Here is a 129,757-nt window from a genome sequence, read left to right as displayed (position 1 = left end):
GGAAACCAACTGATGCCTGATGCCTTCAAATTGTCGGCAACTTTTTCTAATGTACTTTCCAGCCGTTATTACCCAGAGGAGAAATAAGGCTGTGTTTGGCAACTGAGAAAACTGTTTTCCTGGAGAATCTCAGAGAAGCAGGAAGCCCGAGTAAAAAGTAGAAGTAAAAAACTCGTGGCTGGGGATTGTGAACCTTTGTTTAGGAACCTATCTATGAAAACCGGAGAAAGCTTGGGCTAGAGCTTAGGAGAATAGAAATTGAGAGGGGAGAGAGATTGTGAGATTACATAAATAAAAGGGGGATGAGGAGGGGTCTGCGTTCGCCCACCTTTCCTGAGTAATCAGTGCACTGCAGTTTTCCTCAAAATTGGAGAGAAGCATGGACTGTGGAGAAATATGGGATGCCAAGTTTTCTCGCTTTACCCCATTCCCAAACAGGAGAAAATGTGGTCATTGAGAAAAACAGTTTGTTTTTTCTGTTTTCTCATTTATCAAGTAGGCCCTAAATCTCTGTGTTTTTAATGGTGCTTGCAGTGATTGAAAGCATAGCTTAATCTGTTTTTGAATCCCAAAAAGTCCATCACAATTGTAGTGGTGAGTTTATTGGCCAAGTTTCAGTGTTTTGAACGGAGCATTAACTGGTAAGTTGCTTTGTTCTGCCACTAGCAGAAATAGAGGTCGTTTTCCAAATTTTATGGGAGGCTGCATGCGGATGTGATGGATCAAAACTCGTTATGTGATACACGTGCGTGCGCAGGATGCAATTTCTATAAGGCCTAGGCTTTATGAAATAAAGTAAATCCCACACACACACATGGTGCAATTTCTATGAGGCCTAGCCTTTATGAAATAAAGTAAAGCCTCACTCTCAATACTCTTTCGGAAAGCACTTCGAGCATCAAAAATCTTCATGATGCCTTTAAATCAATTTCCAATACCGACTATGAAATTTGAAGCTCAAGAGATCTCACAGATCCATGAGTTATCTTTATTTAAATAATGTGTTACAATATACACTATTTTTAGGATTTGAAATCTTAATTTGTTTCTTATGACCGTAATGTTGAAGGCCAAGATGAGCAATTTGAAGGTTTTCACATGTCAAAGCTGCAATTTTTGGTGAGTTTTAAGGTGACGTTTAATTTATTTATTTTTGTGTGTGTGTGTGTATATATATATAAGAAAAAGTTTATATAAGGTTGCAACCTTAAAATGTAGAATTACAGATGCGCTTCAAAAATCTATAGGAAAAAGTTGTTTTAATGGTGAAAAACCCTGCAATTGATTATCTCAACATCTAGATGTATGAATATAGAAGAAAAAACGAATTTCGAGTCCCGAAAATAGTACATCTTGCAACACATTATCTTGACTATCCATTTTCAAGATTTTCATATGTTTATAGATCTACTTGATTGTAGCCACTTTTTGAATTTAAAACTTTATAATTAGATATAAAAATATTTTTTCAGATATTTCTAATAATTCTTTACACTAAAATTACATGTTATGATAAAATTTGGAGATGCACTTTAATTGGATTGTTCAAGGTTGTAGCCTTATAGAAACACACCTATATATATATATATATATATATATATATATATATATATATATATATATATAGAAAACTCCAAAAAATGCCTACAAGCGAAAATGAGTAGTGTTTCGCCCCACCACAGACTTGTTATGTCTATTGTGGTTTCTTGTCCCGTCACAGACTTGTTATGCCTGTTGCGGTTTATTGAACGGACCGCACAACGTCCGTGATGCTTTCATGTGATTTTTTTACCATCACGGACTTAGCATTTCCATGACGGTGCCACCACATACTTGTTAAGTCAGTGGCAGTTGTTTTATCCACGTTGCCCGATTTTTTCAATTAGTGATAAGTTTATAGACGAAAACATTGTTCATTTTCGCTCATAAGCGTCGTGTAGATGCTTCTTATATATATAAGATTGCAACCTTATACTATACAAGTAAGGCCCGCTTCAAAAAAATCCAATAGAAAAGAGCATCTAAAGTTAAAAAACCTTTCAATTGAACATCTTGACATCATGACATTTTGGTATAAGAAAAAAAAGAATTTGAAGTATTAAAAGGTTGTGCATTTTGTAACAAGTTATTTAAACTGTCTATTTTCAAGTGTTTATAGATTTTTATAATCTACATCGTTTTTTAAATTTAAAATTTTATAATTAGGGTTGAACATAGAATTTCAAGCCATTGAAGGGTTTCTTGTATAGTATAAGGTAGGCACTGTATACAAACTTCACCCATGTAAGTATAATATATTAAAAATTATATACATAAGTGCTCGGATGGAGGGGACTCGAAACTGCAACCAAAGATCAGCGATTTTTTATTCCAATCGATAAAATTTAAGGGAAAGGTTTCTATGCTTCCCCTACAGCATAAAAGTTCTATCTTCTCTTTACCATCCAACCGTCTAATTTTGATCAAGAGAGTCGCTCACCATTTGATTTTAGATCCGACGTCTCAAAGTATTTTATTTTTAGTTTTTTTTATATACAAATTGTATGAATATAAAATTTGGTATGTGTCATGTTCTCATTGGGGCGCACCTATAAAAAAATATTAAAAATAATTTTTCGATAAAATATAATGATCAAAGTACCTCTTGAAAATATTTTTTTTATATTTTTTTGCTAGTGCGAGTTTAATAGAGGAATAGACGTTCAAAATTTGGTGTCAAACTAGTTTATAGAAAAAAAATTTAAAAATAAAATAGTGTAGAGATGTGATATTGTGATTGAGGCAATTTTAGCCCTCCATTCAAAATGGACAGTTAGATAAAGGGAAAGATGTCATTTCCATGCTGTCGGAGAAGCATAGAACGCTTGCCCAAATTTTAAAGCATTGGATCAAAGTCAATAAAGTGAACCCATCACATTTTAACTAATAGTAATATTATTTTTCATTTTTTATTTTTTATTTCTAAAGAAACTGTCGCCATTCATATCATCAAGGTCTCATTACAATATCCAATACTGCCTATAAGCACACCTAATTAACAGTTTACATGAAGTAAAAAAAAAAAGAAAGAACAAAAACTACAAAATTACATCAATGAGTTTGTCCATCGTCAAACCTTTTGCAAGACCGTCCGCCTCCATATTAAATTATCGATAGACGTGAGTAAAGACAACAGACCAATCACAGCGTACCTCTCCCACTTCCCTAACCAAAGCATGCCGAGCCCTTGGAAATTTAACCTCTTTTTTCATCCATCTTATCACAATTAGCGAATCTCTTTCAATTACCAGTGGCTTATTAAATTGTTTAGCCATCTAGTAACCTATAGAACTTCCATCAAAATTTAGTTTAATCCATCTCTGGTATTATCCACAGTCCAATTGTAGTACCTTTAACATTCCTCTTACGTAACGACAATTTAATATTATACATCAAATCTAATTGAAGTATACCCCACTATTCCTCTATAATAGCTAGCCATTCAGCTACAGTTATCTTGATTTTTTTCATTTAGCTTACAATTCAATCTACTCACATTCTCAAAACGTCTATTTCTTTCCTTCCATAGTTTCCAAACGACAATGGCATTAACTACTTTCAAATAATGAAACCTTTTTTCCGAACTTCTTCAATTTTCCATCCATCAATAAAAGTTTCTACCTGCACAAGAGCAACAGTATCCCCAACCATTCAAACACCCATAACCAGATTGACCTAGCATAATCACAGTCGAGGAAAAGATGATCAACCGATTCCTCATCTTTTTTGCATAACAAACATACATTCAATAAAATCTTAGCTCTCTTTCTCAACATATCTACAGCTAACTGTTGCTTTTGTGCGAATAACCAAATGAAGGCATGAACTTTTAAAGGGAAAGGCCAATGCCAAAATTTTGCCAACCCTCCATCTGATTCTGTCATAATACAACAACTTGTAAGCAAACTTTACATAAAACTTACCATTATTATTTGGTACCCAAACAACTTTGTCCTCCTCATCAGGGAAATAGAATACTGTTGTAGCAGTATTGAACACTGAATTAGCTCCTCTGCCACATTATTGTTTGCCCTTCTATAGGGACACTGAATATCCCAAACTGCATTAAACCCTTTCCATGTCACCATATCACTAAACCCTTTCCCTGTCGCCATATCACTGACGATTTTACTCCAGGAGTTCACCTTTGCATAGGGATTGGGGAATCCATATTTAAGAGGATGGTTTCTAATTCAGTTTTGCTGCCAGAATCTTACATTGTCACCTTTGCCCACCATCATACACATACTGCTTACCATCCCCCTGCTGGAGCAACATTTCCATCTACTCCCTCGAGTAGAAGCCTACTTGGAGATATTTTGAATCTAAAATTTTTTGAACTAGATGATTATAATCTTAAGAAAAAATTTGAATTTTAACTTTTCAGATACTTAGCTCTTACGCACAAAATACAAAATTCAATAGTCTTTGTTCAATCTTGAGACTATATTTTCCCGGTGTGGTTCGTATAGAGCCTAAGCTCTAAACAATCAAATCCTACCTTCAAATAGCGTGGAAAAATGTGGTTTTAATATTGGAAATTTTGTGATAGCCTTATAATATGTTTTTATATTTATTTATCATGTTTAAAGCTTCAAAAATTGTGTAGATCCGAAAACTTGAAAATCTTGAAAATTGACGGTCCAAAAATACGTTACAAAATACACTATTTTCAAAACCTGAAATTTTTTTTTTTTTTTTTCTCATGTCTATCCATGCTTCTTGATGTCGAGATAATCAATTTGAAGATATTTGGGCATCAAAACAACCGTGAAATTTTTGAGGTAAGCTCAAATTTGATTGTTTAGAGCCTCGCCTCTATATAAACTTTTCCCATATTTTCCAAGTGCGTAGAAAGTGTGATTTGGCATTTTTCCTTTTTCAGGTTTAGTTGTGTGTTGAAGATGTTGCCTTCCTAGAGGGAACCTAAAATTCCTCCTAGGCTTTTACCGAAGGAGTAAGTAGACAATATGCTCCTGTAGGAGAATGAAATCTTTTGGCGTATGGGAAATACTAAACCGAAATTGACGAAATTCAGTGTAACAAACATGTGAGCCAATCTCAGATTCCATTCTAATGCTATCCAAATTTCCAAACAGGATTTAGCTAGACTATAGCTTTAATATTTTCCAAAAACATGAAAGGCGAGACAGACCCGGGTTTCTTATCTATCTAGAACCAAACAGGCCCTAAAAGAAAAAAAATTTCCATGAGGTTTCAGTGAAACTTTTCTCGAGGTCTAACATACAATGAAGACGATAGCCGCAATATGTATGCAGCTACGTTATTTCCACATCATTTGCAAACACTGAGGGGGCGTTTGGATACCAGGACATATATTTTCTTGGCAAAGATGGCACATTTATTTCGATTGGATGCAAATTTTGAAACATAAATATATTTTCAACAAAAATTATATTCGTCATTTCAAACCAAAAATAAAGAAATTTGTCTCCGTGCCTATACCCTAAAATTTTGATTTTAAGTGAGATTTCCTTATTATGGAGACGCCTACCTTATAAAATGCAATTAATTCCGCCAAAGCACCTCACAAATTGGAGAGAAAAGCAATCTCAAATTTTAAGTTTTAGCGAGAGGAGGTATCTTAAAATTTTAATTATATCTAATGTTAGAGAGAGAAACTACTTGAAAATATTTAGATTAAAATTATATCAAAACTTTTACAAATAAACTATCTCAAATTTTAAATTTTAGAGAGACAAACTATCTCAAAAATTTTCAAAAATGGAGTTATCTCAAATTTTAAGTTTTATAAAGAGTACCTGAAAATTTTAGAGAAAGAAACTATCTCAAAAATATTAGAGATGCTATCTCAAATTTTCAGTTTTAGAAAGAGAAAATAGCTCAAATAATTTAGAGAAAAAAACCATATCAAATTTTAAGTTTTAGAGAGAGAAAGTACCTAAAAATTTTCAGAGAGACAAACTACTAAAACTTTTAGAAAGAGAAACCATCTCAACATTTAAACAGAGAAACTCTCTCAAATTTTAAGTTTTAGAGAGAGAAAATATCTCATAATATTTTAGAGAGAGACTATCTCAATTTTAAGTTTTGGAAAGAGAAAGTACCTGAAATTTTCAGAGAAATAAACTACCTCAAAAAATTTTAAAATATAAACTATCTCAAATTTTAAGTCTTAGAGAGATAAATTATCTCAAAAATTTTGCCGAGAAACTATATCAAATTCTAAGTTTTAGAGAGAGAAAGTACCTCAAAAAATTTATAAAAAGAAACTATCTCAAAAGTTTTAGAGAGAGAACCTATCTCAAATTTTAAGTTCTAGATGGAGCCTCATAAAATTTTAGAGAGAAATTATATCGAATTTTAGGGAGAAACCATCTCAAATTTTAAGTTTTGGAGTGAGAAATTATTTTTAAAAAATAAATAAACAAATAGAGAGAGAAACTATATCATATTTTAAGTTAGAGAGAGCACACCTGAAAAGTTTTAGAGAGAAACTCTCTCAAAAATTTTAAAGAGAAACTATCTCAAATTTTAACTTTTAGAGGGAATCTCTTAAAATTTTAGAGTGAGAAACTATATCAAATTTTAAAAATAAACGATCTCAAATTTTAAGTTTGAGAGAAACTATCTCAAAATTTTTAGAGAGATAAATTATATCAAAAATTTTAGAGAGAAAAACTATCTCAAATTTTAAGTTTTAGAGAGCGAGAGTTCTTGAAAATTTTTACAGAGAAATTATCTCAAACTTAAAATTTTAGAGAGAGAGAGAGAGAATGTGTCTTAAATTTTTATAAAGAAAAACTATATCAAATTTTAGAAAAAAACTATCTCAAATTTTTAGTTTTAGAGAGAGCACCTAAAATTTTTTAAAGAAAAACTATCTCAATAGTTTTAGATAAATAAACTATCTCAAAAATTTTAGGAAAAGACTCTCAAATTTTAAGTTTGGAAAAGTTTATATAAAGTTGCAACTTTAAAAATCTAGAATTACGTATGCATATCCAAAATCCATCATAAAAAGTTTTTTGGATGTTGGAAAATCCTCTCATTGATCATCTCAACATCGTGATGTATGAATATGAAAAGAAAAAAAGATTTTTGAGTCAACAAAATAGTGTATCTTACAACATATTATCTGTCCATTTTCAAGATTTACATGTATCTATAGATCTACTTGGTTTGAACCATTTTTAGAGTTCAAAATTTTATAATCGGAAATGAAAATAGATTCTCAAGCCATACTAAAAAACTTTTATCTCAAAATTACATTTATGATAAATATTAAAGGTGCGCCTTAATTGGATTGTTTAAGGTAGCAACCTTATACAAAATGCACCCTTTAAGTTTTATAAAGAAAGTATTTAGAAAAGTTCTAGAGAGAAACTATCTCTAAATTTTTAGATAGATTGTCTCCAATTTTAAATTTTAGAAGGAAAAAATATCTTAAAATTTTAGATAGAGAAACCATATCAAATTTAAAGAGAGAAATTACCTGAAAAATTTTTGAGAAACTATCTCAAAATTTTTCGAGAGAAAAATTAGCTCACTTTGTAAGTTTTAGAGAGAGGTCTTGAACTTTTAGAGAGAAAAACTATGTCAAATTTTAGAGAGAGAGTTCCTAAAAATGTACGAGAGAGAAACTTATTTAAAAAATTAGAGAGAAACTATCTCAAATTTTAAATTTTAAAGAGTATCTTAAAATTTTAGAGAGACTATTTTAAAATTTTAAAGAAAGAGCAACTATGCCAAATTTAGAGAGAACCTACTTTGAAATTATTTAAAAAGAGACTATCTCAACTTTAATAAAAAAAAATATTACAATAAAAAAATATAATCAAAAGCAAAGTAAAAAAAGCCATAAAAATATTATGCATCCATATACTATCCAAACAACATAAATCTATTTTGCAAAAAATATTTTTCTCATGAAATATATTTCAAAGAAAATCTTTTTTCCATAGTCCCAACGGCACCCGACTCCATTCAGTCATTCTCAAGGCGATGTCTAGCCCTTATACTTATCTCCATTAAGGGACATATATAAATAGGTGCTCCTCGTACCACATAAAGATATCTATGTATTATCACTGCACGCAAAGGAAATGTGTGTAATGGATTTATTATTTTTTATATAAGGCAGTAACAACCATCATTAACCATTAGATTTGAAATCGAGTGATTAAAGAAGTGATATTATTTAAGACAAAATCCAAAATAAAATATATAGTATTGTGACACACTTTCATCTATAAGATTTCACATCCAATAGCTATAAATGATTGTGATCTCTTTGTACTAAAACTAAATGACATAATTTCTGTACAGCCAACCCGCATATTGTAGAAATACAAGCTTGGCAATAAATATATATTTTTAATATAATTTGAAAATATATGGTCTTTAACATGGGGTACATAAAAATGAAATAAAAATAAAAACTAAAAATAATAATTATATTAAGAAAATATTTGAACAGTTAGTTACAATTGTTTTTAGATGGATCATCTTTAAGACGGATGCTTTATACCTCTCGACCACATATTGTTAAACTGCAGTCCAACCCTCATGAAACAATTTTCCAAAACTAAATGGTCTCACATTATACAGCCCCATAAGCAAAACCCTGCAATTGGCAATGATTGTCCAATAAACATGATTTGATTCAGGGAAATCTGTGGCATGTCACTAGCACCAAGCCAACTTTTAGAAAGCTGTACACTAAACCTACTAAACGGAGCCTTAAACTCCCTTAACATCATGACTTTATTTTGTACAAGTTAAAACGACAGTTCACTGAAAAATGTCCATGTCCATTAAGCGGAGAAAAACCAAGTCTTGGAAAATGAGGTAAAAAGTGACCTCTTCAGTCCCAAAAGGATACCCTTCCACTCTAAAAACTAAAAGGTGCCTTAACCTCATCCACAACCAAAAAGATACCCTTCTAATGGGTCCACTCTAAAACTTAAAGGTCCCTTAACATCATCCACATTAAAGCTAGGCAAAATTTCACACATTCATTGTATGAAATACAAAAAAGTAAATAGAATGAGCAAGAGATGTAAGTCTAAAATAAAAGACATACAAGAAAACAAAATTTACGAATAAACAAAAAAACTGGAAGAAATAAAATGATCAATTAACAAAACCATGCTTGTTTCTGCTAAATTTCAGATTATATTAGTGAAAATAAATAAAAACAAAAGAGAAAGCTTTATGTGCTTCCCCCTACGTCATAGAAGTTCTATCCTCTCCTTACTATCCAGCCATCCAATTTTGATCAAGAGAGCTACTCACCGTTTGATCTTAGATCCGACATCTCAAAATATTTTATTTTTATTTTTTTAATACAAATTTTCTGAATATAAAATTTGGTACGTGCCATCTTCTCATTGGAACGCACCTATAAAAAATATTTAAAATAATTTTTTGATAAATAATAATGACCAAAATACCCCGAAAAACTTTCAAAGGTATTTTGATTATTTTATTCTATCAAAAATATTTTTTCTATATTTTTCGTTAATGCAAGTTTAATAAAAGAATGGACGTCCAAAATTTGGTGTCAAAATAATTTATAGAAAAAAATTAAAAATAAAATAGTGCAGAGACGTGACATTGTGATTGGGGCAATCTTAACCCTCCATTCAGAATGGAGGGTTGGATAAAAAGAAAGATACAACTTCGAATAGAAGGTTGGATAAAAGGGAGTATAGAACTTCTATGCTGTAGATGAAGCATAAAAAGATTTCCCAAAACAAAAATGGCAGAACGTATAAAAGGTGGTAAGAATAGAAGACAGGTAGCCATCTAATCGCTGGCAGAAAAAATAAATCGAAAATTTTGACATACAAGAAATTTGTGTGCATAACTACCATTAAGGACATGCTGACGTCTAGAGTAGCTATGTATCAAGAAATGAAACACCAACGACACATAAAACAGAACGCTTGATATTATGTAGCACCTTGAGTCATTTAATGATTGGTTGGGTCCTTGTTACGCCATATGCAATTTCCTTGAAGATTTTTAAACCACTCTACCTGTAAACTGAATGAAGTAAGATCATGGCTGCGAGAACATATGTGCATTCTTTTCTGTTTCTAAGAACACGTGAAGTGAAATATTCTTTAAACCCAAATCAAATATTAAGATACAGAAAGTAAAATCATAAACAAAAACTTTCTTTCCCAGTATAAACAAGAGTAAATATCTATCGAGGCTTGGAACGCGGCAAGAGCGCAAGAAGGATCTTCTTCCTAGGGCCCTAAAAGCAACGTAAGCATAGTGTAAGTCCCAAATAAGTCATTTTAAGAGTAAAGATAGCAACATTGTATTAGTTTAAGAATTCTTACAAGATCAGAAAACCAATGCTTCAGTACATGTAAGAACAATGCTAACATCTCAGTGATTTAGTAAATCGTTATCACATCGATTTCCAACAAGCAGAAAGCAGAGGACAAACACGAAGCCTATGAAGAACAATTCAGATATTTTGTAAGAAAGCAACCCCAAATGCATCTAGATTTTCTTTTCCCAATAAGTTGGATTGATTTAGACCTTCAGATAGATTGTATGTAGCAGTTGTCTTTTAAATTCCTAAAGTATACTAGGTAGTAAGGAAATTTTATTGATTTAGCTGTGAACTGGGTTGGCATTACTTTAACCCAACCAAATGGTAGTCCAGCCCATGTAAGAACACATTATCGACACCCATGGAGAGCTCATGGATTTTTTTATTTTTGGAGAATGTCGACTATATTGACATCCATGGAAAGCTATTGGATTCCTAAAAGTAATGGTTCAAAGCTTTTGGATTCCTAGAAGTAATGGTTCAAAACTTGGGAGTCAATACAAACTTGCCTGATTTTGAGGCAACATATTGTGTGGCTCCGGTCAGCCAAGATGCCAACATGCTGAACTGAAGATCAAATGACTCAAATCATTGGAACAAATCATTCCTTAAGAATACATCAATAATGCCTCTAAATTCTTAAGTACTACTAAAACATTTTATTTTTTCATCCCAACTATTCAAAGGTAGCACTTTCTTTCAAGTTGCCAACGAAGCAGGAAGTGCTAGAGTGAATTGAAGGAACATACTAACAAAGCTCACAATCAGCGTTCAAGAAAGGTTCGTTTGCTTCCCAACTTCCAGCAGTCTATTAGTTTTTGTATAAGAACATATTTCATTTTGCAAACACCGATTAATTTACCGCATTCCAGTAGTAACTTAGAGTGCTCCTCTTAATCGTTCTCCAGTTCGCAAATTCCAAATTTACAGTGTGGTACTAATTGTGGGTAGAAATCATGGTAATTTACAATTTGCTGTCGGACACTGAATAAATTAAATCAATGGGGATTCAGCAATATTCATAAACAATACTATTGCAGTTAGGATTTTTATAGAGAGGCAAACCATGTTAAACATCAACTATGAAAAGGACATCTGAAATATCCCTTGCCACATAATTCCAAACCCTATTTCAAAATTTCAACCGCAGGAGGCTTACCATAAGTTCTCTTGAGTTAGGGATACAAATAGATTTTCAGTTCATGTAGTTTGACAAGACTAAACACGAAATGACCTCAAATATACCAATAGGTCAGCCATAAATGATTGGCAGGTGTAATCATTGCAAAAGAAATGCACCCCAAGATCTTTAGAGAGTCTCCTTTAGGTTAGATTAGATGCCCATCACATAAAGAAATATCATGATAAGGCTAGTTTTCAAGCAAATCCAAGCTCAGGAATTGGAGAATCCCAATAAAATAAGGACAGTTGCCACTTTCTAACCTTGTATTATCCTCCAATAGATATCCAAGTCCGACTAGAAAATCAGAATCATACTTCCCCTAAGAAAATTTAGAGAAGAAGCTTATAACTTGGAAAATCCCAACAAAGTTAGAGAAGAAGGTTATAAAGTTTTCAAGCTTCTATCAATGGAAATCAAAAGGTTACAAACTTTTCAAGCATGACTTGGATAATCCTGGCAAACTCAGGACACAGGCAATGACATTGCCACTTTCTAACATGGTGTTTATCCTTAGATATCCATGTAAGACCAGTAGATCAGAATCATACATCCCTTAAGAAAAGTTAGAGAAGAAGCTTCCAGGAAAATGCGTGTTCACACGAGCAACTATATCACCAGGCAATCACATAGACTGTTAAGTTTAGGTATGATTTGAAATGAGCAAGGACACCTCAAATGCAATAGAATGCATTAAATCAATTTATCAGAGATTGATTGACACGAGTTCCGAGCAAGCTTTGCTTTCAAGGAGGCATGAATACGCAAGCTAAAAAAGAGATTCAACCAGGAAATCTACCTACTTTTTGAAACCAATGCTATGTGCTGTTTTAACTTTTAAGATTAGAACCTTACACAAATAAGAGCTTCGACGCTCAACATACAATGAACAACAAAGTCATGAATGAGTTCGGTTATAAAAGCAAGGAGAACATGTAGGATTTTCACTTGAAACTTATGAAAGTAATATCCATTCCCTGCACTTCCAATCAATAGCTTTCACTTTCAAGACCTGCGATTGTATCACCTAGGCTGCATGTAGCTCTGACTCAAATGAAGATATAAATGATGGAGTATGCTATATGCTATGAGACATCATATGAGAGCAAATACAAAGCAATCCTATCCAGTGTTCAAAAAGGTAGAGGCAGGAGAGAGTACTATAAAAATTTCTTTTGGTAACTTTTAAATTTATTTTTTAAAATTTAGTAACTGCTTTGGAAGTGATGAGCCTGCATTGTGTTTGCATCGAGGCACATAGCACATTAGACTCCCTGGCACATCAAGTCATATCTCGCATTTGATAACCCTGACAATGAGTTTAAGGATTGTTAACATCGTTTACGGTGTCTTGAATTTGTGACCCTGCGTTCATTTCCCCAGGAATGTAAATAAATTGTCCTGGGTGACAAGAGAGTCAGTAGGTTCTTTATCAAGTTATGCTCATTCTCCTGTTGTTTAAAGCGGGCTTGTCTAGGGTTACAATAGTTCGGTAGGTTCTTTATCAAATCCTTTTCCAAAACTCTTCAGGGCAGTAGCAAGAAAGTAGCAAGACTGAATGCCCAGATTTTCTCTATCATGGGTTTCCTCAGGTCCAACAAGAGTGTAAGTCTTCAAATGGCTAATTTCACTTAACAAGATGCCAATCAGAGACCAGTAAACACCTAGGGCTCCAACTCCCAACATTTACTTGTTCATTGCTGAGGCAGATCACTTTTTTCTGCATCTTTCATTCTCTTGGGGCACGTTTGGTACGGGTGAAAATACTTCTGTGAAAGTATTTTCACACGAAAGAACTCTCCCATGTGATTAGATATGGGAGTTTTTTCACACCAATTTGTTCCAGTGCATTTTTTTCAGCCCAATTAGCAGCCAATTGGTGTGAAAAAACTCCCACACCTATTCATGTGGGGGAGTTCTTTCATTTGAAAATACTTTCACGGAAGTATTTTCACACGTACCAAACATGCCCTTTGCTTCATCTACATCATCAACTTGTTCAAGAATCATTGGACCTGACAAAAGCAACAACCTCCTTTACGTGCTGCTGATACCATGTCTGTTCAACACCAGATGAAGCCATGTTCTAATGGGGATGTGCCCTCTAAATGTATTTAAGTGGCTCTTGGTCCCCTCCCCACACGGGTACCTGACATTGTAGCTTTGAAGGCAGCTCTTTTGGGAGTCCACGACCTGTGACTCTTGGGGTCTCAGGAATACCTTGAGGAGCAGCACAGAAACCATTTGGGACTCCATTTCATGTGCCCCACAAGGGTGTGTAAGACACCTTAGGCAGGATCTCAAAAAATCATGTTCAGTTCTTATCGACAGTCCACCAATGGCAGAAGATGACAATCTGACATATCAAGTAGGCCGTAGGCCAGAGGCTAACCATAGAAGCCAGCAGATATACTGAAGGAGATTAAGCATCTTAGGGACAGGGAGATGTCTTTGACACATGCTCCATGTCATGCGAAGAGATTCCCCAGCCATAGAGTATTTGCCTCTCGTTGGCCCCACATTTTTCAGCACTAGCTCTCTAATCTCTTCATTCCAAAATCGTTATCTCACTCCTCCCTTCTCCCTCTTCTTTAATGTATCACCTCACCATATTTACCCTCTTTTGGCAATTAGCATATTTACTTACAAAGAAAATTACCTTTTTGCACACATGCCTATATTTATTTGCATATTTGCATCAAGAGCAATTCGATCTATACTTTCTCTCCAATGATTGACATATTTTGTAAACAACATATTTAAAATAAGAAATGGCCATGACATCAAATTATTAAGTCTATACAAATCAGTGCTTGACTGGCGTAAAACTTGATTTCATCCATATCAAAAATTTATATTTTTCACTTCATATATAGCATAAATGTGTTCCAAGGTTCCCAAGTATTTTAGCAAAAGCAGAACTCATGTTTACTTAGAATTTGAAATCTGGATGTTGTAATCTCTAAGCATGCATCGAAGTAGGAAACAATAAAGAATAAATATTTGAGTTGTTCTTTACAAAGAAAGACTACTTGCAAATTTAAGAGTGCAGTTCATGTGAAATCGACAATGATAGTTCTGGTCATGTGAAATAACTGTAAACCTGTGTAGTTTTTGTTTATCAACTATATATGAGACATTTATTGTCTGGTAATGAACGATAAACTGTGTAGTCTTATAAGCAAGCAGATGTGGGGTAGATAATCATTTGAAGTAACAGAAATCCTAGGAGCCAATAATACCATTGGTATCCCCAACTCTTTGAGGTCAGTGTCTCCCATCTGCTTCAAAGCAGTCATGTCCACCTGAAGAAGTCAACAAATGGAAATAATCATGTATCACATGTAGATCCCAAGAAGTAGGTCCCATCCAGATGAGCCAATAAGTTGCCTGCACAAATTCGGCTTATAGGGAGTGCAAGCAAAACATCTTTTCCAAGAAAATGACATCATTGCCGATATGTGCCTTTTGAAATTGATTGGTTATATTAAAAAGAACATCATGAAAGCACTGAAAACAAAGCCAAGTGACCCTGCCTATAGGAAATGCCAGACATGCAGATTGAGGACAGTTATCAACACATTAAAAAAGTATAATTATTTTGCATGCATAAATTGACTCCCTAATCATCTATCACAAGTGCAGCACATCAAAAAAGAGAGAAATGACGTACAAGAATCCAGACTTCAGTCCCTACAGAAATGTGCATCCTCCCAGAAAGCAAAGTATTGGAAGAAGCTAAAATGCACTAGCATCTCTGATTTAAAACTATGAACAGCTTTATTCATAGAACCATGATCAGAAAATTTTAGACGTAACAAACTGATTCAAATGCTATAAACCACTTTATTCATGTAACCATGCTCAGAAAATTTCGGAAACAACAAACTCATTAATTTAAAGTTCCTAGCTTCTCGAGGTAAATCTAAAGAGACACGCTCTCACAAACCCAGGCACGTGTATGTAAATTACCTCTTCTGCCTGAAAAAGGATGGCATATTTGCCCAGACCTAGCGCATGCAACAAGCTTGCAACAGTGTATTCCTCAGCCTGCATTAAGGAGACAACGGTTAAGATGGAGGACTGGCTATAATGAGCATTCATGAAGAAAAATTATATACTTAGAAAAGGGAATGACATATATACCAAGAATATTTCATGAAGAATATCGGACACTGAAAGGAAATCTCCCTTTCTATTTGTTATTTTAAGTTTTTCAAAACCATCACTATTATCTAGCTAAGGGGTCATGTAATGCACATTAATGCCTCAGAGATCACAGATACATATTAAAGAGATACATTTCATAAGAAGACAGCTATCCGTGGCTGATTCTGATATACAGATGGCATGAAGTCAATGATCACAACCTCTGGACTTTAAATTCATAAAAGAGAGAGAAAGAAAGAAAGACTCAATTATAATTGTGACATATTCACCCATTTTACTGGTAATCAAGCTTCTTATGAAAGGATCCTTCCCAGGTTGGCATGTTAGACACTTCACTTCTTGCGTCAGATTAAATCCCAGTTCTGGGGTATCTTTCTGGAATCTGGAATTGATTATAGGAAATAGATTTCCCAATTGAGCACATTGTTCAAATCCTGATGACAAATTTTGGGGATCCAATAGCTGTTAAAATGGGGCCAATATTGATTTCTCCAATGACCATGGTAACCTTGGGCCATTTCATACAATATGGAAAAGGTTGTAGTGGTTGTCTATTTCTTTAAAGCATCAAATACCACTGATTCTTGAATCATACAACTGATCACAACTCAAGTTTTACCCAAAACCTTTTCATGTGATGCTACTTTCATCGCAATGACACTTAAATTTCTCTTCAAATCCATAGTAGTTAATCATACAGGCCATATTCATAGATGTTGGGTGTCTGAGCGGAACTCATCTGGTTCCTATATTTTGTAAAACATGAAATTACATAGGAACCAGGTATCATGTCCAAAAGGTGTTTGTCAAAGAGAAACATTATCTGCGACATTTCTACAGTAAGGATAAGAATCCCATACATCACTAAATGCAAGGAAAATATAATGAATAATTGGCAAATTGTTGAACTAACTTCAACTTTTCATAGTTGCCACCATGGCCTTAGTTTTATCACCCATCAGTTGAAAATAGATGCTTGCCAGATTAACAAATTAAAGAGGACTCTAGTCTCCGAATCTTTTAGTGATTATGGGTTTTCCATATTTTTGTCATCACTAATATGCAGGCAGGAATCAGCCAACCCCAGTTTGATAGACACCACCACCAAAACAAAAAACAAAAGCAAAACAAAGAAAATCCAGGCCGACACCCATATGTGATGGATAAGTTCTGTTCTTGAATAAGTATATAGCATTCTATTCCAGTCAACATGTGCAAGAGAAACAGTTAACAGCATCAAAAAAAAAACATGTGAAAGAGGAACCACTCTCGATCTAGCCACATCTGACTAGCACAGATCAGCCACAGAGATTTTATTGGGACAAATAACTATTTGATTTCGATGTCTTCGTAGTTGATTCCAATAACCGCAAAACATCATTGTGGAAAAATCTGTCAGGATATAACAACACTTTCTTTTATAAGCAAACAATGAATATACAGTTTATTACCAAAAATACCAAATGCAGCTTGATGTGGCCAATTTTTCCTTTAAATATCTCTAGCTTAATCACACTCGAAGCACAAGGATTACACAATAGACGTTAGTCAGCTCAAGAGTTCCAATGCATGAAGGTGGGAGCTTATAGACCCCAGAACAACAACAAACTAGCCTACTGAAGTACCTCAAAAATCCAGCCTGTGAAAACAGCCATGAGCATATCCTTGCTTCACGATTCTTAAGTGGCCTGTACGCACTCATTAATTACAAGTTAAGTGGCAGGACCCAGAGGAATTGAAGTCTTATATCATTCCCAAACAATCGTTCCCAACTTGGCAAAAAAAAACTAATCATCCTAGCATCTAGATTTTTTGTGCAATGTGCATACAGTTTTGTAGACATAGTTACTACGAAGTTCCTCAGTTCCATTCAAAAACAGAGAATAAATAACAAGGTTGCTTCTCCTTCTAAAAAGAACCAACACACTCTCTGCATCTGGTTGCGTGCATGCATGCACACACACCCAGCCCTCTAGCACTCCACATGCACATGTACATGTACACAAATACATATAAAACCCATAGGCAACAAAACACATAAAACACAAATAACATATCACACAATGCAGGAAAGTCATTTTAGGATCAATCACCCAAATCCACCATTTTTGTTTTTTAGGAAACGCACCCAAATCCACTGTTTGCTTAGGTTTTTAGAAGGAAGGTCAACAGATAAGTACATTTGAGGTTTGCAATATGGATTTGGGGCAGGTTATTATCCAATTAATGAGATAAACCATAATCATCGATAGACTACAGCAACAGTTTGATTCATAAGTGAGCATTGGCTCAAGAGTATATCTCATTGTAGTCCCCAATCCACAGTTTCCCACTAATAAACTTGACAGATCTTTATTTTAAAAAGTTTCAAGATTGATTGAATTCTGTTTGCCCTCATTGTTATATAATAGCTTGGAACACTAATTATCTCAACTCAAGCAAGTAAAGTCCAATGAGCACTAAAAGTACACGAACTTCAAAAAAAAAAAATATATATATATATATATATATATTTATATATATATAAAAAAAAAAAATGTGCCATCTTGCCATCCTCCAATAATTAAACTGAAATCCCTATTTCAAGACTGGCGCCTTTGGACATACATCGATGTTGTGAAACAGCCAATAGAAAAAAAGCTATATAAGAAACCTATCAAGCCATGCACATCTAACAGAACCTAAATGCATAAATGCTGAAAACTAATCAGCAATTCACCATGGAGCATGCATAGAATGCTCCCGCAGAAGCAGAAGCAGAAGCATACTTTACACTACTCCCTAGGTTTCTATATTAAATTTTGGGATCCACCTAAGAATCTCCAAATGATTATTTGCAAAAATAAAATAAAATAAGAAAATCAGATTTTTTTTATTTCTTAAACACTTTGATCCGACAGTCCAAAAACCGGACAGTCTATATTCAATTTAATGATGCTAGTTTCCTTTCAGGCACTTAAGGAATGAGCTTTATTTTTAAGGAAAAGTTTATATAAGGTGGACAACTTAAATTGTAGAATTAAGGTACACCTCAAAAATCTATCGGAAAAGGCTATTTTGAGATTGGAAAACCAACTAATTGATCATCTCAACATCGAGATATATATAAAAAAAAAAAAAAAAAATTTTAGGTCCCAAAAATAGTACATCTTGCAACACATTATCTGGACCGTCCATTGTAAACATTTTCATGCATTTTGTGGATCTACTTGATTTGAACCATTTTTTTAGTTTAAGATTTTATAATTAGAGATGAAAATAGATTCTCGGACCAACCTAAAAATTCTGACACCAAAATTGCATCTTATGACAAAGTTTGGACCATGGAGGTGCGCCTTTTATCTTTTTTGAAACTATTTGACTTGTATAAATAAATTATAGTTACATTGCCACTGAAGTGGTAAAAATTGGCAACCCACAAGATGGGTGCTCAGAATACAAGAGAGGTAGAGAGGAAGAAATAAAATACATTTTCACCAAAACTTAAAACCTAAAATTGTCAACAAAATATGGAAGGCTCCAATCTTGAATATCCGCAAAGGATGTCCACCTAGTTGGATTGTAAACAGTTGCCAAAAGATGAGTGTGGGCGGCTCCTTTGACCCATGTTGCCAGAGGCCCATAGGAAGTCCCTGTTATCGGGGCGGACATTACCAAGTTGGATTGTTTAAGGTTGCAACCTTATGCAAACCTCACCCGAGGCCAGTAGGAGATCCCTGCTATCGGGACGAACATTACCAAGTTGGATTGTTTAAGGTTGCAACCTTATGAAAACCTCACCCTTATTTTATTTTATTTTTTTATTTTTTATTCTTTTTGAAGTCAGTCGCCAGGTTGAAGAGGTTACATTCCCAAACTTTAGAGTCCTAAAAATACTCCAAGATTGGGTTGGGATTGAATGTAGGAAAGGCTCCCACAGGAGCATGAATCTTTTGACATCAGCATATAGTGAGTTTGTAGTATTGAAAGAATTATCAAGTAGACCAATGCTAAACTATAATTTAAGACCATCACACAAAAGAAGTACCAGTCAGTGCAAAAGAACTACCAGCCTAGTAGTTAACAAACATTGTTGCTAAAACGAGAACAAGAAAGAGCTGGAAGTACCGGATAAGCTGGCTTCTGCGTAATTCCATTAGCAGTAGGAGCAAGGCGAGCAACTGATTTAGCAGATTCAAGAGGCACAGAATCTTTTGTCAGGAAAGAGCTGGGTCTTGAAGTATCGATAGATCTAGATGATTGAACAGAATGCAATGCATGCATATTTCTTGGAGAGGAGAGGGCTCTGGAAGCTCCACCTAATGGCCTCTCAGGTGATCTGCGCTTTAACCCATCAAGAGTCCATGATGAGTAAGATCTTCTCAAAGAGTCCAACTGGAGCAAGTCATCAGCACTTCTTGTAGGAGGAATTCGCCTTGCAGTTCGTGTATTCCTCGTTCCAGGCATGCGGTGGGGTGTATCTATAACTGATGAAGATGGAGCAAACCGTGAGAGTTTTTCACGGAGATCTCCATTCTGATTTTCAGAGTCACTATAATACTTCCTTCGAGATGAATTTTTGCGCAACAATTTAAACCGCAAGTCATCTTGAGCAATCCGATCATCTTTTTAGTCATAAAGGGCATCAATCTTAGCATAAGATAAATTAGCCGTTAGACTACAAAAAAATATTTCTAATAGTCATTTGTTGTGGATACGGGAAATATATGGTCCATCATCACTCCGCCGATCGTTTGCTTGCCGACGTCTGCATAACAAGATGAAAAATGCAAAAAATTAACATTCAAGAAATAAAAAACTATAAACGGATTATTTTTTTAGGTAATATCTTTTTATTTGTTAAGAACATTTAAACATTCTCAGAGCACAATGGTTTAAGAGCTGCCTTTTATTAGAAATGGCAGCTCAAAGTTAGAAACTCGTAAGTTTTAACATGTTTGACTTCTGTTTAACAAAGGTGAAAAATTTTTTAGATGATTGAAGACCTTTGGACCATGCCAAAGGAAATAAGGAAAGGCCTTAATTCAACTTCAGGATTATTATTTATTACTGAAAGATTTTCAAAGAAACTAGCAAGTGTCCAAAGAGACTTCTACTAGTTAGAGAAGCATAAAAGGTAGCATTGATAGTTCTATTAAAAATAATAAAAATAGTAACAATAACAACAGCAACGATAACAATAACATCAATAATAATAAAATTAATAATAATAATAATAGTAATAATAATAATAATACAACAACAATAATAAAGACAATGATAGTGGTAATGATAAATGATAATGATAACAACAACAACGACGACGACAATAATAATAAGGAAATTTATCAAATTACCCATGGGAGATGAACAATTTAACACCTTACCGTATCTTTTGATTCAATTTCAAAATACCCATAGAAACAAATGTCCTTGAGTTGGAATAGCTGCAAATGCATATAATATTAAATGGTGCATCTCTTATGGGTATTTTGATAAATTTCCCTAATAATAAGAATAAAAATAATAATAATAGTAATAGTCACAACTAACAACAACAACAACAAAAATAACTGGGATAGTACTGACAGTCAATACTTAAAACTATTAATAAATAGAATAAATTTAACCATATACCATCTTATCTTTCTATAGGATGGTTATAAGACCAGCCATGCTCTATGGGACGAAATGTTGGGCGGTCAAAAAACAACATATCCATAAAATGAGTATAGCTAAGTTGAGGATGTTGAGATGGATAAGTGGCAAGACAAGGAAAGATATAATTCTAAATTTCAAAAGAACTTAAGTGAAACTCCAATAAGCAATAAAGTTAGGAAAAGTAGACTTAGGTGGTCTTGTCATGTGCAGCGTCAACCTCGAATAGCACCGGTTCGGAGGAGTTATTTGGTTCAAGTGGAAAGCTCTAAAAGGACAAAAGGAAGGCCCCCAAAAAACATGGATCGTAGTAGTGAAAAAGATATGGTGACTTATGGTCTGATTCAGGGTATGGCACTTGATTGGGTGGAATGGTTAAACAAGATTCTATAGCCAACCCCAGATAGTTGGGATAATGATGGGATGACATAATGATGATGATGATGACAATGATGATGATGATGATGATGACAATGATGATGATGACGATGATGAGGAAAGCATCTTCTACCCCCAACCCTACCGCAGGCCAATTCTTTTGGACGGCCTTTGTCCTAACCACTATTTGGGTCATATAGAATGAAAGAAACCAGAAGGTCTTCGAAGGCAATGAGAGAAGTGTGTCCCACATGGGAGACCACCCACATTATGGAAATCACAATTGATACCCACATTAAGGAAATCACAATTGATACCCACATTAAGGAAATCACAAAAAAATTTGCCAAAAAATTTAAGGGACTGCATTCCTTTACAAGAGCCGACTTCAATTCAACTCGCTCGATACTCTCTTGTACAAACCCAGACGTATCCCAAGAGCCAGCCAGTGGCAACCACCAGACTGGAATAATCAAACTTAATTTGGATGGCTGCTCACTAGGTGACCCTGGCCGTGGCCCTAGTGGTTTTGGGGGAATCTTCAAAGACTTCATTAATAATATGAACCTATCCTTCTGAGGATTCATTGGCAATGTCAACACAACAATGGCCGAATCGATTGCCCCTCTCAAAAGCCACAAGAGATTCAACCCACTGTGGCGATCTAAACTCGTACTGGCACGTGTTTCAAGGAATATTATATCTTGGGCCTCCCAGTTTGATCCCTACTCATGGCACCTTGCTCACATTTATGATCGCCCTCATAGTCTCCTTCCAGAACATTTGGGGCAAAGCCAACTGGAAAGCTGATCTGCTCACAAGAAGGGGAGCCACACAGAGGATCTCAGCCAGCACATAGCAATCAAATGCAACCACAACCTTTTCTTCTCTATATTCTCTGACCGGTTCCCCTCTGCCTTTTTGTTGTAGGGGAACCTACTAACCCACATTTTGTTTATTCTCTTTCCTTCTTCTCTTTCCCCACTTATGTACAGCACCCGAGATGTGGGCAGCCCTTTCATACCACTCCTCGTGGGGAATGTGTATACAATTTTAATGACATTAATATTTATGTTACCTTTTCAAAAGAAATATTCAAGCATATAGCAAAAATGAAAAATCACATTTCCTATCAGTCATAAATTTGTAACATGAGAATGGAAGGCACACTGCTTATTGAGCTCAGATATTCGCATGCCTTTGATTAGATAAGCCAACACATGTGCATATATCAGTATTACTGCAATTGAAAAAGAACGAAGGCACTTTTTCAACATGAAATTGTAGGTGACAAAATCAATAAACAGCGCTGTTCTGTATACTTGAATCGCTTAGAACATACTAGGAAATGACACTTTAAGCAACAAAGCTGTTGAACCTAGCAGACCAACTACGAGAAATAACAACTAAATTCAATGGTGGGATTTCACTTACCAGACAAAGCCCCCAGAGAAGTTCACGGGAATAGACTATTTCCCGTAAACTGTATTCAAACACCAAAGCCTATATAGCTTTGCCGATGCTCCGAATTACGACCGAAAGAATAATGGCCATTTTAAATACTCACATAACATATTACATAAAATTATTGGGTCAATAAAAAGATTGAATTGTACCAAAATGTGTTGCAGTTAACTCAAATATTTTAGGTTTAACGCATAAAAAAAAAAGCAATTAAAGTCTTTCTTTCTAGGCCATTGATTGATGAGAGCAATAACTTCCTAGAGAGAAAAGAGGACCAAAAACCTTCAGAATCCCACTTAAATAAACAATTTAGACCTTCATTAGGAATTGAGCTCAAATCCAGATATGATAGTAAGAGGACTAAAACAAGAAAGGAAATAAAAACCAGCAACCCATGCAACAGACTCCCAAAATTGCACAACAGGAATATGCTGTGCAGATAACTAACATTCGGATATAGATCACAATCCCATCAACCCGCCTGACTGCCTCTCACTACAAGTGAAATTGTAGTATTCTTTTGTCAAGATGATTGATGCTGACCAATAGTTTCACTCTGATATTCCACAGTTTCCACATCGAAAGGGATACCATACTAGAGAAAACATCTGAGGAGCAACAAGCAAGAAAGGCTCTTATCATTAACAGGTTACTTCTCCTCCACATTTATTGCCAAAAAACCCTTGAATTTTAGTAGTACTATAAAGGTCACTGTTTTGTACAATCCACCTACAAACAAACATAAACATTTGTTTCCCACATCATTACATAGGTCCCACATGCACATACAAAATGGGTATTTTTATCATGTTTTCTTCTCAACATCGTCTCAATATTAGGTTCTTCTTTTCCATCAACAAAAGTATCGCAATTCAGGTGCAATAACACTGCTTAAGAAACTCTAAGGTCTGGAACCGCTGTCAGATTGAGGTTCTATCCCAAAAAGCAACATCGAAGACTCAAAACCAATATTTCAAAAAGAAAAATTACGGAATAAGAAAGGCAAGAACTAACTCAAAAGTCCTTGAAAATAACAGGAAATATAAAGACATATATCATGGTTTCCAACTAGTACAACCAAAAGAGGAAAAGGTGCCTAATTTAATAAAAACACTAACAAACATATGGAAAGATTTTATCTTTTATTCCTTTAATAGTTAAAAGAAAAGCTCGTGTCTAAGAATAAAAGCAACCTTTTGATACTGGTCCAGCTGCCATAAAATTGAGGATTCTCTACATTGCTCCCCAACCTCTCTCTCATGGGCCGTTTGCTACCCACTGAAGGAGTGCGATCAAGATGCATCCCATCTGATAAAGGCGCTGCTCTCTTCACAACCTGCAAAGGTCATAATGAAAAAAGAGAATGTGCGACCAAATCCACTAAGAGAATATCCCACTACTGATGCTAAATAAGTATGAACCTGCGAACCCTTTGAAATTGTTTAAACTCTATGTGCAATGCAGCAACCAGTTCCCCAATTGCACCAAATACTTATTTAATACAAGGAAATAAATTTTTTGAGATTGTTAACTTTGTATTAAAAAATAAATCAATGTGATAGATGATGATCAAATCAAATTATAACAGAATTTGAGCCAAATTTTTCCTAACCACATGGCAATAAATTATGGAAAGGATGTGAATTCCCATAAGGATTGACAGACAGTTATGAACGCTAAAAGCTCCAAGGAAATAATTCGGAATACAAATCTCAGGTTCAACAGTACAATCCAATGTTCCATAACAAGGAGCACAACAACGGGTTACCTCGACTCATTTTTCAATTTAATATGTACCAAACAATAAAGAAGAACACGACCAGTGCCATTGTCATACTTAAAACCTTATAGCTCGAATCAGTCAAAGAATCTTCACCATCGGAAAGAAAGGAAACTCAAAGTTAATAGTGTACTTTCCTCTCTTACCAAAACACTGGAAATGCTTTTAGCTCGAAATAGCATTTAACTTCGGCAGAGCAAGTATACAAATCCCAAATGCTTTTACAGTCTTCAGCTTCCCCAAAAACAAGGAATACAAGCAAAGGGCTCCCAATTAGCACTAGGGGAAGCTAAGTACATCCTGTGCCCTCAGGACAACCACAATTTCATATACATGAGACACCACCAGGGGGGGGGGAGGTGGGGTGAGCGATGTTTTTGTCTGGGACCAGCGTAATGCTTTCCTTGAAACAAATTCATTTGCTTAATGGTAATAAAAAATATACAGGAGACTCTTATGGAAAGAAAACTAAATCCTAACATATAAACTATCACCGGATTTGGGCCCATAAAAATGCTGGTTCATTACAACAAAAACACTACTAGGGTATGAAAAGAAACAATCAAAATCAGCAGATTCAGAGGGCATGAAATTCATGAATTTAGTCAAAAGACTGGGCTAAGTGCGAGAGTATATGCTTGCAGAATCATACAAGAAGTAAATCCAAAAAGGGACAAACCAGTCATCAGATACAGGTTATCATACTGTTCCATTTGATTCTTTTTTGAGAGAGCAGCCTACTTTACCATTCCATTTTCCACTAAATCATTTGAGCAACATACACCAGAATTGGAGAAAACTAACAATGAATGAATAGAGAGAGAGAGAGAGAGTACCTGGCCACTGCGCCCCAGAGTGATCGTGACACTAGGGTTTGACATTTCGTTATATCCCACCAATTTCTCTGCAACCCAATTCTTCTTCCACCTCCTAAAACCCTAAAACTACTTTCTGCCACTTAATCAAGAAACCCTAAAGATATGAGAAAAATAATAATGATCATCAACCAGAGACCAATACGTAATATGTTAGCTGTAGAATGCTAAGAAACAATATAGGGAAAGAAAACCCAAGGGAAACCATTTAGAGGATTAAGGGGCTCGATCCTGGAGGTGTACTGAGAGAAAGAGAGAAAATCCTACCCCATGAGAGAATAAAGAAAGCCGGCCCGTAAATGTCCTTCAAAAATGGCAGGCCTCCTTCACATATCTGCTCTGATCAGCTCTTCCGCACCCTTCCTGCTACACAAAAACAACTGCGACAACGATACGAGAGAGAGGAGAGTGGTGCTGCTTTTTTTCCGATTCGTCAAGCAGGGCTTCATAGAGATTTTGCAAAGGTAATATCGACGTCTAACGAATCAGCTAATCGAAGTTTAGTAACTTTCTTTCTTTTTTTAGCTTGCCCTTTTCACTTACCCACAAAAAAAAAAAAAAAAAAAGGGTGCGGTTTGTATAGAGCCGAGGCCCCACACAATCAAATTAGAGTCACCTTCAAATAGTGTTGAGAAATGTGATTGGTAAATATTTGCGAGCGCTTTAAAATATATTTTCATCTTTAATTATAAATTTTAAAGTTTAAAAAATAGTATAGATCGAGCAGATATGAAAACTTGAAAATCTTAAAAAATGACTGTCCAAAAATACATTACAAAATGCACTATTTCTAAAACTTGAAATCCATTTTTTTCTCATGTCCATGCATCTTGATGTCAAGATGAACAATTTGAAAATATTTAAGCATCAAAACAACCTCTTCTAGTGAAATTTATGAGGTAGACTCTTAATTGATTGTTTAGAGCCTAGGCTCTAAATAAACTTTTTCTAAAATGGTTTCCTAACTTCTTACCCTTTACCTTTCCTGCCTGTTTGTTTCGCAAAAGATGTTATTTCTAATTTGATAAAAGTTCCCACGTGCAATAATTTTTAATAAAAATATATCTTCCAATAAAGTTTCTATTTTTTAATAAAAATACATGAAAGTTTCAGTTTTTAAGGGGTTGGAACTTAATCTTTCATAACGTTTTATCACTATTCACAATATAATACATTATATAATATTTTATTCAAATATTAAATAATATATTTGATATATAAATTATATATTCTATATGATATATATTCACCATATTGTATATAATATCTAAATATCTTATACTATATTACATTATATTATATTATTGTTATACTATATTACATTATATTATATCATATTAATAGAACTAAAATGTATTTATATTAGGGAAAATTGCTAAAACCCCCCAAGATATACTTTTTACCCACTTTACACCCCACGCAACTTTTCCTAGCAACTACCCCCCAAAAAATTATGTTTTCTAGCTAATACCCCCTACACAAAAAGTTCACTACCCCTCCCTCACATAACAAATTATTTTCGTTAGAGAGGGTGGTCCGGCATTTTGAATAAGCGGTCCGATGATTTTTTCTGCTGGAATGGGAGGTCTAACGTTTCATGGTGGCGGTTCAGTATTTCATGGTGGTGGTCCGACGATTATTTTTTTGTTGGAATGGGCGGTCCGGCATTTGGAAGTTACGGTTTGTAGGGGCAATCCGACGTTTTGAAGTACGCCACACTGACCAATCCTGCATTTCCTTATATTAGGATCTGAAAATGATTTGTTATGTGAAGGGAGGGTATTTTTGTCAAAAAAATATGTAACTTTTTGAGTTGGGGGTATTAGTTATAAAAGATGGTTTATGAGAAAAATAAGTGAGAAAAGTTTAGGGTAGGGGTAGAGTGTCTACAAAGTATATTTTTGGGGGGTTTTTTTATATTATATATATATTAGCGAATATTATATAATATAAATATTATAGTATTTATATAAATTATTATTTATTTATTGATATTATATATTATTAAAATATAATTTATCTATCAAATATATTATTTAATATATAAATAAATATTATATAATAAGGTGTGGTTTCTATATGGTTGCAACTTTAAACATATAATTTTTCTGTAAAAATTTCTTAGGATTATCTGAATATAATTTTTATATCTAAATATAAAACATTAAACTAAATCAATAGATCTATAAACATATGAAAATCTTGAAATGGACAGTCTAGATAATGTATTCCAATAAGTACTATTTTTGTGACTCAAAATCATTTTTTTTCATATACATACATCTCGATGTCGAGATGATCAATTAGAGATTATCAACGTTAAAACAACCTTTTTCGATAGATTTTTTAGGTGCATCTTTAATTCTATATTTTAAGGTTGCAACCTTATATAAACTTTTTCCTATATAATATATTATGTTGTAAATAGTTAGTAGTGAATAGTGACAAAAATATTATGAAATATTAAGTTTCAACCCTCCTTAACAACTTAAACTTTCATATTTTAACAAAGAAATGGAAACTTTGTTGGAATATATATTTTATAAAGAAATAAAAGTTATTGTGCGTCAAATGCGGAATTTTTACCAAATTGGAAAATTTTATTTTTGAAATAAATATTTTAGCCAAACAAACACGCCCTTAAAATTTTGCATATTATTTCAATATTATGTCTGCATCCTTATAACTAGAATATCGATATCGAAAATGAGAGAAGACTTGTTTGAATTCTTAACCCTTTCAAGTGGGATAAATGTTGATTTTTATCTAATTGAGATATCAAGACAGAGACCTTTCAAGCTACTAACTTTCATTTGTTTGCAAGCCCCAAAAACTTTTGTTTATAATAAATTGAGCCCTTAACATACATAGTGCTCTCCTTGACCCTCGTAAGGCTTTCAACAATCTCTTTCAAGCCATCTTGAATTTAAGATATGATAGCAATGTCATATATAGAAGAGTTGGCCATTCAAATAGAGAATAAGTTTTCCACATAATTGACTCTTACGGGACTCTACTGTCATATCATCTGCTGAAAGTTATAGTGAAAACTTTATTTTTTAACATTCTATTCTATCAAGAATATTGAAATAATATCAGCTCTATGTAATCCACTGTGAGGAATCGGCACATGAGAACATTTCAAATTTATTTTTGTAATTTCCACTTAGAAACCACAAAATTAGCAGTCAAGTTCATATAACAAACTGTTTGAATGGAACTTCATAAATCAAAAGTTAAACAAATTCGATTCTATTTAAAGTGATAATATATCTACTTTATCATGTTCATCGTGAGTAGTATAAATTGTGGGTTTAAAGTAGCTAGAAAGGCTATAAAAAAATAAGAATTGTCAACCATGCTAAAGGGATATTCATGCATCACTATTATTTCTACAAGTGCATATTGATCCTTTCTTAACCAAATTTAAATATTTTGGGATTTGAGATTTATACATGCAATAGATGTTTTTCTACTTTTGGTTTATAATTAGTTAAATACTTTAATAAATGACTAGGTACACTTCTAAGCCCATATGTGTAAAAACCTGCAGTGATTACATTAGCTATGTTTTCCATCAACCCTATTAATCTCAGTAAAATCATTCTAGACACTTAATACTATTTTTTTTTCTAACAAAAGATTGAGTGGGCATGTTTTCTTTTTCTAACAAAAGATTGAGTGGACATGATATTGTTATCAATGCTTCCACTAGCTTGAATATATGACATTTTGACTTAAATACTTGTGTATAAAATATAATTAATAATATTATTAAAAGAATATTGCATTACCAAAATAAAAAGTGTTACATCATAAAAATAGATATTGAAATAAATAAAAACTAAATCTACGAAAAATCACATCTCACAGATACCATCTACTCGAACAAAAGATGCACCTCCTCTAATTCTAGACGCTTAATACTTTTTTTTTCTAACAAAAGCTGTTTGAACACATTTTTCAGCACCTTGGTCCCCGATGCGGAATAAAGAGGAAACAGGTCAAGCCTCAACATACAGTGGAAATTTCGGCAGTCTCAAAATGGATCCATAATTTGTCAAGATCTTCATAAGCTCCTCAAAAGGCCACCCATCAAGTTTCGTCGCAATCCAATATATCTAAGGCAGTGAACACAAATAAACAATTTCGGCAAAATTGGACTCTAGCAACGTGAAATGGACCCCATAATTAAAACTATATTTTCAGTGCATCAAACAGTTGTGAGACTACTGCCATTGGATCCGGTATGGTCAAAAACCTTTAAGGGTCAAGTTGCGGTTTAATCGGGCACTTAAGGACAAAGTTATAGGTAAAATCTCAAAACGGCGTAGGCTGCACGCTATCCCGTGTGGCCACCCCGCACCAAAAAACCATAAAAGATGGTTGTTTTCATAGTCATGGGTAGTGAATTTTGGAGCCTATATCTCATTCATTCCAAGTCGGATCACGCTCAAATTTTGTGAGCATGTTCGTCTCATCAAGACGAGTGTTTTGATATATGGTACGCCCCATGACGATGCCTGAGCAAAGAGAAAAGATAGAAAGAAGTTGCTGATCCGTGAAGAAGTTGTAGAAAATTCAGCAGCGACACGACTTGCTCAAGCGGCCAAATCATGGCGCTTACGCATCGGATCGATGCGAAGGCAATTATATCGTGTGCGTAAGGTCCAGGACTGTCATTGGTCCAAACCCTGTACATGATGAACGGTTGGATTTCACACACAAAGGCGACAAATTTGCTGTAAATTATGGCCGTCGAATTTCAAGATTCCGGTCAAAAACTCAAGACGACAAAATCTTCATCTGGACACGAAATCGAGCTGTATTTATTGCAACGTGATCGTGAAGGCATATTTAGTGTGACTCAGCGAAGATATCGAATAAAAATATCCAGAAACAAGCACACTATCGATCCAAAGTTTTTAAGATTCATCCAAAATTCAAGTCTCATGATCATGGCTTAAAAACATGATTCATGGCTCGAAGTTGGTATCAAATCGATCGTCATGTCGAGCCCCATAAAAAAACAATTGTTTTTCGATCAAACGGGCATCAGAGCAACCCCGGATTAGTCATGGAAGATCACGCAAGTTCTCGGGCAGCAGCAGGGATTGTTCTGGAATTCTATGCATTGTAAGTCAGGGGTAAAACAATCCTTTTGTACCCATTTTTAGAATTTCCTTTAATTCAATTAAATTGTAATTATCTTCAATTGTAGGTAGTTTTTGGGCATCCACCCATGTTTAGGCCCAATTCTATATAAACATACAAAGCCTAATTGTAAAAAAACCTAGGGTTCATTCTTCAATCATTTAATAAAGATTTCAATTCTTGCTTAAACTCGTGGCTGCGTCTTGGAGACAGAGAGAGAGAGAGAGGAGAGAGAAGAAAAGGGCCGGTACCCCTCGATAAGGTAACTTCTCTGTCCTCTTTTTCTCTCCCACTTCTATCTCTCTCTTTCTCTTTTCTCTCTTTTCTCTCTCCTCTTTTCTCCCTCATATCTATCTCACTTTATCTCTCCTCTTTTCTCTCTCGTCTCTCCCTTTCCCGTTTCCTATTTTTATCTTTATCTATTTCTCTCTCTTCCTCCTCTAGTCTATCATATTTCTCTCTTCCTGTTCCTCTTTCTTTCTCCATTCACGCATGGCGGACCTATCATTTGGCGTGATGCCTTCGTACACATGAGACATGAGCAGTAAGCCAGGGCTTAGGCCAAGTGACGCGCTGGGCCTTTGTCAAAATTCTCTCTTCTCTCTTCTTTCACAGACGGTGCGAGCCTATCGCCGCCTATGTTTTCTCGCTCTTTCTCTCTTATTTCACATACGGCGTGAGCCTATCGCCACTTGTATTTTCTCTCTCTTTCTCTTTCCTGTCACATACGGTACAAGCTTATCGTCGTCTATGTTTTCTCTCTTTTTCTTCTCTTCTGTCACATCCGACACAAACCTAGTGCCGCCTGAGTTTTCCATCATTGTTCTTCTATCACAGGTGACGTAAATCTATCGCTGCATGTGTTCTTTCCCTCTCCTATTTCTTCTGACACAGCCAGCGCAAGCCTATTACCGCATGTGTTCCTTCTCTCTCTCTTCTGTCATAGCCGCTAGAGGACCATCGCTACTTGAGTTTCATCTACTTCTTTCTCAAGTCACGGGCAGCAGAAACCTGTTGCCGCCTGTGTTTCTTCCTCATTTTTCTACCTCACGTCATAGTCGGTGAAAGCCATTGCTGTTTGAGCTTTATCTCTCCTAATCTCATTGTCGTTTGTGTCCTCCTTCTCCCTTCCTTCCCTTCTCTCTCTTCTTCTTCTCTCATTGTTTTCTCTCTTACTCTCTTCTTCATATCTTTCCTCTTCTTTTTTTCTTCTTCTTCTCTGCTCTTGATCTTCCTAATCCTCTTCTTTTTTTCTCTTACCCTTTCAGTTTGACCAAGAGAGGTCAAGACTAGCCATCCACGGCAGTCCTGTCGTTTAGCCGTAATGTCGTTGTGCCAGTTAGAGTTATTGTGCCCGCTTATCGCCATGACAAACTAGTCATTGTGTCTAGCTGGTTAGTATTGGTACTGTCGTCTAGTAGTAACTCTGTTGAGCGGATCTGAGTTACCAAACCCGTTTTACTGCCATTCCGGGTCAATTACGTACTAGTTTAGTCATTGTGTTGGTCTCACCATCTGGTTAATTTCTTCTAACCCCAATATTTCTTCTCTCATTCTCCATTTCCTCTTTTTGAATGTGCACGCCCGTGTACGTTTCCCAAAGGGAAGGTGGGGTCCCTTGACCCACTTGTCTTGTAACATTAGTCATATATGTGTGATTGTAGAAACATGAGAATACAGGTCGAGGGAGGCAATTTCGAACCAGTTTTACGAATGGGGGGCTTTCTTCGTGATCTAAGAGGGTGCCCACGTGAGCCAGCCCAAGTAAGTCTCGTACCTACCTTAAATTCTTCTCTCATCGGTTGGTCCACCTGCCTTTGCTCCTGAGTAAGGTTCCCGAGAGAGCAAATCTCAAGTCTCGGGTTCTTCTGGAACCCGAGACATGTGCCACCAGATCATCCAGATCTGGAGGGTGAGATCGAGGCACCTAACTAGCTTGGCGACTCTATTGGGGACTTACTACCCCTTAGTCGGATCGTACTTGTTTGGCTAAGTTTCTCCTTTTATTTTCTGTATCTGCACTTATGGCTTCCGAGTTCTGTAACCCTTTCATCCGAATCAGGGATTTTCTTATCCCCGCATTCGCGAGTATCCCTAGGGAACAAGTTCCTCGAACTTCGTTCCCAACCCTCCTTTTGAGCAAAGACCTCGGGTTTAGCTCCCAGGTCTTAACCTGGATTAGTGTGAGGAGGGACTTAAAGGTCCCTAACTCCCCGTCTCCTAGCTTTGGTTGAAACTTCTGTCAAGGTCCCTTGCATCATCAGCACTTCTGTTGCCGCACACATCACACACCCTGCCACCGGCAAGTCACTTGTCAATCATATTGCCCAGGTATGCCAAAAGGCTGCCCAGTCCCTTTCTGCAAAATGCAAATAAGTTATCATTGCTTCTATGGGTCGCCGCAAGGCTACCCCCACATTCTTGCACCACCACGAGTCTCTATCCCTAGAGGCTCGACCCATCGAGGCAAAGACCCTAGGGCCTCCACGTCTTACACACACTATAAGGCTCGTGGGTCATCCACTCGAGCCACACCTTGGGGCAACCCTTATGTTACTTCGCGTCAGCATTCAAGATCATACCTCCTAAGGCCAGGTCCTGCACACGTTGTTCATGTGCATCCCACTGCTCAGGGCAACACCACCACTACGCCAACCTGAGTACATGGAAGACAACCCCCTCGTCCTCCTACTCAGCACGCACTAGCACACACTGTAAGGGGCAGGCTCCCACCTGTTCTCTTATAGACACCTGCTCGCAGTTCTCGGTCTATTAAGGCAAGACCACTTGTTCGAGCTCGGGCTGACCCCCAGATCACTCGTGACCCTTCTTCAAGGGGCACGCACGCGTCTCCACCACAAACAGCCCCTCGCCCTCGACTCGGGCGTCCTCATGAGTCAACCCTGCTCTTGTTTGCCCCTCCTTCTTCGAGCAAGCACCTCCAGCCTTGGTACTCCAAGACCTTCCCCAAGAGTACCATCCTGAACCAGCCTCGTCATCTCAGTCATGTCTCCAGAGCTCATAAGACAGCTCGGGGGTAAAGACCTGATGGAAGATCAAGTTCTTCATCCTCCCCGGCCCAGGTTAACTCCAGTCCCTAGCCCTCATCCTTTGCTACACCTGATGGAGACAACTCTCTCTTGTGCAAGAAGGGGTGATCAACCGCAATCCCGATCACAGTTTCGAAGCGAGGTCCATCAAAACCTCAAAGTTAAATGTGGTAGAGGTCTATGAATTTTGACCAAGAAGTGACCAAGGCGGTCTGGGCAACCAGCTCTGATGACCCTCTTCGCTTGAACCCCTTCTACCCTCTTACGACGACGAAGCCTAAAGAAGAAGTACATGAGCCATGCACTATGGTTAGTGTTGTAGAAAATAACCCAGTCACTCAGCAGCCACGGTCCCAAGACAGTCAAGAACCGGTCCTCACGCGATTAGCATATAAGACTCAAGTCTAGTCGGGGCGTTGACCCCCTGCTGACCGATCTACTGCGCGCAACCCGCCAAGTTCACAAGCCCTTAACTGCAATTGACCTCCCTAGAAAAACAATCAGCGTAATGGTTATAAATGAACCTGACTTGCAGGACGAACACATGAACAAGTTCGAAGATATGGTGCACGCAATGATAGAGAAGATTGGTCTTATAAATGCTGCACGACAATCAGCTAACCATGAAGTCAATTCCCATCACTCAGACGGTGCACCTCCAAGGCAACCCCTTAATTTTGCCTCACAGGACAATTCTATCCCTCACCCTGCCTCATAGGCCGATATTGATACTATGGTGACCCATAGCTTGAAGAATAAACAAATTCCGAGGATATAGGGTGCAACACCTTATCAAAGGCCGTACCCTTCATACATTGTCCAGGTGTCGTTTCCCTCAGATTACAAGAAACGAAAATTTGTCCTATTGAATGGAATTACGTCCCTGAACCAGCATATCGCTCACTTCTAGGCAGCGTGTCGAGAAACAACGGCTGATGGGAGACACCTTCTCCGTTAGTTTGTTGTAACCCTTGACGGCCTAACTTTTCAGTTGTGTGCTCGACTTTCCCCAAACTTGGTGCATACTTAGGAGGAAATGGAGAAACTGTTCCACCAGTGTTTCTAGGAGGTCGAAAGAGAGGTTCAAACCATCGAGCTTCTCACCCTGACCCAAGATCCCGATGAGCCCGTGGACCAGTTCATATCAAGATGGAGAAATTTAGCTGCTCGCCATCCCAATCCCATGCCTGAGAAGGAAGTAGTTCAAACTTGTGTACCGAACATGCGACCTGAAATTGCTCTACATATCGAGGCCTCCAATCTGACTTCCATGTCAGAGTTGATCTCTAAATCGGTCCGCATAGAAAGCCTATCACGCCACCATAGTGGGTTACAACAATCGTCCGCAAGCTCGGGAAACAACCGGGCCAATGGTAGCTCTCGGACTAACACCCAGGGTAACCAACAAAAAGGAGTGATCAGTGCAGCTTTCACTTTCACTGATCCAAATAAGGCTCCCTCCCAAACTTTGGATCTCTCCAAAGGGGTGAGCACAACAAAGACAACGCCTCAAGCAGGCAAGCAACAATAGTCGTACAACCAAGTACCCCCACCTGCGAATCTTAATCGGGATGACTATTGGGCCAGACATAGGAACAAGGTCTACCCCTTTGAGAAAGAGCCTGCACTATTTCGATTATTATTGGAACATAACATGATCAAGCTTCCACAGGCCAAGTTCCTTGAACAAGTTGGCTCGATACTCAGGCAAATTATTGCGTTTACCATCGAAGGATCAATCACCCCACGGATGACTGCTTCACGCTAAAAGACATTATCGAGGCTCTGATTCAAAAGGGTTAGATCAAGCTTGAAGACTAAGAAGGCATTCGGGGCAGCAGAATAATCCCATGCAGTAACGGTCCAAGAGGAAGACGAAACACTTGGTCTCCTTCACGCCTTTTCCGTTATAATGCTTCAAGAAGGTCTATCATACCGAAACCGGCAAGGCAGCCCCGACTCCTTGCCTGGGGAACTGAGGACCGTTGGTGCCCATACCACTAGATATGGGGGCATTCTCTGTGCGAATGTACCAGTTCCATGATATAATCGTAAAGAAAATACAAAAATGTCAAGAGTCTTACAACGTTCCAATAAGTGATCCCCAAGCCACTGCTCCACCGGTGCAGCAGAACCTACCAACTCAATACTTGGGTAAAGATGACTCAAATGTTGTTGAACCCTTGACTTCCCATCCATGAATAGTCCACCATGGGAGAAGCAGACTCAAGTCTGTAAAGAGAGAAGTAGTTTGCCAAGCTAGGGCTGTTCACAAGCCTAGCGAGACGAATCAAGCACCACCTCAGAAAACCATAAGGAGACAGGCACCAAGGGCTGCTCGCCAGAGAAACAAGATGATTCAATTGTTAGCCGAGCATGAATTTCTTAGGCCTCTTCTCCCACAGCCAACTTTACTGGACTTTATCCCCGGCACGATCCTCCTTCCATCTCCATCCCATCAAGAGGACGTTCCCAAGTTATATTTTCCTCAGAGCACGTCCAATTAGGATGACGACGTTAAAAGCACCCCCCAATGGTCTAAGCAGGGGAAAGACCTGAAAGATTCCCTGCACACTTCCAACCATGGTGATGATGTATAAAGCTACCCAGATCGGTCCGATGAGGGGAATGACCTTAAAAGTTCCCCACCTTCTGACCCTTCTCATTCTTCTTCTTCTTATGCTTCTCATCCTTCTTCCCCAATATCTCTTGCAAGTACAACCTTGAAATGTCCAGACTTCAAGGCTCTCGACAGAGAATTTGAAGGAATCAACCTAAGCAGGACGCAACGGAAACGGTTGGCAGTTGGATTCTTAAAAGTTACAGACGCCCTAGCAGCTCGAGCCAAAGCAGAACTACTTTCTTTAAAGCAACACAAAAGTCAAAGCCAAAGAAACCCCAGTGGCCCGTTGAGCCCGACTTTGAGCAGAGACTAAGAGAATCAAGGGGGCAGAGCTTTTATTCTCAAGAAGCTTGCCACATGGTACAAGTCTATGAAGTACCAGCCAGTGCGGGGCAAACACTGCAGACACTCATGCAAAGACCATGTGATTCTTATGGGGACGCTCCTCACCCCACAATCGCTGAATCTCAATCTCCCTATGGCTTCCAAATCGAACCCTTACAGCCTGATATGCTGTCCACTTTTGAGGTTGACCCTTTTGTCCCTCGGTTTAACAAAGATGCAGAAATCAGGACCTACCCTGGAGCCCGCTTTGAAGCAGAGATGTCAGGATCGTCAGTCTCGGCACTTGAGGTAGAGGTTAATGAAAAGACCTCTGAAAACAACGAGGAAGAGTTACAAGAGGCCCTGGAAGAATGGGAAGAAGGCGGTCAAGCCACAACTGATGAGCTCGAGGAGATAAATCTTGGAGACGAAGCCGACCCCAGACCTACTTTCATTTCAGCGAATATGTCTCCAGAAGAGAAAAAAAATTTCACTACTTTCTTGTGAGCAAACCGAGACATCTTTGCTTGGCATTACCATGAGATGCCTAGTTTAAACCCTCAAGTCGTCGTTCACTGTCTCGACATCGATCCGATTGTTAAACCTGTCAAACAGAAATCAAGGAGGTTTAGGCCTGACCTCGAAATACAGATAGATATTGAATTGACAAAACTCATACAAGCAGGCTTCATTCGTGAAGTCAAGTACCTGAAATGGCTAGCAAATATTGTTTCAGTTAAGAAGAATAATGGCCAAATCAGGGTTTGCATTGACTTTCGCGACTTGAATACCGGCTGTCCCAAGGATGACTTCCCGCAACCGTCCACCTTTAGCGATGGTTTGTTTCCTTACACCCTTTGGGTTCTCTGCCAGAAGCTCCCTGCCATTGTCGGAAACCCCCTGCCATTGTCGAAAACCCTTTGCGACCTTTCCCTAAGTCACGGGGAAAACAACGCGCACCTGCCGGAAAATTGCTGAAAACTAGCGGAAATTTCTGAGCAGCCCTCTGCTGTAATTTCTGCCCCTTCTTCCCTTTGCCAAAACTTTTAAAATTACGACCGAAGTTTCCCTGTTTCGCCGAAAAACTCCCTGCGTTGTCAAGAAACTCCTGCAACTCTGAGGAAATCCTGTCTCCTTTCCCGCAGGTGCCTCCTTGCTTGACTGGAGCCTCCCCTGCTCGCTTAAACTCCCTCTAACCCTTGTCGGAATGCTCTGTGTTTGCCGAAGCTCTTGTCGGAAACCTCACCCTCACCGTTCAACTTTTTTACCTTAAGTTTTCTTTCGGTGAAAACAGTGAAAATGGGGTTCACCCCCCTTTTATAGCTGATGCTTTTCTCAAATGCCCCTCGCAAACTGAAAATCCTAGTCACATCCAAGAAGGTCAAACGTCAATGCGCCAGACAGGGTTGGGTTTTGACTTGAGGCTTGAGGCAAGTTTTACCGCCGCCCATGAAATTTTGTGCAACACAGACAAGGAGACGGTTAGTTTATTAGCCTTTTTGAACCCTGTGTATTGTTGTATGATACATTTTTTCAGAGAGTTTTTTTATGTTGGTCCCTTCCCTTTTAGTGCCTGGTTTTTTCTTGCTGGCTTGATCCCAACTCTTATCCAGTTCTTGTTCTCTTTTTTCTTCTTCTCTGCTATCGCTTTCTTTCTCTTTTAAACCATGCTTTTTGGCCACTGATTGTGCCCAACCCCACCGCTACACTGTCAGGTATCTTCGACACCATTTATCTCGTGCTGGTTGATGCTTGTTCCAACCTTGGCTTGTGAGTTCTATTGATAGAATATTTTGAACGATATTAGTGGTGGTTCAGTTATAGTGGGATGCTAAGGAGTTTGTTGCATGTGGAAGCTGTTGTCCTTGCTTTTGCAGGGTTTCTAAGGTTGCTAGTGTGTTTTGGGCCTATAGGTATTGAGGGTTGCTAATGCTTTGATTGTCTCGTGTGGGTTATTTTAGAGTACAGAGCTTAGTCTCTTTATTTCTTATTCTCTTCTTTCTATTGCATTTTGTAATTTCAAGCTCAGCTCTATCTTAATGAAAGTCATTGTTAAATGTTAAAAAAAAAAGTTGTCATTCTTACGACTCAATTAACAAAAACTATATTTATATAGTTTAAGAAAACTGAAGTAGTGAAATTGATATATTATCTCCAATAAAAAGTCATAACTATACTTTCTACATGTAACAAATTTCTTAGAATTTATTTAATTGTAGCTAAGTGTTGTTGTTATATAATCAATCGCTAACCCTCGATATTCATTATATAAAGGAAACTATCTATGGTGTATATCTATTATAATGAAGTTTGATATCCAGGTTGTCTTATATCAAATTCTTTGAATTTTATGAGTTCATCTAAAAAACAATATGTATGACATATATATGTTTTGAAGTTGCTATCAAGTTTCGTAATAAATAATATTTAGCCGATACGTATGTATGTATTGAACTATATAAAGTCTATACATAATATGGTATGTGATATTTAAAATGGGTGCATATAGAGATAGGATGCATAGTCTATAAATATGGTCCATTAATTGAGTCTATAAATATAGTTAACAATTTATAACTTATAAGTGAGATTGATTGTCAAATTTATAAATATGGTTAATGGTTTATAAGTGAGATTGATTCTATTTTAAGAGAAATTGATCTTAATAGGATAATGACTGGTGAGATTAGGATTACAAATTTACTTTATCTTAATAGGATAATGACCAGTGAGATTAGGATTACAAACTTACTTTATTTATTTATTTACCTTTCTATCAAGATTTCATTGCCTAGTTGTTATAAAACTACTAATATATAAATTACACTTATACATGTGTGTGTATCTCTGTAATATATTAAAAATTATACTCTAACTGACAATTGAGAACTAGCTGGATTATTTGCGTTGCACAATGATATTTTTGGTTGTTGAACAATCAAAAAGACTACTGATGAAATCAAGAAATGCTGAAAAGACTCTTTATTTTTCCTCCAAATTCTGAGTTACCAATCCGTTACTTCCCTTCCCATATATATATACACTACAAAAAAAATCGAAATATTGATACAATTCATCTCATTCCTCTTTCTTTTCTTTTTCTTTCTTTATAAAACCACAAGTTCAGTAGGCTTATAGTTGAGTTCAGTTTTAGTTTAGGTTCATGTTAATTCTATAAAATAAGTAGTCTTTATAGTTGAGTTCAGTTTTATTTTAGGTTCATGTTAATTCTGTAAAATAAGTAGTTTTTATAGTTGAGTTCATCATAATCATCTAAGCCTAATTAAACAAATAAAAAAATTAAAATGCATGTATACAAACTCAAAACACTCAAATATTGCCAAAAAGACCATTACATTGCTCGAGAGTTTATTACAATATGATAACATTACAACAGTTAAAATAATAATAATAACATTACCAAAAAGACTGCAGGTTGCCAAAAAAACCATTACATTACAACGATCACCTTCTCTTGGGCTGTACTGCTTCTTTCGCATATCATGCCTTTTGGACTCCTCAACTGCAGGTTGTGTGGATGGAGCCAGGTCTTCTATAGCCTGATTACTTTCACCCACTACTTCTTGTCTGGGCTCATCATGTGCAGCTTTGTCATTAACTTGACGTCGTAAAATTCCATCCTGGCTTCTATATCATCCATGTCCACAAGCACAAACTTAGACATTATTTCAAACGCGTTGTTAACGCGATTATAAACTTCAGGATACCATTTATGTCTAAGTGCAAGTGCCTCAGCTACCATGATTGTACTCGCCTAAAATGCACTAACCTGCAAAAATGAGATAGGTAATTATAATATTTAAACAATTTCATGGAGCTAATAGTTAAGTATAAAATTAAAACAATTTTTACGTCAATATAAACATACCAACTAGTCATCATAACTTCAAGGTCTCATTATATATTGTGGTTCATGTGCAGGAACAACTTATTATTCTTCCTGGTTAATAGGTTGTAATATGTCTTTTGGTGGATTAGTGACATTGTGAATAAATGGATGGGACACTCAATTGTACCAGGCATTGTACTCGTCTAAGGGCAACCCATTGGCAGTATCCACTTCAATGCCTGGTATCATGTGCTCATGTCGAGTCAACCAATGATGGATCTTTTTAGAAATTATATTTCTCTAATCTCGCTGCCCACCTTGTCTACTAGACCTCTTACCAACATATATGAGATTTTTTAGAATGCCATGTTTTGCTCCAAACTACAGGCACACACGATCTGACGTATACGGCTCGATAATATCATCAAATATCAGGGTCGTTAATCACATTGTGGTTTCAAATGCCTGCCACCTATCATCTGAAATGGCCACATCAAGCTTGAAATAGGGATTATATATTACCTATTATGAAATCAAACATAAGATAATCAGTCAATAAATAACTACAAATACTTAAATACAATTAAAATTAATCAATGATAAATATTGTAATACCAAAGTACACACTAACCTCATTAGGTTGGAGGTTATCGAATTCTTGTCTAATGGGAGGCATCAGGTTATATGGATTGCCATAATAATTCTTTAGTGGCTCTCATCTTTTTGCTTTATGCATATTTGGAGAGATACTATGTTGTATGGGCCTCATATACATAACATGTTCATAAGACCGACACTGCATTATATCGAAATATGACAAGTAATATTTTTTTTGAAAATAGTCTAAACTATTATGCTTATATCAGATACAAAAATATAATTTACATGCATAAGAGTGGTTGAACTACTAAAATGTCTTCGCTTGAAAGCACAAGCTTTTTAAAGGGAACGATAAAGATATGCGAGGGTTGTAGCACCCCAAGTATATTTGCCGGCTTCTTCAATATCCTCAAAGAATTGTAAGTACCTCGTTGGCATTGTTGCAACCGATGAATTTACGAAAATGGTGATGTTGATGAGGTAAAGAATGTAGGCTCGGGTATATCTAACAACTTGCATATGGGTTGCATCATGTGGCAATATATGAAACTTGGCCTTCAATTATGAGTGCTTGATAACTGTCAAGTTACCTTCAGTAGAGACTATAACCAAATTGTTTTTTATGAACTCTCGGAGGTCACTAATAGGACAACATATAATAGGGTCGCCACCCACAACCAGTCCCAATTTCTCGTAAACATCAAACGATACAGGTGTCATCTCATCAATTTGAATGTTGTAATAAAATGAATTGGTCTTATAACGCCAACTCTCTGCATTGGCTGTGACCAAAGGATGATCAATGTGACCTGGCTGGATAATAAATAGAGCACCCAACTCAGAAGCGTTCACTAATTAAACTTGCTCATCGTTTAGATGCCAATCTTTTAATTGAAAAGTCTTTTTATCGATTATAATTTATTGTTTTTCATGGAATACAACAGATAGACAACTTATGAGTCCCAACATATATACATGTACTTCCCATATGATATTTAAATTAGACTACAATTTATTGAAAAATAATAAACTAATGGAAAAGACAGATGAATATATGCATATACCTGTCCTTCCCATATGAAATAGGATGAATGTCCCTAATCTGGATGGACACGATTCATTTTCATTGAAACCCCAAGCATTTGCAAAATGTTCAATACATGCATCATAATTTAGATACAAATCTCCATTTTTAAGCTGCTCAATCTATCAACAAATTAAATCAGCTCTTTATTAAGATAACACTCTATCAAAGTTAACAATAAAATGTAAGATATGAATTTAAGTTTTTTTTCATACACTATACAACCAAATTTATCATCATTCTTTCGAAGTCAGTTGTTTCTCTTTGTTGGATAGTCATTGCACAACCGTGCTTGGTAAGTTTTAGTTTTTGCACTTCAAAGCATCATACAATATTTTGCCTCTCGCAAATATAAATAGTAATTTGATGCTCATACTTGGTAAGGCCAAATTAGCCATAAAAAAATATAGAATAAATCAATACACTTTTGACATTTAAGAATATCAATGTAAACTTCGACAATATTCACCACTTCTAGCACATATTCAATGTAGATCGAATATTCACTGTAGCACATAGTCACTTATGAGCTCCAATTACAGCAAATTAGCATAAATGAGCAAAAATGATTCTTGCATGGCAAAATGACACAAGGTTTGACAATTAATGATTATTGCATGGCAAAAGAATCAATATTATAAATCTCTCTTGAGAACACTACACCATAAGAGCTCTCAATGGATCCAAACAATTCTCAAGGTGTTATCTATCATGTATCCTTCATTGCAAAGAGGAAAAATTGAAATGGGCAGTCACTATTGTGCACCTAATGGTACAAACTACAAACCCCCACTTCCAACTAAAAGTACCCATCACCAAAATTGAAACACAAGCAAAATCAGAGTCTTATTGCTATTTTTTACCAGAAAATACTGAGAACTACATATAAAAAAACCACATAATTTTCAACAAAAAAATGTAATTTTATCAATCCACATAATTTTCTTGTTCCAAATACACTAAAGTTGGCAGCTAAAAAACAAAATTAACTCAAAAACTCATGTATAAATTTAAAGTTCTAAACAAAACCCCAAATTTACAATTCTTAAAAACCCCAAAAATTTACACTTCTTAAAATATGACTCAAACAAATTGTCGTACTCATAGATCTGTGAAATCCCTCACATAAACCTTAAATCGACCTCTTATATTCAAGTGTGAAACCCTAAATCATAATCTTATGCAACGTAAACTTCTAAAATCGAACAACAAATCGTTATATGCATACCTTCGCTACATATTTTATATCCGTCAAATGCTTTCAAAATCCGTCTAATGCAGTAATAATCCATCAAAAACCTTGTAACCAAATCTAAACAATAGGTTTTATTGTGAGAGAGGTAAGAGAGAGAGAGAGAAAAAAATCACAGAGCAGAGAAGGTGGAGTGCCAAAGTGAAGCTGGAGCACCAAAGTGTTGAACCAGAAGTTTAAACGAGTCCCGCGATTTTTTGGTTGTTCAAAGACCGAAATTAGTTTATTTTCGGTTTTTGAACAATCGAAAATCCATCGAAAACAACCGAAAAAGGGTAAAACAATATTTTTTAATTTTTTTTGTTATGAAGTGAAAAAATGGACATTCCAGTAATAATGGAAACTATTTGATATTTTGGTAATAACGGAAACTATAACGGATATATACGTACTTTTTCCAAAGATATTATTATTATTTGTTGAAATTATTATTTTTAATATTAATGTTTACCATGATATAGATCATAAATCTCATAGTGACTTGTAATAAATGAATCAAACTCACAAAATCCTTCTAATAATAGATTATTTGGGCCAGTAGTAATTTTTTACAATCTTATGGTGATTTCTATATTGGAAAGTGAAATATAACTACGCCCTACCGCCAATATGATCAAAGTAGGGATCCATCACCGTCACATAACAAGTTTGAACGGCAAAGGTCAGAATGTCGGTCCCAATAAAATGACATTTAATCTAGGTGTTCAGGGATGTATTATGTCTTACCGTCCAATTCACTGATGGACGGTGATCACCAGATGAGCATATTGTGCCTGCCACAAAATATACCACTTCCCCATTATAAAAGGACAGAAAGAGAAAGGAGAAAAACAAAAGACAGGCCTCTAATAATAAGAGGCGCTGTATATCGCAGTAAATGGAGTAATACTAAAAGAAACGCAGCTTCTTTTCATGGCCTAAATCGTTTGGGTTAGACCAGAAAAGGCCCTAAATTCACAGGTACGATCCTCCTTCATATGAAGCCTTTTCTTTTATCAATAAATGAATTCATATGCTCTGTTAGATTTAGGTTTTACAAGTAAGTTCTGTTGTAAAGCTTTATGTACTCTTAATTTTGGGTAAAGTTTGCGGTTTTTCGATTCATATTATCATCGCTTCGGTGCTTGAATGGATGCCCTGCCGAATTCCAGCGGATTGATGCTTTTTATCTCATCTGAGTTTTTGGTTCGGTTACCCAGGCCTCATAATATGAAGTAATTTTGTGTTTCTTATTCTTATTTTTTCTAGTGAGAATCTCGAATATCACAAATGGTGGTTTTGAATTATGTTAAATTTATTAGGTTATTTAGTTATTTTCTCTCAGCTGTGAAGAATCATGCGAAATACTCTATGAACGTGGTTTATGCATGTTTTCCGTTTCATATGCTACGAAAATGAGAAATCAGGTTTGTTCATTTTCGTGAGTAATGACTTCACTTGACAAAGATATTTATCAAAATTGTGATCTTTAGCTATGGCTGAAACTTGTAGTGTTAAGCATGTTAGAGGCTGGTTTTGTAGCAATGCATTAGTTTAATTTATATCGTGCATGTGTCCATTTTTGACAATTTCTAATGCATTTTTGTTTTGCTTTCAAAGCCTTTTATTTCCCATTTACACTCTGTTACTTTGTAAGGCCATAATATATATATATATATATATATTTTTTTTTTTGGTGGGGTGGGGAAAATTTATGGACCATAACATTCTGTATGCAGTATGCTAAAATCATGTAGGGAAAGTAGAGGAGGGGACCATATGGTTATCTCCTATGCCGCAAAAGGGAAGGTGAAGAGGTTTTCTGAGAGATAAAGCAGCTAGTGGTTGATAGATGAATTCTTAATTGGGTGTCTTGATGAAAGAGAAGACTCCTAACTTATAGTTGCTACCAATTTGGTTGATTGCATGTTCCCTCTTCACACTTGAAAATGTTCAAATGAGATGATGATGACTTATTTAGAAAAAAAGAAGCTGATGATGACTTCTTTAGCCTCCTTTCACACTGTGAACAAGAATGCATGAAAAATCCCATTTCACTAGTTTGTGATAAAACATTGACACATTAACACCAAAAATTTAATGAGCACCAAAAGACCAAAGTTTGCATATATGAACAAATAACCTATGCTTAAAAATATGGTATACTTTGAACCATCTTAAAAAAGGTATGCTACATTATGGCAGGTTTTTATTACCAGCTAATTAGAACTTGTTCCACATTTAATATGGACCTTATTTTGTAGCCACAAATTTTAAGTCCTCGTCAGTTGCAACTGAAATTCATGTTAGCACTCTGAGTTTTCTTAAGAACACCCTATCTTTTAGAAAGAATATGATCTGGAATACAATCAAACTTGTGATTGCGCTCAAGTGCATTAAGCATATACTTATATGAGTGGAAATCTTTCTGCATGAATGCCTTCTCTTGTAGGTTGTCTCTTTAAATAATGCACCATCATTGGTTTCCTTGCTGTATTTCTCAAGAATGATTTGTGACCTGTACTGCTCATTGTTAGATTTTGAACATTATGTCCTTGGTTATGGAATTTAGCATATTGATTTTATAGAAAATGATGTTGACAGTGCTGACCAGGTAAGCTCTTTACTAGAACGACCCATGGTATGTTTGTCAATTATGTCTTTGATTACGAGAAGCTTAACCTTTATAGACATGCTTATGTGATTCATTATGATATAATTGGGTGCCCATTATGATATACACATACCTATATGATTCAATGAAAAGTTTAATCAATTAATTGGAATGTGTTTGCCAGAATGATTTCCAAAGTATTGCTTTGCTGTAGTTTGTAATTTCAGGCTTTGGATGCAGCTATTGATTTTGATGAATCCATTTCTGGAGGTGAAGGTGGGATTCTTCAAGGGTGTATGGAGATGAAATCACTGCTGAAATTTTACGATGCAATACATAAATCCATCATAATTTTCAAATTGTTATAGGTACACTGTTTTACACTTTGGTGAATATCTCCCAGCTAATTGCCTTTTTGTTACTGGATTTCGTTGTGATGAACTTGAATGCCACCTATGTCCTTTTTCTTACCCTCTGTTTCATCACTCTGCAGTTCTCTTTTCCAGGATGGCATCATCTCCTCAAGTTGAGGTAGAGGCTGCTAACTTCCTTCACAAGTTGATACGCGAGTCGACGGATGAGCCAGCCAAATTAGCAACAAAACTTTATGTGGTATGTGTCAAATGGTTTCCATACTCCTTAGCTTATAATTCAGGGAGAACTGCATTTGATAGTTTCTCTTTCTTGGAACATCACAGATATGCCAACATATGAAAATAAGTGGGAAGGAGCATTCCTTGCCTTATCAAGTCATATCCAGGTGATATACAACACTATATCTATTTTTTTAGTATTGTTAATTACAGTGGTCAAGATTAGGGGAACGAAAAATGAACTCCTTAGCTATCTTTTGAAGTGATTTACTTGTATTAGGACGTCACAGATGATATGGGAGATTGAAAGATTTGCTGTGATAAAAAACTTTGAATAAGATGTCCTAAATTTTCATTTAACAGTCATGTAGATTTCTTTTTTTTTTAAAATAAAATTCTTATATGTACTTATTTCGTTCAAAAGATATATTTTACAGGGCTATGGAAACTGTTATTGCTCAGCATGGTCTGGACATTAATGTTTTGAAGTCATCTCGTCTAGGCTTGGCTAGTGGGCTTGAAGTTGGGGATTCAAGTTCACGAGCCAGTCGTAGTGGAAATGAAAGTGGTCATGCAGTCGATCCCGTTGACTCTGGTATGGCAAGAATGAAGGAGAAGGAAACATCAAACACCATGGGACTTGGTATTAGTAATCTGTCTCACAAAGGTGGGCCTCTTAGTCCATGGCATGTACCTTTATCTGAGAATGAAATATCCAAGCAGGGAAATGTAAATTTCAAAAAGCCATTTGAAGGGCCAGTGGATTTACATATGTTCCAAAGGATAAGTAAAGCCTCTGAGCATGATGCTGTAAACACTCCCCCTGTTGAAGATTTTAAATCTGGTCACCAACAGGAGAGGAATGATAATGTGAGGTCCGATGATCAGGATGCTGGAAAGGATGTGATTGATAGAAGACTTAATGCTAAGAGAAGGAGAGGGGATTCTGGGCTGAATCCAAATGAGGGATACTTAGAAAATTCACAACAGAGAAATGCTCCATGCTCTATGGGCCCAAGTTTAAAGAAGGGGAAGATTGTTAACCAGGGCGATATGCAAGGCCAGATTATGATTAAAGGTGATGAACAAGCTCGTCTGATCAGTTTTGGGCAACACAATGATCAGTTGAATCAGATCTCGTCTTTTTCGAGTGGCATCGACTCTTATGCATTAAGGGGCAAGCCCGATGATATGCCAGGTTTCATCCCTGAAAAAGCTGCTGTTAAAGTAAAAGCAGGCTCAAAAATGGGGGCTCAATCTATGATGCACATGGAAGAAGGAGAAGTTTCTTCAGGTGTTGATGCTTTTGGGCAATCTAAAGGTGGTCCATCACATCCCAGATTTGGAATTCCTAGTTCTGGAGGTTGGTTTAATCAAACAAAGTAAAATTTTATTCCGGATCCAATATAAAAGATCTAATCTTGTTCCAAATTCTGTCTCAGGGCTTTCAATAGAAGAACCATCCTTTGTTTCCTCTGCAAGAGAGTTGAAGAAAGATTTGCGATTGCCGGAAGATCAGATTAATGATTTTTCTGGGCAATCCTCCGAAGTATCCCACATTGCTAAAAGTACTAAAGGTTGGCAAGATCATGGTATCTCTCAAGTTGCTCGAGAAGTTACTGTTATGAAAGATGGGGATGTGGGTGGTATTAGTGGACCACCTGGGTTGTTCAATAATAGCTTGTATGGCACTAACTCAACAACAAACCCCTCGTGTGATGCTAGCCGGGGTCTTTTTATGAAGGTAATTATGAGTCTTTTGTTTCTTTTTGCCCATTGAATTCCATGCCTTAAACACATGTTCTTTTCATCAGTATGAGATCTGATACTGTGATTGGCCTCCGTTTTAGTGCAGTTAGATGATCATATGATGAAAATTTAACGGAGAAGATAACAGTTGTCTTGTGTCTTTTCTCTCTGTTCTATGTCAAGACTAATATTCTATCGATTATTGAACAGTAAACGCACTTTTTGGATGATATCTGGTTCTTGTTCATGAAAAAGTTCGGGAGTATAATTTGGATTAATCTACTCTAAGCATAACTGCTTCTGCATCTATTTGTTGTGAAGGTCTTATGGCAAGTAGATGGGCCTAAACATTCTTTTGCCAATGCAAATAAAGAAGATGGCTTCTTGCTTCTTTGTTACCTGTACAGGTGTCTATTCCATAAAATAGGACATACATTAGCACACAATCCAACAGTTCATGGATCTGAATGCAGAGATGATAATAAGCAGTTGTGTTGATTTTTGTTTCAGATACCAAAATGTTGATCAGATTCTAAAATCTTTGATACTTGTCTGAGTTTTATTTTTGGTATTGATAATCAGATGCCTTACTGTACCTGTTCTACTGATGACATCTGCAGTGCATATGTATTTGTTTTTGGGCAGTTTTCTGCTCCCATGATATCTCTCTTCTGTATGTTCCCATCTATTGCATCTTTAAATTCGATGTACATCCTATACTACATTCCTATGGTTATCAACAACTGCTAAAAGAAGCTTTTCATGGTAAAACATGTAATCTTTTTATATTTTTGTTTCCATACTGCAAAATAATATTAACTATTAAGATTGAGAGATCTGGATATTGAAAAAGAATTACCTGAAGACGTAATTTTATTGAATGCATATCTTGGCAGGAAAAAAAAAAGAAGAAGAAAAAACAGAGAATTACCCAGAAACATAGTTGTGTTGCATGTGGTTATTGGTGGTGGTGGTCATCCTTTTTTTTCCTTTTAAAAGGATCCCAGAAATGCTGAAGTAACTAATAAATATAATGTTATACAAAAAAAAGTAACTGAAGCAGAAAATGGAGAAGGGTGCTTCTCAAGTATGGGAGCAACAAATTTAAGACAAGCAAGAACATGCACAAGAATTACAGGGCCAGGGGGGGGGGGGGGGAGAGAGAGAGAGAGAGAGAGAGAGAGAGAGAACCCAGGGGGGGGGGTTTGATAGGGAATTGAGGAGAGTGATAGATGGGGGCCTATTAAAGAAGTGCCTGCAGAACTCCATTGCGCTTATGAAGGCTTTAGGTCCTTGGATATTAAGGAAACCTATTCCACTTTAGTCAAACTTGGAAGTTCTTAAAGAATCATGTAATACCATCTGAGTTTTAAATAAAATGCAGCAAATCACTAAATCATTTCTTTGTTTGTTCGGGAAAAAAAAGGAGGGGTTGGGTTGGGGAGGGGTTGTGTTCTTTTGAAGTGATTCAAAGCTCATTTCGAAGGTCTCTTTAAGATCTAGGACCACCATTGGATTTTTTCCATTTTTGGTGTTTTTGGCTTTAATCATGGTCGGAAGCTTGATTATGAGAGTTATGACGGTTGTGGGTCATTCCTTTCTTAAATATTAGGTTTAGTTTCATTTATTTTTCCTTTAGTTTCATTTTCATGAAGTTACTTTCCTGTAATGGAGCTTGTTTTCTTAAAGCAGAGTATCCCCATAAATCCTTCCTTACTATATTCTAAATACTTCCAGATTCTCCCAGTTGTTGTGCCCTTCCCTTCGTCTTCTTTTATGCCCCATCCTATTTCCTTCTTCACCCTCTTGATGCATGCCAGTCTCCTTCACCTTCTTCTAACCAACAAACTCGTCCTTTTGTCCATCCCCTTCTTCCCTCCACGGCAACCATCTTCTTCTCCTCCTTAGTTGCCTGCCCCTACATCATCATCCCTATGCCACCAACCAGCCACTTCCACAGTCTAAAACCTTTTACCCAACTTTCCCATGCCCAGACCAGCCACACATCATGTAAATTTTAATCTTAATCCACTTTCATGGCTATCTCCTATCATTTACCTGAAGGATTCCAATAATGTCCATCTTACACCCTTTGTGCCACTCTACTCCACCTGACCCTATTCTCGTGTCCATGTCCCTTTCCATCTACAAACCTAGCCGACCACCATCAACCTAATTCTATCCCCTTAACCATCTAGTTATAACCGAAACCTAGCTCATTTACAACCATTGTTCTAAAACCCCTACCAAACCTTAGCCCTGTACCTTGGCCCATAAAGCCAAAGCCACTTACAACAACCCTAACTTTCAAAAACCTTATCCTCATACCCTACAATCCTATCCCACCACACTCCTCACTGTTTCGTGTAGGAGCCAAGAACCCTGGTCCTGCATTGAAGCCAAGTGGACTTGGGTGAGTTCCAACTTATATAAATTTTTACTTAAACATTGACCGAATGTCATTAGGTGGGGGCTGCACTAGCATGTCATTTGTTTCACCTTCAACCTAGCATTTTTATTTAAGAAATACCTTCAACCATTTATTTGAAAAGGCCAGTACAATTGTTGACTCTGCTTAATTAGGAGTGGTTGGGTATTTTGGTTTTTAGTTTCAGAATTTGAGTGGCGGTTTAGGAATAATTAGTAAATTAAAATGATCAATAAATAAAAATAACGGCAAATTTCTCTTCCTTTTTCTTGTTCTCTCCTCAACCCTCCGCTCTCTTTCCTCTTTGCTCACTTCACTATTTCTGAAATCCCTCTTCCATTTATTTCTCTCTTTACCCTACTTGTTATCCCACGGAACTTCATCCCTCTACCACCCCTCGGATCACCACTCCTCTCGCTCTCTGCCCCTATCCACCATCACCCCATCACTCTTTTCCCTTCTGGCCCCTCTCACGTCCTGGCAGCATGGGTCCAAGGGACATTTCGTGCTCAAATTTCGGCGATAGAGAAGCACTTCAACTCAGTAGAGCGGTTTTGTGAAACCTCCAACCTAGCTTGTATCAAGAAAAGGTTGCGATGCCCGCCATTTGTCTCTCGGTGAAATTGTTTTTTAATTTTAGCTTTGGTTCTCTGTTATTGCTTTTTCTATCATTCCTCTTGTATTATGAGCACCCATGTTGTGGGCTGCCATTTTTACCACTTTTTGTGGGCACTGTAATTACTATACACATTTATAAAAGTCAAACAATTTTTAAAAAATAGCGGTACATTAAGTAAATGATAACAGAGTTTTTTATTATACATTGTCACTCGATGAATGCCAATGTGTCTTAAAGATAATAAATCTATCTTCCAATGTGTTTTGGAGATAAGAAGTCTATCTTTAATCAATGTTTGGGGTCTTTTATGTGCTTTCTGGTCTTCTATTATATGGGGACTTGTTGAGGGGCCTTTAGAAGCATCTAGACTTACATTTGGGGTCTATATGAAGTCTTCTATGTTGCCTAAAAATACAATAACAGGTTTTAAATTTAACTGATTAGAGCCATTGGATTAGTTATTCTTCTGTTCTTTTCTTCGTCTCTCTTCCTAGTTGGCATCATTTGGTATTAAAATATTCCGCTGTCCAATAAATCACTGATCGTACGAAGGATACGTTGTGCTTGAGGGCCCCAGAAGAATCCCCCGAATGGATAAAGAGATTTAAGAAATTTGACAAGATTAGAGCATTTGACACAACATTTGATGCATTGATCAGAACTCGATATGAAGATGGAAACGTATCGAACGATTCATTAAGTGCCAATGTGAATCGCTTCAATTGCCGTATTTTGCAAGTAGAGCCAGAAGAAGTGAGACTTGAAGTTGGATGATTTGAGTCCTAAGGCATGCTCAAGACCATGGAGATGAGGTGGGATGGCTCTTCTCATTCTCAACATCCATGGTGAAAACTTGTCAATTGGTACGACCCATTTTAGATGATAAGATGCAGATGAGAAATACTTGTGGGGAAACCTATTTTGATGGACGAATGACTTCATGTTATGAAGAGTTTGAAATTTTTCCCCGTGTATGGAGATCCTTTTCTGAAGGGAGAATATCCTTTTCTGAGAGGATTTTCCATGAATTACAACTTTTGTTTTTAAAGTAGGCAGTCCAATAATATATGGTGAACCGGTTATTAAAATGTGAAGGTCTTTGGAACATCATGGCGAGTGTTGGATTACGCCACCAACCACCAAGACTAAGGTCTAAGTGATGCAAGGCTAAATTATTCAAATTCTTGTTTAATTTCAAGAGATGTATATTTTAATTTTAGTTTTAAGATTTAATTTTAGGTTCTAAGTTTTCTTGGGATTCTAGGTTTTTTTTTGTATTTTTTTATTTGCTATTTATGGGTACTGTTCATGCATTGCTGTTCACATGAGTATTTATGAAATTTTATTATTGTTTAGGGGTATTTAGAGTCTTAAACGTTTTATTGGATCACAAGTTAATTTTAGGGTTTCATAAGTCTATAAAAGGCTGATGTCACATTTTGGGAGGCTTATGTTATTGGAATGAATTGTCTTTTATAAAAGAAGAAAGTTCTGCTCGTGGCTTACTCTACAACCATGATGTTTTCTCCTTTATTGCTGATTTACTTGTTTGGGGATTGGGAAAAATATGAATTTAATTTCTCACCTTTCCTTCCTGCATCAAGTGCCATCAGAGCATGGTTCGAAGATGGTTAGAGATTGTGATGGCTGGTCATGGAGGTCTTAGCCGTAGGGATGCCAATCTGATCCCACTGCGCAATGAAATCAACAACTTGCCCGAGAGGGTTACAGACTTTTGCTGCGCAAGTGACACACCTGCAACAACGTGCCCTAAATGAAGAGGAAATTATGGGGACAGATCCAAATCGTGAGCGTCTTTATGGAGAATGGCACGAATCAATGTTTAAGTTTGAGGGGGAACGGACTGATGGCGTGTCAAACTACATAGATGGGTTTGATGTGCGATGGCATCCACGGGAGCATAATTTTGAAGTACTTGAGTATCACCGTTTTTACCTACGTGCTCCGCCTGAAGAGTTGAGTGAGGAAGGTGATATAAGACCTATACGTGGGGGACATCATTGTAGGGTTTTCTATTTTAAGGAGGATAATACTGATTTTGATCAAAACTGTATCCAAAATGAGCAAGTTGTAGATTGCGATTCACCTTGAATCTTCGATGATGCACAGACGAAGAACAAGATCTTGCACGATATCCGATCTATGATGAAGAAATTTATTTTGTGGGCGAACTGATCTTTGACGAAGAAAAATATGAAGATCTTAAGGATATCAAAGAGGTGGAATATTTAGGAGATTTAGGGCAATGGAATAAGAGTAGTGCAGTGGAAGCAAGGTCGACTCAGGATATGCAAATTGTGGCCTTAGATTCTAAGAGTAATGAAATAAATGTCGAGAAAGCCTCTAAAGATCAGAACATTGAGTTTGGAGTATCTTACATGATTTCAATGGGAGTTTAGCCAAATATGGTAGATTTGCATTTATTCTTCAATATATATATCAGGATCCGTTTCTTGAAGAATTTTTTTTACTTTGAATAATATTTGAGCCAATAAAGAAGAAGAAGGTGGTTTTGATGTTGAATTCATCTTAGCACACTTCAAAACTCGAGGACGAGTTTTTTCCAACCAGGAGAGAATGATTTCAGGACAAACTATTCTAATTTTTAATTTTTGTTTAATTTCAAGAGATGTATATTTTAATTTTAGTTTTAATATTTATTTTAGGGCTTTTAAGCTTTCCAGGTATTCTAGGGTTTTTTATATATATTTTTATTTACTTTTTATTGGTACTATGTTACTGTTCACGGGTATTGTTCATGCGTTACTGTTTACATGGGTATTTATGAAATTATAGTATTGTTCAGGGGTATTTTAGAGTATTAAATGTTTTCTTGGATCCTAAGTTAATTTTAGGATTTCATAAGTTTATAAAAGGTTGGATGTCACATTTTGAAAGGCTTATGTTATTGAAATGCATTTTATTTTATGAAAGAATAAAGTTCTTCTCTTGACTTAATTTACAGCGAATGGGAAAGGTGGATTTAATTTTCACCTTTCCTTCCTGCATCAAGGTCCAAATGAAGTGGAATGGATGTCTGGTGAAGATTTTTCTAACTGGAGGGTGAGTTGACCGATGTAGATTGTGTTAAGAGGCACTTTGGTTTTTATTTCCATAGGGATTTTATGGGCACTTTAAGAAATATTTAGCATTTTAATTAAATAATCAATAAATAAAGTAGGGGTAAAATGGGTAAGGGATAATAGTGTTTTTATTAAGTATTATTACTTGATGAGTTGCAATGTTTTTTAAATAATATAATTCTTTGTTTGGTCCATGCTTTGAGGGTTTTTGCGTGGCTTTGTGTCTGTCAATGTATGAGGACTTGGTGAGGGGTCTAAATCATTTAGAGTTGGGTTTAAAATCTATAAGAAGTCGTCTCTTTTATTGGAAATTGTGTGACGGAATGTAAATCTAATCAAGAAGATAGCCAATTGGGCTAGCTCTTCTTGTTTCTCCCCCCCCTTCTTATCACTTCCTGGTTTTCATCATTAGTCCAAGCTAAGATGAACTTTTTGGATTGTTTCTCATCCCCTGATATGCTTTTTTATCCCATGATTTATTGTTCGATAGAATATTTGTTTGTAATGATGTAAATGCTCACTATACATTATGAACTTTTAAAAAAAAAATGCTCATTGTACATTATGTGATACTCTACATCCTAGCCCCTTTAAGAAAAAATAAAGCACCTGGCTTCAGAAAAGAAAAACTATTTTGGGTTCCATTTGGCATATTGGTAGGGCCCATCCCTTGTGAGTTTCAAAATTCCAAGCAAAAAAAAAAAGGAAAAAAAAGGAAAAAAAAGGAAAAAATGATAAGGAAAATGAAAAGAAAAAGAAAAAAGAAGCACTATATTGATGTATTTTCTAGAGAAGCTAGACCGAAAAGAAGAATGAAAAGAGAAGAACTACATTGATATTACCACTTCCAAGTAGAGGCAAAGTTCATGGGATACGAATTGCTACTATGGGGAGTCAAGAAGAGCATTTGATTAAGCCTACTGACTACTTGTGCTTCTTCATATCATCATTTTCTTTGTAACATCATTTGTGTAAGCGTTGTGGCTTGCCTATATCTTTCTGTTCTGTTTTTCCTTACAGAAATTTTCATCATCGTGCATCTGCTTAGATTCCCCTTTACTGTATTAAATAGCTGAAATCTGTTCAAATGTAAGGAAAATTAATTGGTTGCAATGAGTAATTCCGTTCATAGTATTCTTGAAAATTGCATTTGGAAGCTGAACAAGTTGAAAATGGTCTGTGGATGGAAAGCATTTAGTTCCTATTTTCTTTTATAGAGACTAGCGAAACCATCCACAGTGGCTATCTAGTTCAATGTTGGGCATCAATGAAATGGAGTTACCAATTGAGAATGGAAGGATAAACAAATAGAACTCACTGACTCAATTACAGCTAAATCGTGTTTACCGTAGTCAAACGGCATAACTATATGCTAACTTTAGCTCCTAATTCACTTCTTAGTTTGCCTCATTTGCAAGTTTGGACAATAGAGAAACATATCCTAAGAATTATGTCTGGTAGTTATTGATGTATAGATAATAGAGTGTGTTTTCTTGTGATTGTTTCCATCAATGTGTGTATATCTGTGGATAAATTCTTCGTAATTTCTGTATATCTTCCATTTGTTACACATGGGATAGCAAGAACAATGCAAGTTGTGTTGCATTTCCTGTTATGTTAATATTCCTATGTGGGTATTAGATGCTATTGTCATTAAACTTTATTTTGGGGCTAATTTGTCAGAATTGCCCTATTCTTTGCTGATTTAAGCAGGGCTTAGGGACCCAGGGACCAAGAAAGGAGATCATTGTAGGGAATAGTGAGTTCTCTGATCGAAGAGATCAAGAATCCCTTGCAAAACAAACATCTGATGCATCTCTACACGGTACAAGCAGTGAAACTAATGTTGGCAGGGAAATGGGTATGGCCAGAAATTTAGGTATGAAAGATGTATCAAAGCCCCCTGTCTTACCTCAAGCTTCTGCCTCATCGAATGCTCCTTTCAAGGAGCACCATCTGAGACAACTCAGAGCTCAATGCCTTGTCTTTTTAGCTTTTCGGTATGCGTATTGCTTCCTTCCTCAGGCCTCTAAATTAGGCATGTCAATTATTGGCGTGTGCCATTGTTGTCTTTTTCACTCTTATGGCATAATGTGATGGCATCTTGTTATGTGCAGAAATGGCTTAGTTCCCAGGAAACTGCATCTTGAAATTGCATTGGGCTCCTTTGAACTGACTGAAGGCAAGTTGATTCTACATGCATTCGCGTCTATGTTACCTTGACCGGGCAAAATGACAAACATTTCAGTGTCTGCAACCCCTGACATGCTACAACATTTAAATTGTACATGTCATATTTATCAAGAAATATTTAGGGTGTTATGACCCCCAAAAACTGATCGTCGAGGCTAAACAGGGCTGACTGTAACTTATTTATTACTTGCTTATAAAGGGGCTCAGCTGGCTCGCCATATTGATCATTTATTAATGGGGGATAACTTTTGGCCCTATTAAGGAAAGATCCACTATTTTTAGGCTGCTCCTCCATTTGAATAGGGCTTCACATGGCCCCTATTATTGTCTCATAAAATCTTAAAAGAACGGCTAGATATGCCTACCCTCCATTTTATTAGTTCAAGTTATTGTGAAAAAGACTATTATATTTCAGAATACAAATGTATGTTAACTGGTATTGTACTTTTGGTATTGAAACTTGATACTACAAAATCTCTAAAACATGCATGATATTGTAATAGGAAACTTATTATTATTATTATTATATTTATAAACTGTGTTAAGTAAATGTTATTTTTATTTAGTATTTAGATTGGAGGGCCTAGTTTTTAGCCTCTCTTTTCTTAGTTGAAGGATGTGATCATGTGAGATGTATGGGGTGTGTGCACTAACTGGCCTCGTTTACTATGTTATAGAATATACATAAATTATGCCTTTTATTTATTGATGTCCCTATGCATTGTATTTTTTGATGCATTTTATTCTCTGATTGAATCATCAATGTAATATGAAGTGATGGATGGTGATGAAGAGAGTGGGACCCGCCAGTGGGTTCATGTCATTTCTCTGTCACTGTCTGTCATTTCAGCTAACACAATGGACTACGTCTCTAGAGTCCATTGGACATTTACTATAGATTCTCTTTACCCATTTCTTTTGATTATATTTACCAATAAATCTTCATTGTCTTTGTTCAATCAATATCAGGTATCAATAATGGAGATGGCACTCTCAAAGGATTGAACAATAGAGGAAAGGAGTTAGTGGTTAGTGAGTCTGGTAACAACAGTGAACCTGCTGGTCACTTGGGGGGATCAAATGATACCAGGGAAAATGAAAAAGAGAAGATAATCTCCACTGGTAACTTACCAGGTTCTTCGTCCACTGGAAGCCTTCTAGAGACAGATTCCTCCTCAAAGGACACAGAGAGTGGAAGAAAGGGGAAAAGCAAGAAGGTTCTTCCAACTGAGAGATCTAAAATGACAGAAGAAAGGAAGCGCAATTTATCTGCCAGAAAAACACAAACGGCTGAGTCAAAGATGGTGCTGATGATGCAGCAAGAACCTGATATGAACTCTCCTGCGGATTTTCAGAGGGTTTCAAATGATAAGTACCATGAAAAGGAGGGTGCTGAGTATTTTGTTGGAAAAATGAATCAGGTTTATTCGAATGTTTTAGACACGAGTAAGAGAATGGTTCCTCATGCACCTGGCTTAACTGGACCTGGGGCATCCTCTTTCCGGGATGTACCGGTTGTTGTGCCTCAACAACATCCTTTCTTGGGTAAAGTAGACAATCCCATGAATCACCCTCAAGCTTTAGATGGATCTCCTGCCCTTCTGAGAACTGCAGCTGGGGATCAGAATCCATCTATTTCATTGTCGAAGGATCGTTTCCCAATGACTACTGGCAAACTTGCTGATATTGATAATGGGTTTAAGAAAATTTCTTCATCTGCATTTGATAGCCATTCTCTCTCTGCTACTGCTGGCCAGGGTAAGAGTTCTCGTGCTACTCTTGAGTCGGTTAGCCCTATTACTCTGGGTGATACATATTTTGTGGCTCCTGCATTGAATGGTTCAAATGATCAGACGGTTGTTGACTTGCAAAAGCAAAGTAGTTCTGATGTGTCCAAGGGTAGGAATCTTCAGGAAACTGTGCATTATGCACAGCTGCTTACAGTTTATGAAAAAGCAGCTGAAGAAGAAGAAAACAAAGCAGATGCTAGTGACGCACCATCATCTCCCCCAAAGTACAGTACCATTGACAAGTGGATCACAGACCAACGCAAAAGAAAACTTCTTGAAGAGCAAAGTTGGGCACTAAAGCAGAGGAAGACAGAGGAGAAGATAACTGATTGTTTTCATAAGTTAAAGGTATGTTTTTCTAGATTTTATTTCATTGTTTTGAGTTCTTGACAATTAGTGGTATAGTTGGATGTTTTAGGTCTTTTAAGTTTATGTTGTTAGTGATCTGAAAAAGGGGGCTGTAATTTCACTCACGCACAGACACAGAGGCCCAGATTTATACTTGTGCATTTGTGTGTTTGTGGGCTGGTGGATGCAAGCATGTTTCTTTCCAAAGTTGAGTTGGACCCTACTACTAATACTGATTTGACTCATGAAATGTTGCCTTTCTCAAATGTTTTTGATGCTGATGATAACTTCTAATAAATTTAAAAACTGATGAGAAAGGCAAAAGGAAATTGGAGTTTATAGTAAAAACTGTTGAGAAAGGCAAAAGGAAATTGGAGTTTATAGTAATATATGCTTTAGCTGAAATAATGAGTAACAATAAGACAAGGAAAGTTCATCTTGTATGAGCTCCGACCTGAAAGTGTTTAGGGTGTGATCTCGTAGGAGGGTTAAAAAGGATCGGTGTGTGCATGTGAGCTCATGTTTACGTTCCCGAGAGTGTGCATGTGTGCGCGCATGCATGCCCAAGCATGTGCATGTGCATGTGCATGTGCGTGTGTGGGTGTTTGTGCATGTGTGTGTTTGTGCATGTGTGCGTGTATGCATGCTCGTGCGCCCATGTGTGCGTGCGTGTCTGTGAGAGATGTAAGTACATGCATCACAGAGGAGGAGGAGGAGTAGTGGCGGGTGGGAGGTGCACACCCTGAGGCAGTGCCACAGGATTTGACACAGGAATTCAAATTTAAGACATGGCTGCTGAAGGATGACACCTTGTGTTTTGTGGGTCCAATGAACAGAAGTTCATCATGTGCATGGTGCCATTTCCCTGAGGTGTTGATAGCTGTCTAGATTTTTAGATGTTAGGCATGCCAAATTTCTTTAGTCAAATATTCTCCTGCTCTTAAAGAAATTTGCCTTCCACACAATCTTATCGACGAGTTAATTTCTTGAAAGGTGAATTATTTTGTACATACTTCTCCCTCTCTGTTCCTATTTGGAGGTCGTCAAAATATTTTGTATCTTTGAATCTATGCCTAGATGAGCGCTATAGATAGTAACCAAAGGGCACCTCGAAATCTCTGAGGCATTGAGTTGTCCACTTCACCTGTAGGATGTAAAGCAAAAAGTAAACGGTAATCCATCTCTACCCTGGATATGGGAACAACAGATAAACAGAAAAATATATATCTTTCCATTTTGATGGCTTCAGTATTTCCATTTTGATGGCTTCAGTAGATTTTATGATCATTGACCTTGTTGGCCATTGGACCTTGCTGATGTTAGTTTAATCTATGTTTATTCTCTTAATACTGTTAAATGTTCTCATTCTACTTTACTTGGCTTTTAAGCTCTTCACTTCAAGTTTTCCTTTGACAGCTCATGTTGAATGAAATATCTTGAAGTCTCAACGGAGTTTCTAAAACCTGTAGAGTTTTTTGTGCAACTGATAATCAATTTTTTGAATTTGGTTGTTACTGTGCATACTTTGTATTTTGGAGACATTTTAATTTCTTCATCTCTTTCTCGTGGCATTCTTCCCTGAATCTTAGGTATAAATAAGTCTATTATGGTCTCCCATGCTATTACTCTTCAGCCTGAAGATAATTACATGTTCTTTGGATTGAAAAACTATTTCACTGGATGAGAAACATGGCGGTTCGTGGATGCCACAATCATGTTTGCATCCAATAGTATAGCCACAGTTTTTGGAACGAAACTTAGAATCCGAACTTGGTCTTTTTGAATGCCATAAATTGGATCTTAGACTTTTTGTCGAAAACTTTGAATCCGAACTTGGTCTTTTTAAAGGAAATTTTAGTCCTCAGCGAACTTGTATTTGGAATAGCATGTACACAATGAAGAAGGTTATCCAATGCAGAAGGGTGTGAACACACTAGAATTTGAAGCAAATGAAGTTGCATCATTTTCTCCCCCTAGAAAGACAGGAGGATTGCTTTAACAAATGTTTGGTAAGTTACTAGTTGAATTAAGAGGAACAGAACTTGATATGGCCCATCTTCTGGTGACTTCTGTTTGTCCTGCTTTGCCTAAAATGCTTGTTTTGATCTCCCATCTTTTGGTTTTCTACATGAAATTAAAGTTGTTTTGCTTAATGTGCTATATCTTTTGAAGATCAAATTCTATCGGCCAAAAAGATAATCTTTTCCTGCTAAGTTAAGGATTCTGAGTGTCCAGAATATTTCTTTCGGTTTACAGGAAAATGTGAATGCTTCAGAAGATATATCAGCCAAGACAAGAAGTGTCATTGAACTCAAAAAGCTTCAGCTGCTTCAGCTTCAAAGGAAATTGAGAAGGTTGTAATTTGCTATCTCAAAATGACGTCTTACATTTCATGTTTTTGTCTTTCCATATTGTGTCTTTTGTACTTAGCTTGTTTTAGATGGTTGATGCACTGATTTATTCGGTGGCCTACAGTGAATTCTTGCATGATTTCTTCAAGCCCATCACCTTTGATATTGATCGTATAAAATCAGTTAAGAAGCATAGACATGGAAGGCGGATAAAACAGCTCGAAAGATATGAGCTTAAAATGAAGGAGGAGAGGCAAAAGCGGTTCCGTGAGAGGCAGAAAGAGTTCTTCACTGAAGTGGAAGATCACAAGTTTGTTCTTTTATCATTTATCTGCCAAATATTGTGGAAATCATTTATACTCTGCATTATTTCTAGATATTGGTTTTTATTTTGGAACCATAAAAAAAATAATACTTTTTTTTCTTGAGTGGTAGTATCCTGTGTACTGTTTTTTCTTGAGTGGTAGTATCCTTTGTCTTGTTCTTGTCAGTTCATTGGTTTTGCATTCAAAGACAATGTACTGTTAACTAAGTTTTGTAAAAAACTTGTCAACTCAATTCACTCTGGTTCTGCCAAGCCATGAGTTGCTGAATACCCTGTAAACTTGTTTAGAATTTGAACGAACTCTGCCCAGTCTAAAAGAAATTAAATAAAAATTTTAATTTATGACCAGACAAGTCTTATATATTATTTAGAAACTACTTGGTTGTGTTCTTAATCATTGCTGATATGTTAAACATTGCTGTAGTTGTGTTTTGCATTTTCAATTTCCTTTGTGATATGCAAGGAATTCCTCGAGCAGCTATGATGTATGCGACCGACAATGACTATTTGTCTTGTATGAATTTTCTTTCATTTTATAATCTTGACTGGTGCAACGTATTATTTCTTTGTAATTTGCCTATTTGGTTCTTTGTTTAGGGAAAGGTTGGAGGACTACCATAAGATTAAGAGAGAACGATGGAAGGGAGTTAACAAATATGTGAAGGAGTTTCATAAGAGAAAAGATCGGGCACATCGTGAGAAAATTGAGAGGATCCAGCGTGAGAAGATCAATCTGTTAAAGAACAATGATGTTGAGGGATATCTAAGGATGGTTCAGGTTTTATGACTTCTCTCTTTCATCTCTATAATCTTCTTCACAGAATTTTCTGTAAAGTCTTTTGTAATGGTACTATATCAAGAATTCTCTTTCAATGCAGGATGCAAAATCTGATCGTGTTAAGCAACTTCTTAAAGAAACAGAAAAATATCTTCAGAAGCTTGGGGCAAAACTTCAACAGGCAAATGCCATGGCACGGCGTTTTGGGATGGAAACGGAGGATACAAGAGCAGCAAATGTGATTGATAAAGATGAACCTGATGTGGAAAACGAGGATGAAAGTGCCCAGGTATACGTTTTCTTCCCCGAGGAATATATAAAGTAAAATTTTCCTCATCTGCAGCTGATATATTGGAAATTTTCTGATGCAGCATTATTTGGAGAGCAATGAGAAATACTACCTATTGGCTCATAGGTATTGGCATCATACTATTAAGTTTCCCTTGACTTTCTTGGTTGGCATGATGATGGCAATTGTATTTGATGACTTCATAATTTGATTCATTGACTTATTCAGTCGTTTCATTCTGTCCTTTTTTTTTTGTTTTCTTTCCTTTTGGTTGCGAGATTCTTGCTTGCTTACATTTCTTCCGTCATCAGTCCTGGCTTCAGGATTTCATTCTTATTAATGAAAAAGTTGTGATTTGAACTGGTTTTCTACAGTATAAAGGAGAGCATCAATGAGCAGCCAACCTCTCTTCAGGGTGGAAAATTGAGAGAGTGAGTTGATGCTCTCTTTGTCTCTTGTAATATTTCCTTATGGAAATTCTTGACCTATGCCCTATGAATTGATGGCAAATGCATGCTTCAGGTTATTTATGTCTAGTTAAATGCACTCAATGTAATTGCATTATATTCAAAATCTTGGAACTAACTCCTACTTTTTGTTACAGGTATCAGATGAATGGCCTGAGATGGTTGGTTTCACTATACAATAATAATTTGAATGGGATCCTTGCAGATGAAATGGGTCTAGGAAAAACTGTTCAGGTACTATTTTTGTGGTTACTATATTGTCTGCTGGGACGCCCATTCCTTAACTGCTGAAATGAACTTGGTTACTATATTGTCTGCTGGGACGCCCATTCCTTAACTGCTGAAATGAACTCGGTAGTAGTTAATGGAAACTTACTATTTCTTAGGTTATTTCTCTGATTTGCTACCTGATGGAAGTCAAAAATGATCGAGGACCTTTTCTGGTGGTAGTACCATCGTCTGTTCTTCCTGGATGGGATTCTGAAATCAGCTTATGGGCTCCTGGTATAAACAAAATTGCATATGCTGGTCCTCCTGAAGAGAGACGCAGGCTATTCAAGTAATGACATTTATCTTTATTTGGTCTACAAATTAATGGCATTTTTAAGGCATTCTGCAATCACTTCTGCTTAAAGTCCTTAGTATCTACAAGTCACTTTTTCACCTTTCGGAATTTTTTAAAAAAAGTTCCTTACTCATATAGAGCATTTGTGATTTTCATTTCCTGTTTGTGCTTATGGTTGCAGGGAAATAATAGCTCATCAGAAATTCAATATCCTGTTGACAACATACGAATATCTTATGAACAAACATGACAGACCTAAACTCAGCAAAGTACATTGGCATTATATTATAATTGATGAAGGCCATCGCATAAAGAATGCATCTTGCAAGTTGAATGCAGAATTGAAGCATTACCAGAGCTCTCACCGTCTTCTGTTGACAGGAACGCCTCTCCAGGTCAACATAGATTCTCCTTATTGCTTTCTATATCTTTTGAAGTTCTCTATGACCACAAATTATCCAAAAAAGAAAGGTTTTATCTGTGATTACTCATTCAATAAGTTGTTAAATATTAGCAAGTTTTTTGTTGCTTATAATTGTATGCGTCAGTTTCTGTTGTTACAATCTAGGAGCCTTATATTTTAGTTGAATTCTTACTGGTTCGAAAAGTATTTCATAAGGCCGTGACTGTATTTCTCACTGGAAAAACTGGTCCTGGCGCTGGAAAACCTGCAAATCTGTCATCCCAATTCGAGGAACATGGATCTGAAAAACAATCGATCTCAAGCCCATAAAGATATCCACCTTTGCAACACTTTTTGTGGACAGTGCATTTCAAGTCTTCATAGATCTGCCAGATTTGCACCATTTTTAGAGCTCCTGAGTCCTCAATTAGGGGTGGAAATGGATATTCGAGCTATTGTTCTTTTTGCTGGTGCCAGGTCTGCTCTTTCCATGACGTTTCTGCCAATGCTGTATAGAGTCCGCCTTATAAAAGCCTTGCCCTTTCTGATTAATGATTGAAGTATAATTTGCCTGCCAACAATTTTAATATAATGTTACTTCTTTCCTACATGATCTATGCGTATCTTATTCTGTGGTTTTCTGTTTCTTATTATTTAGAACAATCTTGAGGAGCTCTGGGCTCTCCTTAACTTCTTGCTGCCAAACATTTTCAACTCATCGGAGGATTTCTCCCAGTGGTTCAACAAACCATTCGAGAGTGGCAATGATAGTTCCCCCGATGAAGTAAGCTTCACCATCTTCGTAAATGACTACCATTTAAATGTACATGAAGTTTCTCCAATTTCCTTTATTTGTGATTGATGCTTTTTTATCAGGCTTTATTATCTGAGGAGGAAAACCTTTTAATTATTAATCGTCTTCATCAAGTCCTGCGTCCTTTTGTACTTCGAAGATTGAAGCACAAGGTATGCGGAAAATATTTGTTTTTCTTTATCAAGTTTACTGTTATGTGCAATATTGTTGGCAATATTGTGGAATCTTCGTTTTCATGGTAAACGTTCATGGTTCTTAGTTCAGAAATTATATACTTAATGTTGTTACTTTCTTGCCATGTGTTCAGAATTTTGTACAACTTGTTCAGAAATGATGTTGTGGTCTTAGAAATAGTTTCAGCTGATAACTTGTTTTCCTACTCACAGTAATAGATAACTGCATATGGAGAGAAAAACATTGTTTCCAACTAAATCTCTCTATGGACTGCCGTGTTAATTGTTCTTGAAGTCTGTTTATTTTTACATGTCTATCTTCCAAGTAATGTGTGTGTTCTCTGGAAAAATAATTCTGAAATAGCTCAAATTGAGAGTAGCCAGCCATTTATTTTGTTGTATTTTGAGTCATCCTATATGTTTTCCTTTTTTTTTATGTTAATAAATGATATGCCTAAAATTCATGGATTTTCTTAATGGTTAAAATATCATTCTTGAGTGGGCTTTTTAGTCTGGGGTATGCTCGGACATGGACTCTTGATTCACTGTATTTCATCTGCCATAATTTGACATTTATATGGCTATCAGGATGCGATGGTTAGTGCAATCTATTTCTCATGCTTTGCATGAGCTGTGTTTCTGCAATTGTGTTCCAAAATCTCTTTACATGTGAGTTTGTTTGAATGTGATGCTGCAGTTTTCTTTTTTATATTTGCGTTTTTGGAATGGTAGGTGGAAAATGAATTACCGGAGAAGATTGAAAGGCTTATAAGGTGTGAGGCCTCTGCTTATCAAAAGCTTTTAATAAAGAGAGTCGAGGATAATCTTGGTTCAATCGGAACTTCAAGGGTACCTTTTAACTAAAAAGATGCAGTCAACATTTTATCCTACTGTTACAAATTTCTTTTTATAAATTTCTTACCTTTGTATATAAATGATTAGGGCCGCTCGGTACACAACACTGTGATGGAATTACGTAATATTTGCAACCATCCATATCTCAGCCAGTTGCATGCGGAGGAGGCATGTATTTATTTTCTATCTTTTTGTTTTTTATATATTTTCCTCTTAGTGAATTTTCTGTGTTCCATCATATTTTTGAATACTGTAAATTGTTTTCTTGCTGAGTTCCTGAGACCATGTATTCCCATTGTAAGGTTAACACCTTGATACCACGGCATTACCTGCCATCAATGGTGCGGCTTTGTGGGAAGCTAGAAATGTTAGATCGTTTACTACCCAAGTTGAAGGCGACAGACCATCGAGTAAGTTGAACTTTACAGTGCTTTTGCCTTTTATGATTGTTAACTGTTCTTGGAAGGCAGTTTCTGATCTGATTCCTTAAGAATATGAGATGGTTTATCTGCAATGACAAATGTTTATGTTTTGCTAGGGAAAATTCTCTCTGCAGATTGAATTTCCCTGTTGTAATAATATTTGGTCTCTTGTTCTGGTTTGAATTTGTTGTTTGTTGTTGACTTTTAAGTATTCGTGCCTTAAAATTTGTTAGAAGATCCCTTTCCATTTTGTTTACTAGAAGATCCCTTTCCATTTTGTTTTTAAGTTGATGGAGTGTTGCGTGTTCTATCCGGATACCTGACCATAATTCCTTTAAGCAGCATGCACTCAGTCATGCGTTAACATAATTTGGTATAAACAGAAATGCACACACAAACTCACACGTACTCAAACATTTGTACATACTAGTAAGAAGCACGTGTGTTGCACATGATAAAAAGCATCGATCATCAAATATAAAAACATAACATTTTCTAGATACAAAAATGTAAAAGGGAAAGTAGGGCAAAAAAATCAGCACAATGATTATTTTAATTTAATTCAAATTACTAATAGGAAAATTCACTAAGTTTGTGTAGTAGTAATGGCATGTTCATATGAGTTAAAATGTATCCTAAATGAAATCACGGCATTTTTTTGTAAATATTTAGAAAATATAGCTAAAATATTGTAACCCACAAACACTTTTCATAAATAAATTTATTGAAAGAAAAACTCCTTCCCTTTCTCTCCCCACGTAACCTCCTTTCTCTCTCTCTCTCTTCATGGTTTGGGAGTCTCTCTTTCTTTATCCACAAAATTTTCCTCTCTCTATCTCCGTTGAGATGGAATGTGAATGCTTTCTCCCTATCTCTTTTTAAAGGTATATATTTCAATTTTATCTTTCTTGTTGTTCTATTCACGTAACTCTCTCCCTCTTATAGTTTAGGAGTTTCTCTCTCTCTCTCTCTCTCTTCTATGGAATCTCTCTTTCTAAATATTTTAGAATCCACATTGACTCTCTTTCTAACCATGTAAAGATCTCTCTTGCATAACATCTTTCTAAATTTTAGGATCTCTCTTCAATAGCATCTTTTTAAATTTTAGGAGATATCCCCTTAATATTTTTTTTCGAGTGTTGATATCTCCTTAATATTCTCTCAAGATTTTATGAGATTCTAAGCAAATGAACTCCCTCTCTGTCTTTCTCTCCCCTCCCTTGTACCTCTCTCTCTTTATGTCCCCGCGTACCTCTCTCTCTCTGTCCCCACATACCTCTCTCTCTCTCTCTCTCTCTCTCTCCCCCCTCTATGTTTAAGAGACGTGCTCTCTTCTCTCTCTTCTCTATAGTCTATCAGTGTATCAAAAAGCGTTAGGCGGGTCCTAGGCGGCCACCTAGGCAGGCACCCAGAACCTGTGCCGTTGCTTAGTTGAAAAAAAATAAAAATCCCAATATACCATATTCCAACAATCCAACTTGAAAAAAAAAAAAAAAAAAGTCAAGAAGAGAATTTTGATAATCCATATTGTTAAAACAGTAAACTGTAAAAAACATACAAGTGATATAAAAGTCAACACCCAACGCAATAGAAATATACAGAAATTTTGAAAATATACAGTCTAACAAAAGTCAACACTCATGACTCAACACAAGTTAAACAACAGTCAACAGACTCAGCACTCAGCATCAAAAGGCAAGAGTCTTATATAATCATCATCAGAAGGAATATCAATAGCGCAACGCTCATCATATGCATCAGAGTCGAGGCCATCATCATCAGAGTCATCTCCCTCTTCAATATAATGCTCATCGTCCTCTGTTTCTTTTGAATCTGCTTCTTCTTCCTCTTCTTCTACCTTCTTCTTACTAGTATGTGTAGTCTCTGCAGATGAGGCCTTAGGTGTCTTGGCTGCTGTACTTTTCTTTTTATGCTTCTTTGACTTCAAATATTGTATACCTCCTTGGTAGCCTTAAGAACATTTTTACACTGGGCAACATCTCTCGTAATACCGACAAGGTGTTTTTTAAACTGTTAAATGCCCCCATTAGTATCCTTTCCACAATAATTACATTTAATACGATTTTTATCACTTGGATTCGGGATATAACCATACTTCTAATACGGATCACCACTCTGACGACTAGAAGCTAGAGAAGATACTTCCATAGAACAAGGCTTATTTTCATCTTTTTTTGGTTCTTCAAAATTCAAAAGATGTCTAATCTGATATCGAACTGTTTCAGGAACGTTTGTACAAAAAGCAACATTACCTCTAACACTAGCAAGATGTTTTTTGAATCGGCTAATACCCCCATTGGTGTCTTTTTCACAAAAATTATACCTTATACAATTTTTATCATTTGGTTTTGGGTTATATCCATACTTCCAACGCAGATCACTTTTTCTAGTAGCCGAAATAGATCTATGACGAGGATTTTGTTTTTGTTTTTGTTTTACATAACTTAAAAATTGTTTAATCTCCTTCTTGACAGGTTCAGGAACATTTTTACAAGGGGCAACATCCCCCTTAATATCGGCAAGATGTTTCTTAAATTGGTTTATGCCTCTTTTTGTATCTGTTTTACAAACATTGCATCTAACGTAATGTTTGTCATTTGGATTCGGGTTGTATCTATATTTTCAACCCGGATCTCCACTCTGATTAACTCCTGAAGAAGACATCTCAAAATAAAGCAAGCAATCTAAAAAATGCCCTTACTTTGGTTGCTTGAACTCCAAACTTTGAGAAATACTTCAATGATTCGATGATCGATCCAATGAAATATAGTTTTCTTGACGTTTTTTTTAGTCTAAAGGGGCTTCTTGTGGGTTTAGGGTTTAAATGAACCTAAAAGCCATCATTCTTAACTTTTAAATCTTTTAAAATAACAAAACGAAAAAAAAAAAAGTCTTTTTTTCCGCCTCTGGGAGGGGCGTAGGCCCTGGGAGGGTTCCGTACCGCCTAGGCGGCCACCCAGGGATAGACCGCACAGTTTTACCGCCTAGGCCTGGGCGATGCGCCCAAGCCTTCTGGACCGCCTAGGCGCTGGGCGGTCCCTTTTTTTGAACAATGTAGTCTATACATTAAAATTTAGGGACACATTATTTTTAGGGCTCTATTATGTCATGTTTGAAAAGCATGTACCCCGCACTCTTTCTATATATACGGTCCCTTCTAATTTTTTTGACACGTATCCACCCCTTAACTCTGACTTAATAATGTATTGTAGATATGAACACATCAACTGGTATACACTGTTGGGGTATGTGGCCTTCAAAGGCCTTGAGGGCATGTAAAAACTATGACTAATAATGATATTGTACCCCAGTGGGAGTGCAGTATATACGGGACCAAAGAGGCATGCTTCGTGTGCCTATTGACTCATTTGAGTTGGGTGGTCTAGGCCCAAGAGTCGGAGTCCAAAACCTTTAGCCCCAGGTATAAGGTACAACCGTAAAGGCTTTTCAGGATTAGACCCAATTGAGGATGAAGAGATGCCTCGGGTGGTTAGCCAAGAGGTAGTTGGTCCCTTGTGTGCGGTTGGTGGCTTATGAGGGCAAGGGCCAAAATCCTCAACATAACCACCGTCGGGAATGTACATATGACAACCACATTTATGGAAGCGACCCTACTTCATGTACTTGTGCTAGAGAGAGGCCCCCAACACTATTGCGATCGTGTGAACATGTCTGTGAGACATGACTTGTTCTTAGGTGGGCACTTGTCTTCGGTACACTCCGTGTTCCCTCTATTTATTTGCTAACTTTGATGTACCAAGCATGAGCCGGTATGATCGATTGTCGGTCATGTGTTCCATTAGGTTGGTTTGAGAAGATAGACTGTGGACTATGTGAATTGGCATAGGTGGAGTGCCTTGGTAGTTTCACATATTCTTGACCCAATGGATCCAATTATGTTTATTTATATTTAGAAAATTTATTAATCAATTTTTCAAGTGCTGATTTAGGGAATAGAGGGTTGAGAATAAACACGTCTCTTTACTACGTAGTTACCAGGGATCAATGTCTAAATTGAATCTTAGTAAGATAGGAAATCCTAATTGGAGACACGAATATAAATAGGATCTTGCCCATGGAAATTACACACCATTAGAAGTGCTCCTCTCTCTCTCCCCACATGACCCTGTCTACTCTCTCTTTACTTCTCTCTCTAGTCCACAAAGGGGGTGCTATGCCCCACACTAGAGACCCTAGGGTGGCACGCGTTCGAGCTTTGGTCCTTAGTTTTGACTTGCAGTGTGAGCCATATTTTGTTGTGGTGTGCCTTTGTGGCACATACTTGGTTTTGCTCTCTTTTACCCATTTAGCATTGTTGGTTTTTCCTATAGTTACCGGAATCTCTCCACCGACCTCGCGATTCCGGTTCCGAAACCCAATTTCGCGTTTCTGTTAAGGAATCTCTGCGGAAACCGTTTTTCGGAACCAAAGAAACTCGATTCCTTAATTTCAGAATCTTGATTCAACCCATCTTTAGAAACCATTTTTCAGAAACAAGGAAACTTGATTCCTCAATTTTGGAATCTCGATTCTACATGTAATAAATCTAGTTCCGTTAGGGTTTTGAATCAAGATTCTACACTGTATAGAACATCGGTTCATAATTCACTTCATACCGTTATAATTCATTGACTAAGACTTAAATAGTTTCTTGTTAATAATAATCACAAAAGTAATGTTTTATTTTTTAGTGGATCTCATGCTTTAAGGTCCTAAACGATAGCATTAGGTTGTTGTTACAGCATGTGAAGTTGTGAACTAGAAGGGGGTGTTGTTATTTATAAGGCATGTATTTTGGAAGGAATGTATTGAGATTGTGTTGCTTTTTAGATTGCTTTATTATGTTTCTTATATTCGCGGTGATGTAAATTGCTATGGTTTCTTTATCTTGCTTATATGTGATGTGAAAAGACATCTTAAGTGATCTTGCACCACGTGTAGCCTCGCAACTTTGCTTAGTACTGCACTATTGATTGTAAAGTGGTTATTAATAAATGCTAATTTTACTTTTTATCCTCTGATTTAAATGCCTATAAAATAATGAAACCATTTAACATATAAAGCAACACACGGAATGGTAGAAAGTCTAGAATTTATATATTGGGTAATAAAAAAAATATAATACTTCAGAGAGAGAGAGAGAGAGAGAGAGAAAAGAGGGGGAGGGGGAGGGGGAGGGGGAGGGAGGGAGGGGTACAACTTGTTCCTTTTTCCGCCCTTTCGGGCTGCTTCGGGGAGCTTCTGTGTAACGGTAGAAGATGTTGGAGCAACTCATATTGAAGCAGACGATGGAGGCACTCTTGGGGTGGCTACTGATGGAGGCATTCTTGGGGCAGCGCTAGGTTAAGGTTGGCTGAGTACGCGCTTGATGTTACCTTCAGTTGCCAATTCATCGGTGTGGTTTGGAATACTAGGTGGCTCGTTTTAAATATCCGGTGGAGTGACATATCCTAAAGTTAGTGCGGATACAAATCTGTCATCATCAACATTGAGGCGTGCATGCATCCAAAGATTCGAGAGCCGCTATGTCATTCTTAAGGTGATCATCTTCAGGATGAGAGTCCCAATTCTTATATTTTGCTTTGTTGTCCGCCCGTGATCTACTCATCGGCCTGTCATTGTAATGAACATACACCAATGATTCGAAATGATACGCATTTAGCCGATTTCGTTTAACATTATGTATGTAGCTATACGTGCTCCAACATCTCTTTGCACATGACGAATTGACACTTTGTGATAACACCTTTATCGCAATTGCATGCAATTCTGGAGTACCACGACTATACATGTCCCACCATGACACTGCTTCTATCAGCTTTAGATGGTGAGAGGGCGAAAACCCCTCTATTCCCAATAAAATCACCAATTTGTTGTCGCACCTTTCCTCGTTCCATATCATATGGAATCAATATATCAACTGCTGTGTGGTAACATGCAGAAACTTCTAGGTTCTAGTGGGGCTTCATCTTCCTTTTACCGTCAGGAGCTAGTGTAGCCAACCACTCTTGTGAATAATACTTAGGATTAAGAAGGAATGCCAAACAATGCAACGGAAGATTTGACCCGTTCTAACGAGCCACGACTAAAGTCTTCATCCTGTGGAATAACACAGGATCGTCATATAGGGCCCCCACAATTCCCCCCAAAATAATACCCATACATTCGTATGCATCTCCCACGGCAGCCTTGTTGCTATCAGCATAATTTATTATCTTCCATATTGGCCTTGTAAAAGACAGTATCAATTTATTCATCTTCCAGAAATCGTCATCCATAATAGTATCACGGACTATTCCATGTTGAGTATCTGATGCACCTCGTTTCAAACCTTCCCACTTACTACCCAACATTAAAGACTTCAAGACAACACTTACTTCCATCAATCTCCTCAACATAATATAGTGATACCCAAACCTTGTCTTCTTAGCCTTAAGAAGTTCTAAGTTAGAATGGGTACAAAAAATGTACATGCATCTTGTATGATTACGACTGTACTTAACCACTGCTTTTACCTACTTACAATGCTTGCGAACGAAAACAAAAGATGGATTGTTCTTATTTTTGTTAATAATATCTTTCATTAGCTGACTCAAAGTATGAGCCAAGCAAGCCAACCAAAAGATGTGAGAATGATTGTGTTGAATTATAGCACCTGCACCTGCACCTTTGCAATTGGTCACATTGTCGGTTACGACTTGAACCACATTATATTGTCCAATTGACTCTAACAGATCTCAACAATCTCAACAATTGACTCTATGGCTTTCAAAAGGATCTCAAAAATAACTTGTCTTTTCCACTGATGAACAATAAATATTATTATTAAACATGGCCTTCCCAGCTGATACGGCCATAACATTAATCAAAGATCCAACCATCAGATACAATAGAAACACCATAACTTCCCCACTCACTCCTAACTGCGCCCAATACCTGATTGATCCTACTCCTTTGTTTGTCAAGCAATGTTGTTCTGATCCTTTGGTATTTAGGTGCCACATGGCCTTTTGGGGCGTTATTAATAGCGTAAATCATTTCATGGGACCTCGGCCCCTTCGGAACATTGAAAGGAATGCCGTGGGCATAAAGAAAGGAGCAACCGCAATGTCCACATCATCTCTTGCTTGGACATTAAACATATGTGGGATCTTGGCCTGGGTATTTCTGTTACCCTTTCTTTTCTTTCTCAGGATTTTCGGTTTGCACTAATGATGGGAACAATGATGCATCCACCAAACACCCAACATCATTTCTATTTTGGCCTTTTCTCCCATACAATCTTTGGGCTTCAGCCTCCTCAAATTTTAATGCCTCTTTGACTTCCGTAGATTAATTTGGGCAACTTGATATCCCCTTGGACCCCTTAACAAGTGATGCCCCCAATAGATGCGGTCGCACACGTACAAACGACCCAGAAAAGGACGTTTCTCTATAGTTAAAAATTTCATGTCCACTTATTTGTTCCACCGCAACCCTTGCCATAATTACCTACGACTTTCACATACTTCCACGATGGTGTGGAAGTAGGCCCTTCGACTTCATCTTCCAACACCACAGGTGCATTATCAGACCAAAAAAAATCAGCATACCCAACTTCCTCCTCCATATCAACACCAAAATACAAAATTACCTCTGAACAAGTTTAGAGATATAATTAGTTTTAAGTATAACACTTTCTAAAAATCAACAAAATAAAGAAATAAGTAATTTGCCTATCACCCTTTTTCAAATAAATTAAAGAAGACATCCAAATAACGCTCCCTACTACGTAATTTTCCTCTCTTAAACTCGACTAAGTCAATCTTAAACTCGACTAAGTCAATCAAGCCACTTTAAATGCCCTTTGGATCACCTCTCTCTCTCTCTCTCTCTCTCTTTCTCTCTCTCTCTCTCTCCCTTTGGATCTCCACTCTCTCGCCCATAACACTTCTCTCTCCCCCAGCTCCAATTTGGATCACCTCTCTCTCTTGCCCTTTGGATCTCCACTCTCTAGCCCATCTCACTCTCTCTCCCCCAGCCCTAATTTGGATCACCTCTCTAAATCACCCATCTCACTCCTCACTCTTCCCCAGCCCCAATTTGGATCACCGTTCTCTCTCTCGTTCTCACCCATCTCACTCCTCTCTCCCCCAATTTGGATCACCTCTCTCTCTCTTGCCCATCTCTAATTTGGAACTCTCTCTCGCCCATCTCAAATTTGGATCTCCTCTCTCTCTCTCTCTCTCTTGCCCACCTTACTCTTCTCGCCCTTTGGATCTCCACTCTCTCACCCATCTTACTCCTCTCTCCCCCTGCCCCATTTTGGATCACCTCTCTCTCTCTCGCCCATCTCACTTCTCCCTCTCCCTCGGCCCCAATTTGGATCACCTCTCCCTCTCTCTCTCTCCGATCTCACTCCTCTCTCCCCCAGCCCCAATTTGGATCACCTCTCTCTCTCTCGCCCATCCCCAATTTGGAACTCCTCTCTCTCGTCCATCTCCAATTTGGATCTCCTCTCTCGCCCACCTTACTACCTTACTCCTCTCTCTCGCCCTTTGGATCTCCGCTTTCTCGCCCATCTCACTTCTCTCTCCCCCAGCCCCAATTTGGATCACCTCTCTCACCTATCTAAGAGTACATAGGAGTACAAATATAAGGGAAGGGAACATATAGAGAGGGGCAGTTCAAAACATTCACAAAGTATAAGAAAATGTATAGGATTTAGATCAAACAGTGAGAGAAAAAATTGTCATTCAAAAAAGTAATATATTAAATGATGACATATTCCATCACAATTCATGCCACGATATTAAGTCCACTTGAGATAAAGTAAAGAAGTCCATGCCAAGTGCAAAGTACAAACCATAGGAGGGAGAGAGAGAGAGAGAGAGAGAGAGAGAGAGAGAGAGAGAGAGAGAGAGAGAGAGAGAGAGAGAGAGAGAGAGAGAGAGAGAGAGAGAGAGAGAGAGAGAGATCTCCATGATGAAGTCGTTGGAGGAGATAGCTAGTGATGTTCAGGAGGAAAAACAACTGCCAACAATACGAGATAGAAAGTGTGAGATAGAAAGAGTGAGAGAGAGACAGGGGGGCGGTGGGGCAGGGTGAAAAGATCCAATTTGACTGTCGGGCCCAAAAGTCCCATTCACCATCTGAAGGAGTCCACCAAAGTTCATACAGGCCAAAAAATGCCCAGATGAGGCCAAGGGAACATCATATAAACGTAAGAGTGGGGCCAACAAAAAGCCTATAAAGATGATCAAGAGGGAGACCCCCACACGTCAGAAATGAGGCCACCAAATACCCAAGTCAAAGGTCCACAGCGAAACTAAAGTTCACTTAGGGCCATAAAATACCCAAAAATCAATCCATATACGAGCTATACCTCGAACAAGGAAGGCATGAACCAAACAACCCAGGTTGTGCACTACGCACCCAAAATCATGGCTCAAGAAGACTCATGCAAGCACAATCCACCTAAAAAAGCCCTTACAGCAATGAAAGCCTAAAATAAATGTGGGTTAGATGGCAAAAAAGAAAGGGGTCAGTAGGTACTACCTACTGATCCTCTTCCATGAACCTATGGGTGGCCCCGCTAGTTTCCCCTTGCCCACTAAGGGGCGGATGGGGATTAACGGGCATTGCACTTGCCTGATCAATAATAAAGCATGAAGAGATATCGACCTGGGTCTCGTGAGCAGCACAAAATGAAGACGTGAGTTGCTCTAGCTGCAAGGTTAGGCTAAAAACCTCTTGCTTCAAGAGCGATGTCCCTTCATTTGGCCGCCTGGTGTTACTGACTTCCCGCTCTAGCCTAGAATTTAATTTGTGATTTTCATATCGTAGGGACTCAGTTACATGCCTACTCTCCCTATGCCTCTCATCGAGAGATGGGTCCAACTCTACAACCTTAACATAGATATAGGCTTCTTTCGCTGTAGATTGCTATGCTGCCTTCCTAGAAAAACACTGGCCGCCACTAAATGTGCGATCACATACCACTACCGAAGCTTTAAATATCCTACATTGGAGGGTCCCAGATATTTCTACCCTATAAATTGGGAGAGGCATCTGCCTCATTCTGTTTCTTCCTGTAACAAAATTTTAAACAATGCGTTCTCCAAATCGAGAGGATTAGGGTGCAATTGGCGTGGCTGGCGGGGTGATGTGCGACGAGGAGATGGACGCGATGGACCAATGGTTAGTGCCACATTATGTAAATTATCCATATGTACCTATAAAAAAAAGGCCCAAAAACAAAAGGGATTTTATGCAATGAATAACTAAAGATTGGCAAATGCCTTGCGATATATGCATATGCATGAAAATACCTTAGGGGCTACCTCACGCAGGCTCTGAGATATTTGCAATTGCAATTAAACGCATATACAATAGGGTACAATACACAATGCAAAATATCCAATAATATATTACATGTGCATGCATGAAACCCAATAATGGTACACATGAGAACATATTGATAAATTAAAAAATAATTCCCCTACACATAAAATATTAACAAACCAACAACACATAAAATATTAGACCAACAACACTTAAAATATTAACAAACCAACGCACTGAACATCGAATTATAAATCAAGGTCTCACACTTTGCATTATTTAGAAATAGTATTAATCAAAGCACATTAGGAAAGCAATCCTAGTCCTCAAGAGAAAATGGAGGACAACATAGTTAAAGAGGGCAGTGTAACTGCCAAAACCCTAGTATGGGTAAATAGAGGAGCGGAGCTCCTCAACTAAAATCCTTTAGAACCTCGGCACCATGAACAACATTATGCACTTCTACCTCGTTCTTATCAAGCCTCACACTAAGTACATTTAGACACCGACTGAGGCGCTCATAGTCCTCGTCAAGACGACGATTGAGGCGCTCAAAATCTTCCTAGAGTCGCATGAGATCACCAAAGTAACGATCAAACCTTAAGATGTCACCTCAGTCTTCTGAATGAGGTCCTCAGCCTTTTTAACCCATGAAGGATGTCCATCATTTGTGGGGATATCCATATTCTAGTGTTACACAAAAGTCAGAAAACATCTCAAGGCAAGGAATAACAAAAAATCGAAAACAAGGAATATGTTGCCTATGGATCTTCATCATAAGGAGATGACATTGTCAAATGAGCATTTTCCAATTTTGAAAGTTTATCAAGTGCCTACATTTTTTTAGTGAATCGTTCTTGGAGTATGAATGTAGAAGAAACAAACGAGCATCTAAGACAACTCATGAGGTACATACCTGGAATTGATTTATGTCGGAATCTGTTCGCAGATGGTACAAAGATGTATATGACAACCCTATTATATTTGTTCAATGGTTCCAAGAATCATACATGTTACCCATGTTGTTGATTCGATCGCCAATAAATATATTACCATGATTTCTGTGTGGTTATATGTCATTCTCAGTGTTTCAAAAAGCTAGCGCTTGGGCGGTCGCCTAGGCGGATATCCCTGGGCACCCTCTTGAAACCAGCCTAGGCGGCCGCCTAGGGCCTGCGCCCCACCTAGGGGCGGAACTGTAGCTCCTTAAGGGTATTTTTGGGATTTTTTTAATACTAAAGGGGTAAAATTGTGGGTTTTAGATTCATTTGAAACCTAAAGCTCAATAGAGGCTATTTTAGAGAGAGAAAATCCAAAAAAAAAAATATTTTTACTGGGCCGCCTAGGTGCTGGGCGGCCTGGACCCCCCGACCGCCTAAGACCGGCCTGCGCTTTTTGAAACACTGGTCATTCTATACCATTAAAACGCATCCCGAAAATGGTTCAAATCTTATACACTTATTCCTCTTTAAGAGAACTCATGAGGCACATACCTAGAGAATGTTTATTTCTGATTGTGATGGCAGATGGTACAAAGAAGTATAATATTACCCTATTATATTTGTGCAACGTTTTCAAGTATCATACATATTACCCATGTTCTGATTCCAGCCCCAATAAATGTTATTAACTATTTAACTGAGAAATTACTTAATTGAGAAAATGACTAACGAGCACAACTTAATATGTCAGAGGAAATGTTGTTCAGTCTACTTAACTGAGAAACTGACTCTAACGAACAATACTTATCATGATTCATGACTGATGTATTAAAGATAGAAATGCAAAAAGGAAATTTGCAGAACGGTAGGTTAGAGTACACTAGCAAATAAGTGCCATTCCATAATGTTCTATTCATACATTACTCACTGAAGAATGTTTCCAAAATAGGAATTGCTGACATGGTCATTGTTAAACAGACTTCTCATGAATCTGTCTATTGTATTCTCACGCTTTCTCTCACTTTCTCCAAAGTTTGTTAACCCATACCAGAAAGCAAGAGACCCAAGAAATGAGAAAAAAAGAAGAGCAAGAGACCCAAGAAATGAGAAACAAAGAAGAGCAAGAGACCCAAGAAATGTTAACCCATACCAGAAACAGGAATCTGTCTATTGTATTCTCACGCTCTCTCGCTATCTCTCCAAAGTATGTTAACAAAGAGGCATTCCGGATGTTTTTTCTCTCCCTAAAAACACATGTTAACCCACACCAGAAACCTATCTCTCTCGCTCTCACAAAATACACACCCTCTCTCACTCTCTCTCTAAAATCACAACAGTTAACCTATGCAAACAATCCAACTCTCTCACACTCTCTGACCAAAAAGACACCTGCTACCTATCGCTCTCTCTCTCTAAAAATGAAACTGTTAAACCATAAACAACCCAACACTCTCACTCTCTTTTACCAAAAACATGCCATTGATCTCTCTCTCTCTAATAAACAGCTTTTAATCCATACAAACAGTGATAGACATACCTTGTTTTAGTGTGGCTTCGGCGAGCGTCTCCGCTGAATGTGAATGACCGTCAAGTGTGTATAACCAGGGGTCCTTTTAGAAACTGTGAGAGACGGAAAGAGAGGGTGGGTGATGGGAAAAAGGGAAGAAGATTAGAGAGGGTGGGTGATGGGAAAAGGGGAGGAAGATTAGAGAGGGTGGTTGATGGGAAAAGGGGAAGAAGATTAGAGAGGGTGGGTGATGGGAAAAGGGGAAGAAGATTAGAGAGGGTGGGTGATGGGAAAAGGGGAAGAAGATTAGAGAGGGTGGGTGATGGGAAAAAGGGAAATGGAGGGAATGGGATTTCAGCAGAGAGATGAGGAGGAATAGGAGAGATGGTGGGAGAAAAGGGGTAGACATGAGAGAGAACAAAGAAGGGGAGAGGCGGTAGGTGATATGATATGAAATAATGATAGCGATGGGATTAAGGCGGGTATTTATTGAGGGTTGTGGGAGAATGTGAAGCGGGAGCAGTTTCTGAATCCAAATGATGGCTTGCATTCAATGCTTGTAATGATTGACAAATCGTAATTGTTTGTACTTATTAGCAAAAGTATACACTGGATCATAGTGGTGTATTCTTAGAGATAGATCTGGCCGGATCATAGTGGTGTATGTTGAGGGGTAGACCGGGATGCACGTCTTATGTGTGTAGTGATGAAATTACTAATATTTTAAACATTATAAATCAAGCCAAAATTTTTTCAGAGTCAAACATAGTGACGACACACCGGGACGGGTCTTTCCATTCGGACTTGGACCTGGACTTGGACATGGACCCGAACCCAAAAAATGAAAAAATTCTATGGGCTCAGACCTGATTAAGTCCTGCGTCCCTAAAGACAAACCTAAACCCGAACCCAACCCGAAAATATACTATAGGGCCAGGACCTTGATACGAACCAGACCTTAAAACTTCAAAAAGTATTCAAGATATTTAAAAAGGTTATATGCCTTGGAAGCCATGTGGGGAGGATGATGAACTCCAATTTAAAAAGGTAATATGCCTTGAAAACTCAAATGTCAATTTTTTTAAGATAATAGTCATTAAATAAATAAATACTCGTAATACATTTTAAATACAAACTACTCTAATGGATTATTTTCCTTTTCCCAAATCGGAAGCTGCCACCTTATTCCCAGATATTAATGCTCCACATTTTTGCAAACTCATGGAATGTGTATTTTACCTTTTTGGTTGATTTATGTAAAACACAAGCTCATGAGTTGTTTATATTTATTTTATTAGAATCTTTTCTCTAACATAAGATCAATAAATTATTTTCTATCATTCTAGATATGGAAAAGTATAGAATGAGACCATTTATCTTGGTACAAGGAAGTTACAATTAATCTTCACCATTGGATGTGAAATTAGATGGATGCATTTTTTCCATTGAATAAGCTCAAACTTTAAAATAAACTATCTCGAACTTTGTGATTGGTCCATAGTTATGAATTTCACCCCAGATGATTGTAATTAATTGTGACCTGCTTGTATTAAATGTAAGTTGTCTCATTGTATAATCCTAAGTCAACATTCCCTAATCTTAACTCCTATATGAGTTTCGAACTAACCCTAAGTTCACAATCCCTAATCTTATCTCCTATATGAGTTTCGAACCAACCCCAAGTTCACAATCCCTAATCTTATCTCCTATGTGAGTTTCTAACCAACACTAAGTTCACAATTCCTAATCTTATCTCCTATATGGGTTTCGAACCAACGCTAAGTTCACAATCCTAATCTTATTTTCTATATGAGTTTCGAACCAACCCTAAGTTCACAGTACCTAATCTTATCTCAACATTTTCACAACTTTTCACAACTGTAGAGCACGTTGGCTGCATACCCTAATGAGAAGTATTCATTATTATTATTTTATTGCAGAGAAGTAGTTCCCTTGTCATTTAAGATCTAGAGTACTGACCTCACTCTATCCAAGGGTGTCTAAGGCACATGACCTGTACGTGGTTTAGGAAGTCGTCATGTTGTATGGTTCACCCCATACTCCACAATACCCTTTGTTTGATGCGCTGCCACCTTGGTGTATGGGACATGATACAAGTAAACTGTAATTAGTATGTCATATTTCCCATCGTATAGTGTACCCTCTCTAGGTCTGTAAGGGTGCCCGCAGACTACCTTTACGTTCCATGGTCCCCTACTACACTGTAGTGTGTTGACTGCATAACCTAATGAGAAGTATTGATTATTATTATTTTATTGCAAAGAAGTAGTTCCCTTGGCTTCTAAGGTTTGGAGTACCGACCCTACTCTATCTAAGGGTGTTTAAGGCACATGACCTGTACGTGGTTTGGAAGGTCGTCATGTGCACAAAATGAATAGACTTTGTCACTCACCCCAAGCTATCCAATTTGACATCTAATGAGTGGGAATGATTGTGACTTCCATGTACAAAAAATTAATAGTCTCTTTCTAGATATTATATATATAAACATGCTCTCTTTATCATGGAATACCATATCTTACAAGGATAGGTTTGTATAAGGGCCTACTATTATTTATACACCTGGCATGTCAAGAAATAGTTCTAGTATCACATAATTTACATTGTTACGAAAATATTTTATTCGTGATCAACAATATTTATTCAATAATATTAATCAAATTTAAAATGTGAAAATAATTTATAATGAGTCATAGGGCCCAACATGGTGAACCTTAATGTCTCAAATTTAAATAAAAACTACTGTGGGATACAGATACTTGGACACTATTTAACTTCCCAATTTTAAAAAAAAAACCTAGCGTGGGAGAGCGATCATTGACAACTTCCCAATTTTTTTAAAAAAACCTAGCGTGGGAGAGCGATCATTGATAGCTGGAATGGAATTCTGTATGACGAACGAAACTAAAGTATTGGAGCAGTCAAATGAGCACATGAAGTACATTGCTTGGTACGAAAATGCCACCTCACCATGAGATTTTAATGCGCTCCTCATTATCACAACTCAAAAGTTTGAATTAACTTATTGGGTTGAAGCGTACAAATGGTAAGCTCGACTTTGGTTGTAATGGATTATTATCAATAGTCCATCACTCTCATCGTGGGGACTACTCTTTTGGGTGGATCCTATGGCCATGAACAAACCTGTAGTATGGCAACACGTTACCATGAGCATTTAATGCAATAAATGCTCAACATTTATATAACTTTACATTATTGGGTTGAAGCATATAAAACCCAAGCTCTAATTTGGTTGTCTACTATTTTAAGTGGATTCGATGGCCATTACTAAACCTGATGGTACGACTCTAATTTGGTTGTCTACTATTTTAGGTGGATCCGATGGCCATCAATAAATTACATGTGTGTGGGATCGAAACCATATAAGTGATATTAAGTAAAGAACGCATGTACACGTGTTTGTTAATATAATATTAAAATATATTTGTGTACATAATATTTCAAATTACATTTAGCCCATGATGTTTTACATTGGAGTTTTGCAACTATGGCACTATGTAAAGGAGTATAGTAGAATAGTAAAACTACACAACACCGCTAATCATTAGATTTATAATGAACGAATCCCTTTGAATATTTTATTTGATCCTACTATCTTATCCCAATCTTCTAACACTCTCACACCCATCAAATCACCGCTTTCTTCTCCAATCCATCTCCCCTCTCTCTTTTTCTCTAATCCATCCCTCTCTCTCTCCTCTTTTTTTTTCAACTCTTTTTCTAAATTTCCCATTTCTTCTCTCCCCATCAGCAACCTCTCTCTCTCTCTCACTGTACAAAAAAATAAATAGTCTATTTCTTGACAATATCTATATAATCTATATAAATAAACAGGTTCTCTCTAACATGGAATACCTTTTATTAGAGGGAGAGGTTTGTATAAGGGCCTACTATTATTTATACACCTAGCATGTGAAGAAATAGTTCTAGTATTACATAATTTACATTGGTACGAAAATTTTTCATTCATGTTCAACAATATTTATTCAAGAAGATCAATCAAATTTAAAAAGTCAAGAGAATTTATGAATGAGTCACAAGGCCCAAACACGGTGAACCTTAACTTCCCAATTTTAACTAAAAACTAGCGTGAGATAGAATAGTTGGACAACTGGAATTCTGTGAACTTCTCGATTTTAAATAAAAACTAGTCGTGGCATAGAGATTGTTGGACAACTGGTTGTGACAATTGAAGCAAAAGTGCTAGAGAAGTCGATTGAGCATGGGAAGTACATTGCTTTGTACCAAAGTGCCACGTCACCATAAGATTTTAATGTGCTCCTCATTTTCACAACTTCTCAATAGTCTGCATGGATTAATTTTTGAACAAATGGGTTGAAGCAAACAAATGGCAAGCTCGACTTTGGTTGTAATGGATTACTATCAATAGTCCATCACTCTCACCATAGGGACTACTATTTTGGGTGGACCCGGTGGCCATCAACAAACCGGTGAAATGGCAATACGTTACCATGAGCATTTGATGCAATAAATCCTCATTTACATAACTTTACGAGCTCAGCTCTTATGGTTTATTATCAATGGTTCACCACTCACGTAGGGACTATTATTTTAAGTGGAAGGTGGATCTGGTGGCCATCACTAAACCTGGCAGTACGACATCACGTGGGCATCAACATTTAATAAACTCAGCATTTTCACCACTTTTCAAAAGGGTGAATTAGCTTATTGGGTCCAAGCATATAAAACCGAAGCTCGAGTTAAGTTGTTGTCCAATATTATCAATTCTTCATCACTCACCCTAGGACCACTGATTTTGGATGAACCCAGTGGTATGGTACTATATTTGGGTACATAATCTTTCAAATTACGTTTAACCCATAGGATGTGGTGTTTTCCAGTGTTCTATGGCAATTTGTAAAGGGGTAAAATAGGAAAACTCCACAATAATCATTAGGTATTTAATGCAACTTATCCTTAGAATTTTTTTTTTTTATAACTTTTTTGTTTTTTGATAACTTATCCTTAGAAAATTTTGTCTGACATCTAAATATTCCCTATCTTATCACAATCTTCTAACAGTCTTACATCCATCAAATCACCGCGTTCTTTTCCAATCCATCTCCCCTCTCGCCTCTTCTTTATTCCATCCCCCTCTCTCTCCTCTTTTTTTCAGTCTTGTTCTACATTTCCATGGTCTTGATGCAGCCATGCCCCAGTCGATAGTTTGTGGAGGGTCGTAGAACTCAAGAGGGAAAGAAAAGGCAATGATGTAATAAGGGGGGATTATTTGGGTTGTTTTAATTCTTATTCTTTTTTGTTTCTAAAGAATAGTAGGAGGTGTGAAGGGATAATTAGGTGGTTATGAGTTTATTACCAAGTTATGAGTTTATCTGATATTGATTGATTGGGTTGGTTAGTTTAGGAATGTAAATAGGATAAGGATAAATCTAAATGGAGTTTTATCTTTATGCTTTCAGGCTTTGGATAAAACGTGGGATATCTAAAAAAAACCTTATCTTTTTGGTACCTGATGGTTAAGAGAGAACTTTTTGTTACATGATGGTTAAGAGAGAAGATAGGGATGATCGAGAAAATAGATTAAGGGAGATAAAATAGGAAAGTCAGTTGTTTATTTTTTTTAGTCTCTTTAAAGGGAGATGTCCCTTCATTGTCAATCAACGAATTAATTGAATACAATTTCGTCTTGTCAAAAGATTGTTTTAGGGTGGATTCCCCTGCAGACCTTTGAAGAGAGGGTATAGTTTCTCAGTCTTTCTTTCTTTTTTTATTGTTATTTTTCTAGGTTTATTCTCCCTGGTATCGGAGCAGGTTCCGATGGCTACAAAAGAGACACCCCTCGATGGATTAAAGTTATTGACTGGTGTAGTTCAAGCCCTAGTAGAGAGAGTAGACCAATTCATGCCCGTACCTGAGAAAGTAGATGAGCTTGTGCAAAATTTCGCTCAGCTTCAGGATGGAAGGAATCCGGAGACCTACGTTGGAACTCAAGGCAACAGAGATGAAAGAGGGATGCATCTTGTTCCTAACCAACCTCGGGTGGCCTCGAAAATGATGAATTCAATGAACGAATTCTTCGGTTGTTGGAAAGAGAAAGAGAACCTGGAATAAAAATTGATATTCCAGAGTTCCATGGTCGATTGAATGCAGATGATTTTATTGATTGGCTAAGTAAAGTAGAGAAAGTGTTTTTGAGTATAGAGATATTACAGATCACAAAAAAGTAAAATTAGTAGCCAAAAAATTTTCTAGCCTTGTATTGGTTTGGTGGGATGATTTGCAATAGGATCGTCTTCGACAAGCCAAGGAAAAAATTAATTCGTGGGAAAAGATGAAGACGAAGATGTGTCGAAAAATTTTACCAGTAAATTATGCCTAAACTTTGTACCAAAGGTGTCAAAACTTCAAGCAAGGTGAAAAGTCGGTAAGTGACTATACTGAAGAGTTCTATATTTTGGCATCTAGGGCAAATTTATAAGAGTATAAAGATCAAAAAATAAGTCGCTACTTGAATGGGCTAAATCATGGCATTCAGAATGAATTGGCCTTCAAAGATGTCTGATGCCTATACTTTGGCTCTCAAACGAGAGGAAATAGTCAATCTCGGCCTTGGGAGAAACAACTCAGTGACAAGGGGCTCTACTTCAATGCAGGGGTAGCAAGCTTTAACTTTTAGAAAACCACCTATAGGGTGTGGAAACTAAACCTTTAAGAATTTCCCAACTAGGCCAAACCCTAATATGCGGAGAGGTGGTGTTGGGAGAGGGCTGGGAGCACTTAAAACACCTCGTGACGATACACAAATCGTGTGTTTCAAGTGCCAACAACCTGAGCATAGGGCATTCAATTGCCCCTCACGTCAACCCCCTGTCAAAGTGAATTTGGCCGAAGAAAATTATGAAGAAGAAGTCGATGAAGGATACACCTATGTAGACCAAGGTGATATTGGGACGAGCTAGTCTTATGAACGAACTAAGCCTTTCAAGGGTGAGATTGAGGAGTTGTACGGAGATGAAAGCGGTGAAGCCTTAATTCTCTAGCGTACCATGCTATCAACCTCAAGACCTAGTGAGGAAGAGAAGGGGCTGCGGCACAATATTTTTCGAACAACTTGCACATCAAGAGGCAAGTTATGCACAATACGAATTGATGGTGGGAGCAGTGAAAACATTGTGTCTAAAGAGATGGTGGATAAGCTTCAATTGAAAGAGCATAAGCACCCATGCCCATATCACATCCAGTGGTTCAAGAAAGGAGGTGAGGTACCAGTTCTTACTCGATGTTTAATCTCTTTTTCCATTGGTGCTAATTATAAAGATGAAGTGTGTTGCGATGTAGCACCTATGGATGCAGGTCACATACTACTTGGTAGACCATGTATGGTGCATAAAACTAGACCAAATACTTATTCTTTTGTCAAGGATGGTATTAATATCACACTCCACCCTATGAAGCAACTTCCTACACCCAAATCCACTAAAGAGGAGGGTTCAAAGTTGCTGAATGTGCAAAAATTAAAAGGGGGCAGCAAGGATATGTATGTGATTTATGTGTTGCTTGCAAAAGAAAATTCTGCACCGACAACAATTCCTAGGTCTCTTGAACCTCTACTTGAGAAGTATAAAGATTTGATGCTTGAAGAATTACCTGATGGTCTTCCTCCACTGAGAAATATTCAGCATCAAATTGACTTGGTGCCTAGTTCTAGCCCACAAAATTTGGCCTATTATCGAATGAGCCCCATGGAACATGAAGAGTTGCACAGACAAGTTGTTGATTTGCTTAAGGGATTGATTCGAGAAGCATGTTACCATGTGCTGTCCCTGCATTATTGACTCCAAGAAAAGATGGGTCATGGAGGATGTCCGTGGACAGTCGAGCAATCAAAAAAATTACAATCAAGTACTGATTTCCCATACCCAGACTCGATGATATGTTCGATATGCTTAATGGAGCTAAGGTTTTCTCAAAGATTGATTTAAGGAGTATGTACCATCAAATTTGGATTCGTTCTGAGGATGAATGGAAGACCGCATTCAAAACTTGAGATGGACTATATGAGTGGCTTGTGATGCCATTCGGGCTTTCTAATGCACCAAGCACATTCATGCGCCTAATGACTGAGGTACTTCGTTCTTTTACAGGTAAATTTGTTGTGGTTTATTTTGATGATATGTTGGTTTTTAGTGCTAACCCACAAGATCATCTTAACCACTTGGAACAAGTTTTTGATGTGCTAAGGAAGGAATCACTTATTATGAATTTGAAAAAAAATGCTCATTTATGATGGATAATGTCGTCTTTCTGGGGTATGTTGTTTCATCCGAGGGAATTAAGGTGGATCATGAGAAGGTGAAGGCCATAGTTGAGTGGCCGGTTCCAAAGTCACTCACTGAGGTGTGTTCTTTTCATGGCTTAGCGACTTTTTATCGCTGATTTATCAAAAATTTCAGCACTCTAATAGCACGCGTGACTGATTTTATGAGGGTTGAAAGTTTTCATGAAATCTTGCTGCTGAAAAGAGTTTCACTCTAATTAAACAAAAAATGATGCAAGCACCAGTACTTGCCTTACCGGATTTTTCTAAGGTGTTTGAGGTTGAAACCGATGCATCAAATGTTGGCATAGGGGTAGTTCTTAGTTAAGAGGGGCGACCAGTGGCTGTCGTTAGTGAGAAATTGAATGAGGCACGTAAGAAGTATTCGGTCTATGACCTCGAGTTTTATGCAGTGGTGCAAGCCTTGCGCTACTGGAGGCACAATCTGCTTCATAGGGAGTTTGTTTTATACTCAGATCATGAAGCATACTTAGATCATGAAGCACTGGTATTTAAGTTCCCAGAAGAAGTTGAATGCGCAACATGCGAAGTGGATGGCCTTCCTTCAAGAATACACCTTCTTATACAAGGCTGGAACCCAAAATAAGGCAGCTGATGCTCTAAGTAAAGGGTTATGTGTCTTAGAACTTTGTCTATGGAAGTGTTGGGGTTTGAAGTGATAAAAGACCAATATAAAATTGACCCAAATTTCAACAAGGTCCTTGAAAGGTGTGTTGTTGGGCGAGACCTTATGGGTGAGTATCTCATGCATGATAATTGTTTATTTAAAGGTGTGCGGTTATGTATATCTGATTGCTCCCTAAAGGAGAAATTAATCATGGAGCTTCATGGTGGGGGCTTAGGTGGGCATTTTGGGAAGGGCGAAACTATGGCTATGGTTGGAGAAAAGTATTTTTGGCCACGTATACGAAGGGATGTTGATCGATTTGTGACCCGATGTCGAACTTACCAAGTCTCTGAAGGTCACACACAAAATACAGATCTTTATACTCCTCTTCCTGTTCCAGATACCCTATGGCTAGATGCCCCATGGGTTGATATCTGTATGGACTTTGTGCTTGGACTTCCATGTACCACACGAGGTATGGGCTCTATTTTTGTTGTTGTTGATCGATTTTCCAAAATGGCACATTTTATTCCTTGTAGGAGAACTATTGCTACACATATTGCTGATCTCTTCTTCAAAGACATTGTAAGGCCACTTGGTGTTCCTAAGTCTATTACATCTGATCGGGATACAAAATTCTTAAGTCATTTTTGGCGCACTTTGTGGAAGCGCATGGGAACTAAACTTCAATTTTCTAGTGCCTATCATCCTCAAACAGATGGGCAGACCGAAATAGTGAATAGGAGCCTTGGTAACCTCTTGAGGAGTATTGTTGGTGATAACATATCTCAATGGGACCTCGCTTTGCCCCAAGCTGAGTTTGCTTACAACAGTTTAGTGAATCGGTCTACAGGAAAATCACCATTTGAGATTGTTAATGGGCCGACTCCTAATCATGTGCTGGACCTAGTGCCATTACCCATGCCAGGCAAGATCAGTGATGATGTCAATGCTTTTGCTAAGCATATTCGAGATTTGCAAGCTCAAATCAGGAAGAAAATTGAGGAAAGCAATGCAAAGTATCGAAAAGCCTCAAATGAGCATAGAAGAGAGAAAATTTTCAAGGAGGGTGACCTAGTAATGGTGTATTTGCAAAAGGAGAGGTTTCCATTGGGAACCTATATTAAACTCAAGTCCAAAAAGGTGGGCCCTTGCCGCATTTTGAAGCAATATGGGAACAATGCATATAAGGTAGAATTACCAAAGGCTTTAGATATTTCCCCGATATTTAAAGTTGCTGACTTATTTGAGTTTCATGGAGACCCTCTAGAAATCGAAGAAGAAGTAGTTGATATGATGAAGCAATTACTGAGAAAGAAAGTTGAGGAGATTGAGCAAGTTTTGAAGACTAAAATCTTTCAAACTCGAAAAGGTTCCGATCGCCAATATCCCTTCAAATGGAAGGGCAGGCCATAGTCTGATAGCATGTGGATTTTTGAGCAAGAGTTCAAAAGGGTGGATCCAGACTTATACCACATCTATACTGAAGCCAACTCGCCGGAGTTGAGTTCCTTTCAACTGGGGGCAGTAATGCAGCCATGCTCCAGCCGATAGTTCGTGGCTGGGCCAGGAAGGGTCGTAGAACCCAAGAGGGAAAGAAAGGACAATGATGTTATTTTAATTCTTGTTCTTTCTTGTTTTGAAAGAATAGTAGGAGGTATGCAGGGATAATTAGGTGGTTATGAGTTTATCTGGTGGTTATGAGTTTATCTGATATTGATTGATTGGGTTGTTTTGTTTGGGAATGTAAATAGGATAGGGATAAATCTAAAGGGAGTTTTATCTTTATGCTTTCAGGCTTTGGATAAAACGTGGGATATCTAAAAAAAACCTTATCCTTTTGGTACGTGATGGTTAAGAGAGAACTTTTTGGTACGTGATGGTTAAGAGAGAAGATAGGGATGATCGAGAAAATAGATTAAGGGAAATAAATCGAAAAGTTAGTTGTTTATTTTTTTTAGTCTATTTAAAGGGAGATTTCCCTTCATCGTAAATCAGTGAATTAATTGAATAGAATTTGGTCTCGTCAAGAGATTGTTCTGGGGTGGATTCCCTTGCAGACCTTTGAGAGAGGGCGTAGTCTCTCAATCTTTCTTTTTTTATTGTTATTTTTTTGGGTTTATTCTCTCCCTGCATCATGTCTTCTCCCACTCTCTCTCCACCGGCTAAACCTCTCTTTTTCACGTTGTATCTCCTATGGCCCCTCTTCCCTATCACCCTCTCTCGCTCTCTTTGTTCTCAAAACTCTGTCAGGCACGCCTCTATCTCTCTCTCTCGCTCTCCCTTGCAATGCTTAGTTCTCTCTCTCCCTGCATCATGTCTTCTCCCACTCTCTCTCCACCGGCTAAACCTCTCTTTTTCACGTTGTATCTCCCATGGCCCCTCTTCCCTATCACCCTCTCTCGCTCTCTTTGTTCTCAAAACTCTGTCAGGCACGCCTCCATCTCTCTCTCTCGCTCTCCCTTGCAATGCTTAGTTCTCTCTCTCTTTCTTTCTCCTTCCTGCAACCCTTATTTTCCTCTTATAGAAATTGACCTCTATTAGGCACGTCTTTAATCTCTCATCTCTCTCTATCTCCTTCCTACAACCCTCAATATTTTTTTTTTCTTATAGAGATTGCTCTTGCTCTTGCTTGTTGGGGTTGGGGCCTTCTCTACTATTGTAGCTCCGCTCGAACTCATCATGCAAAGGAGTGGATCCCGTTTAGGTTGGCAGTAGGAAAGCGTGTCAAAAGTAGGCCTCCCGAAGAGGTATTAGAGGATCACTATGTGCCAGTGATTGCAATAGATGGCGACGAGGCTGAGGTAGTACTGGGGGGGTGTGGTTGATGTGGTAGTAGAGGAACACTATGTGCCAACGATTGTAAAATACGATGAGAATGCTGAGTAGTAGTACTGGGCATGCTGAAGAGGCGGAGATAGAGACATCAGAAGAAGAGCAGAAGGCAAAGAATGAGGAAGTGAATAAGGAAGAGCATGGTGCACGAGAGCAAGGAGTGGCCATTAGTAATCTAGAAGTTATGGTTTTCGATTTTGATACCCCATTTGGAGAGCCTTATCAAGCAATCAAAGTGAATCTAGCGAAAGCGAAGATAGGAAGTTAGAATATCCGAGATGAAGGTGATTGAGCCTGCATAGAGAGGTTTAGGGACATAGTCCAAAAGGTTGGCCCCAACTGTTGTGGCTGCTAGGATTCGGGGTAGGGTTATTTGTCTGTTGTTGGTGTAGATTTGTAGGGTCTTCTATTAGTTGGAGATTTTTTGGGACTTGGAGATTTTTGGGACTCTACTTTCTTGAATTGTATGAATGTTAAGGGTGGTAGACATTTTGTTTTTTTTAAAATTTTTTTTGAACAATTTGAAGGTGGTAGATCTGTGCGTGTAATTTTTAACGCCTTTAAGTGACATGCCAAAAATCTTATTATGTTGTAAGCAGTGATCCTAGAGCTTCCCTTTCTATTCATTTAATCTGGTTCTTTTTATTTAGATCATCAATCTTGCATGCGTTTTCTTCAACTTAGTGTATTTCTCTTGATGGGTCACAGTGCGAAGCATTAAGTTACATTTGGTTTTAGTTCTCAATGTTAATTAGGTGCATGTCTGATATTTTTGTCGTTGTGTGGCTATATTTATTTTAATTTATTTCTTTTTTGATTTTTCTTTAGGATGTTTGTATGCAATGTTTCTAATGTTATGTAGGTGCTTTTTGTTGTGAAGTGTTCTTCATTGGCACTGTCTCTAGAGCAATGCATCTGATTTTTTCCCCTCTTTTATCTAGTTTTCTTGTTTCTTTTTTTCCTTTCATTTTTTAAGGAGAACCCACTTTTCTTCGTTCATGCGTCGTCTACCGTACCTTTATTCTGCATGTATTTGCTGATGCCATTTCAGTAAGCATTTGGGAATAAAATTTTGCATTGATTAGTCCTTTCATGGGTCGTCTACCACAGCTTTATTCAGAGCTCTGCATGTATTTGCTCAATTCATTTCCTTCATTCGTGTGGAATTTTTTTCTTATTCTGGTTTTCTAGTTGTGTTGATTGTTTGTTTTATTTGGTTGATATTCTACTTTCTTTTACTTTTTCCTTCTATTGGTTTGACTTTGTTGGGTCTATACTTCTATTTGGTTGATATTCTACCTTCTTTTAGTTTTGCCTTCTACTGGTTTGACGTGAAACAGAGATTAAATATTTTGAGTATGTATTGCACCCCTCTTCTTTTACTTTTGCCTCGTACTGGTTTGACATCTAACCGAGATTAAATATTTTGATGTCTATGGGAGTATGGTCAATTACTTAATTCTTGTGTTATGATTGATAGCCTTTTGAAAACGCAAAGGGGCTACCTTATTAGCTCGTATGCCAGATATATATGCTTTGCATACTGATATCGAGTTGATCAATGTAGGTACCATTTTTGGATGCTCTTTGGGTAACTCTAAAGTAATATAAATAAAAAATGCAAAACAAATAAATGCAAGATGATGTATGATAATACTATACGCTAAATATTACTATATGTCTAATGCGAACTAGATAATATGATATCACGGATATAATGTGAATATTATAATATATATTTTGTTATCATATAAAATGACATATCCAGTAATTCTATATCTTTATTATTCTATTTACAGTACACCTAGCACTATAGGTACACCCATGTGCTATATATCACATGCTATTATCAACATACAATTTATGTGCGACATTTATTTACTATATATTTTTTGGGTTGTATAATTTACATCATTGTGCTGTGTAAGATACCCATCCATACCCTCTTTCTGGATTTTGTGAAGCACTAAGTAATACCTGCACTCACAATATCTGTGTCCATATGGGTAGACACTTACGCCCCATTTGGACATCCCCTTCTTAAGCGGTAGGATTAAAATTACTTTTATTTTTGCACCTGAGTGAGTGGTGTGCCGTCTTAGCACACTACTAATCAAGGCACATGATTAGGGATGGACCCTACTTATCCTGTAAACAAAGCCAATAGGCTCTGTTTCTTCATATGGATAAAACAATAAGATTATCTTTTTATTTTTTATTTTTTTGAGAAGAGTTGACTTGTATTGAGCATAAGAAGTACATACATAGAAAAGGGACCCCTTAAATGGGTCATATGTTACCAAGAAGGTGCTGAAGGTACAAAAATTCTATACAATCACTTCGTGAGAAAGATCAAGACTATAACTGCCAACAAAAACTAGAGATTAAATATTATTAAAAATTCTTAGTGCAAACCAAACATACAGTGCTATGTTCCATGTCATGAGGAGGGTAAAGATGTGGAATGCTTAAGTCTTAATGATCAAATGGCCACGTCCTCTAGGTTTTAGACTTCAAATGGTCTGTCCTAGTTATAAGCTATAATTTCATTTGTTACATTGAACATCAAATGGTCCGATGCCCTAGTTATAAGATAAAACGGCCATTGTTACCTGCAAAAGACATTAGAGATGCAAAAGGCATTACAATCATACATGTTTAGTACTTTAAAGCTATAAATATTTGAATTTGGAAGTTCATTCGAGTTGCAAGTACTCATTGAGGACAAAAATTAACTAAATAAATAAAATATAATAGTTGTAAGTTGTAACAAAAAAACACCAATTCAAAGTACATAATTTCCAATGTCTATGATGGTTCTTGGTGTTGCACTTCCCAAAGGAAATTGGAGTAGAAATCTTCCTTCTAATGCTTCTGGTGGTTGCAAGGTTTCATTATTTTACTTGTGCCACCCTGGACGGTCTTTATTTTAAATTTAAAATATAACTGGTAAACACAACACATGGAATTAAATGTATGGTGTAGACATAATCCTATTTTTGTCAAAAAAAAAGAAGTGGCGTAGACATAATCCTATTTTTGTCTTTATAATAATTAAGTCAAAATCACAATTTAGAAATACTTATCTTTTGTTTATAATGACCATAATTTCAATAGTCAACACAATCACTTTAAAATTTTGGAAACTTCTAACCGAAGACATCCAATATAGGTTCTAAAGCTGATAAGGCTCAAGATGTGCTTGGGGCTTCCTTCTCCATAAAAATGAAATCTCGAATCTTGGTAGGGGTCGTCAAACGCATTCCATAGTCCATACTATTGTAATTCCCGATCTTAAGCCGGCATGGATCTCTGATCCATATACTTTAAAAACTTGATTCCAAATATGTTAGCATCACGATTCTATACAACAATATATCTTTGTTCCACATATGTCGGAAACACGATTCTATAGATGTCGGAACTCGATTCTATATTTGTCAGAAGCTCGATTCCACTATTGTAATTCTCAATCTCAAACCGGCATGGATCTCTGATCCATATACTTCAGAAATTGGATTCCAAATATGTTAGAATCACGATTCTAAACAACAACATATCTCTGTTCCACATATATCAGAAACTCGATTCCATAGATGTCGAAAACTTGATTCCACATATTAATGAATCTTGATTCCTGGAGTGTCGATTCCAGGGGGATGGGAATCTCGATTCCATATGTGGATGAAACTTGGATCTACTCCGATAGATACCCGAAACCTAAAAACTAGGAATCTTGTTCTCAGTGATTCCTATTGTATGGACAACGATTCCTAAAACGAGAATCTTCAAGCCAGGCGTGATTCTGCAATTCCTGTTCCTCAAGCGATTCGGGTTCCCAGGCGTTTCCAGCAACTATGGTTTTTTCATAAAGCTTCCTATGTTAGGGACATTTAACAGGGATTGTGATCAATGTGCCACCAAGCTAGGTAATCCAGAGTTGCATGTGGTAAGTCCTTTGGAGGTGATCCGAGGCAACTTGTTCTTATAAAGGCTTCCCATTATTCGACTCATTTAACTATTGTAATTCGTCTGATATTTATGAATGAAAGGAGCTTGTTAGATGGCAGTAAGTGAGGATCCTTGATTTGTAATTGCTTTATTTTATTGCTTTTGAGCTGTAAGTGGCACTTGTGAGTAGACTCGTCAGTTTAGTTGCTAAAAATTTTGTACTTCATAAACCGTACGTGTTCTACATCTTTCACCCACGCATGCATATTTTTATAAAGTAATCAAATTTAAATAGATCTTCTGGTTCATTGAAGCAGACATGCCTTCTCAAGTGTGGTTGTCCAATTTAGGTTCCGATTCCCCTAGTCACCAACCTACTAGGGAAAAGAGAAGATAGCAACATGTGGAATATGTTGTAAAATGAAAGGAATTGACCCAGCACTTGGATGTCTCAAAAGTTGTTGATGACCAGTTTAGGGCCCCTTCCCACATGGATGTGCTCGAATTGGAATCATATATCGCTGGCTATCAAAGTGTTGCATTGTTGAATGATTGATTTCTGATTTTGATTAGGAAGCAGATGTATTAGAAGTACATCTAGTCTTATAAAGCATTGGTTTTTCTTGGCCATACGGCATTATATACGCAGCTAGTTATTTGTTCTTTACTCCTCCATCAAATCTCTTGAATGGATGAAGAATTGTACCTTAAGTATAATCAGTCCTGGATTGTGTAAACCTTAGTTCATGGCACTTACTGATGCATAGAGCTGGTCTGGCTGGTGGCGTGATTAGCAACAGTTCTTCGGTTTTTTCTTCTTCTTTACTCTTCCATTTGGATAAGCACCTGTACAATACAATGATCTAAATAGTTACAATGCAGTAAATGGGATTTCTTTTACAACTTAGCAAGATTTGTACTGAGATCCATTTTGGCAGGGACCACTGTAGTCAAGGTATGAGGCGGTGTCCATGCAGGCAGGGGTCCTGGTGGCTGCCTCAAATTTGTTGTGGCTCAAGAATACTGCTTTCTATTAAAATTTAATTTTCGTTTATTAAAATGAAATTTTTTTCACTTTGAAAAAGTGAAAATAATAATAATAATTTTCATTTATTTCTAACAAAAAGATTGAACTGTATATAATTGCACGTGTTGTGTTGAAAAATGTCTCTCCCCTTGAGTCGGTGATGGTTGTGAAGGTGTGTGATCATTTTGTGTGTTTGCAGTGATAGACTGGCATAACACGACCAAGGAACCTAAAGAGAACAGACATCAATGTGGGATGACAAATAAATACTATAAATGGTGTGAGTGGCTAACGATGACTTGTTTTTTTTTTTAATTAGTTATGGTTGATGATGACTCCATGACCACAAAGTACAGAACTGATCAAAACAACATAATATTGGAGTAAAGTGTGTTCATGCACCAAAAAAGTACGTACCCTTGTCCTTTCTTCTCACCTTAAGTGGGAGGGAAATGGCAATTTCAACCTTTACCGAAGGGTTTTTCCCCCTGGGTGAAGTTGGGATGCGGTGGCTGAGGTGCAGGAGGTGAGGGTGCCAAGGGTGCTACCTCTTGGATGCCTGACTATGGCTGGCTGCCCGTGGCCTCAATGTAGATGGGTGGATTAATTCCACTCCACCTCAAGGCTGCTGCCTAGGCCCTGTGGCAGGCCTCCTTTTGGAACACTGCCAAGGCGTATATAAAACCTGTTTCTAATCTCTATGTACATTTTAGTAGTGATGTAGAATACTGATTCTGTCTATACAACCTAGTAACATTGTCAAAATATATTGGCCATGTGCAAGAGGAATTCTATGTTTGGCGAATGAAAAGAATGACTACAGTCCACAACAACCCTGTCATGAGGGCAATTCCTTCATCATGACCTGAGAAATAAGGACTTAGTGATGGCACTCATCCTTAACACCTTGTGTGTAGGACCCTGGTAACCTGGACTTCTACGTCAGAAACCTTCGGCATGCAACCATCTCAGGGATTTGTTGGAGTAGTGTTTCTCCTGACCACTGGTACAAGTCTTTCAATCCAGATTTTCCGGAAAAAAGAAACATGAAAATCACCCTCCACTTCCTGCCACTAGCCATTGGTTTAGCCTCCCATTTTTGTAACGTCCACATCCTGTTTGGGCCGCTCAATATTTGCAATTCATTCCCTTCCAACATTGGGTCCAGTGAGCACTTTGTTATCAGAGTCATTTAAACCCCTAACTTCCCAACCGATGGTGTATTATTGCATATAGAGATGCCTGATACCTAAATATTATGTTCCAGTAAGCGCCATGGATTCAGATATTTTACTGAGCTGATCTCGGTTTAACAATTAATTGTCCTAAATAGAGTGCCCCCTATTCTCGTTACAACCAGTTGCACCTGCCCGTATGATATTCTTATTATGCTGTCTTGGAGTACGAGGTATCGTTTTTGATGCTTCATAATATATGGTGATACCTGGATAGAGCGTGGACAATAGGAAAATAAGAACAGATGAAGGAACACACACGGGGTATGGCCAATAAGATCCGAAAGACTAATGATCGACCGTGGATCAATTAGTCTAATCTGTCACATATCACCAGCGAATACCAATTACTCATATTAACTTGATATGATAAAACTGAAGTCTTGCACTATAATATGATATATTTATCCTTGTGTTGTTGAGGATGTTCATTCTCTTACTTTTAAGTCTTCGATTGGTGATTTGAATGAATTGATTTTGTGTATCATTTGCATAGCAGATAGATTCTTTTCTAACTGGGATTAGAATTTCCTGGATCACTTTTTATTATTCGTATGGTCATGCAGTACATTTTTTTTATTTCTTTTGTTTTCATGTTCTCTTCACTACTTATAAACTATTTTGTTCATCTGCGAAGGATTTTAAAGAAAGTGAACTGTTAAACAATCACAAGTATCTGTTACCTTCTGAACCCCTATGCTAAATATACATTCTAAAATTGATACTAGGATGGGAATCTCCAGGGATGCCCTTGTACTGGTCTCACATGCCATGCCAAAAAGAAAAGCACTATGTGAACTGCAATGTCACTATGTTGAGCCTGGTCACTTGGCATTTGAGTGTGGACAACTTGACACTGTTTTGAACTCACATCCTGCTGCAGGTTCTCTTCTTCTCCACTATGACTAGGTTGCTTGATGTGATGGAGGACTATCTCTGTTGGAAAGGGTACGGGTATCTTCGATTGGATGGTCATACTTCTGGAAGTGAGCGTGGAGCTCTTATCGAGGACTTCAATAGGCCCGACTCTTCTGCTTTTATATTTCTATTAAGGTGGTTATTGTATGTCTGTTTTTTCTCCAAAGGAAAATGTCTGATATCAAATATTTGTCTGCCTGGCGAAGACAAATGTATTAACACCATTTAATTAAGCCTCCACACTGACTTTTTCTGTATTTGTTTTCAGTATTCGGGCAGGTGGTGTTGGAGTTAATCTTCAAGCTGCTGATACTGTCATCATATTTGACACTGATTGGAATCCTCAGGCAATGAATCAAACACCATAATCTTTTCAACTTTTTGTTTTCCTAAGGCAGTTTCAAAGGAGATTTTAATTCATTTTACCATTGCTAATTTGTTGTTGGGATGTTTCTCCAGGTTGATCTGCAGGCACAGGCTAGGGCTCATAGGATTGGACAAAAGAAAGATGTACTTGTACTGCGGTTTGAAACAGTTGAGTATTATGACACCCAGTTGCATGCAAAGATTTGCTTTTGTTTCTTTCCTTTTTGTATGGTAAGATAGTGCCAAAAATTGAAAAATCAGGTTTGAGAAGTGCTCAGGACCATGATGTCCAGATCCCATTGCACATTAAGGTTTCTAAAAACTTAAAACTATCAAAGACTGAGGTTTCTAATACAGAAACAGTACCTGAAAACACTGGAAAAGAAAAAAATAGCAAAAAAAGTTCATGAATTGATACATTATGATATATAGAGGACTAGTACACACTGCAATATATTTATTTGTAAATTTCTTTCACAACAGTAGATCTTGGTTTTGTATGGGTTTGGCATAGCCTGTTTGTGATTAGGAGGGTTTGGTGGCACTAGCATTAGCATGGAATTTAAAAGAAGGCAAGTTAAAGAACAATGAGTTGATGAAAAGGTAATAAGGAAAGAATGTTTATTCACCTTTATAATCATCCGAGCCTTATCCCAACTATTTAGGGTTGGCTATTACGAATCCTATTCCACCATTTTTCTCTATCAAGGCCCATACACTCAATCTGACTATAAGTCAACATATTTCTTCTCACTATTTCCATCCATGTCGTTTTGGGCCCATTGTCCTTTTAGAGCTGTTCATTTGAAACAAATTGTCCCTCTTAACTGGTGCTGTATTAGGTCTACGTTGCAAATGGCCAACCCACTTAAGTCTACTTTTTCTCATCTTGTCGCCTATTGGAGCTACTCCTATGTTCCCTCATATGTATCCATTCCGAATTATTATCCTTTCTTATCGTGCCACTCATCCATCTCACCATCGTCATCTCAGCTACACTCGTCTTATGAATATGTTGTTTCTTGACTGTTCATCATTTCGTCTCATAAAACATGGCTGGTCTTACAACTATCCTATAAAACTTTTCCTTCAGTTTCATTGGTATATACGACGATCACATAAAGCTCCGAATGTACATCTCCACTTTGCCCACCTTACGCTAATTCCATGCACGACATCTTCCTCAGTCTCTCCGTTCTCCTAAATTTATTGACCCAAGATATCAAAAATAATCTTTTTTAGGTATTTCTTAGTTATCAATCTGAATTACTTCCTCTTTTTTACTCCTGCTATTACTAAACTTGTGTTACGTTACTTACGTATTATTCTTAATCTTGCTAATTTTAAAGATTTTAGATTTTAGAGTATCCCTCCAAAGTTCTAACTTTGTGTTGATGCCGTCTCTAGTTTCATCAATCAAAACTATGTCATCCACGAACAACTTGCACCATAGTACTTCATCCTGTAGATGCCTAGTTAACTCGTCCATAACTAAAACAAAGAGATATGGGCTCAACGCTGACCCCTGATGTAGCCTACTGTCATTGAGAAATCACTTGTCTTTCCACTAATTGTTTTCTCTCTAGTTAGTGCTCCCTCGTACATATCTTTCACTACGGCAATATATCCTTTAGATACTGATTTCTTTTCTAACACCCACCAATTTAACTCATAGTACCCTATTGTATGCTTGCTCTATATCAATAAAAACCGTGTGGATGTCTCTTTTCTTCTACCTAAACTTCTCAATCAGTTGCCTACGCAGGAAAATAGTCAATTGTTGACCTCCCTGATGTAAGGCCAAATTGATTTTCTGATACTCGTTTCATGTCTTAATCATTGCTTAATCACTCAGTCCTATAACTTCATAGTGTGGCTCACAAGTTTAATTCCTTGATTGTTCGTACAGTTCTATGTCTCATTTATTATTGTAAATAAGTACGACAATACTTTTTCTCCATTCATTTGGCATTTTCTTTGCTGTCAACATCTTGTTGAATAGCTTGGTTAGCCAGACTATGGCAGTCTTTTCCATGCATTTCTAAACCTCTATCTGGATGCTATCTAGTCTTAAGTCCTTTTCTACCTTCTCAAAGCTACTTTTTACTTTATATATCCTAAACCTGCGAATGTATCTATGGCCTCCAACCTCATTTATGTAAAAGGTTTATTAACGCCGTGCTACCAAATTGTGTGTGAAAATTTTAAAAATAAATTTGCCACCTTTTATTGACCTCGTCATCCTTCACCAACACCTTTTAATCCTCTCTCTTAATGTATATAATATGATTTAGATCCTTACACTTCCTCTCTCTCTTTTTTGCTAATCTGAAAACATCTTTTTTACCTTCTCTTGTCCCCAATTTATTGTATAAATCATCATATGCTTTAAGTTTAGGCTTAGTATTATCTTAGAGTTTTTCTTATCATTTTTATATTCTTCTAAGTTTGGATCAATACATTGATACGCTTTATGACATGATCGTTTTTCACTAATAGCCTTTTGAATCTCATCACTCCACCACTAAGTTTTCCTTATCATCACTTCTTTTCCCTCTAGATTCACTTGGAACTTCTTTTGCCACTTTCTTAATACAATCATCCATTTCATTCCATATAATATTAACTTCATGCTCAAAATTCCATTTTCTTTCTTTTACCAATTTATTCCCAAGGAAGTCTATTTCTCCCTTTTTAAATTCTCCCACCTAGTTCTTTCGTCCCTATTAATTTGCATTCCTCTTCCATTTCTTTATGCAAATATCCATCATAGCCTATGTTGCATAGTCAAATTCTCTCTAGGGATGACTTTATAGTCTTTAAATGATGGTCGATCTGCCTTCTTAGCTAGAAAGAAGTCTATCTGGCTTTTATATGATCCACTTTTATAAGTTATTAGATATTCATCTTGGTTATTAAACTAGGTGTTTTCTATTACTAGGTCGTAATTATAGTTGTTGGAAACGCCTGTGATTTTGAATTGTTTCAGGAATCGGAATCACGGAATCGCGTGTATAAGAAGTTTTCTATTAATTCGGAATTACAAATCCTGATTCGCACTATATCGAAATCGCGGTCCAATGAAACAGGAATTGTGTTTCCTATTTGTAAGAATCGATGTCCCTTCATGTTGGAATCGAGTTTCATACCTATATGGAATCGCACTTGACCCCACATGGTTCATTAGATTCTGGAATCGCGACCCGATGAGATTAGAATTGTGATTTCTAAAAGTATAGAATCGTGATTCCTAAAATTTTGGAATCGTTGTCCCCATCAACTTGGAATCAAGATTCTCACCATTCAAGAATCGAAATTCTCCCCATATTGAAATTGCACACTAGTCCCCTTTGGTATATGAGAGAAGTATTCAGAAAATATTTAAAATTTATCACTATTACAAGATTGAATTTTGGTTTGTATATATTTAGTCCAATTATCAATGTCAACCTTTATGATATCTCTGTCAACAATCCCATACAATGAACTCGGTCAACCAACCCTTCACCTAAAAGGCTTGGAGCTGGTCTACGACATACAATTAGTGAGAACAAGGGCGAGCTCTCTCTATCTCCTTTCCTTGAATTATAAAATAAGTAGATGACATAGAAATTCCTCTTTGTTAAATGTAGTTTTGACTTTTGAAAATTGAGTGATTCAGATATTTAATGATTGATTTAACTTAAAAATTTGGAATTAACATTTCGCACAAGTAGAATCGCATTGTTGTGTAGCTAGGAATCACGATGTCTGCGATATAGAACCTTGATTCCAAACAATATGGATTCGCAGTTCCTAAAAATTTGGAATCAACGTTTCGCACAAGGAGAATCACATTGTTTTGTAGCTAAGAATTACAAAGTTTGCGATATGGAATCTTGATTCCAAGCTTCTAGGAACCGAGATTCATAAACTAAATTGAATCGCATTTGAGAAACTTAGAAACATGATTCCTTCTTTCAGATTCAAGTTTCGTTCTATGAAAGGCGGAATCGAGATTCCGAAAAGAATCGCTACCCCAGTGGGCTATTCGGGTAACTATAGTTGTAAGCAATAGCAAAATCCAAAATAACATCACCCATCTCATTTCTTTCCCTAAAAGCATATTCTCCATTTACCCTAGCATATCCTTTATTATATTTTCCTACATGATCATTTAATTCTTCTCATGAAATAATCCTCTCTCCATTTGGTATTCCTTGTACTACTCCGTTCATGTCCTCCCAGAGTTGTCTCTTAATTCCCTCCTCCAGTCCTACCTGTGGCATATAAGCAGTGTTTTAAAGTGCGAGATGTAGCCCGATACGTTGGGGGGGACCGATGCGACGATGCGGATGCATCACCCCGATGCGGTCAAGAAATATAAAAAATTCTAAAAAGTCTTAAAAAAAGGATAATGCATAAAAAAATATGGAGGTGATTTATGTAATAGTAGGTATTTAGTTTATTAATTAACTTCAAAAGTATCAGCTGTTGGAGATTCTGTATCCACTATCCCCTGATAGATCATAGAAGACATTAGAAAGTAGAGAGTAGAAACTTGAAACTAGCTTTATAAATCATTCAACAATCATAATCACAAATTTGCAACCACAAACTTTAAAGTTGCAAAATACATACGAAAAGTCCATGAAGATTAAGGAGTTAAAAGGTCAAGCCAAATCATTATCATTTCTCAAGTGTTGAGATTCTAAATTTCAAATCCTAATCCAACAAGTTTTGAGAGTCTCCATGTGCAATCATCATCACTATCATCGTTGGCGGCCTCCACATAATGTTCTTCTTCCTTGGTCTCCTTTGAGTTAGCTTCCTCCTCCTCCTCCTCCTCGACCTCTGGAGTTGATGTGCGACTGGACCCAGCTGTACTTCTTTGTGCTTTAGTGTTAGGCCGTTTTTCTTCACTAGCCCCTATGGCTAGCTCGACATCAAGCCAAGTAAGATCCTCACCTTCAAACACATGCTCTACTTGTGGATCCTTGGTCCACTCGCACATGAAATCACCATCAGTTTCATAAAATTGAATAGGGTTTCGATCCATGCGCTTTTGATACCCTCTCCCTAAGCCACTAATTGTACTGCACATAAACCAAATCATTCAACTTCTTCAGCTCCAACCTAATTTTTTTTTTTGGTATGGAGTTGTGGTAGAAAACAAGGAAACATGCAAAAGTAACATATGTTATTTTCTTGTTTCTACTTTCTACTTTTACACTTTTTAGATCAGTTAGATTTTAGAAAATTAATTTTGAAATCCAAGAAACAAGGATTAAGGACTTACATGCTCAAATGCACTCCAATTGTGTTCACAACTAGATGAGCTACATGTGAGACTCAACACTCGAATAGCGAGACGTTGTAGCTTTGGTGTCTCGCTTCCATTCAATGCCCACCATGCAGCTGTATAACATTTTATAATTTAGATTTTAGATAAATATTTAATTATTTATATAATTGGAACTATACATTATAAAAGTAAAAAACTATAAAGAAAACAAAATAGAAATTAGAAAGGGTACTTTTGGCCTTTATTTGGATATGTAGTGGCCTTGTTTCGAGTAGCAATCTCTCTCCCAAAGTTTCCCAATACTAACTTGAACTTAATCAAGTCTTGGCTCTGGATCTCATCTTGGATATCTTTGTTAGGGACCAACCTCTCAAGCACATCTAAGAACCCACAATTTATTACACGATCAGACTCATTGACTGGGTGCTTGTAGTTAAGAGATGGATTTAGAAAGTAACCGACTGAATGGAGGTGCTTGTGAAGCTGGTTATCCCATCTCCTATCAATAATTCCAAGTATAGCCTTGCATTTATTTTCATCGTCCTTTAAAGAATTTTTTATCTATCCTCTTGCCTTAGTCCTTGCCTCATATATGTAGCTCATGGCAGACTTTACTTCACCATCATTCAATCGAAGCACTCTCACTAAATGGCTAGCCATCTCCAATGCATGATATACTGATTCTAAAAAGATGTATTGAAAATAATTTGTTCAGCCTTTCTCCCATCCCGATGCTTTGACCACTTACTTTTACTTTATTGCTATGAAGCAAACATGGTCCTCAAGACATTTTTTTTGCTTGCATAAGCTTTGAAGAGTGAGAAATGATGTGGCAAATCTAGTGACACCCAGTCTCACTATATCTCTTTTCTTTGTAAAACTCTTCATCATGCTAAGGATTATGGTGTGATTATAAATAAATCCACTAACAAACATAGCTTTTGAAATCACCCACTAAATATAGATGTACCCATTTCCTAAAGCATGAGATCGACACAATGTGCTGCGCAAGGAGTCCAAAACATATGCATCCTCTTTATAGTAAAAAAATGCCCTGTTGTTGCGTAATTGACACCATTATCAGTGACAATTTGTACCACATGTTTCTCCTCAACAAACTCTACAATCTCATATGTCAAGTCACATTAGTATGTAGCATCATGTGACTTGTCTGATGCATCAGTAGACTTAACAAAAATAGTGCCTGTTGGATAGTTAACCAAAAAATTAATGAATGCCTTGACTTCCCATCGAACCATCCATCACATTTAGTAGTTGCCCATACTTTTCCCACCACCCTTCTCTTTGAGAAATCAAAATTTGTTAACATCGGATATCACATCCTTCAATAAGGGCTCCATAATTTCATATAGTGTAGGGGGATTAAGTCCTGTGCCAAATTGCTTAATTGCTTAGACCATACATGCAAAACTATCGAGGGCTATAGTATTAAAAGGAATACTGTCAATGTAAAACTACTTTGCAATGTACCTACATACCTTCTTCCTCTCTTCTTTCTTGTATCAAGTTTCAATTGTGGTTTGTTTTGTTTTTTTTCCTCCTCTCTTGAGCCACAATTTTGGGGTAAGGGGTAAAAAAGTATCCATTGGCCCCTTAGAGAGGTATTTTTTTCCCAACACTACCACCAATATTTAGAACTCTCTCTCTTTTTTTTTTTTTTGAGAATGTTAACATTGTATTATTAAGAATTACAGTTGTTACAAGCGATGGCCCCGAGCGAAAGAATAAAAGAAAGTTGGATCAGACTGCTCCCATTGAAGGGGGGAGCCTAAGACTACCCAAAACTATAATTGACATTGGAGTACCCCTTTTCATTCACACTTCCGAGATATCCTCATCATCTTCGTCATTATCAAATAATTGAATTTCATCAATTAATTCTTTTCGTTTCATTTTTTTTCATCAATTAATTCTTTTCATTTCATTTTTTTTTTCTCTTTTTGTTTTTTCAAGCTATCCATGTATTCTTTAATCTCTTTTTTTATCTCTTTAGTTTTAGTAGCTTATGGGTGTGCTCTTGCTTTCCCATAAATACCGGCTAAATGTTCTTTTTGCTGAAAAATACCCCTCAAATAAGTATTTCAACAAAGCATACAGATAGCACAATTTCTGTCTTTCGGATTTTTTAGTTTTGCATATTCCGAGCCGGATCCTTGTTACTAGAAGATTGTTAAGAAGACATTACCCCCAATAAAAGTATTACCGTAGTAGAAAAAAAAAAAGTTACCCATTACTAGAAGCAAATATCAATTTCTTCTCGGCCCTTGAAACCCTCAATATGTTGTCAAAATTTTGCCAAAACTTCCTCAAATCGACACCCAACAGCCAGAGATCAATCAAGACAAAAATCTAAGAATTGCACAAACATAAATTTCTGCCACTTTTTTTTTTTTAATCGATTTGATGAAGTAAAGGCCACATATGCAGCTGTTTTTGGTGGTTTGGTGGGACCTCCCATCCCCCCAACCTTTTCCCCCCTTTTTCGGGGCATAAAAGTCTAAAATACCCCTTCTCAAGGGGATTTTTTGCACATCACTCGCTGGCTGCATATGTGGGCTATGCGGGATGCGGTCGCATATGAGGAGGGATGCTGCGCATATGTGGGAACATCCCTCCAAAGCGCATATGCGGCCTCATGCGATGCGGTTGCCAGCGCATAATGCATTCTGCAGCCGTATTTTAAAACCATACGTATAAGCACTAATTACATTAATTATCTCATCCATTAACTCAAGTTTAATTAATAGGAGTCTATCACCTACTCTTTTTACTTCAACGACTATCCTTTAAATATTTGTTTACTATTATGGCTATGTTATTTCTATACCCTTTCCTATATACCGAAGTTTATATCCATCAATTTTCTTAGCTTCTGTCCCTTTCTACTTAGTTTCCTGTGGGCATGCTATGTTAACTGTCCTTCATATTATTGTATTCACTAAATCCAAATTCTTACATTTTAGATTTCCTACATTCTATGTGGCTAGACGAATCCTATTATCTTAGGCTAGTTTCTTATCACTGCAACTAGGGGTTGTTGTGGCGCGTCACTTCTAGGAAACACCCTAGCTAAACCTTACTCATTTTTCGTTGCATCCGGGTTCCGATACAATGCGTCGCTTACATGGATCGCCCTAGCATGAGCATATAACATAGGTTTAGGATTCATGAAATATGTGGCAAAGTTTTATGTTGGTTGCCGTATCTAACATAACCCCCCTTCATGTTAGTAGTGCTTGACTTATATGAGTTGATGTTACTAGTTACCAAAATGCATAGGAAGCTGCTGCAAGAGTAGGAGCAAGATCAATGAAAGAAACAATCTTACTTAGAAAGTGCATAATAAATGTTGAGAAAGTGTTTGTTTTTCGGAAGGAAAAATGCTTTCCCATTAAGAGTTTCCTGTAATTAAGATGTATTTTTTTTTGGAATCATTGAGTATGCTACTTCATCAGATGTTGCTGCTGCATTTGAAGCATCTTGGCTATTTATGCATCTTTTATTCTAATTATAATTTAAAATTTATAGAATTGAGTTGTAAGTTCATCATAAATAAAACATTGCCAATTAAATACACTTTTTACCTATATTAAGTACCTTTCACATTCTAAATTCAGGTACAAACTGTAGAAGAACAAGTCAGAGCTGCAGCAGAACACAAGCTTGGAGTAGCCAATCAGAGCATTACTGCTGGTTTCTTTGACAACAATACCAGGTAAATTTCATAGCATTGTTCTAATGAATGTTACAGTATATGGTTACTTAACATCTCCAAACATTAATATGCGGATCCTTTGTTTTACAGTGCTGAAGATCGAAGGGAGTATTTGGAAGCTCTCCTCCGGGAGTGCAAAAAGGAAGAAGCCGCTCAAGTTTTAGATGACGGTGCCCTGAATTATCTTTTGGCTCGCAGGTGAATTTCATTGTGACCTTCTGACTTGACTATTTTCTAGATTCTAGGATGGGAATGGTAGTCTGAAGAGGCATTCACTGTCTGTCTCGCTGATGGACATTGGAGATTAACTGTATTTTGGTGAATTTCCTGGTGTTCCCAACCACCCCCTCACCATAGTTAATCTTGCTGTCAGCAGGAATAGATGGTGGATGCATTGTTTGGAGCTCATACAATTCTTCTTTGGATTACCATACATTTTCCCTTCTAAGATACTCATTTTAGCAGTTTATAAATGTCGTCTTATAGTTTTCATCTGAGGAATAATATAATGTAACACATTTTCTGGCATTTGACCAAACAACTAACACGTACTGGATTGGTTGGCTCTTCTTTGTTGGCAGTGAGTCAGAGATTGATGTTTTTGAATCCATTGACAAACAAAGGAGTGAAGATGAGATGGTCAGTGCTTGTGTCAGTCGTCAAGATTAAAATGCTTCATCTGTCTAAGATCAAAGATTTCATCTTTAAAAAAAAATGAAGAATCATATACCTGTCTGATGAAGTAGTTTTTTTAAATTCTGCACTGCAGGCACAATGGCAAAAGTTGCAGTCATGGAACAAGGATCGTTCTGAGCCCTTGGTGTTGCCATCTCGGCTTGTAACTGAAGAGGATTTGAAGTCATTTTATAATGCCATGAAGCTATATGAGACGGCCAATATAGGAATAAAGCACAAAAGTGAGCATCTTGGAGTTCTTGACGTTCAACAGTATGGAAGGGGCAAAAGAGCTCGAGAGGTTGGTGGATTTCACCCATTCTCCAAATCACAGTTTAGAATTCCGTAGAATGTGCACCCTAATACAATTGCCTATAGTAAATGGTACCCCAAGGGTACATCACTAGTAGATGGATGGCTGGAGATCAATTGTCCACATGGATGTCACTATGGGCTCCACTCCAATTAGTCTCAAGCCATCCATCTATGCAAGTGGACAGTGGATGGACCAATGTGCATTGGGCTGTGTTATACTTCCTTTTTTCCTTTTGTCCATTTTCATGGTGTTCAATATTCTCTAATGCTTTCGGTATTACTCCTTCCACAGGTTCGTTCATATGAAGATCAATGGACAGAGGAAGAATTTGAAAAGATGTGCCAGGCTGAATCCCCTGAATCCCCCAAACCACAGGAAGCATCTAAGGATTCTCGGGAGACAAAAGAGGTTGATGGCCTGACAAAGGTGGTTGATGCCAATGAGCCAATCCTAGCAGCAGCACCAGCAGCAACACCAGCACCAGCACCAGCACCAGCACCAGCACCAACATCGGCACCGGCACCGGCACCGGCACCAGCACTGGCACCAGCACTGGCACCGACATTGGCACGAGCACCGGTACCGGTACCGGTACCGGCACAGGCACGAGCACCAGCACGAGCACCAGCATTGGCACCGGCCCCAGCCCCAGCCCCAGCCCCGGCACCGGCACCGGCAACGGCAACGGCACCAGCACCAACACCAACACAAGCACCAGCGCCACCACTTGTTAAGAGAGGGCGAGGAAGGCCGAGGAGAGGCACTGAAGTTTCTCCCGCTGCTAAAACCAGAGCAAAGAATACACAGGCTGGGCCTGTAAAAGTAGATGTGCCCCCCCACAAAACAGATGTGGGGCCTCCTAAAATAGATGTTGGGTCTCCAAAAATTGAAGCAGGGCCTTCAAAACTAGATGTGGGTCCTCCCGAAATTGAAATAGGCCCTCCCAATGTTGATTTGGGGCCTGCTAATATACGAGTGGGGCCTTCGAAAATTGAGATGGGGCTTTCCAAATATGCAATGGAGCCTCCTAAAATTGAGATGGGGCCTTCCAAACTTGAAGAGGGGACCCCCAAAATAGAAGTGGGTCTTGCCAAAGATGTTGTTCCTGGCCCCATTTTTACCCCTCCTATAAAGGGACCCACCAAGAGGGTGCAACGCGGATCATCAGAGACTCCTCGAAAACGAGGCAGGAAACAAATTGGTGCTTCAAATTCACCTGTGGTCAGTGCTGAAGCTAATAACTCAATGTCTGGATTCGTGACCAAGGAGGAACGTCGCATTGTTTCATCTAGTCCTCTGCGTTTTTCCCTTACCCAAGAGAAACCCCAAGGGATTAATGCACCCATAACTTTGGTTAGAGCTTCTGTTGCTCTTGGGACCAACCCTGTTTCCGGGGTTCAAAGGGTTGTCCAGTCGGTTCCAGCCAATACTTCACTATACACCACTCTTCCTCAAGAGCAAAGAAATCTTGTAACACCTAGCCCTGTGGTTAAGAGGGCTTCCAGGAATAAAGTTGCAGGACCTGTTGATAAAGAAGCTGCTCCTAAAGCCAAGAATGCACGTGCCCTTGAGTCACCTAGAGATGCTTTGCCTAGCCAGCCTCCTAATCAGGGTGAAAGGAAACATATAAGAGTTCAATCTTCTTCTGATACTAGAATTGAGCAGAGGCCAAGCCCAGCTAAACAATCTGAATCTCTCAGGCAAGCTAATATGGATATGAAGCTTAGTACCAGTGCGTCTTCAATGCCTGAATGTGATTCCCATACAAGTGGCAGTGGATTAATACACAAGGAAGCTTCTAAAGTCAAGGGTGTTCAAGATAAATCAATCCCAGCTGATGGCAATGCTGTGAGCCTTATAACCGTAGAGGAAGAGAAGAAATCTCAAACTGGATCTTCATTAGGGACCCAAACCATTGGTGCTGTCAACACTCCTTCCAGCATGACTTTGCAGGTTTCCCCTGATCTAACCTCTGTTGCAGTTGATGAAAGCCCTGCTTATGTTGAATCTGGTGGTCGAAAGGAATCTCTTGAAGACACTAAAATGACCCCTGTGGTAAGTGACAAAAGCCTTATTCGTGTTGCAGCCGGTGCTGGATACGTATCAGTTGAAGACACTAAAAAGACTACTGTGATAAGTGATAAGATTCCTCTTATTGTTGAAGCTGTTGTTGGTAAGGGAAAAGTAGAAGACACTAAAAAAGCCCCTGTGGTAAGTGAAAAAAATGATCATCATGTTGAACCTGGGGTTGGAAAGGGAACAGTTGAAGACACTAAAAGGAACCCTGTTCTAAGTGTTAAAAGCCATCATTTTGATGAACCTAGGAGTGTAAAGGAACCAGTTGATGACTCTAAAAAGAGTCACTCCCCACAGAAAGCTCATTCATGTACTCAGCAATCTGTGTCAATTGTGCTATCAGTACCAGAGAAGGCTTCTACTGATCCCAACCGAGAGAAAACAGAGCCCAAAGAAGAAGATTTCAAGCGTTTTCCATCACTGGAAAAGGAATCGACAGTCCCTGTGAGTGCTTCTATATCATCAGAATTTAATATGGCTTCTTCAGAATCTGTTACCCAGGAAGTTGAAAGGCACAACCTTGATATTGACATCCCTAAACCTGCGATTCATGAGCCAGAAGTAGCTGACGTAGTTTCAGGTAAAGATTCCCATGCAGTGAATGTGTCTGATAATGCAGCAGTAGCTATAGAAGCAGCAGAAGATCTATCTCCTCAAGTTCCAACAGCCGAACCCATTCTGACTCATCCAAACTTGGGAGTTCAAGGTTTGTCAAATGAGCGAGAAATCTGTCCTGATGTACCAGAGGAGGCACTTGAGATTCCAAAACTTGATCAAAGTGAAGTACCAGTCCTTACTGATGCAGCTACCATGGAGCTGAGATCTGACCAGGTTGTTGCCAAGCATGATGAAGCCCTAGGAGATAACTTTGATGCTAGTGTGGAGATCCAATCCAAGGACAATAGTTTTAATGCTGAAGGGAGAGATGATCAAAGCAAGGTCCCAGAAGAGATGCAATTACAGGTAGATAATTTGGAAGCTATAGAGTGTGAACATCAAAGCAAGGCAGCACCAGAGCTCGCTGATACACAAGCAGATATATTGGAACATCTAGTGAGAGACTCTCAACGTATTGTTCTTATGCAGACCCAATTTCAAGGGAATGTTTTGGAAGCTATGGAGGGAGACGCCCAAGTCGATGTATGGACTCGAATACAGGTGGATAATTTGGAAATTAGAGAGAGAGAAGCTCAAAGCAAGGTACTGGAGCAGATAGATTTACTGGGGAGTAATTTGGAAGCTACAGAGAGAGAGGCCAAAAGAAATGTAGAGGACAAATTACAGGGGGGCAATTTGGAAGCTACAGATATAGACTCTCTAAGCATGGTAACCAAGGAGACTCTATTACGGGTCCCAAATTTGGAAGCTACAAAAATAGAACCTCAAAGCATGGTACTGGAGCAAACCAATTTGCATGGGGATAATTTAGAAGCTACAGAGAGAGAAGCTGAAATCAAGGTTCCAGTGCCACTGCCAACTAAACTACAGGGGGATAAATTAGAAGTCAAAGATGGGGGCTGTCAAAGCCATGTACCTGAGCAGAGCCCTTTGCGGGGGGATGATTTGGAAGATACATCGAGGGAGAATCAAAGCAAGGAACCGCTGCAAACACAATTAGACATTGTTAATTTGGAAACTCCAGTGTTGAAAGCTCAAAGCAAGGTTCCGGAAATGGCTGATATTAAATTAGATGGGCAAGCTTCAGGAGGTAATGAGCTTGTTATTGTTGCTGAGGCAACTCAGTCTAGTAACCAGGGCTCCCTATCAGAGGAACTTGGTTCCAAACCTAATGAGATTGTCACCGATTCTGATCAAAATCAGGGATCAGTTTCTATTGGTCATGGTGCTGAAACACTCTCATATGCTTTTGATGTCACTAAGGATGTTGGTCTTCTGCTTGAACAAACTAATTCTGTGATGGAAGAGTCTTCAGATGAGGGAGCCATTGACACTGAAACTAATAAGACACAAGTAGGAGGAGCTTCTGTTATTGGAGGGGATTGTCAAGTAGTCACTCATGATTTGGAAGCCAAAACGAATCAAAGGGAGTCCCAGGAATTTACTGGAAGGGGAATGGATATGCAAGCTGAAGATGACCAGAGAGGCATCTTACAACCTTCTGTTCCCCCCTCAGTGTGCCAATTGAGTGAGCAAGCTGAGGCAGATTTGCCCAACTTGACTGATACTCGTACGGCTGCACGATCAGATGAGCATTCTTGCGAAATGATTGATCTTTTTAATTTCAAGCTCAAAAGTGCAGACAATGGCATTTGTGATGTTGGTGAAGAGAGAAGAGATAATCCCGCAAGATGCGAGGCACTTTCTACTGAAATAGGTGTTGGTTGCAAGATTGAAAGCGCAGACATTGGCGTGTGCGATGTTACTGATGAGAGAGAAGTTAATTGCACCAATTTGAATAAAAGTGAAGCACCACAGTCCACTGAAATTGGCCGAAATCTTGAGCTAGACACACATAGTCCGGAGGCTAATGCGCTTGCAGGTGTTGATTCCGAGCTTGAAAGTGCATGCTATGTGGGGTCTGACGTCGTTGGTGAGATAGCAAATGACCCCTCCAATTTGAATAAAAATGAAGTCCCAGAACCTACTGAAATTGGCCAAGTGCTTGAGTCTGATAAGCATGGTCCAGAGGCTAGTGAGCTTGCAGCTGTTGGTTTCAACCCTGATAGTACTGACTGTGCCACGGCTGATGTCACTGATCGGAGAGATATTAAGGTCACTGTGTTGAGCCAAGGCAAAGACCTGAATTCTACTGATACTGGTGGCAATATCAAATTAGAATACTGTAGTCCAGAGGCTAATGCAGTTGCAGTCGTTGGTTCTGAGCTTGAAAGTGCGGACAATATCATTTATGAAGTTACTAATGATAAAGAAGATGATTCCACTAATTTGAATAAAAGCAAAGAGCCAAATTCCACTGAAATCAGTCAGGGTATTGAATTAGAAGAGTGTTGTCCGCCTGTTGAGCTTCCAGGGCTTCTTATTGAAAACCCAACTGAAATTCCAGAGTCTGTTGTTACTGAAGAGGTGGAAGCCCAATTGGACCACCATGAGTGTGAAAAAGTTATTGAACAAATTGAAGCTCAGGAAACCCGTCTAGAAGAAGCTGCTGTCATCTATCCTGATAATCTTGGTTCTGAAATCACTGCAGAGATCACGGCGACTTCTGAAGTTTCCGAGTCTGTTAATGTAGAATCAAGCAATACAGATTCCATTTTAGCAGACACTGAAGGGCAAAATGCCGCGATAGATGGCGGTGTTGGAGGTCAGGTTGCTTCTTTACCAGCGATGGGCACAGAGGATTCACAGTAAAAGAGGAATTTATTTATATTTCAAAACAAAATGGGGGGATTTGGGCGGCAAGAAGTTGATATGGTGGATTTGGGCGGCAAGAAGTTTATATGGTGGATTTTGGTGGCTTTTCCTGCTGCGTATCTTGTTCATTTAAATTTTCTGTTCATATATGAAGCTTTCCGAATCCATAAACACTTCGGAGGCTTCTTCATTGTCCCCTCTGAACAATTGTATTTTCCAAAATCAATTGAGAACTAGAGAGAGCATCCCTCATGCTTATGATAGTATGCTCCCACCGGAGTGTGAAATATTTTTTTAATAAGCCCAGGATCTTAAGAGGCTAAGCCCTCTCATGATCAAATCCATCGTGTTCATTTCGATATCAATTAAAGAACCCTCTTTAAGGTAGGGAGAGATTTAAAAAAGAAAAAAAATGGGACACCTGACAAAAAAAATAGAGAGAGCATCCCTCTCGCTTAATATATAATGATAGTATACTTTCACATGAGTGAATTATGTTTTTTAATAAGTCCAAGATCTTAAGAGGTTTAGCTAGTTTGTTGGACAAGATCTTAAGAGGTTTAGCTAGTTTGTTCCAACATCAATTGAGAATTGGTTATTTACACCGTGGATAATAACATGGTTCTTTAATTGATGTTGAGCTGAGAAAGATGGATTTGTTCGGAAGAAGGTTAATTTTTAAGATCTTGGGTTTATTAAAAAAATATTTCATACTTTTATGAGAGCATACTATCATTATATATTAAGCGAGAGGGATGCTTTTTATTTTTGTAACACGTGTCTTATTTTTTCTCTTTTAAAATCTCTTCTTACTGGTACGATTTCATCTCTTCTCTCTCTCATCCCTCTTCAACTATTTAATATTTTACTCTTTTACTACTATTTCAAGTCAAAATCTGTTATAAATCTAAATGGTTTAACATGGAAAAATTGATCAAAATAAATTTAGAAGATATTTTTATTATTTTTATTTAAATTTTTTAATCATTTTTATTTTAGTTATATTTATAAGAAAAATATAGCTACACTTTATTTAAATAAATAAATAAATAAATAAATAAATAAAAATTACGAGACTAATTTTCAGCTGTTGGTTATGGCCAATTTTATTTTTTTGTAAATACGATATTCATTAAAGGTATTGAAATGTCACAAGACGAAAGGGTAAAGGAAGAAAGAGAAGAAAACAGAAAACAACATAGAACCACAAGAAAGCAAAAAAAAGAAAAAAAAAGAGAAAGCAGCTAAGCAAAAGCTAGGAAGTTAAGAGAGGAGCATCAACCAACTTAGCTAATGAAACCGCTTCAGAGTAAAGAAAAGAGCGATCACGGTTACTTAGAGCCTAAAGAATTTCATCCATGATTGCATTGAGCCTCCAAGGCTAGAGATGACATTGGCGGAGCCTCCTTCAATAATTACTTTCTGATGCATCCAGTGGTTTGGATTGCCGTTCTATTGAAGAGAATAGTCATTTTACTGTTCAAAACTGTCGGTTTTTTTCTCTTTGACTGTTTTGCTATATTTGACCGTTTTGCTATATATACGTAGAATTGTAATGGGGTGACCGATTCTGGGTGATTCCATGCTGACCTAACAATTTTTAAATCACTAGTTTAAAGTGGATAAAAAAAAGAAAAAAAAAAAGAAATGAAGAACAAAGAGAAGTACATGGGGTTATATTTAACGAAGGAAATGTACATGTGTAACCAAATTTAGGAAAGGACATAAAAACGTAAGCACAAAGCAAAGAGCACACACCAATTTATATTGTTCACTAAAAATGGGCTACATTCACGGCCAATGGGAAATGAAATTATCAGCTTTTTAGATTTAATAGAGATTTATAGAGATTAGAAATCTCAAATTTGCTTGCCATGCTATTTTTATTTTTATTATTTTATAATCGACCATCTTTTTGTATTTGACCAAACTACCATCAACAAAGAGGGAAATGTCAAATAGGAGGTGATTTTTGTATCACCATCCCCACATCATTGATTCGGTATAAAGTCTTATACTTTTTTGAATTATGTCGATTCATTTTAAAGTACAAAAAAATAAAAATAGCCTTATATTCCTTTTTCACAAGAGCTTTTCTTTCTATAAAGTCTTATATTCTTTTGTTGGATTTAGGGCTATCCAAAATCATCTTTTGTTGGAATTGGGGCTATCCAAAATCACCTGCATAAAGAAATCCTATGAGATTGAGATATTCATATATTATGTAGGATTGAGATTTATATTATTGAGATTTATATTAATAAATTTGCTAAGGGAAATAGAAATCCAAAAAAGGATTAGGACTCTTGGATATATTTATTGGTCTGTTGAGATATATGTAAGATTTATAGGAAGTTGATCTATATGAAGTTTCTTATTTAATATGGATTTCTAACTTTATATATATGGGATGAAAGTGCAGAGAATTCGTGTGCCCTATTTGGGTCACTATAAATGAATAGTGGTTCCTCTACAGAGAGCAGGAGATAGAACCGTTTGTGCATAAGATGCAATTTTCTCTTAGAGAAAAGAGAGCTTCTTCTGAAGAGAAACATTGATGGTGCCTTCTGAGGACTCTTGTGAGATGTTGATTTCTTGTAGAGAAGTGGTTCCCATGGAGATTTTGAGTTGTTTCCCCTTTTAGTGACATAAAGTCTCGTTTGCTCTCAAAGTTGTTCTATTATTAGACATTGGTCTAGTAATGGAATAGATATGAAAGAATCGGCATCGTGCCGTTTGGGACGGCATCTTTAAAAGGGTTTGCTCGATTGTGAATTTGTCGAGGTTTATTTCAAAATCTTTGATGTAAATTTCATTGGTATAGTGGATTTCAGTTTTTCGTGCTTGTGGATGTAGTCCTTCTAGGGTCAGCCACGTAAATCTTTGTGTTCTTATTGCATTTCATGATTTATTTATCATATTTTATTTGCCACATATTAACCCATCAGGTTTAGAGCTTCTGTGCACAACAAGTGCTATCAGAGCACAACAAGTTGCATCAGAGCTCTGGTTTGGGGTTTTCGGTAAGGCAATAAAGGTTTTTAAATGCAAGGAAAAAATTTGATGGCAAATACTATTGTTTAGCAAGAATGATGAATAAATTTATTTGGTAAAAGAGGAAGAATTTATGAAGTTATCCAATGGATATTGGCATGGTGAGCATGTGATTTTGATATCAAGGTGGAGATTGTTGAATTTGGTGCTATCCAAAATCACCCATATAAGAAAAACTCATATTTTGTGGGAATGATTAAGATTGATCCATATTATATGGGATTGAGATATTCTCATATTTTGTGGAAATGAGATTTATATTGGTAAGTTTCCTAAATGAAATAGAAATCTACAAAGATTAGGACTCTCAGAATTTATCTTGTGGTTTTGAGAAATCTAAAAGAATCAGAAGTTTCCTATTTACTATTGACTCCTAATCTTATATATATGGTATGAAAGTGCAGATAATTCATGTGCCTTATTTGGATCACCATATGGGAATGGTGGTTCCTCTAGTGCAAGAGAGAGAGATAGAACCTCATGTGCATAAGATGCAATTTCCTCTTAGAGTAGAGAGCTTCCTATGAAGAGAAACATTGATGATGTAGGTTTTTTTGTAAAGAAGAGGTTCCCATGAAGATTTTGAGTTGTTTTTGTTTTAGTGAAATAAAAGTCTCGTTTGCTCTCAAAGTTGTTCTCTTCCTAGACAATGATCTACTATAGATATGAGAGATCGACATGGCGCCGTTTGGGAGAGCATGTTTGAAAGGGTTTGGTCGATTTGGGTTTTTGTCGAGGTTTGTTTCAAAATCTTTGATGTAACTTTCATTGGTATAGTGGATCTCAGTTTGCCGTGCCTGTGGATATAACCCTGTTGGGATGAACTACGTAAATATTTGTATTCTTGTGTTATATGTTTTATGATTTATTTTTCATACTTTATTTTATTGTTGGATTTTGTGCTATCCAAAATCTCCTACATAAGGAAATCCCATATTTTTTGGGATTCAGATAGTCCCATATTATGTGGGATTGAGATTGATATTGATAAGTTTCCTAAGGTATAAAAAAAGATTAGGACTCTTGAATATATCTTTTGGTCTTTTGAGATATATGTAATTTATCGATTTCTAACTTTATCTATATAGGATGAAAATGTAGAGAATTCGTACAGCCTATTTGGGTCACCATATAAGAATAGTAGTTCCTCTATAAAGAGAGGGTGATAGAGCCTCATGTACATAAGATGTAATTTCCTCTTAGAGAGAAAAGAACTTCTTATGAAGAGAAACATTGATGATGCCTCCTAAAGACTCTTACAAAGTGAGAGGTTAATTTCTTGTAGAGAAGCGGCTCCCATGAAGATTTTGAGTTGTTTTCTCTTTTCCTCTAGAAAGAGAGGGAGATAGAGCCTCATGTGCATAAGATGTACCATATAATAATAGTAGTTCCTCTAGAAAGAGAGACAGAGCCTCATGTGCATAAGATGTAATTTTCTCTTATAGAGAAGAGAACTTCCTATGAAGAGAAGACTCTAACAAAGTGAGAGGTTGATTTCTTGTAGAGAAGCGGCTCCCATGAAGATTTTGAGTTGTTTTCTCTTTTAGTGAGATAAAATCTCGTTTGCTCTTAAAGTTGTTCTCTTATTAAACATTGGTCCAGTTATGGAATATAGATTAGAGATCAGCATGGTGCCATTTGGGAGAATAGATTTAAAAGGGTTTGCTTGACTTGCATTCTTGTCGAGGTTTGTTCCAAAATCTTTGATGTAATTTTTAAAGTACAAAAATTCATGGCAAATATTATTTTGATATTTATATACTACAAGCTCTTTAAAAAAAAGGAGATTGAGTCGTGAATGAAATTCAAGATTTCAAAACCTTTTTTAAAAAAAGGAGATGAGTCATGAATGAAATTCAAGATTTCAAAATTTAAAATATTTTAAAACTATTTTTATATTATAATAAGCAAATAACTAATTTAAAAATAAAACAGACCATATTTATAGCATACAACTGCGTAATTAAAATTATAAAGTATTTTCTTCAAAAAGTTTAAATAAAAGAAAGCTGATTTTATTCAATACAACGCTATGGCTTTTCGATATTCCAAAAATTATGATAAACATTTACTATACTTATAATTATTAATAGTGTGCTTGAAACTTTGAACTATAGTTATGCTTAATAACAACTGAAAATGGTATAATTATCAATAGGTATAGTTATCATAACTATATTATTATTTATATTAATAACACTCCCAGGTTTGCTGTAGCTGATGGAGGGAGGAGTGAAGCGGCATACATGTTTGGTTGGTGAGCCGGGAGGTCGGAGTCGGAAGGGGCACGGGGAAGAATTTGCCTAATTCATCAAACCTCACTAAAGGGATTAATTATTTAGCATTTTGCCCATTTATTTTGATTTAATTTTCAAAAGCCCCATCAAAATACTCATGAGTTGTAATGGTTGAAAATGGATAAATGTTAAATAGTAGATAAATTAGTTTTTTTGATAAATTTCCCTATTTATTGTTACAAATATGAGAGCTATTAATATTTTCTTAAATTATTAATAAACAGGGTTCACTTTTTTTTTTACCATTAACAACTTTAGATAAAAATATTTAGCAAATATGGCTTAAAGTGAAATTTAGTTGTAATATAGTATAATCCAAAAAAGAACATTACATTACATTATGTTAAATAGTATCATTATTATTTTCATGTTATAACCATAATATCATTGGCAACATCATATTATAAATATTCATGATAATATTTTCGTAATCTTAACATAAGTAAATATACCATGAAACTGATTTTGTGGGTGGCATCTACACTAGAATGGAGATAGTACCTTCCCATGCTATTATGCTGTATTTAATATTTTCTAAACTGGTCTTCCTTGCATATCAAGTTGGATCCTCCAAACCCTCTTCCTATCCCATCCAAAAGTGCATAGTACTGTTTTTCAATAACTTCAATCACCTTTACTTTTGGTGCCTTCTTATCTTTTTTAATGGGATGGATGCAATAATTTATTGCTTGGTACTAATAGATACTGTATGTAACATTGTTGGGATATTTTTAAGAGGTTAAATTAGGGTTGGGGTTATTTGAGTTTTTATTTATTTTTTTATGGTATTTGTGTGTTTTCTCGTTTTAGAGAATTGAGGGGTATAGTTGGAAGTTAAATATTAAATAAATGAAAGGTTAGAATCCAATTATGATTGGGGTTCTTAAAGAGCAAATTAGATTTCAGGAGTTGTTTATATATATATGTAACATAGTTGGGATATTTTTAAGAGGTTAAATTAGGTTTGGGGTTATTTGAGTTTTTATTTATTTTTTTATGGTATTTGTGTGTTTTCTCGTTTTAGAGAATTGAGGGGTATAGTTGGAAGTTAAATATTAAATAAATGAAAGGTTAGAATCCAATTATGATTGGGGTTCTTAAAGAGCAAATTAGATTTCAGGAGTTGTTTATATATATATATATATATATATATATATATATATATATATATATATATATATATATATATATATATATATATATATATATATATATATATATGTTGAATAGGGAAAAGATATAGAATATTTTTTTTGTTTTTTTAGGTCTTGTTAAAAGATCTCTTTGGACCCCTTTATCGACTTGAAAAGACAATCAAACCTCTTAATCTTTTTGAGAGCTTACATTTGTCTGGATCTATCAAATTAAATTTTGATGAAACTTCTTTAGGAAATCTAGGACTGGTGGGTATTGGTGGATTAGTGAGAAATTCAAATTATTTTCTTTCAATGGTCTGTTTGGTATTTCCACAAAAAATAAGGCCCAACTCGGTGCTCTGCTACAAGGACTAAAGCTGATTAATGAAAGGAATATTGGAAGCATTTGTATGGTGGAGGGTGATTCATGTAATATAATAAATTGGTGTAATAAGATGACTACCACTTGTTTTCTTTTTCTATATTTTTAGTTGTGTTGAAATCCACATACCAAACTTAAACTTACAATATAGACATGGTACATCTATATATTGTTTAAAGTAGGGGATTTCAAATGGCACTTGACACTCCATAGGCAAATCTCAAAGAGAGAATATAAGAGCCATCTAGTTTTGGAAAAATCCCAAAAAATTGATTTCATGCCCTAAATTTGTAGACATCCAAAAAAAAACCATAAACACATGTGTCCAAATTTAGTAGCATTATTCATTCATTATGTTGGTTGATCAAGAGAAAAATCCAAGCCCTTGTAGGGCTTGGAGATAATGGAGAGGGCTAGAATAAGAATTTCTAGCATCTAATTTAGTAATTTTTTATTTATTTTTTGTTTTTTTATGGGTGCAGTTAGCATACAGATGCATGCGTAGCTGTAGAGGTAAGGTGCACCTTCAAATTTTATCATGTTATATAATTTTGTTGTAAAATGTTATTAGGATTTATCTCAAAATCTATTTTTATATTTAATTATAAAATTTTAAATTTTAAAAATAGTTAAAATCAAGTAGATCTATAAACATATGAAAATCTTGAAAATGGAAGGTGTAGATAATATGTTGTATAATGCACTATTTATGAGTGTTAAAATCTTTTTATTTTTCATGGTCATACATCTCGATGTCGAGATGATCAATCAAAGGGTTTTTCAACATTAAAACTACCTTTTCCGATGGATTTTTGAAGTGCATCCGTAGTTCTACATTATAAGGTTGTATCCTTATATAAACTTTATCCTTTTTTTTATAATGTTCACTAGAGGGTGGGACGTTATGTCGAGGCATTTGCACGGAAACCACCGATGCCCCATCTCCATTCCCAATTTAAAAAATATTTATTTTTATTGTATATTGTGGAGTTGTTGACTTTGAACTTGCACACGTACTTTTGAGAAGAGGCCATGAACTCTAACCGTGTAATCGGGCAGCGCAGGCTGTACATACTCCTATTTTTTAAGAAGTTGATTCCCAAGTGTTGGAATGGAATATCTTATTTTTGACAAGAAAAAAAAATCAATTCCAACCATTTGTGTGTTTTTTTACCAACTGGGCTCATTAGCCCTTTTTATCTTATTTTTGAAAGGGTAAGTGGCCTATCTACCCCATAACTTACCAATGTGAATTATGTTAGGATGGAAACTCAAAAAGGAAAAAGTTTATAAAAGATTGCAACTTTAAAATGTATAATTAAAAATGCACCTCAAAAATCTATTGGAAATGTTGTTTTAATGTTGAAAAACCTTCTTATTGATCATGTCAACATCAAGATGTACAAATATGGAAAAAAAAGAAAAGAAAAGGATTTTGAGTCCTGAACATAGTGCATCTTGCAACACATTATCTAGACCGTCAATTTTCAATATTGTCTAGATCTACTTGATTTTATCCATCTTTGGAGTTTAAAATTTTATAATTACATACGAAAATAAATTTTCAAATAATTCTAAGAATTTTTAACACCAAAACTACATGTTACAATAGAATTTGGAGGCACGCTTTAATTGGATTATTTATATATAAATAAAAAGTCTTTCCACTTAAAAATCTCTCTCACTCTCTATTAATTGGTCTTTCTCTCTCTAAACTTACCAATGTGAATTATGTTAGGATAAAAACTTAGAAGTGTACTCTCTCTCTCTCTAGCATGGAAGTGCATACTTGAAGAGTGTGAATGAAAATCAGTTTCTAGGTGGTTAGGGAGCAACGGGCCGTCGCATTGCGTCCTATCTTTGATTCCTTTCACCTACCCAATAAAAAAACAAATTTCGTTTAGCAAATCTAAAATCCTAGGAGTGAATTCTTCAAGAAAGTTTTCATGTTAGTAAATTTAAAAATTTCAAGTGTATAAGATAATATTTTTTGTATAACCTTTTTAAGTAAGACATATACGCCTCACAAGTTAGGGGGCTAAATGTAGGGGTGGTAATGGGTCGGCTCCTGCTGGACCTGGACTTGGACCCCAATAGTATTGGGTTCCAAGTCCTGTTGGACCTAGACTTTTGTCCAAAATTTGGATCCGTACCCAGACCCGAGGTCGGGTCTATCCGTCAGTTCCTGATTTGATCGGGTCCATTGCCACTCCTAATTGTTAAATCCCATTCCCTACGAAGTAAAAAAAGCAGATATGGGCAACTACAAGGGAAAAATAGAATTACTAAGGGTATTAAGGGGTGAAATGGATATCTGACCACTCTCAAGTCATACTAAGCTAAAGGAAATGGAAAACCCTTTTGATAAGGCATAGATCATGTGGGATCAGTTGCAAGTCTTGATTAAATATTAATGAGACCTAGAGAAAATGTGTTACAAATGTAACTTAAGGATTTAGGAAATAAGAGGCACATTAATGCTTCACATGAACATATTCCTTTGCCTTATTATTCTAAGTTCATACCCAAGAGTCTTCTTCATTTCCAAGCATTACCACCGCATAAATATAGCTCCCCATCTAGACACTTAAAAGGAAATATTTGAGATAATAATTTATTAACCTCCTTTTTTTTATTTTTTTATTTTTATTTTTTTTTAAGGTAAGTAAAATAATGGAATATTTTGACTTATTGTTTCGTATGTCATGGATTTACTTGGCCCAATACATGATATTTTTTTGACATCTATATTATAAGATTGTTTATTTTTAGTACAAAAAGATCATAATCACACTAATAGAAACAACATGGTCAAGGTTACGTCAAAAGTTTGAGAAATCTTTGTTTGAACATTGAGAAGGATTGATAGAACATTTGCCAGATTCTATCTACATCGTGGTATCCTTTGCTAAAAATAAAATTTCTTATTGTACACTTCCTAGCTTTATTAAGGCCTTTATGTATCCTTGCTTTTGAATTTTAGGATTTCATGTTTTGGAGCACCATAAACCTTCATGTATTTTTTTCTTTGTTTGCTCGGCAGATGATTGATATTCAAGGTAGTACATGTTACACTGTCAGTTGGTGGCTACTCTACACTCTAATACTAATAATAAAAACAAGGAAAAGTTTATGGAGTCGAGGCTCTAAACAATCAAATTAGAACGTACCTGAAAATTTTCACTAAAAGATGTTGTTTTGGTGACCAGATATCCTCAAATTGATAATCTTGATATCAAGATGCACGGATATGAGAAAATAATGGATTTCATGTTTGGGAAATAATGCATATTGTAATGGATTTTTGGACCGTCAATTTTCAAGATTTTTGAGTTCTCATAGATCTGTTTGATATGCACTATTTTTTAAGCTTTAAATTTTATAATTAAAGATAAATTTTAAGGTTATCACAAAAATCTTTTTTATTTGGAATAGGATATCTAATCCATCTTAAAACTTTATTGAATGGTTTATAGTTAATAACTAGTCGAGGGACTCATCGTTCTTTTTCAGCATTTTTATTGACATAAAAAACTGCACAACCCAAGGTGATGAGCTTGGTCGTATTAACTTTTTTGCTTGGAGATCATCAATTTTATTTTTTACGCATGTCTAATAAAGTAGTGTTCATTTGTATTGGTCTAGCTTTTGTAGGTATTTGTTTTTCATCAAATCCTTGTTCATATGGTAGACTAATACTGTGCTTTTTCCTTTCCCAAAAAGCATTGAGATGTTCACTGCATATAGAGGTTTCTATTTGTTGTTGGATTGATTGAATTTTTTGTTGAATCAAAGGATCATGCATTTGTTCTTCTATATACTTATATTTAATTTCTTGGTTTAAAGTACTACTACCATCTGCTGTATTTAAAATTTGAGTTATCTTATCAAAATATTTTGAAGGTACTAAACCTTCATTGATGCAATTAAGGTCAGCCCCTGAATCTATTAAGGCTGAGGTTTGAAAACTATAATCTTTTACTACAATTATCTTGACTTGAACAAATCATTTTTGAATCATAATTTTATCTATCAAATTAACAGAGGGAATGGTTACCAAATGTGGTTTGGCTTCTGAAGTTTCTGGTATATCTTCTGGTGGATCAGGATCATATGTCATAAGCTGATTGAATTCTATTTCATCTGTATCTGTCTCTGGTTGAGATAGATGTTGTAATTCTAAAGTTTTGATCCTATTTTTTAATTGATATACTTCTTTTTTAACTTCCTTGATTTCTTGCTTTAAATCTGAAATAGAAGGTTCTTTATGTTGAGAAGTATATTGTTCACTTACTCTTTTCATAATAGAAGCAAAATTGTATTCATCAGGTGTTTTATTAATTGGAGGTGTTTTTGCTTTTGTTTTTGTTAATGTAATAAATTTAGTGATTACAGATCTCTTTTCTTCTGGATCTGTAATTTTTTCAATAATATCTAATATGAGATTATCTTCTTGAGTAAGCGTATGAAGATTATGTGTAGGTATAGGGCAAGCACAATTAGTATTTTTCATTTGATTGGATGATCCTGTGTCTGTTGAAGAATCTGAATATTCAGATGATTCTGTCCATAAAAGGTCACTATCCTGAATATGTTCTATATGTGATTCAGTAAAATCTGAAGATATTTAGTCATAATTGATTATATTATATAATTTTGATTTTATTGAATCATCTAAATGTAATGATTCTATTTTCTTTTTTAATTTGCATTGGTGTTTATAATGACCATCTTTTCCGCATTTATAACATACTGGAAGTTTCTTTTTATTTTTTGTATTTGAAGAAAATTTGTTTATAAATTTTTGTTTAGACTTTTTGTATTGTTTATCTACTTTATTTGATTTGGATTTATATTTGTCTTTTTTATATTTGTCCTTTTTCTTATATAACTTTTCAGGTGTATTTTTCCTGTCTATATGATATCCAAATTGTTCACAGAAATCACCAAGTTCTTTACGCTTGGTAATTTGCTGTTTATCTAACTGTCTTTTGAGTTTAAGATCAGTACATAAAGCTAATCCTTCAGCACATATTTCTGCTGAGAGTTCTCCAAGTGTATAGGCTGAGTATACTATGATTCTATTATGTTTCTTTCTAAGTCTGTTTTTGACTTTTTCTGCAAATAAGTAGGGTAGACCAGCAATAAACTTTTCTTTCCAATGGTCTAATTGACAATCTTCCCCTATTAATAATATTGAGAAAAAGACATCCTTATACCATTTATAATGGGATAAGGTAGGACAACGAAGATTAGATAGCAGATCTTCTGATCTTGCTGCTAATAATGCCGTACTGCCTACAAAATGAAGTGTAATGGTATATATTAAGGTGTTTACTGCATCACTTTCAGTATACATTATTTCTTGATTTTGTTCATTCCTGGCGGTCCATTGTCTTGTATTGGTAAGGATTCTATTTTTGGTTTCATCATCTACATAAAAATCCCACCATCCTCTTAACCAGCCAGTAAATCCATTGATTATTGCTTTAGCAACCTCTTGGTCTGGGTTGCCTGCCATTTTGTTTGCAGAAGCAAACATTGTCATGTGCCTCATGACATCTAATATTTTTAAGTCAGATAAACCATCTATTGTCCAATTAACTATTGATCTTCCTGAATAAGAAACAACTTGTTGTATGGCATCTTCTTTGAGTTGGACATCAACAGGTGTAGGTCTTTTATAATATGGTAAAGCGGTAATTGGTTTCCAAGTTTTACCATAGGTTATTATATTTAGATCAATAGGTGTAGTATCCATAAAAGCATTTTCTTGGTTTTGTATGGTATCTTCTATAATTGGTTCTACTTCTTGGAGCATCATTGTTTCATGCTCTGGTATTTTGGATTTTCTTTTATCTGAAGATTCTGGTAATGGAACAGGTATATTTGGCATAGGAATACTGAGTTTGGGAGAAGGAATTCCTTTAATGTCTAATTGAGCTAATTTGGCTATTAACTGATCCATTAAGGTTTTTATTTTTATTAAGTTCTGGAGGTGGTTTGAACATGACTGCTTTAGGAATGCAAGGAGTTACCTCTTTCGAGACTAATCTTTCTATACGTTCTGCCTGTTTTCCTAAAGACTGCATATATAAATTAGTGTAATTGTTTTGTTCCACAATATGGGGAATAAGTTCTTGTTTTTTACCTATTTCTTTGGGTAAGACTTTATATGGTGTGGCAATTATATCATATAAAGATTATGGTGATTCTCCTTTACTTAATGGGGTTACTCCTTCGAGTATTATACTTTTTTCAGGAGGGTGTGTACTAGCAGTAGTAGTACCATCCGTGCTAATATATGTTTTTTCTTCTAAGGTTTGAAGATTATTGAATGAAGGAAGGTTTAATTTATATTGAATACATATTTCTTTTAACCATATAAAAAATCCTTTTGTTTCTCTTTCTTTTTTGAGAAATTTGTTGTATTTTTTATGGAATAATTCTATTAATCTAGGTTGGAAGGTTTGAAGATACCATTTCCTAATATTTTGGTTTTCTAAAGAAAGATAATCTTTTTTAAGATAATCAATGTTAATTTTCCTCTTTTTTCTTTCTAATTTAACGGCTAAATATGCTGCTATATATTCATCATCATATGTGTTATTAGTATTTACCTCTTCTTCTGTATCATCTTCTATTTGTAATGTAAGTATTTGAAATTCTTCTATATTGGGTTCAGGAGTATATATGGGAAGAACTACATGATCAACTATTCTTCTTACTCCTTGTAATTGAAAATCTGAAGATGGTGTTGGTTGTGAAGAAGAAGGAAGTATGATGACATCAAGAGTAGTATGACAGGATTTTCTAGCAGGTATTAATGATTTTTTATTTCTTTTCTTATTAATATCTATATCATCCTTGACTCTAGATTGTTGGAATTTTATTTCAATATTTCCATCTGGATGTTCGATTATTTGGTTTGGAATATTAGTTCTAGGAGCTTCTTGGGGTTGGTTTGCATGTTGTAATGCCCAAGACTGAGGTAGAATAATATCGGACCAAGTAATTGTTTTGGGTACAATTGTATGTGATTTTTCTATATTTGTTTGAAATAATATAGTTTGATCTTTTTTATCAACTTGCATAATATTAGGACAAAGGGTATTCATTACTTTGTAATAAATTCTATATACTATTGCTAAATTCTGAGAACCATGCATCATATTAAATCTATGAGTTTTCAAATTTATAGATAATATATCTAATATGTTTGGATCTGTTAAAGAAACAGAAAAATTTGGAAAGCAATTAAAATATATTGGTCCACTATATAGGCTGGATTCTACCATACCTAGGAGTGAATCTGCGAAGTTATTGTGTCTTGTATCTCTTATTCATACAAGCACAGAAGTGTTTAACCCTAGTCGGGTTAAAGGTTTAATGGCTATTTGGATTAACCCAATGTGCAAATATTTATAATTATTTTCTTTATGTTTTTCAATAATTTTTCTTGATAGTAGTTGAAAGTCTTCTTGGTTCTGAGTTACGGATAAACTTTTTTCTACGGTTTTTATAGCATAACCTAATTTAAATTTAAATGATCCTTTTTGATAAATATCTTTTATTGGTACTTTAAGAATATTCCAATTTTGGATATGATCTTCAATATCATTAATAATAATCTGTTCCTTATTTTTAACTCTTAATGTCTGAGGTTGAGTTGCAGTATTACCTTTTAGATTCCTATTTAAATTTGCCATCTGTAGGTTGCGGATAATGACAATCTGGACGATCAAGGGTCCCGCGTGTTCCCCTAAGCGGCTCTTCCTGGCCTTGGCGGGTACTTTGCCTAGACTTATCCTTTCGTCTCTTGTCTTAACTCTCAGACCAACTTTCTTATATATAAATTTAAGTAGGAATCTAAAAGGTAATACTGCAACTCAACCTCAGTGAATTTAGAGCCTCTCTATATAAACCACACCTATAATAAAAAGTACCCAAATTGCCTGACCATGAACATTTGAGGCGTTTTAATGATTTGGCAACTTCGGTTAATAATCTAATAGATAGCCTTACTTATTTTGGGTTTCAAACTTGAAATATGTATTTTCATTAGGAAAACGTTTATATAAAGCAACAACTTTAAAACTCTTGTTCTGGGATTGGACATGGTACTTAGGGGCATTATGCCTTTTGACACCACCAAAAATACGATTTGTTTCAAGTTCAAATACAGAGCGGTTTTTTTTTTTAATGAAAAAACTTGCTTTAAGCTATAGAATTTTTTTTTGTTTTTTTTCATGTTTATCGAGAGATAAATGATGCCACTTACCGTTTAGCTAAGCTCAACATTTTTTTTTCCTCCATTTCTATTTCTGTTCTCCTAATTCCAGCATCGTAATTTCATGCTCTTATCAATTTATCAATAAAATCTTTTGAACATTGAAAAAAAAAAAAAAAAAATTGTTCCAGTTACAACCTGGAAGAAATAAGGGTATTGAGGTCATTTAGCTCGAATAACTTAAATAGGTCAAATTTCTAAAATGCCATTGCTTGAGCAACCCAAATAAGGACAACTTGGGCATTCTTTACCAAAATTCTTAAGGAGATACTTCAATGAAAGAATTTCTAAAAAGTATCCACTTTATAAACTTATTGATCTAAACACCTCTTTGATTTTCTGAGTTGGATTGATCATTCATGATATTTTCCCTTCTAAATTTTACTTTTCAAGGTGTTTTCTCCACAATTGTTTTTCATTTATTGACATT

General features: G+C 36.7%; 2 protein-coding genes and 1 long non-coding RNA gene across 14 annotated transcripts; 2 read left to right on the top strand and 1 right to left on the bottom strand.

Moving 5' to 3' along the window:
* Positions 1 to 9,818: 9,818 nt before the first annotated feature.
* LOC148780144 (uncharacterized) lies at positions 9,819 to 26,297 on the bottom strand. 6 transcript variants are annotated; one of them, XM_088849546.1, is made up of 8 exons: positions 26,127 to 26,297; positions 25,821 to 25,956; positions 24,398 to 24,540; positions 20,423 to 20,472; positions 19,833 to 20,329; positions 15,528 to 15,605; positions 14,798 to 14,860; positions 9,819 to 10,064 (listed from the first exon to the last, which is right to left on the bottom strand). In XM_088849546.1, the coding sequence occupies exons 2-8, from the start codon at positions 25,863 to 25,865 to the stop codon at positions 9,999 to 10,001; spliced, it is 942 nt and encodes a 313-aa protein (XP_088705672.1). In that variant the 5' UTR covers positions 25,866 to 25,956; positions 26,127 to 26,297; the 3' UTR covers positions 9,819 to 9,998. The 6 variants fall into 6 exon arrangements, with proteins under 6 accessions (XP_088705672.1, XP_088705673.1, XP_088705674.1 ...); XM_088849547.1 differs by having other exon boundaries at positions 25,821 to 25,941; XM_088849548.1 differs by having other exon boundaries at positions 25,821 to 25,935.
* An 18,310-nt stretch (positions 26,298 to 44,607) lies between these two features.
* On the top strand, positions 44,608 to 114,508 carry LOC18429767 (chromatin structure-remodeling complex protein SYD). 7 transcript variants are annotated; one of them, XM_088849542.1, is made up of 31 exons: positions 44,608 to 44,756; positions 46,666 to 46,757; positions 46,883 to 47,001; positions 47,088 to 47,149; positions 47,420 to 48,345; positions 48,425 to 48,726; positions 56,596 to 56,882; positions 57,000 to 57,064; positions 58,045 to 59,213; positions 61,470 to 61,567; positions 61,689 to 61,874; positions 62,487 to 62,667; positions 62,768 to 62,956; positions 63,039 to 63,082; positions 63,331 to 63,387; positions 63,561 to 63,657; positions 63,810 to 63,982; positions 64,170 to 64,383; positions 65,050 to 65,175; positions 65,268 to 65,357; positions 66,111 to 66,227; positions 66,321 to 66,401; positions 66,536 to 66,643; positions 98,348 to 98,517; positions 98,651 to 98,729; positions 98,842 to 98,916; positions 107,671 to 107,768; positions 107,859 to 107,966; positions 108,350 to 108,407; positions 108,538 to 108,744; positions 109,051 to 114,508. In XM_088849542.1, the coding sequence occupies exons 3-31, from the start codon at positions 46,897 to 46,899 to the stop codon at positions 114,163 to 114,165; spliced, it is 10,587 nt and encodes a 3,528-aa protein (XP_088705668.1). In that variant the 5' UTR covers positions 44,608 to 44,756; positions 46,666 to 46,757; positions 46,883 to 46,896; the 3' UTR covers positions 114,166 to 114,508. The 7 variants fall into 7 exon arrangements, with proteins under 7 accessions (XP_088705668.1, XP_020520243.2, XP_088705671.1 ...); XM_020664584.2 differs by having other exon boundaries at positions 46,630 to 46,757; XM_088849543.1 differs by having other exon boundaries at positions 44,609 to 44,756; positions 46,630 to 46,757; positions 47,407 to 48,345.
* Positions 114,509 to 114,581: 73 nt separating this feature from the next.
* LOC148780143 (uncharacterized) lies at positions 114,582 to 114,942 on the top strand. The gene is made up of 2 exons (XR_016042606.1): positions 114,582 to 114,693; positions 114,727 to 114,942. It is a non-coding gene; the product is annotated as an uncharacterized LOC148780143 (long non-coding RNA).
* The last annotated feature ends 14,815 nt before the right edge of the window (positions 114,943 to 129,757 follow it).

Source organism: Amborella trichopoda, chromosome 10 (assembly GCF_054954075.1).
Source record: "Amborella trichopoda isolate Santa Cruz 75 chromosome 10, AtrichopodaSantaCruz75HAP2 v2.0, whole genome shotgun sequence".
Classification (NCBI taxonomy): domain Eukaryota; kingdom Viridiplantae; phylum Streptophyta; class Magnoliopsida; order Amborellales; family Amborellaceae; genus Amborella; species Amborella trichopoda.
Note: the sequence above shows the minus strand (reverse complement) of the source record. Positions and strands in the feature narration are given on the sequence as shown.

Bases quoted from the DNA above. Each gene is read 5' to 3' on its own strand.
- LOC18429767 (XM_088849542.1), top strand. From the start codon at position 46,897: ATGGCATCATCTCCTCAAGTTGAGGTAGAGGCTGCTAACTTCCTTCAC. The intron at 62,957-63,038 runs GTATACGTTTTC...TTTCTGATGCAG, and splicing joins ACGAGGATGAAAGTGCCCAG to CATTATTTGGAGAGCAATGA. The intron at 63,658-63,809 runs GTACTATTTTTG...ACTATTTCTTAG, and splicing joins GTCTAGGAAAAACTGTTCAG to GTTATTTCTCTGATTTGCTA.
- LOC148780144 (XM_088849546.1), bottom strand. From the start codon at position 25,865: ATGTCAAACCCTAGTGTCACGATCACTCTGGGGCGCAGTGGCCAG. The intron at 20,330-20,422 runs GTATCCACAACA...ATGACTAAAAAG, and splicing joins TGATGGACCATATATTTCCC to ATGATCGGATTGCTCAAGAT. The intron at 15,606-19,832 runs GTACTTCCAGCT...TCCTTAATGCAG, and splicing joins CGCAGAAGCCAGCTTATCCG to GCTGAGGAATACACTGTTGC.